Source organism: Phyllobates terribilis, unplaced genomic scaffold (assembly GCF_046119375.1).
Source record: "Phyllobates terribilis strain yellow unplaced genomic scaffold, ASM4611937v1 Scaffold_2__4_contigs__length_985480577, whole genome shotgun sequence".
Classification (NCBI taxonomy): Eukaryota; Metazoa; Chordata; class Amphibia; order Anura; family Dendrobatidae; genus Phyllobates; species Phyllobates terribilis.
In genome coordinates, this window is record NW_027362762.1 from 684,026,838 (window position 1) to 684,171,016 (window position 144,179).

The 144,179-nt window shown below is 45.7% G+C and overlaps 1 protein-coding gene and 1 long non-coding RNA gene across 2 annotated transcripts; one reads left to right on the forward strand and one right to left on the reverse strand.

Moving 5' to 3' along the window:
• Nucleotides 1-3,533: 3,533 nt before the first annotated feature.
• LOC141252929 (uncharacterized) lies at nucleotides 3,534-98,820 on the reverse strand. The gene is made up of 3 exons (XR_012314157.1): nucleotides 98,344-98,820; nucleotides 86,138-86,247; nucleotides 3,534-4,229 (listed from the first exon to the last, which is right to left on the reverse strand). It is a non-coding gene; the product is annotated as an uncharacterized lncRNA (long non-coding RNA).
• On the forward strand, nucleotides 96,042-109,499 carry IL10 (interleukin 10). Its single transcript, XM_073670685.1, has 5 exons — nucleotides 96,042-96,310; nucleotides 99,681-99,743; nucleotides 100,366-100,518; nucleotides 102,170-102,235; nucleotides 106,791-109,499. Exons 1-5 carry the CDS (start codon nucleotides 96,149-96,151, stop codon nucleotides 106,881-106,883), a joined length of 537 nt encoding a protein of 178 aa, XP_073526786.1. The 5' UTR covers nucleotides 96,042-96,148; the 3' UTR covers nucleotides 106,884-109,499.
• The last annotated feature ends 34,680 nt before the right edge of the window (nucleotides 109,500-144,179 follow it).

Genomic DNA, 144,179 nt, shown 5'->3' on the forward strand with positions numbered 1-144,179 from the left:
GGGGTGTGTGCGTGCAGGCAGACATAGGCCGATGTGACACTACTACTCCCATCGGCCTATGTCTGTCCCCCGTCCACTCGTGCCAGCAGGATCAGCTCGATGGGAGCAGTAGTTCCCATCAGCCTGATCCTGCTATATAAATTGCCCTACTGTGTCCCCAATAAATGTTAAATACATGTTATTGGTGGCCAGTGGTTGCCTACAATAAATTAGTTCATACATTACCTGTCCCCGCCGATCGCCACCTAAAATAAAGTAAAAAATAAAAAAACTACACCTATACTCACCTAGACACCTAATTCCCCGAAGCCATCGATCTCCTGTAATAAAATATAAAATAATAAACCACAACCTTATCCTTACCCCTCCGTAGTAGTCCACGAGTGTCCCACGATGATCTCCAGTTTAGAGCAGCCACATAGAATGTGACCGCTCTGAACCGCTGTCGCCGCTAGAATGATGGGGCCGTAAAGCAGCCCCGTCATTGCATAAGCGGGTTCGCCAGAGTTCAGGCAGCGCTGCTCCGGTTAGCTGCTTTACGGCCCTGCTGTATCGTGAGAAATTCCCACGGTACAGCAGTGCCGTAAAGGAGGTCTCCGGAGCTGCGCTGCCTGAATGCACTCGGGTGACCTCAGTCAGTGGCTCCCGCTGCCGGGAGCGGACGTGTTCCCGGCAGCGTGAGCTTACAGCAGCCATGCACAGCTGTCACCATCTCCAGATGTGACAGCTGTGCATGGGAGATCAGCGCAGGAACATGGACAGGTAACTAATTTTTTTTAGTAAACTAAGAATTAAATAAAATGGTGTGTTTTATTTCAAATAAATTATTTTTTTCTGGGTGTAGTGTGTGTTTTTTCTTTTTAACACTTTGTAGGTTAGTAATGGGGGTGTCTTATAGACGCCCATCATTACTAACCTGGGCTTCATGGCAGCTGGCGCTGACATGAACCCCAGCCCTATTACCCCCTGCCACCGCACCAGGGCAGCGTGGAAGAGCGAGGCTAAGTGCCAGAAATTTCCCAAAAATTTTGACGTGGGCTTTGCCATATTTTTGTATGCCAGCCAGGTACAGCATCCAGCTTCTATGAACGCACCATTTTCCGGGGTGGCTGCGGACTGCAATTTGCAGCGGGGGGGGCCTAGAAAGCTTGGGCCTCCCTGCGCTGCGGATTCCAGCCCCCAGCTGCCTAGTTGTACCTGGCTGGACACAAAAATAGGGAGAAGCCCCACGTATTTTTTTTTTAAATTATTTCATGAAATTCATGAAATAATAAAGAAAAAAAGGGCTTCCCTATATTGTTGTGTCCGGCCAGGTACAAATAGGCAGCTGGTGGTTGGGCGCAGCCCGTTCCTGCCTGCTGTACCTGGCTGGACACAAATATAGTGCGAAGCTCCACATCAATTTTTTTTTAATTATTTCAGGAAATTCATGAAATAATTTAAAAAAAATTGATGTGGGGCTTCGTCCTATATTTGTGTCCAGCCAGGTACAGCAGGCAGGAACGGGCTGCCCCCAACCACCAGCTGCCTATTTGTACCTGGTTGGACACAACAATATAGGGAAGCCCTTTTTTTCTTAATTATTTCATGAATTTCATGAAATAATTAAAAAAAAAAATACGTGGGGCTTCGCCCTATTTTTGTGTCCAGCCAGGTACAACTAGGCAGCTGGGGGCTGGAATCCGCAGCGCTGGGAGACCAAAGCTTTCTGGGCCCCACCCGCTGCAAATTGCAGTCCGCAGCCGCCCCGGAAAATGGCGCCTTCATAGAAGCGCCATCTTCTGGCGCTGTACCCAACTCATCCAGGGCCCTGGTGCGGTGGCTCACTGGGTAATAAAGGGGTTAAGGCCAGCTTGGCATTATCAGCTGGCCCTAAGCCTGAAATTCATGGGGTCACGCCAATATTAGACATGACCACCATGAATTTCTAGTAAAGTATTTAAAAAAAACACAACACCCAGAATAAAGTCCTTTAATTGAAATAAAGACACAATTCTTTATTGTTCTAAATTAAACTATACTTACCATCACGCCCATTCCAGCTGAAGCCAACGATCTCCTGCAATAAAAGAAAAATAATAAAGCAACATCATCCTTACCTTTCCATGGTTCCCAGGACAGCTTCAGCTCTGCTACATCGAGATGACTGGCTGGACCGCAGCAGAACGCTGCCATCCAGCCTGTCATCCCGCAGACACTGAGAAGCGCAGGCATGCTTGCGCTCCTCAGTGTCTCTCTGTGACGTCATCCAGATGAGCCGAGTTCATGTCCAATGAACTCAGCTCACCTCATGCACGTCACTGACAGCGTGGGAAAATTCTCCCACGCTGTCAGTGACGTACATGAAGTGAGCTGAGTTCATTGGACATGAGCTCACCTCATGCACGTCACTGACAGCGTGGGGAAATTCTCACGCTGAAGCGCTGAGTGCAGGAGAATTTTCCCACGCTGTCAGTGACGTGCATGAGGTGAGCTCATGTCCAATGAACTCGGCTCACCTCATGCACGTCACTGACAGCGTGGGAAAATTCTCCTGCACTCAGCGCTTCAGCGTGAGAATTCTCCCACGCTGTCAGTGACGTGCATGAGGTGAGCCGAGTTCATTGGACATGAACTCGTCTCATCTTTATGCCGTCACAGCCAGACACTGCAGAGCGCAAGCATGCCTGCACTTCTCAGTGTCTGCGGGATGACAGGCTGGATGGCGGCGTTCTGCTGCGGTTCAGCCTGTCATCTCGATGTAGCAGAGCAGGAGCTGTCCTGGGAACCATGGAAAGGTAAGGATGAGGTTGCTTTATTATTTTTCTTTTATTGCAGGAGATCGTTGGCTTCAGCTGGAATGGGCGTGATGGTAAGTATGTTTTAATTTAGAACAATAAAGAATTGTGTGTTTATTTCAATTAAAGGACTTTATTCTGGGTGTTTGTGGGTTTTTTTTTCTTTGACTATGGGGTTAGTAATGGGGGTGTCTTATAGACGCCTCTCCATTACTAACCTGGGCTTGATGTCAGCTGGCATTATAAGCTGACATCAACCCCAGCCCTATTACCCCACTGCCACCGCTACAGGGCAGTGGGAAGAGCGAGGCTAAGTGCCAGAATTGGCGCATCCTATGGATGCGCCATTTCTGGGGCGGCTGACGGCTGGTGTTTCTAGCCGGGGAGGGGGGCAATATTCATGGCACCCTTCCTGGGCTATTAATATCAGCCCCCAGCTGTCTGCCTAGCCTTTGCTAGCTATTAAAATAGGGGGGACCCCACGTCATTTTTTTGGGGGGGTCCCCCATTTTAATAGCTAGTAAGTGCTAGGTATTCAGCTGGGGGCTGATATTAGTAGTATGGGAAGCTCCGTGGGTATTACCCCCTTCCCAGGCTTCAAACACCTGCCCCAGCTGTCTGCTTAACCTCCGCTAGAGACTAAAATTATGGGGAACCCCACGCCAATTTTTTTTTAAATAAATCCTTTATTTTAACATTAAATGACAAGTACAGTAATCAACACTGTCCCTGTACTTCTTATATATGTGACTGACATGTTTCTATCTATCTAATCTATGTGTGATGCTCTATTCTTTCTGTTCTAAATTGTCGAGTACAGATGCTGAATTGCTGGCCGGCTTTCTTAAAGAGACGGTGCATGAAAACACTATTATTTTTTTAAATAAATCCTTTACACTAAATGACAAGTACAGTAAGCAACACTGTCCCTGTACTTCATATATATGTGGCTGACATGTTTCTATCTATCTAATCTATGTGTGAAGCTCTATTCTTTCTGTTGTAAATTGTCGGGTACCGGTGTATGCCGCTGATGAATTGCTGGCTTTTCGCATAATACATTCTACATTATTCTTAGTTGTTTTACTTCATGTAGAATTAACCTACAAGGAAAGAAAGGGTTTATTTTCATTCCGATATTAGTGTCCCATTGACTTGCATTGGTTTCCGGTATCGGAATCGGCGATATCCGATACTTTTTGAGTATCGGTCCGATCCAATCCGATACAATATTTCCTGATATCGGAAGGTATCGCTCAACACTAGTAGAGATTTTTTAACTCCTGTCCAATGTGGCCAATTTCCGTTTTTGCATTTTCGCTTTTTCCTCTACTTCTTCCAAGAGTCATATCTTTTTTTCTTTTTCAACATAAGCATATGAGGGCTTTTTCTTGCAGGATGAGTTGTACTTTTGAATGACACCATTCATTTTTCCACATAGTGTACTGAAAACTGTAAAAAAAAATTCCAATTGTGGTGAAATTGAGAATAAAATGCAATTCTAACATTGTTTTTGGGAATAATTTTTACAACGCACATTCTGTGGTAAACATGACCTGGCACCTAGATTCTCCTCATCAGTACGATTACGGCGATACCAAACTTGTCCAGTTTTATTTTTATTTTAGTGGTGAAAAAAAATCAGAAATTTGTAAAAACGAATGAATGAAATGATGAACCTTGTGCTATATACCACAGTATTGCTACATATAGTAAAAATCTTGGTCTTCTTTGAAGCCCTGCCATTTTTTGTAACCCAACCCTGCATTACTCTTCTCCACAACTTTATCCCTGACCTGTCTGGTGTGTTCCTTGGTGTTCATGACGCAGTTTGATCCCTAACTTTCTCAAACAAACCTCTGAGGCCTTCACAGAACAGCTGTGGTTATAATGAGAATAAATAACAGACAGGTGGACTCAATTTACTCATTATGTGACTTCTAGAGACAATTGGTCACTCAGAATTTTATTTAGGGGTATCAGACTACAGGGGAATGAATACAAATGCACTTGATGGGAAAAGAAAAAACTGCTGGCACCAGCTACCTGTTCTCCCATATCCAATCCAATTTTGAACTTGAGCAATCAAGCCTGATAGAACCGGGTGCTCACACAAATAAGTTCAGAAATGTGAGAAGAAGAAAAAATAGTGGCACTCCCCAGTCCTGTAAAATCCAACGACTTTATTTAACACAACATTAAAACTAGCTACAGAGAGGGAATGAGCACAAAAAAAGGACGACAGCCATTTCACGCCTGCTCTTCAACAGGTTCTGGAAATAGGAATAGCCACAAGCAATCTTCTTATATACATAGCTACCTCTCACACATACCTGTGCAATTAAATCTCACCATATTCAATTAAAAACCCTTATGTCTTATAAAAACACTGACGCGTTCACTAATTTTGTATATACTGCATTTGCCTTTTAGCCTTTGTCTACAGATAATTTAAATCTATACATACAATCTATACTGCTGACATACTATATGCTGACTAATAGATGTGTTATTTTATCTTGTGTTGGAACCAGGAGTTATCATATTGTACAAATATTTATTTTGTTTTAATTTACGTGTGTGCGCCTGTCTCCACAGTGCCACCCTCTTTCTCAAACCATGTATTCAATAAAGGTTTTTTAATTTTGCAATTTTGACATTATTTATTACGTACTTTTGTTTGGGTTTTACATTATGGGTTTCTGTTTATTTACGAATGGTCATTATTCTATTTTGTCCTGTTGTTATATGAATCTAACTACTTTTGAGGACTGTACATTACATTGATTCTGACTATAATTAATCACATATATCATTTTGCCACTTCCAAGTGTTATAATTAGGATGAATACAAATGTACGTCAAAATTTTCAGATTTACTGTATTTTTCGGACTATAAGATTCACTTTTTTCCCAAAAAATTTTGAAGGAAAGTGGGGGTTTTGTCTTATAGTGTCAATGTACTATACTGTGTACTATACTGTTGCTGTGGATGGTGAAGGGTGTGGGGGGAGCGGCAGCAGCAGAGTAGCAGGGTACAGGAGGCAGGAGCCGCCTGCTGCAGCCAACACTGTGCCCGCTGCTAAAGAAAATGAATATTCACTGCTCCCCACACCAGGTTTTTGTGGGCCCTGGGCGAAAGAGTCTCAGTGGCCCCTTTAATACATACCATGATTCATGATGCACAGATACCGCAGAGAAATATATATATACACTACCGTTCAAAAGTTTGGGGTCACCCAGACAATTTTGTGTTTTCCATGAAAACTCATACTTTTATTTATCAAATGAGTTGCAAAATGATTAGAAAATATAGTCCAGACACTGACAAGGTTATAAATAATGATTTTTATTTGAAAGAATAATTTTTTCCTTCAAACTTTGCTTTCGTCAAAGAATGCTCCCTTTGCAGCAATTCTAGCATTGCAGACCTTTGGCATTCTAGCTGTTAATTTGGTGAGGTAATCTTGAGAAATTTCACCCCATGCTTCCTGAAGCCCCTTCCACAAGTTGGATTCGCTTGATGGTCACTTTTTGCGTACCATGCGGTCAAGCTACTCCCACAACAGCTCAATGCGTTTGAAATCTGGTGACTGCGCTGGCCACTCCATTACAGATAGAATACCAGCTGTCTGCTTCTTCCCTAAATAGTTCATGCAGAATTTGGAGGTTTGCTTTGGGTCATTATCCTGTTGTAGGATGAAATTGGCTCCAATCAAGAGCTGTCCACAGGGTATGGCATGGCATTGCAAAATGGAGTGATAGCCTTCCTTATTCAAAATCCCATTTACCTTGTACAAATCTTTCACTTTACCAGCACCAAAGCAACCCCAGGCCATCACATTACCTCCACCATGCTTGACAGATGGCGTCAGGCACTCTTCCAGCATCTTTTCAGTTGTTCTGAGTCTCACAAATGTTCTTCTGTGTGATCCAAACACCTCAAACTTTGATTCGTCTGTCCATAAAACTTTTGTTCAATCTTCCTCTGTCCAATGTCTGTTCTTTTGCCCATAGTAATCTTTTCATTTTATTAGCCAGTCTCAGATATAGCTTTTTCTTTGCCACTTTGCCCTGAAGGCCAGCATCTCGGAGTCTCCTCTTCACTGTAGACGTTGACACTGGCGTTTTGCGTGTACTATTGAATGAAGCTACCAGTTGAGTAGCTGTGAGGCGTCAATTTCTCAAACTAGAGACTCTAATGTACTTGTCTTGTTGCTCAGTTGTGCAGCGGGGCCTCCCACTTCTCTTTCTACTCTGGTTAGAGCCTGTTTGTGCTCTCCTCTGGAAGGAGTAGTACACACCGTTGTAGGAAATCTTCAGTTTCTTGTCAATTTCTCGCATGGAATAGCCTTCATTTCTAAGAACAAGAATAGACTGTCGAGTTTCACATGAAAGTTCTCTTTTTCTGGCCATTTTGAGAGTTTCATAGAACAAACAAATGTAATGCTCCAGATTCTCAACTAGCTCAAAGGAAGGTCAATTTTATAGCTCCTCAAATCAGCCAAACCATTTTCAGCTGGGCTAACATACTTGTGCAAGGGTTTTCTAGGGTTTTCTAAACATCCATTAGCCTTCTTACACAGTTAGCAAACACAATGTACCATTAAAACACTGGAGTGGTGGTTGTTGGAAATGGGCCTCTATACACCTATGTAGATATTGCAATATAAACAATACGTTTGCAGCTAGAATATTCATTTACCACATTAACAATGCATAGAGAATATTTCTGATTCATTTAATGTTAGCTTCATTGAAAAAAAAAGTGCTTTTCTTTCAAAAATAATGACATTTCTAAATGACCCCAAACTTTTGAACGGTAGTGTATATAGTACAATACCAAAGATTTCACTTCTTACAATACATGACCAATATCTATTGTAAATCCCACAATAGCTCAGTAACCGGCGAATCGCTCCATACAGAATACTGGCCCCCATAAAATGCTCCATACAGGATACTGGCCCCCATATAATTATTTATGCAACTTGTTCTATTTCCTGGGTTGTATTTTTGACTACAATTAAGCAGATGTAGTGAGAGTGCCTACATATTCAATAGCAGGGGCGTAACGACCATGGTCACAGCGGACGCACATCCAGTTGAAGTTTATTGCGGCCCACGGGGAAGAAACTACGTTTTAGGCAGTCACAGCTTAAATGTAGGTGTAGATAACACATCGTTCCGTGCACCACAATACACACTGCTGGCTAATCAGAGGCCAGTAGCAGACGTCGGCGTGCACGTGACTGGGATCATGGCAGAGACCTCCTGTGCTCCTATCGCACACTGAAGTCAGCTGCCGGCTTCACAAGAGGACACAGGCAGCGTGGGAGCAAAGGGAATGTGAGTAATTATTTATTCAAACCACACCTATACTGTGACCTGCTGCCACATTTTTCCTTTCAGTACACGTACAAACCTACGTAGCCCATAATGTCATCACTGCCATGCGCCGCCCGCCCACTGTACCGGTTATGGAAAAGGAAGAGGGCACTGCTCGCAGTGTGAGCAAAAAAAGGTAAGAATAATCATTTATTTTTTTGTGTTTAAATGTGTTTGAGGAGAGCACCAGGAGGGGGAACATTATTACAGGAAGGAGCCCAGCACGGTGGCCATTATTAAAGGATGGGGACCAGAATTGGGGATATTATTACAGCTAGGGGCCCAGGACGAAAGACATTATTAAAAGAAGGGGGACATTATTGAAAGAAGGGGGCAAGCATGAGGGACATTATGACAAGACGGGGAACATTACTAAAGGAAGGGGCCGGGATGGGGGACATTATAACAGTATGGGGCCAGGAGACTTTAGTATAATATGGTGACATAATTACAGTTTGGCAGACATTATTAAGGAATGACAGATGTTATCAAAGGATGGGGGCCAGTATAGGGGACACTAATAAATAAGGGGCTCAGAATGGGGGCCATTAGTAAAGGACTGGGACTAGGACATGGAACATTATTACAGGATGTGAGATATTATTACAGGATGGGGACCAGAATTGGGGACATTAATACAGGATGGGGCCCAAAACGAGGGACATTATTAAAAGAAGGGGGACATTATTGAAAGAAGGAGTCCAGCATAGGGGACATTATGACAGGACGTTGAACATTACTAAAGGAACGGACCGAGATGGGGGACATTATTTAAAGATGGCAGACGTTATTAAAGGATGGGGGACATTAATAAATAAAGAGCCCAGAAAAGGTACTATTAGTAAAGTATTGGGGCCAGGACAGGGAACATTATTACCGGATGTGGGACATAATTACAGGACAGGTGGCATTATTACAGGACTGAGGACATTATTACAAGATGACGCCCAGGACAGAGGAAATTATTACAGGACAGGGGACATTATTGCAGAATATGTGCCAGAATGGGAGACATTATTACAGGATGGGGGCCATAATGGGTGACATTATTACAGGAAGGGGGCTATTACTTCAGGATGGGGGACATTTCTACAGGATAGGGGCCAGGATGGGGGACATTATTCCAGGATAGGAGCCAGTAAAAGGGACATTATTACAGGATGGGGGACATAACTACAGGATAGAAGCCATTATTACAGGATGGGGGGCATTGCTGCATGATAGTTGACATTATCACAGGATAGGAGCCAGGGCAGGGGATATTATCAGAGGATAGGAGCCAGGACGGGAGATCTTATTACAGGTGCCCATACATCTGAACCACATGCTGATGGAGGCCCGGTGCAAAATAGGACTCTAGTCACAGCACTGTGCAAAAGTTAGGATTCTTGATAACTTGATAATCTAAGCATTTTGTCAAAGGGAGGGAGCTCCCTTTGTTACCTCTTCATAGAGAACTCATTTCTGCCATCTTTGTACTCTAAATAGAGCCTGCTATAACCTATTATAAAAATGCTGATAGGACAATACACTGCAATCCTGGAGTAGTGCAGTATACTGTACACGCAGTGAACAGATTCAACAAATTGCAAGTTTCAGAGTGGAAAAACAGAAAATAAATAAAAAAATGTTTATTTTATTTAAAGTGCAATTTAATTATGATGATAGCACAGCAAGAGACTGCAACAGAAATATATCCTTATCATACACCTAGATCTTAATAAATATTCTATAGTTCCACAATATAAAGGGAATCTGTTCGCAGGTTTGCTAACCCATCTGAGAGCAGCATGCTGTAGGGGCTGAGACCCTATTTCCCGCGATATATCACTTACTGGACTGCGTGTTGTAGTGTTAATAAAATCACTGTTTTATCTGCTGCAGATCTATCAGTTCCCTGAATGCTGAGCTCTGTATAACTCCACCCACATCACTGATTAGAAGCTTTCTGTTGTGATGGAGCGGCTCTGTGGTAGACACAGGTTCACACACAGGATGCAGTTCGTCGGTGCAAACAAACAGGCGGTTTATTAAATGTCCATAAACCGATCAGGATAACAAATTAAACAGCCTTTTCCAACTACAAAAAGATATAACAGAACATAATTTAAAAATAACCAGTGCATAAAGTACGGCCTCAGCCGTTTAAATGCAAGTGCTTTCCTCTGACTCCAGCAGGTCTGAGCAGCACATGCAAGGCCTCCTCACCTTGCAAAACACAAAGACAGAGTGAGACAGCATCAGCTGCCTTAAATCAGACCTTTCAAGACCTGAACTGGAGGTAAGTGAGCAGCCAATCCCACCCAGCTCTTTCAGCTGCTCGTAAAACCTGGACCCATAATCCTGGGCCATTAACATACCTCTCAGCACTATGTGTGCTGGAGCCTAGTTCTCCAGGTCCTTCATCACTGAGGCTTGGCACTCGGGGACACATACCTCCCGTCCACAACCAGCCCAGCTTCATCCTTACACTGTGTACACTGTGCATAGGCAGAAAGTTGCCAATCAGTGGTGGAAGCAGCGTTATACAGAGCTCATTAATATGAAGAACAACATGGCAGCAGTCTTGCTAGTCCTTTTGTGATAATGTAAAATAGGAAGGTGAAAAGGGAGAGTCAGCTCACCGGTAGTAAATGCACCTTGCTTCTACTGTGATCATCATACAGATCAGCCCTGGTTCGGGTCGAGACAAATGTAGCAAGAAAAGAAGAATTTCCAGCGATGCAGGTAAGTTAAAACTATTTATTTTATTATATCTGGTTTAAAATAGTTCCTCAAAAATACATGTTAGCAACCACGATATTTGCCCAGTAAGGATCGACGCGTTTCAACTTAGTTAGCCTTAGTCATGATTTCAGATTGACGCATTTCGACTTAGTTAGCCTTAGCCATGATCTCAAATCGACGCATTTTGACTTAGTTAGCCTTAGTCATGATTTCAGATTGACGCATTTCGACTTAGTTAGCCTTAGTCATGATTTCAGATTGACGCATTTCGACTTAGTTAGCCTTAGTCATGATCTCAAATCGACGCATTTCGACTTAGTTAGCCTTAGTCATGATCTCGGATCATGACTGAGGCTAACTAAGTTGAAATGCCTCGATCCTTACTGGGCAATTTATGGTGGCTGCTAACATGTATTTTTGAGGAACTATTTTTAAAAGAAATAGTTTTAACTTACCTGCATCACTGGAAATTCCTCTTCTTCTTGATACTGTTGTGATAATCTCCTGCTGATAGATCAGAGATTTTATGAAAACTACAGCAAACAGCCCAGTAAGTGACAGATCGCTAAAATCAGGGTCTCTATCACTGCATTATGCTTCTCTCAGATTAGGTGGTAAAAACCTGGTGACAGATTTCCTTAAATTAATGTTGAATGACAAAATCTGAAAAATAAGGGTCATTAATGTGCAGTATTTCAGGAACTTTGGTCAGACAGATTTTGTATACATTTTTTTAGTAAAAAAACCCTCTAATAAGTCTTATCACTGCTGTCGAGTGCTGAATTCTCGGGACATTTATGTGCAAGCCGATCTCATCAGAGCCAGAAGTACAGTCCTAGCATGAAGAGCCTTGGGGATTCACTTCTCAGCAGTGGTGATAAGGTAGAGGAACAGATGGGTGATGGTAAAAAGTGGAGGGTCAAGAGAGGTGAGCAGTGAGGTGAGTTTAAATATATATTTTTTATTCCTTACATCTGGAGAGATCCCAGAGTATAATAGAGGACATTCAATTTGTGGAGAAAATCTTCACTGAGAAAGAAGGAAAATCTGCATGATTTTACAACTTCGAATTTTGTCAGTTCCACTCATCTTTAACCCTTTAAAAGCCCAAGTCGTACTAATACGTACCTGTGTCCTGGGCTTTAAGAGCCAGGTATGTATTAGTACGCCCCGTTGATTTTGTCCGCACACAGGCTGTGCTAGTGTGGCACCCCAGGGGTCTGGTTTCCACAGTAACGGCAATGTTATGTCTGAGAGCAGGTGGGAGGTCTCTTGGTCAGGAATCCTATGCATGCCACACCTCCTGCCCAGTCCTGGGAGGGGAAGAACTTCCCCTAGATAAACCTGGGGCTGAGGCAGGGTTAGGGAGTTCAGAGGGAGAGTTCAGCCAGGAGGGCTGACAGGGAGCTGTGGCTCCGGCTGGGCCCAGCTCCTGGGCCATGCCAGAAGTAGAGACAGAGAAGAGAGGCAGCTATGGGAAGAAACAACAGGAGCTCTGTGGGAGCAGTGTTACAAGGAGTCAGGGGCTGGCAGCTGCAGAGCTCGCCCTGACTGAGAAGATTTCTTACCGGACTCGGAGTCCGAGGCTGTGGGGACTAACTCCTATCCAGCAGCAGAAACCGACCGGCAGGGGATTGCAGGTCCTCTGGCCCAGAAACCCGAAGGCACGGTCACACGCGTGGGACCAGCACCGCCGTCGTGGAGCGGAAGCTACTAGAAGGCCCCGAGTCACCGGCCATACGGGTGAGCACCACACGGTACACTCAGGGACGTGGGCTACTTATACCCACTTCTAGCAAGGTAGCCAGAAGAGTATCGTTAGTTTGGGAGGCCTACAACTCCGCCTGGCCAGGGGAGATCCCATCTGCTCAAGGACTGACCAGGCCCCAATCGCTAGCCAGTACTCCGGGAGGGTCTATCGTTGTCACCAGTAAAGACCCTGAACTACACCGTACCGTCTCTGAGTGGTTCCTGCTACCTCCATCATCCACGTCGGCTGCCCTGAGGCCATACCCCTCCCGTTGGGGGTTATACCATCCCCGCTGCACCATCCTTCCACCGGCCTCAGCGGTCTGCTCTGCAGCGGCAGCTCCAAAGCTGCATTCAACGGGTGGCGTAGTCATCCAACATCTACCGCTGATACATCGCCGCTCAGTTTGACTCCCTAGGCACGGACCGGGTCACCGCCACGAGACTACAACCCTCAACAGATCCGGCTCCGGGTAAGCTCCCGTGCGCGCGATGCCGCGCGACGAAGGCCCAGGGGCGCGTCAACTTTTGGCGTAGTCGGCAGGATTCCGTGCCCGCAACCACCGGGTACTGCGTGCCTGAAAAAAGAGACTTTTAAACTTACCATCGGTGAAGATTCCCGCCATCCGGCGCCATCTTCAGCCTTCTTCCCGCCATCAGTGAAGATTCCCGCCATCCGGCGCCATTTTCAGCCTTCTTCCCGCCTTCCGTGGAGTTTTCCCGCCGTTGGACGCCATCTTGAAGACGCCGCGCGGGAAGAAGAGGGGCGTGGACTCCGAAAGCGCGCGAGAACTGAAGCCCCGCCTCACGTCCGGACGTTGCGTAAGGTCCTGGAAGGAGCCCAGCAGACGCCGACGTCACAGGAGCGCGACGGAAGGTCCTCAACCCTGACGATCCACTGCGAAGCCGCGGCCTACGGAAGAGGATCATCGCAAGGTAGGCCACGGTCCACTAGGGGGGAGAAGGATGCCGGATACGGAGGAAAGCTTCACCGCTTCAACCCCCGCCAGCGCCACCGCTGTTGCGGTCATGCCTTTCACCATGCCCTATATCCCGGGGGCAGCCTGGCTACCCCAGTACTCAGGGGAGTCACATACCCTGCATGACTTTAGAGAAAAGCTGGATAGCCTCTTCCAGGTGTACCCCTTCACAGAGGAGCAAAAAGTGAGCATCCTGGTGGCCCAATTAACCGGGGCAGCCCAAAGGGAGGTAAAGTCCTGGCCACCTGGGAGGAGGACTGTCGCAGAGATACTAACCCAGCTAACCGAGGAGGAGCTGCAGTACTACCAATACGAGGAAAGCCAAGAGGACCCGGACGGGTCTGAGGACTACCCTCAGGAGGGAGCACAAAGAGGACATAGCTACTGAAGGGAAGTAGCGTGAATAAAGAGCTGTAAATAGTTACCCGTAAGGGTACAAGGACTGCTGCTAATTAAAATATGGTCCACGTTGGGATTAGTGAATTGTTCCCTGTGTGTCCCTATCCCTTACCAGGCTGAGGACTGTGAGCAGCCAATCCTTATCCCCACTGGCCGAGGACTGAGAGCGGCCATATCCTGTAAATAATTATGTGTTTCTAGTAATTTATAGGAGTCCTTGGTGGATTTACCGGGAATCCTTTGTACAGTTAGTGGAGCGTAACCCAGGATGGACTAAAAGACTGTTAAGGACTCGGGGCAGGACAGACCCCTACCTGGTTACGTCTCCCTGTTTTGGTGAAATGGACACCTTGCTTTTCTTCAAAGACTGCACCCGGTTGCGGACACGCCGTAACCATCTTTATGTGTTTTTCTTATTGTATTATTATTGTTTATACCTTGTTATGTTTTTCTAAAAATATGTTTAGTCCCGGAGTACTAAATTTCACTAGGGGGGAATGTGGCACCCCAGGGGTCTGGTTTCCACAGTAACGGCAATGTTATGTCTGAGAGCAGGTGGGAGGTCTCTTGGTCAGGAATCCTATGCATGCCACACCTCCTGCCCAGTCCTGGGAGGGGAAGAACTTCCCCTAGATAAACCTGGGGCTGAGGCAGGGTTAGGGAGTTCAGAGGGAGAGTTCAGCCAGGAGGGCTGACAGGGAGCTGTGGCTCCGGCTGGGCCCAGCTCCTGGGCCATGCCAGAAGTAGAGACAGAGAAGAGAGGCAGCTATGGGAAGAAACAACAGGAGCTCTGTGGGAGCAGTGTTACAAGGAGTCAGGGGCTGGCAGCTGCAGAGCTCGCCCTGACTGAGAAGATTTCTTACCAGACCCGGAGTCCGAGGCTGTGGGGACTAACTCCTATCCAGCAGCAGAAACCGACCGGCAGGGGATTGCAGGTCCTCTGGCCCAGAAACCCGAAGGCACGGTCACACGCGTGGGACCAGCACCGCCGTCATGGAGCGGAAGCTACTAGAAGGCCCCGAGTCACCGGCCATACGGGTGAGCACCACACGGTACACTCAGGGACGTGGGCTACTTATACCCACTTCTAGCAAGGTAGCCAGAAGAGTATCGTTAGTTTGGGAGGCCTACAACTCCGCCTGGCCAGGGGAGATCCCATCTGCTCAAGGACTGACCAGGCCCCAATCGCTAGCCAGTACTCCGGGAGGGTCTATCGTTGTCACCAGTAAAGACCCTGAACTACACCGTACCGTCTCTGAGTGGTTCCTGCTACCCCCATCATCCACGTCGGCTGCCCTGAGGCCATACCCCTCCCGTTGGGGGTTATACCATCCCCGCTGCACCATCCTTCCACCGGCCTCAGCGGTCTGCTCTGCAGCGGCAGCTCCAAAGCTGCATTCAACGGGTGGCGTAGTCATCCAACATCTACCGCTGATACATCGCCGCTCAGTTTGACTCCCTGGGCACGGACCGGGTCACCGCCACGAGACTACAACCCTCAACAGATCCGGCTCCGGGTAAGCTCCCGTGCGCGCGATGCCGCGCGACGAAGGCCCAGGGGCGCGTCACTAGCACCATCTCCGCCGGGTGTCAGCAGATTGTCACAGCTGACACCCGGTGCTATGTGCTGGGAGCGGTCCCACACCACTCCCGACACCTTAACCCCCACAATGCTGCGATCGATGGGGGGGCAAGGGGAGGACATCGTGATGCTCACCTCTCCTGCGGGCGTCCAACGCTGTCTGCCGCGGCTTTCCGGATGTTGCCATGATGACCTGATGTCGTCATGACAACATCCGGGTCACCAGACAGCAGGAAGATACTTTGGTCATGCGCAGTGCATGACCAAACTATCTTCTGCATCTGCAGCCCTGACAGCCTGTATAGCACAGGGATGGTGCTCCATCCCTATGCTATACAGGCGATCAGAGTAAAAAAAGTGAAAGTCCCATAGTGGGACAAAGTATAAAAGTAAAAACAGTGTTAAAAAATGAAAAAAAAAGTTAAAAAAAATTGTAAAAATATAAAAAAAAATCAAAAAAATAATCCACCAAAAATAAAAATATAATGTAGCCATCAATAAATATTATTCTGAAAAAAAAAAAACAATAAAAGTACACATATTTAGTATCGCCGCGTCTGGAACGACCTGACCTATAAAACTTTCCCACTAGTTAACCCCTTTAGAGAACACGGTAAAAAAAAAAAAAAAAAAAAAACGAAGCAAAAAAACAAGCCGCCATACAGCTCCATCAGCAGAAAAATAAAAAAGTTGTAGCTCTCAGAATAAAGTGATGCAAAAAAATATTTTTTCTATAAAATAGCTTTTATTGTGTAAAAGCGCCAAAACATAGAAAAATTATATAAATGTGGTACCGCTGTAAACGTACTGACCCGAAGAATAAAGCTACCTTATCAATTTTACCACACGCGGAACAGCATAAAAAAAATAAAAAAAATTCCTGAATTGTTGATTTTTGTTTATTCTGCCTCCCAAAAATCGGAATAGAAAGCAATCAAAAAATATCACGTGCCTGAAAATGGTACCAATAAAAATGTCAACTTATACTGCAAAAAAAAAGCCGTCATATGACTCTGTCGGACAAAATATGGAAAAAATTATAGATCTCAAAATATGACGATGCAAAAACTAGATTTTACAAAAAAATTTGTAGTGTTTGACAGCTGTGAATCATAAAAACCCGATATGATTCTGGTATCGCTGTAATCGCACCGACCAGAAGAATAAAGTCATCTAATCACTTATGCCGCATGAGGAACGGCATAAAAAATAAACTCTAGGGTTAGGGTTAGGGTTGTGCTAGGGTTAGGGTTGGGGTTGGGGTTAGGGTTGGGCTACGGTTAGTGTTGACCTAAGGTTAGGGTTGGGGTTGTATTAGGGTTGGGGTTAGGGTTGGGATTTTTTTCAAAAGTAAAAAAAAAAAATGACAATATGGTGACTAGTGTTGAGCGCAAGTGCTCGCTACTTGAATTTGCATTGGGTGCTCGGCTATTCACTGAGTATCGCGGGTGCTTGAGTGACATGCTCGAGTTTCCGCCACATATGCTTCGTGGCCAAAAAAAACTCGCGGGGATTGCCTGCCATACACGAGCGATCCCCGCATGTGTTTTTTTGGGTGACTAATAACCGTGAAACATGGGGGCGGGGATTCAAGCATGTCACTCGAGCACCCGTGATTAGTGTTGAGCATTCCGATACTGAAATATCGGGTATCGTCTGATATTCGCGGTATCGGAATTCCGATACTTAATTCCGACACTTTTGCAATATCGTATAACGAAATCGGAAGTTCCCATAATGCAATGAGCCAGTTTCATTTTATTCAGCCAATGAGGATCCTAAGAAGTGTGGGCATATCATGTTAGGCATGTAGGCATCTTAACTAATGGCAAGGCTGTGATTGGCTGCTGAAATGATGTCATGATGCACTATAAAAGCCGCCGCCGCCATTTTCAGCTCACTCTGCTGTGAATTCAGTTAGGGATAGGACGCTGTTGTTCTGAGGGACAGTTTTAGCTACCTATTTGGTCTATTCTGCTTTACCCAAGCTACTTTATAAATCGCTGTGCCTTGCAGCGCTAGTGCACAGTTCTCTGTGCTGTTCACCGCTGTCTGCAAGGTCTGTGTGTGTGAGTGCAGCTCACCCTGTAGTGTGTGCTTCAGCCACGTCTGGTTGTAGTGCACTCAGTGTGTGTCACTGCCTCATACATTGTCCTTTTATGCCAATTCATAATTTTTCCTGATGTCTCCTATTAGTGTAGTGGTTCCATCCGTATTCAGCTAAATTGGTTCCAAACACACTATATAGGAGTAGATAGAGAATTTTTTTTGTCTTGCAGCGCTAGTGCACAGTGCTCTGCATCTGCACTGTTCACCGCTGTCTGCAAGGTCTGTGTGTGTGAGTGCAGCTCACCCTGTAGTGTGTGCTTCAGCCACGTCTGGTTGTAGTGCGCTCAGCGTGCGTCACAGCCTCATACATTGTCCTTTTTTGCCAATTCATAATTTTTCCTGATTTCTCCTATTAGTGTGGTGGTTCCATCCGTATTCAGCTAAATTGGTTCCAAACACACTATATAGGAGTAGTTAGAGGAGCCTTTCTGAAGCATTGTGCCCTGCAGCCCCAGCCAGATTAGTATTAGCCTATTTTTTGTAGCCTCATCTATTGTATTGTAGGTTACCTTCCTACATTGTAATAGCTACAAAAAGTTTGTGATACTATCGGTATTACATCTTTGGGCACATCCAGTGTCTTTTTGTGACAAAAGAAACCAAAATAAAGTTCACCAAACACTCCATTTTACAGTTGTGTAGGCCACATTAGCTCATATTAAAGTCTAGTCCACACTTTATAAAATTAGTGTTTCTTATACCTGTTAGCAGCTGTTCAGGAATAAGCACACTAAGCCCTTAGTACTTTTCTGGCTATCTTTATCAGTCTACCAAGATGAAGAAGGCAGGGAGTAAGGCATGTGGTCGTGGCCGTGGGCGTGGGCGTGGAGTTTCTGCAGGGAGAGGACGTGGGGATTCTGTGCCTGCTGCGGGCACCAGTGACTCAGCATCACCCAGTTTTACCAGGGAACAGTCCTTTATGCGCAGCTTTGTAGGAGCTAGCCGTACCCCACTGCTGCGGGAGGACCAAATTGAAGCCGTTGTCGGATGGATGGCAGCTAACGCATCGACTTCAATTAGTTCCAGATCCTCTCAGGTCCTGAGCACTGAAGAGCACCCATCTGTCTCTTCACCACCTGCCAAATTGCCCAGGCAGTCAGAGAGCCCTGGACAGGAGCCATCTCTACTTCTGTTCTCTGAATCTCTTGGCTTGGAAAGAGGGGGCCAGCCAAGCAGAATTCGAGAATTTGAAGAAGAGGTAGTATGCAGTGATGCGCAATCGTTTTGTCTCTCTGAATCTGAAGAGGCGGGTGGGCCAGTGCCTATGGTCAGCAGCACACCTCAGTACGCATCTGATGATGAGACTCAGGTGCCACTTTCTGGTGCGTACTGTGCTGTCGAGACTACCCAGGAGAAGCAGTTGTTTGAAGAGGGTGGTGTAGATGATGAGGTCCTTGACCCATCATGGCGTGAGGGACAGGAAGGTGGTGGGAGCCGCTCTGAGGAAGAGATTCCCCGAACGGCCCAAAAAGGAGGGAGAGGGAGGGGGCAGACTTGGTTGCCTGTAGCCTCCACTTCGGCACCCATTAGGAGCATGGCTCTTCCAAAATCCAAAGCGGGCGCTCCCAAGACTTGCAGTGCCTGGTCCTTTTTTGACACAGTTGCAGATGACATTTGCTTTGTCAAATGCAAGCTGTGTAATCAGAAGGTGAAAAGAGGGAAAAGTGTCAGCAACCTCAATACCACAAATATGTGGAAACATGTGCGGACCAAGCACGTGGTGGAGTTACAAAAACACACTGAAGACCTAGGCCAACCTACAGCGCCACCTACCACCTCTTCAGCTCGTGTTGTAGCCTCTTCCTCCAGCTCACACACAGCTGGTTTGTCTTCCTCACAGGATCGCCATGGAAGAATCTCTGGCACTGTTGTACAGAGACACAGTGTAATTCCACCCACAGCACCACTTTCCCTGTCATCCTCACACTCCCAGGCCAGTCTACAGCCATCGTTAGCACAGGCATGGGAGAAAAGGCGCCCATACTCGGCAAACCACCCCCAAACACAGGCTCTGAATGCTGGCATTGCTAAACTACTGGCCCTTGAAATGCTATCATTCAGGCTGGTGGAGACTGACACCTTCCGTAACTTTATGGCATTGGCAGTCCCACAATACAACGTGCCCAGCCGCTTTTATTTCAGCAGGCAAGCCATCCCTGCCCTGCAACAGCATGTGGAGGTCCACCTGACCACCGATGCGTGGACCAGTAAGCATGGACAGGGACGATACCTTTCCCTCACTGCCCATTGGGTAAATGTTGTGGAGCCGGGTACAGATCTTGAGAGTGGCACTGTACATGTTCTGCCAACTCCAAGGATTGCAGGAATCCAGTCTGTACACATTGACTCCTCCTCATACTCCAGTTCCTCTGAATCAGCGCTGCAGGAGCCGTCACGGTCTACCTCCACATCGACCCGTGAACGGTTACCTGTTATGATGACCGATATGAGCACAGCCGTGGCCAAACGTCAAAAGGCCGTATTAAAATTAATTTCTTTGGGGAATCGAAGCCACACAGTGCAGGAGCTCTGGAATGCCATCAAGCAGCAGAGCGACGTGTGGTTTGTGCCAGCGAATCTCCAGCCAGGCATGGTAGTGTGTGACAATGGCCGAAATCTGGTGGCAGCTCTGGACCTAGGCAACCTCACTCACATCCCATGTCTGGCACATGTGCTCAACTTGGTCGTGCAGAGTTTTTTGAGGGACTATCCGGATCTTGATGCACTGCTTCACAAGGTCCGCATAGAGTGTGCTCACTTGCGGCGATCCAGCAACGCAAGATCGCGCATTGCAGCTCTGCAGCATCGATTACGCCTTCCGGAACATCGCATATGTGACCTACCCACCAGGTGGAATTCAACGTTACATATGTTGGAGAGGTTGTGTGAGCAGCAGGCAGCAGTAATGGAGTACCAGCTGCAGCAGGTGCAAACAAGTCACAGTGCGCGCCGTTCACACTTCACCACCACTGAGTGGGCCTCTATGAAGGACATTTGCCACGTTTTGCGTGCCTTCGATTATTCCACGCGGATGGCGAGTGCAGATGATGCACTAGTCAGCATGACTATCCCCCTTATCTGCCTGCTTGAAAAAACACTGCAAGCACTAAGGGACGAGGTTTTGGAAGAGGTGGAGGATGAGGAGTCACAAATGCCATCTGCTTCTCTACAGTCTGCGCAACGTGGTTCCTCACAAAGGCCTAGGCAGGGGACACTTTGTGAGGAGGATGAGGAGGAGTCAATGGAGGAGAAAGACATCTGTCCAGAAGAGGGAGGTACACAATGCTCTAGTAGTCAGTATCTAGAGTGAGGGTGGGGTGATGCAGAGCAGGCAGAGACCACGCCTCAAGCAGGGGACAGCGTTTCTTGGCCAGTTGGCAGTCTGCAGCACATGGTTGATTTCATGCTGCAGTGCCTGAGAAACAACCGCCGCATCGCCCACATTCTCAACACGGCTGATTATTGGGTGTCCACCCTCCTAGATCCGCGCTACTGGGACAACTTACAAAGCCTCATGACACCATTGAACCGGGAGCGTAAAATGCGGGAGTACCAAGACGCACTGGTGCATTCCATCATGTTCTCCATTCCAACCGAGAGCAGTGCTGCTAGTGCTTTACAAAGCAGCTCAGTGCGTCGAGGCAGTGGAGGAAGCTCTGCACAAAGAGGGAGCAGAAGCAGCACCTCAGCACAAGGCAAGACCAGTATGGCCGAAATGTGGCAAAGTTTTGTGTCCCCGCCGCCACAAATGTCTACACCATCACAGACGGCTCCAGTCAGCAGGAGGCAACGTTTCCGTCAGATGGTGACAGACTACATGTCTTGCACTCTCAGTGTACTCCCAGACGGCTCATCTCCCTTCAAGTTTTGGGTCTGCAAGCTGGATACATGGCCAGAGCTTAGCCAGTATGCATTGGAGGTGCTAGCTTGCCCTGCTGCTAGTGTATTATTGGAACGCGTCTTTAGTGCCGCAGGTGGTGTACTAACAGACCGTCGCATGCGACTATCCTCCGATAACGTTGACCGGCTTACTTTTCTCAAAATGAACAAGGCCTGGATCTCTCATGAATTTGCCAGTCCTCTTCCAGAATAAATAATTGATTGGCAACAGTATCCAGGTCTCCGGTTGTGTTCATGTTTCTACCACCTGAACTGTAATCCCTGAGCTCCAGCACCGCCAGTTGGCGCTCAGAAGTGCTGTCTGCACAGTTAACACTTGCTGCCGTGTTATTGGGGTTCAGTAATGTCAGCTGTTCCCCTGCTGTGCGAACGGCAATTTCTCCTGCTCTGTCCACATTCACACTACTACAGATTTTAAAGTTGCTCCAATTACACCTCTGGCTCCTCTGTTTTCAGTATTATCCCTGAGCTCCAACACCGCCAGTTGTGCTCAGAAGTGACGTCTGCACAGTCAACACTTCCTGCCGTGTTATTGGGGTTCAGTAACGTCAGCTGTTCCCCTGCTGTGCGGACGGCAATTTCTCCTGCTCTGTCCACATTCACACTACTACAGATTTTAAAGTTGCTCCAATTACACCTCTGGCTCCTCTGTTTTTAGTATTTACCCTGGGCTCCAATACTGCTAGTTGCTGCTCAGAAGTGCCGTCTGCACAGTCAACGCTTGCTCCAGTGTTATTGGGGTTCAGTAACGTCAGCTGATCCCCAGCTGTGTGTCCGGCAAATTCTCCTGCTTTGTCCACATCCACTGTACTACTGATTTAAAACTTGCTCCAATTACACCTCTGGCTCCACTCTGTTTTTCGTATTTACCCTGGGTTCCAGCACCGCCAGCTGTTTCCCAGCAGTGTCTTTGGCACGGGTACTCCCTCCTGCCCAGCCTGGTTCAAGCACGTCAGTTGTTTCCGGGTAGTGTCAACGTCACTTTGCCTCCAATGCGTTGTCCTATCGTGTTGCGGTCGGGTTAGCCGACTCTATGGTGCCTGCAGTTTAGGTGACTCCTATGTGGGCTGCGGGATCTGGCAATGAAGGCTGGTTCCATAGTGCCAATAGGACAAGCACCCCCTGTAGGACTGTGGGTTTCGGTAACTGCGGCCGGCTCGCGGCCTTGCAACTTTGTTTTACATGGGTACCTTCTGCTACCAATCCGGGTTCCAGCACCGTCAGCTGGCTCTCGGCAGTGCCTTTGGCTTAGGTGCCTCCTTCTCGGTAACCAAGTTCCACCAACGTCTGCTGGTCCTTGGTAGTGCTTTCTGGCACAGGTACCTCCTGCTTAGTAACTGAGTTCCAGTACCCTCAGCTGGTCCTCGGTAGTTCCATTGGCTCTTGTACCTTCTGATACCCATCCGGGTTCCAGTACCGTCAGCTGGTCCTCGGTAGTTCCATTTGCTCTTGTACTTTCTACTACCCATCCGGGTTCCAGTACCGTCAGCTGGTTCTCGGCAGTGCCTTTGGCTTAGGTGCCTCCTTCTCGGTATCCAAGTTCCACCAACGTCTGCTGGTCCTTGGTAGTGCTTTCTGGCACAGGTACCTCCTGCTTAGTAACCGAGTTCCAGTACCGTCAGCTGGTCCTCGGTAGTTCCATTGGCTCTTGTACCTTCTGCTACCCATCCGGGTTCCAGTACCATCAGCTGGTTCTCGGCAGTTCCTCAGCCTTCTTGTACCTTCTGCTACATTTCCAAGTTCAAGCTTTTTGAAATGGTTCTTGGTAATCACTCTGGATCTCCCTGACGAGGACCCTGAAGACGAGGACCCTGAAGACCACCCCGAAGAAGACGAGGACCCCGAAGACGAGGACCCTGAAGACGAGGACCCTGAAGACCAACCCGAAGAAGACGAGGACCCCAAAGACGACGACCCTGAAGACGAGGACCCCAAAGACGACGACCCTGAAGACGATGACCCTGAAGACCACCCCGAAGAAGACCAAGAAGATGACACTGAAGAAGTTGACCAAGAGGACAAAGAAGAAGAAGACAACCACCAAGATACAGAAGAACAAGAGACAGAAAACCAAGAAGCAGAAGTACAAGAAGCTGCAGAACAAAAAGCGGAAGAACATTAAGCATAAGACTAAAAATCAGAGCAAAAGATAATATCTAAATTATAAGCAGAAGATGACTAAGCAGTGTATGGCGGTGAGTCCGTTCCTCCTCGTGGTGCCCCTGGAAAAGACCTGCTGCTGCAGGCCAAACTAAACGCGGACAAATACTGTTGTAAATCTTTTGTGACGGGCAGAACGAAAGGTGTAATGTTCAAACTTTTATAGATAACAACTACAGGAATGCCTGTCACAAATAAGAATATGATGAAGAAGAAGAATATGAAGAAGATGAAGAAGTAGAATATGAAGAAGAATAATAGTTGAATAAGAAGAATATGAAGAATGTAAAAAAAAAGAATAATACGAAGAAGGTGAAGAAGAAGAAGATGAAGAAGGTGAAGAAGAAGTTGATGAAAAAGATGCTGATGCTGAGGATGATGAAGGAGAAAGTGTGGGAGAAGTAAAAAAGAAGGTGAAGAGCATGGAAGTAGTGAAACATAAATATCTGACAAAATATAAAAATACTTAACATAGTCAATATTTCCGTAACTCAGAACGTCTTAAAAAAATATATTAATTCCTGCTATTCCATTTGATTGGGCTAAACCTCTATGCCTTTATTGTCTCCTGCACCTCCCCCAATACATTCTACATTATTCTTAGTTGTTTTCCTTCATGTAGAATTAACCTACAAGGAAAGAAAGGGTTTATTTTCATTCCGATATTTCTGTCCCATTGACTTGCATTGGTTTCCGGTATCGGAATCGGCGATATCCGATACTTTTTGGGTATCGGTCTGATCCAATCCGATCCGATATTTCCCGATATCGGAAGGTATCGCTCAACACTAGTAGCGAGCACTTGCGCTCAAGACTAATGACAGCTTATTCAATATGATGACCTAATGTTATCAAAGTCTGTGTTGTACCTCTGGGTTCAAAATGTTCACTATACCCCTTGATAAAATCCTTGAGGGGTGTAGTTTCCAAAATGGGGTCACTTGTGGGGGGTTTCCACTATTTAGGCACATCAGGGGCTCTCCAAACGCGACATGGCGTCCGCTCTCAATTCCAGCCAATTTTGCGTTCAAAAAGTCACACAGTTCTCCTTCCCTTCTGAACTCTGCTGTGCGCCCAAACACTGTATTTTCCCCACATATGGGGTATTAGTGTACTCAGAAGAAATTGCACAAACGTTTTTGGGGTCCATTTTCTCCTCTTACCCTTGTGAAAAAAAAAATTGGGGCTAAAACATCATTTTGTGGAAAAAGTTTGATTTTTTTATTTTCACGGCGCCATGTTATAAACTTCTGTAAAGCAATTGGGGGTTCAGGGTGCTCACCACACATCTATATAAGTTCCCCGAGGGGTCTAGTTTCCAAAATGGTGTCAATTGTGGGGGTTTTCCACTGTTTAGGCACATCAGTGGCACATCCGCTAATTATTCAAGAAAATTTTACATTCAAAAAGTCAAATGGTGCTCCTTCCCTTCCGAGCCCTGCCGTATGCCCAAGCAGTGGTTTTCCCCCACATATGGGGTATCTGCTTACTCAGGAGAAATTGCACAACAAACTGCATGGTGCAATTTCTCCTGTTACTTTCATAAAAATGCAAAATTGGAGGCTGAAAAACATTTTTGTTACAAAAATGTGAAAATGTTATTTTTACGGCTCCATGTTCTAAACTTCTGTGAAGTACCTGGGGGTTCAAGGTGCTCACCGCATATCTAGATAACTTCCCTGAGTGGATCTAGTTTCCAAATTGGTGTCACTTGTGGGGGGTTTCCACTATTTAGGCACATCAGGGGCTTTCCAAACGCTAAATGGCAGTGCATTGGCAACAAATGTAGAAATGAGACAATTAACAAACAATAAAAGGATTTCTGTAAACATAAATAGAATAACACTAAGGTGCATCAGCGCACCGGTCAAATCGGGGAAACACCCCATATATCATAATAGTGGAAACCCCTTTAATTAATAAAACTTAATCATTAATGTAATCACAGTAATTCAAGCAAAGTATGGATGCACCAATGCTATATTCAATATTCAAAACATTTCTTATAAAATTATAGAACTCTAAAAAGACGCTACACTTTACTAACTATATATACTACTTCATGCTGTGTGTTTTGCTTTTGTTGCATTAATTGGAAATGTTCTTCGTAATGTCCTCTGTGAATTCACAAATCTCAGGATGAGAATGTCTTACAGAATTCTTTGTATGAAAGCGTGGGTGTTTACGTGTGCTTTGATATTTCTCTGCTTTCTAAGATAAAGAATAGCATCATATATGCAATACTTTTTAAAACATTTTGTATGTAAATAAAAGAAAATGTGGTGATAATTATTCACATTACAAATGCAGATTTATTGCAGTTTCTGCAGATCTTTAAGACATAAATAAACTTAAATTAATGAAAAGGATTAAAGCCATTGTCCTATTAGGGCATGCAGATGTTGTGGCAGGAGTAATACCCCTCAGGACTCCCTTTATGACCCAGAGCAGATAATAGCTTATAATTGTCATGGGTGTGTCAGATGTGATAAACAGTCGCCCTGCAGTTGGTTGCAGGAGATATCTTTGTTTGGCATTACAGACACCTTCTTAGATCTGTCTCACTCTAGAACCCAGCGGCTACCTTCCTCTTGCTAATTAACATCCTGGCAAGGCTGTATAAATACCTTCACTTTGCAATAGGGAGGTGCCGGTGATATTCACATGACCCCTTGTGAAGGCTTGGAGCAAATGCAGTTCCTACTTCCTCTCTGGTGCTAAGAAGACGTGTGTGCTAACTCTCTGAAGTCGACTCAAGCTAAGCTACTTACCTCGTGTCTGTCTCCCCTTACTGTCTTTAGTGTTAGTGTTAGTGGGGACTGACTAGCGCTCATCCCCCCACCCCACCCCCCGTTCCCTTGCCAGACCCTAGCTCTAAGAAGAGACAGGGTTTTAGGTTCCTGCTTGGCGACTGGTGAGCAACCAATATAGGGATGGTAGGGAAGGACAGGTTGATATCAGATCAGCCTAGGAGGTCTCCACCCCCTCTGTCCTCAGTGTCTGGGCTCCCTTCCCCTCATCCCTTCATGTTGCACTTTGTCCTTCCTACCCTGTGCATGACAATAATGAGGGACTATGCCGCCGTTCCTATATTGAATATTGGGTTTGATGTAATTTGATACACCTTTTACATATGTGGGAGTTCAGACTTTGCATCGTTAAAGACAACATAATACCTCACACTGGGATCAGTGATGGTATTCCCCGAAAGGAAGCGTCATAAGAAAAGTTTAAGTTTACTTCTTGTTTTGGTTGTGTTTAGGGTTGTTGTTTACAAGTTGAATGCTGTCGAAGTGCTCAGTCCTGTTTGTTTTGTCTCCATGCAATATGATTTGTTGGGACTTATAGGGACGATAGATCAACCTGGTGGGGCCCATAAATATATAAATTGGGTGGAAATGATTGGATACGTCAAAAGGGAAATAATGAATATGAGCAGTAATAGTGCAATGGCCTTTTGCTTCTACCCCTCATATTTATTCCCATTTTTCTTATATTAGGTAAATGGCGTTGCAGCTGAAATGTATGACATGGATTATAAGAGGTCTTAAATCCCCTAAGAAGAGGGTTAAAGTATTCTCGCAAAACAAAAATTACCAGCCACATATCCTGGCTTTAGTCGAAACACACCTAACTAGAGATACAGCTAGGTGGCTTAATAAACCTTGGGTGCAATGGTCGATACACTCTTACCATACAAGCTAATCAAGAGGAGTTTCACTTTTAATCCATAAGGCCATTAGTTGGGAGGTTAGGGAGATTCAGAGGGAAGATTTGTTTTTGCTATAATTGACTCCAGAGAGTATGTAATACTATGTATATACAACCCACCTCCTGCTAATATAATAATTGTTCAAATGGCAGTAAGCTTCGCACTATTAAATGTGGATTACAAAATTCTTACAAAAATTCTAGCCTTGAGACTTAATAAGGTGATACTATCAGTTGTCCACCCAGACCAAACAGGCTTTATGCCAAGAAAAAATACTTCTATTAACATTAGAAGGGAACAATCAATATCTCAATATAGCTCTCTGATACCTGGAAATTATTGGGCCTTGGCTTCATTGGATGCGGCCAAGGCTTTTGACTCGCTAGAGTGGCCGTTTTTATTTGCTTGCCTAGAGAAATTTGGTTTTGGCCCTAAATTTCGGGCCTGGATTCAAATATTGTACGCGGCCCCCAAAGCTAAAATAGTGATAAATAATATATCCTCCACATCTTTTTCAATGGAAAGGGGAACTCGCCAGGGATGCCCTTTGTCTCCGGCTCTATTTGCTCTGGCAATTGAAGCATTGGCTATAAGAATACGATCATCTGAGGATATCAGTGGAATTACAATTACAGACAGAACTGATAAAATTGGTTTATATGCAGATGACATGATAATTTTTATGGACAAGGTTAAAGATACTCTTCCATCTGTTATATCTACTATTGATAAATTTAGTCAATATTCGGGTCTCTTTATAAATTGGGATAAGTCTTCTCTTATGTCTCTGTCGCCCACTCCGAATGCTGATTTGGAAACGTTATCTCCTTTATCTCCTGTTTCAAATACTTGGGAATTATGATTGTTAGAAATGATAGAGAGGACCTCTCGAGTAATACTCTCCCTTTATTAGAATACGCTAAATATAAATTTTCCTTGTGGGGGATATTACCGCTATCAGTGTCAGGAAGGATTAACTTAATTAAGATGATCTTACTCTCTAAATTTAATTATATATTACAACATAGTGCAGTACCGGCCCCTAAAAAATTCTTCACATCTCTTAACTCTTTGATGTCCACATTTATTTGGGGGAATTTCAGACCTAAACTCAGGTTATCTACCCTTCAAAGGCCTAAAGATATGGGAGGAGCTGCTTTGCCTGAGCTCCAGCTATATTATTAAGCAGGTCAACTAAAAGCGATCCGTAGTTGGTTGCCTGACTCCCAGTTACCGAATTCTGAGAACCACTTGGCACAGGTTTTAGGCACAGGTTGTTTATTGGGTATTTTAGAATTGAATAAATCGACTGCCATTAAGTTGTTAACCCTACATAGATTGGCGAGAACGGTATGGAAACAGGCAAAGAAAAGAATTGACTTTACACATGTTATAGCTGAAATACCTATATGGGGGAATACGCATTTTGCGACATTAGTGGAACATTCTGCCCCTTTTGGACAGCTAGTGGGGTCTATTTGTTAAGAGATATTTATGAAAGGTCTATACTAATCTCATTTGAACAGGTGCAAAATAAATTCAAGGTTCCAAGATCTCAATTCATCAGGTACCTCCAACTTAGAACTGGGCTCAGATTTCACTTACAAAACTTAGAAACAAATCAAACTATTTCCTCATTTCACCTTAATAGGAATATTTAAATCTCAAGGTCCACAAGGTCTTATATCTAGCTCGTATACATACTTGCTATCAACAGGCTTAGATCGGAACCCTTTGCCAGCAAAAAATAAGTGGAGACTAATTATATTCATCAGTCATATATTATGACTGATATATTATTCATCAGTCATATCTCACACCCCTCAGACTATATCAAATGGGGCTGTCCTCTAATTCAGAATGCTTACGATGTCATACCATAGATGCTGACTTTGTTCATTTAATTTGGGACTGCTCCATTATTAGGTCCTTCTGGCAGGAAGTTACCTCTTTAGTATCCATCCCAATTCCATGTGATCCATTGATTTGCCTTTTTGGGGTAACGGAGGATGATGCCTGGGATCATTATATTAAGATTTTTTTGAGAGAAACCTTATTTTTGGCCAGGAAATTGTTGGCACTAAGATGGATGGGCAATACACAGCCAACATTGCGATCTTGGATCGCACTAGTTAACTCAATCATCCCATTCGAAAAGATAGTATACCAAAACAGAGGTTGTCCATTAAAATTTTCCAAAATATGGGACTATTGGGATTCTTCGTATCTTACGGTCTCTACTTAGGCAAAGGGTTTGAGCTGGAGAGTAAATATGTAGGGGTGTGTGAATAAATAGAAAACCACGAGTTATAAGTGAAAATGTTGCTTATAGGGGCAGGCATTTAGATCCATATACATTACAATGAGAGTCAATCTGAGCATGGAAAGGATAAAGACAGCACAAGTTTGATAAGTTGTGGTTGAGGGTTCAAAGTTTGGATTGCATCCTAATTAGGTAAATACCCATTTTTTTCTCCTTTTTATATAATTCCAGAAGATGCGACATCCACAGGGCAAAGAAATTATTTATATGCATGTGATAACCCATCCGATCAGTTTATTTTAATGTGTTCTCATCGATGTATAGGATGTAAATCTATGTTGATGTGATGTCTCTGGATGTTTTCTACTACCAAATGCAATGTGTAATTGTTTATAAAATTGTTTAATAAAACAAATTAAGTTGAAATAATAAGGGACCATGCTTTTTAGCAGTTCTCTGTATGTGCTACAACGTTAATGAGCAACCAACTGCTATTACAATGTTTTTCCCACTATTGCCACCTGATAAAGATTGCATGTGATTTGGAGGCCCAAGTGGTCCATTATATTCTTTTATCTTTGCATTCAAAGAGTTGTCTCTGTCCTTAAGCTCTGCTGCAACTTTTGGAAACCCCTTCTAAAGGTGTAGTGTCACGGGTGTGTCAGATGTGACAGACAGTCGCCCTGCAGTTGGTTGCAGACGATCTCTTCATTTGGCATTACAGACACCTTCTTAGATCTGTCTTACTCTAGGACCCAGCGGCTAACTCCCTCCTGCTAATTGACACCCATGCCTCGGTGTTTAAATACTTTCTGTTTGGTACAGGATGGCGCCGGTGATATTCACATGTTTCCTTGTGAAGGCTTGGAGCTATAGCAGTCTGCTTACTTCCTCTCAGGTGCTAGGAGGACATGTGGTGTAATCTCTCTGAAGTCGTCTCAAGCTAAGTTACTTTCCCCCATGTTTGTCTCCCTTGTTGTCTTTAGTCGTTAGTGAGGACTGACTAGTGATCATCCCCCCTTCTATATCCAGGGCCAAGGTCTAGGGCAGTGATGGCGAACATTTTACGGACCGAGTGCCCAAACTGCAATCCAAAACCCACTTATTTATCGCCAAGTGCCAACACGGCAATTTAACCTGAATACTGAGGTTTTAGTTTAGAAAAAACAACTCAAACAGAGCGCAGACAAGGGTAGCATAGAGCAGCCACAGAAAGGAGCAGGGGTATGAGACTGCAGAAATAAAGAATGTGCTCACCCCCATCTTGTTATATGCCCCATCCAGGTATATATGGCTGCCCTCCCCCAATCCATGTATATATGGCTGCCCTCCCCAATCCATGTATTTATGCTGTTTCCCCCATACCATGTATATATATTGTTCCCCCCAATTCCATGTATATATGCTGTTCCCCCCATTCCATGTGTATATGCTGTTTCCCCCCCATTCCATGTATATATGCTGTTTCCCCCCCATTCCATGTATATATGCTGCCCCCCCATTCCATGTATATATTCTATTTCCCCCCATTCCATGTATATATGGTATTTCCCCTCCCATTTCATGTACAGTACAGACCAAAAATTTGGACACACCTTCTCATTTAAAGATTTTTCTGTATTTTCATGACTATGAAAATTGTACATTCACACTGAAGGCATCAAAACTATTAATTAACACATGTGGAATTATATACTTAACAAAAAAGTGTGAAACAACTGAAATTATGTCTTATATTCTAGGTTCTTCAAAGTAGCCACCTTTTGCTTTGATGACTGCTTTGCACATTCTTGGCATTCTCTTGGTGAGCTTCAATAGGTAGTCACCGGAAATGGTCTTCCAACAATCTTGAAGGAGTTCCCAGAGATGCTTAGCACTTGTTGGCCCTTTTGCCTTCACTCTGCTGTCCAGCTCACCCCAAACCATATTGATTGGGTTCAGGTCTGGTGACTGTGGAGGCCAGGTCATCTGGAGTATCACCCCATCACTATCCTTCTTGGTCAAATAGCCCTTACACAGCCTGGAGGTGTGTTTGGGGTCATTGTCCTGTTGAAAATTAAATGATGGTCCAACTAAACGCAAACCGTATGGAATAGCATGCCGCTGCAAGATCCTGTGGTAGCCATGCTGGTTCAGTATGCCTTCAATTTTGAATAAATCCCCAACAGTGTCACCAGCAAAGCACCCCCATACCATCACACCTCCTCTTCCATGCTTCACGGTGGGAACCAGGCATGTAGAGTCCATCCGTTCACCTTTTGTGCGTCGCACAAAGACACGGTGCTTGGAACCAAAGATCTCAAATTTGGACTCATCAGACCTAAGTACAGATTTCCACTGGTCTAATGTCCATTCCTTGTGTTCTTTAGCCCAAACAAGTCTCTTCTGCTTGTTGCCTGTCCTTAGCAGTGGTTTCCTAGCAGCTATTTTACCATGAAGGCCTGCTGCACAAAGTCTCCTCTTAACAGTTGTTGAAGAGATGTGCCTGCTGCTAGAACTCTGTGTGGCATTGACCTGGTCTCTAATCTGAGCTGCTGTTAACCTGCAATTTCTGAGGCTGGTGACTCGGATAAACTTATCCTCAGAAGCAGAGGTGACTCTAGGTCTTCCTTTCCTGGTGCGGTCCTCATGTGAGCCAGTTTCTTTGTAGCGCTTGATGGTTTTTGCAACTGCACTTGGGGACACTTTCAAAGTTTGCCCAATTTTTCGGACTGACTGACATTCATTTTTTAAAGTAATGATGGCCACTCGTTTTTCTTTACTTAGCTGCTTTTTTCTTGCCATAATACAATTTCTAACAGTCTATTCAGTAGGACTATCAGCTGTGTATCCACCAGACTGATGCACAACACAACTGATGGTTCCAACCCCATTTATAAGGCAAGAAATCCCACTTATTAAACCTGACAGGGCACACCTTTGAAGTGAAAACCATTTCCGGTGACTATCACTTGAAGCTCATCAAGAGAATGCCAAGAGTGTGCAAAGCAGTCATCAAAGCAAAAGGTGGCTACTTTGAAGAACCTAGAATATAAGACATATTTTCAGTTGTTTCACACTTTTTTGTCAAATATATAATTCCACATGTGTTAATTCACAGTTTTGATGCCTTCAGTGTGAATGTACAATTTTCATAGTCATGAAAATACAGAAAAATCTTTAAATGAGAAGGTGTGTCCAAACTTTTGGTCTGTACTGTATATATGCTGTTTCCCCCCCATTCCATGTATATATGCTCCGAGTACTCACCCGCCGGGCCAGGTCCTGGTCCAGGAGCACTAGTGCTGCGGCGATGGCGCGCGTGCCCTTAGGGAGGGCTCTGCGTGCCCACTCTGGCACGCGTGCCATAGGTTCGCCAGCACTGGTCTAGGGAAATACGGGGTTTAGGTTTCTGTGCGGCGATTGGTGGAGAACCAATATAGGGGACGATGGGGGAGATAGGGTGATATCAGATCAGCCTAGGAGGTCTCCCTTTCCCTAGTGTCTGGGCTACCTTCCCCTCTTCCCTTTGTGTTGTACTTAGTCTTTCTCACACCTTGCTTGACATGTAGTCAGATGTATAACACGGACAACAATCACATCACAATGTTTAGACTGACCAGCGGCTCTCCTCACCTGAGCATGACAGCATGTATTTCTATGCAGCTGTCACTCTCGGGTCAGGAGAGCCGCCGGCTAGTTCATGCAGTGCAACCGTCGTCCGTGTTATATGACCGTCTGACTACGCACTAAAAGTCAGCTCTGTGTTATACTGAGCTGTTCAACTAAGTCATTCTGTAAAGTTCGCTGTGCCAGCTGTATCCTGACAAGACAAAAAAGGCAGATTTCAGTATTTATAAACATGAAAACTTCAGGCTTTAATTAATGTACATAAAATCCATAGTAAAAGACATGCAGTCCAAATGTATGTGTTTCAGACACTGACTCTGATGAGAAAACCCCTCCACGACGACATTCTCCAATTTTATAATAATCATGTGTGAAGTACCATAGTAAATGCTGTATGGCAGCCCATGTTCAGTAAATGCTAGCCCACAGTCCCAATCCCTGTTCATAGTAAAAATAAGAAATCTTTTTCACTAATATCATACAGTCTCCATGACTATATAATTTTCCAAACTATTTTCATTTTCATTTAATTTCATTTTCAGTCTGATCTATCGTTGGATCTTCAAGCAAATTTTGAAGATAGTTCATTAAGTTAGTTCCTTAAGTTAGTTCATTCATCATTCATTCATCAAGTTAGTTCATTCATAACTGATGAGCAGAGTTGCCAACTTGAGTTTTTATTTTTTCTTGACGGCCCACAACAAAATCACAGACAGACAATATATTTTACGGACACATTGGAAAACTATAATAAATCATTATGATTATCAGTGACATTCTGTATGTCTACAGTACCTAATTCTGATATTTAGGCATTAGCAGCATTCTCTATAAACCGTAAAATGATGATAACTACAGTCAAAATAATCTGTATAAATTCATTCAGCTTCAAAAAACGGACGCCTTAAATAAATGTTATGGACAAGACAAAAAAGTGACTTATTTTTATGGACTGTCCTGGAATTTCTGGTAAGTTGTCAACTCTGCTGATGAGCCAAGTTCTCTAAGAACACAAGGATGAAAACCATCATGTCCAGGAGCTTTGTCCGTGTTAATCTTTTTAAAACATTTTTGGCTGCTACTTCATTCGCTCAGGAGACAGCTTTGGTGATGATGTCATGACTGATGTTAAAAAATATATCCCAATAAAATAATAATGATTCCGTAGAGAGTGAATGTTGTGAAAAAGAATATCATCCATGTACAAAGGTCCAATATTAGAACACAAGTTCCTTCAAGGGAGTTTCCCTGTCGTTTTTTCTTTTCATTTTAACCTTAGAAATGTTGGTTATCAGGAAACATATGAAACATTAAGACATGAAATCTCACCTGACTGATTTTCATAAATGCAATTGCCAAACAAGGGGCTGTCCCAGCTAGCAGAACTTTTTAGTATAAGGGTTGTATCCCATGAAGGATATTTTCATATTATTGTTCAATAGTTTATTTTTTTCTACTCTGAAATTCGTTTCGTTGAATGATAACTATTAGCATTTTACATTATAGTTCTATTGCTGTACAATTGCACAATACTTTGTCAAAAACCCTATCACAAGGAAGTATTGTCTGCCAGGAGTTACGCAGACAGAGATTACAAAATTTTGGGACATAGTTCATAGGCACAGTGCAAACTTTTTCACTTTTGGGTCTTCTAGGGAAAAGAACCCTAACATATGTTTCTTCCCATATTGCCTAAAATGTCAGATGTGACTAATGTTAAATAAGTCTGAGTTTGAATGTGTCAGAAAAACTAATAGGTCATATAATTTACATATTTAATAAGGGAAATTTGTAGTTTGGTAAAACATATCACATAGAAATATATGCTCTCTAACGTTAAATGTAGATCCTGCTGTTTATGATAGCTTAAATGGTTTGAGTCTACAGCTGTAGTGATGATTATCTTAGAATAGTTATAATAGCAGGGTTATTAGTACTGATGAGCGAGTATGTTCTGTTAACCCTTTCGGCAAGCATGCTCTGGTGCTCGCCGAGTATCTTCAGCGTGCTTGGCAGTTATGTTTAAGTCCCTTTGTGCGCATGATTTGCGACTGTTTGTCAGGTTTAATACATGTGAGGAATGCCTAAGAAACAGGCATTCCTCACATGTATTAAAGCTGTCCAACAGTCGCAAATCATGAGCACGGCGTGACTAAAACATAATACCTGAGCGCGCTGAAGATACTGGGCGAGCACCTGAACATGCTTGTAAATCTCGGGTAACGAGCATGCTCGCTCATCACTAGTTATTAGTAATAGTTGTGATTAAAGATTGAAGAATCAATTTACAGAACTTCGATCTATCAGCCAGGTCAGTAATCTGTGACCGTTGGATGGGAAGCCTGCAAATCTCCTACCTCCAGGCATTCTCAGCTCTTCTTTTGAGGATCAAATTCTGCAATGCAAGTCTATGGGTCCGTGCAAAACATTGAACAGCAGTTAGATAACCGAGTGCAGTCTGATTTTCACAGACTGACAGAATGGAGAAGGAGGAGAAACTTTTTTTTTTTTTCTATGGAAGTCCAAGAAAAACTGATGCCACTCTGATCAAACTCTGATTCTGATCAAAATGATCGGACTGTTTTTCTCGGATGGAGAGAAAACTGTCTGGTGAACCTACCCTAAGAAGGTAAATTAAAGTGACACATAGCAACACTTGATCACACAAGTGGAGTGCACTCTCGCACTTTCAGTCAAGGACAAGAGACTCTATCACTCTTCAAGCACCAATATTTAACCAATGACATAGTGACCTTGTAGTGGTTAGATACTATCTAGACACGCGCTCTGTATTCAGCTGCAGGCTACAAAGAGAATACTGATATGATGAGACACACTAAGGCTGTGTGCCCATTATGCGTTTTTTAAGCATTTCCGCAGCGGCAATTCCGCTGCAGAAACGCTTAAAAAACGCTTGGTAGAAGGTCTGCTATGCTCCCCAATGATAATCCGCATGTGCTGTGCACATGCTGTGGAAATTTCCACTGCGGATTATCATCGCGGAAAAATTCGCAGCACTAACAATTATTTTGCATAATTGCGTCGTTTTCGCCGCCATTGACTTGCATTGAATCGCTTAATATCCGCATGACTACATGCGCACATACGGATATTAACCAATTCAATGTGCGGATGGTACCCGGGTTTGGAGAAGACCCGGGTACCATAGTACCTGTAAAAAAAAAGGAATTGAAATAAAAAATATACATTATACTCACCCTCTGATGGTCCCCGGTCTCCTCTATGGTGTGTCCTGGCTTCACGGCAGCTCGCGATGGTCTAAAAGGACCTGCCATGATGTAATTTAGTCATGTGACGGGTCACGTGACCGCTGACGTCGGCGATCGCGTGACCAGTCACATGACTAAATGACGTCATGGCAGGTCCTTTTACACAACCGCGAGACACCGGAAAGACCAGATGCATAGGACCGGGTCCCAAATTCAGACCACCTAGGCCCGTGGTAAGCTACATATATACTAATCAGCTCAACAAAGGGGATGCCACACCCTTAATTTGCACAGAATGCAAACAAGACAAAAAACCAAGCAATGTGAACTGAGGTCTAAGATGGTGCACATGCAAGAAATGGGAGCATGTTCACACTAGCAAAAAGAAGCAAAACCTACAAAAGACAAAAAATATATCTCATACCCTACCATCATTATATATAAATGTAAAGCAAAGTTGCATATTAAATATAGGGTACTTAGTGAACTATTTTTGATCAAAAAAAGTATACAAGCCGTCCCACCAGCGACAAGGTGACCCTAAATTGGGACGGTACCTACACTGTCTATATTAAAAACCTTACTATATATCAAAGTTGAAGTAATGCACATAAAAGGGTAGACAAATAGGACCAGGTCCCAAATTCAGACCACCTAGGCCCGTGGTAAGCTACATATATACTAATCAGCTCAACAAAGGGGATGCCACACCCTTAATTTGCACAGAATGCAAACAAGACAAAAAACCAAGCAATGTCAACTGAGGTCTAAGATGGTACACATGCAAGAAATGGGAGCATGTTCACACTAGCAAAAAGAAGCAAAACCTACAAAAGACAAAAAATATATCTCATACCCTACCATCATTATATATAAATGTAAAGCAAAGTTGCATATTAAATATAGGGTACTTAGTGAACTATTTTTGATCAAAAAAAGTATACAAGCCGTCCCACCAGCGACAAGTACCCTATATTTAATAAGCAACTTTTCTTTACATTTATATATAATGATGGTAGGGTATGAGATATATTTTTTGTCTTTTGTAGGTTTTGCTTCTTTTTACTAGTGTGAACATGCTCCCATTTCTTGCATGTGTACCATCTTAGACCTCAGTTCACATTGCTTGGTTTTGAGTCACAGCTGTAGTACAAAAAGTTACATGCAGCTCACTGTTTGGTTGTTCATGGCTGCTGTACCTCCAGCTAAATCAGTAAGTTGTGTAAAAATCCTTATTTAAACATTTCCAGGAGTAATAACACTGTCTAAGGGCTTGTGTACATGACCGTATTTTCGGTCCGAGTGCATTCCGAAAAAACATCGGATCGCGCTCGGACCAAAATTATTCTGTGAAGCCGTGCACTTGTCCAATTTTTTCCTCGAACCGAGTCTGTCCAAGGACAAAACTTGCAGCATACCCGTCTGCATACTCAAGTCTATGGGTTTGTGAAAAACATTGGACTGCACTCAGATGACATCCTAGTGTGGTTTGATTTTCACGGACTGACAGAAAGGAGAAGATGGAGAATTATTTAAGGAATAGATTTTCCAGAATTGTTATCTCAGGGATAACTTATCTGAGGAGTTAAGGAGAGACAGATGCTCTATAAATTCAGTATGTCATAGGTGATGTCCTCTTAGATTAAAAGACATTGGCCCGATTCATGAAAGTGTGTAAAACAGTTTGAAAAGTCAAAAAATGTTTTTTCAACACACAATTTTGAGTCGATCCTCCAAAATGGGAGAAGCATGGGAGGAGGCAGGGCAGGAAGTCCATACTTACCTTCTGACGGGAGTAACATTTCTGGCAAGATGCAAGGGGACACATGGCACTGATAAAATGTGTTCAATTCATGAAGTTGCATGCACCTCTTAGTGAATTTGGTTCACCCTTCTTCAAAACATCCCTTTATTAAGACTCTTGTAGGTAACACTAATTTTAATGAATCTGGCCCTATTCTCTTTCATTTCCTTTTTCATATGATCCAGACAGCTATGATGATTTCTCGTGATATATACAAAGTTTGCCTCTGAGACAACTTTATCCGCTCACTTCTGTAGTCTATCCCCAGCATCTATAGCTGCACAAATCAATTCAGAACTCTAACGATCATAATGAAATTTTTTCACACCTCCTACCAAACTTCATTTTTGCTTAAGCTAATCACTCCCGGACTCTCTCTGTGATGACCACTGCTACTTATTAAATCCTAACGACAGCAGCATCCAGACATTGGACACGTTACAGCACAGTATGTGCTGACACTGCATGGCATCAAAAGCTAGCCCAGTGGCTCTCATATAAGCCAATTAAGCGGAAAAAAACACACAGATAGAGGTCAAAGATTTTTCCTAGACTCAGAAGATGACAACTAACAATGAGCCAAAGACTAGATAATACAACTAATCATATTTAACTATTTAGCAGGATTGTCCAGTTATAAAAAAAAATATGTAAAAGAAGAACCAGTACCATCATTCTGGTGGTGCTCAATGGTCTTTCCATATGACCACTGTGACAACACAGCATCAATCTGGCCACTGGTGCGAGGATGAATTTTTAATTATGCAAGACATACTGTTCCTTTGTTCAGTAGGTCAAGGAACATGAGCCATTGTTTCATGTGTGACTGTCCATTGACCCTTGTTGTATGTTAATTTGTGGAATGCCTGCTGTTCTTTGTCAAAGCTCAATACTCAAACATCCACAATGCATATATAGTACAAGGCACCAATGAGCGTAAGAAAGTCACATGACAAAAATAATAAAATAAAACATACAATATTTGACAAGATAAAATACACATTGTGATAATAATCATTTTTGCACAAGAGACAATGTAAAGCAATGCTACTAATAGTGAAACATTATTCACCTCTCTAAATAAAGAGGCGATCATCAATATATCTGTCATACCCCAATTTATAGATTTATTTAATGACAACTAATATTTCATTTACTTCCAATTTTCATCCTGTGAGTATTTTCTTCTTGAATCTTAAATTGGAGGTCTTAAATGATGAGATCTACCTATTCGAAACCATTGTCTGGAAATACCATCTTGCATGCATCCAGCAGTCATTCAAAACACACTATTAAGGCTATCCCCAAGGGGAAATTTACAAAGATCAAACAAAACTGTAGAGATACTAATAAACTTGATGATGAGTTATTAAACTCTAATACAAAACTTAAGAAAAGCTGTGATCCAATGTGAACCTTGAACAGAGCTGCAACTATTGTGCAGAATAAGCATCGTAATGACCTTTTAAAATGTAAATATAACAATAATAAAACATCTATGAACCTGAAGCCAGTTCTTTTGCGCCAGTATAGTCCTCAGATCAACCAAATCAAATCTTTATTTCACAAACATTTACCCATATTATATGAGGATACTATCCTCTCTAAAATACTTGATACTGCTTCTTTTGTTGGTATATCCCTAGGAAATACACTTTCATCTAGTGCATTTAATCCTAGTGTACCTCAGCATACTTGGCTCAATTGTGAAGGGTTCTTTAAATGTGGTACTAATTGGTGTAAAACCTGTCATCATGCACGTTACGTAGAACTACTTTAATGAAGATAGTTCACCAGATTTTAATATTAAATAATATATAAACTGCAACACCCAAAATGTAGTTTATCTTATTTTGTGCTCCTCTTGCTATAAAATGTAAGTGGGTTGCACATTTAGAAAATTGAAGGTACGAATATCATCTTACCGATATCAACAATTTGTCCAATACTCATTGTGCAATTTCACATGCATCCAGGCACTTTATCCAGCAACATCAGGGACAGACAACAACCCTTCAGGTGCTTGGTATTGAAAGAGTAAATGCAGCATTCAAGGGGGGGACTCTAGGAGACGCTTACTATCCCATAAAGCATTTTGGATTTACAACCTGGGTACGTGCAGTCCGAACGGCCTGAATGCACGTAAGGAAATAATGTTTCACTATTAATAGCATTGCTTTATATTGTCTATTGTGTAAAAATGATTATTTTATCTTGTCAAATATTGTATGTTTGATTTTAATTATTTTTGTCATTTGTTTTTCTTTTTTAGGCTCATTGGTGCCTTGCACTATAAATGCATTGTGGGTGTTTGAGTATTGAGCTTTGACAAAGAATGCAGCTGGCGTTCGAAACGCGTTGAGGAATACAGATCTCCTCCACTGTCCACCACTGAACCCACAAAGATGTTTGAAGAACCCAGGTTGGGACAGTCAGGTCACCTGGCCACATATCTCGCTGTGCTTGTCAGTTTCCTAAGCTTGCTGCTACCTCCTCGTGCCTGCCAAAAGTGGGGTGCTATCGGTTGGTGTAGTTGGCCTTGGATGCCACGAAGTCGCGGAGGTTCTCATGTCCGGCGAGCCAGCGGAAGAGTGAGACATCTTGTGTACTTGCTGGGAATGTACTATATGCTGTTGACTGTTGGTAATCTAATAAAGTCATACCGGAGTGTGGTACCCTCACCCTGTGTTGTCTGAGTAGTGTTCTATCCATGGTGAAGGTGTACGGGTGTCAGTGGAATGAGCCCTGGTCCGGGCGGTCTTTCTAAAGACAGCCAGGCCAGGCGACAAGATCACCCACTGACCCTCGTGTCTCCACAACCACTATAACAAATCACTGGTTCAGCAATGTTGTATACACAGTTTACTTTGGGTTCTCTGGTTTCCTACCACGCTCCAAAAAAATACTGATAGGTAATCTAGATTGTGAGCCCCAATGCAGACAGTGCCAGTAATGTCTGTAAAGCGTTGTGGAATTAATGACATTATATAAGTGAATAAAATAAAATAGAAAAATAAATACACCAGAATCAGCATCAGCACTGAGGATAATGATTGACTGCATTGGTCAGATGGATGTAAGAAACCACAGTGCTGCTTAATATACCAGCAGGGTAAACTGGAGCAATGGCATAAGAAAGATTGGGTATTTAAAAGATTAATTATTGTTAATGTTTTATTTTTCCTGTTCTTACGCATTTCTTTTAAAATCCTCTACAACTTTAGGATTGTAACTTTCTTTACCTTAATATCCATGCAGCAAAATAATACATGCCATCATACAGCAAATTTTGTGGATTGAATGAGCTTCATTTGTGTTAGTTACAGAACAGTGGCAATTTGATGTTAAAGTGTGTGGTTCTTGTCCGCTTGGCAATAACCATACCTTAATCAGTATGAATAAGCTTCATCAGTGTTAGCCTGGAAGCAGGGGCGTACATAGGAATCATGGGGCCCCATAGCAGAAGCTCTAATTGCCCCCCCCCCCCAAAAAATGTAAATAATTGTTGGGGTCACCAAAGATCAGATCTCACAACTTTCCATCCTTTACATAGTAATTTTCCTCCTGCTGACGTCTTAGATCTCTCTTTCATTGCCCCCATAAAGTGTGATGCCAATAAAAGGGCCCCCCAAACACAGTATGAAACCCCATGGTGAATTCCTCCACATGCACAGTATAATGACCCTACTGTACCCCACCTCAACTCCCAGGGAAAAGTATGCTGACCCCAACACAGTATGATCCCCCAACTGTGAGCCGCTAGAGAGGATGGTACATAATAAGGGACGGCGCTATACATAATAAAAAAGGAAACTATATAACTAAGGATGGCGCTATACATAATAAGTGAGTACACTATATACTAAGGGACTGTGCTCTACATAATAAGGCTACATTCCTGCATCTGTGTGCAGTGTCGGTGTGCTGCCCTGTTTTACCGACGCACTGAGCATGTCCTATTCTAATCCTCAAAATCAGAACAGGACATTCTCTGACCCTCTTAGATCTCATTCTCAGATCCGTGATTTTCATGGATGTGTGAATGGATCTATAAAACTGTACGAGTCCGTGGACCATCCAATAAAAAGATCTGGCAGCACACGGACATTTCACACAAATGTGAGAATGCAGCCTAAGGGATTTTACAGACAACATTATCACTCCAAGTCACCCAGTGCAGATACAGAATAATATTTACATCCAGGCACTTATTGCTGACGTCTCATCTGATCAGAGCCGGTTTCTGCTGCTTCTTCTCCATCTGGTCAGACCTTCATGTCGACATCTCCCAGCCACGACTCGTCTTGTCACGATGATCCCCAGCCTAGAAAATAACAAAGTCACATATTGTATGCATACATGTGTCTCCCCCACTCTGCGCCCCTGAATACAGATATGTACCCCCCCCATTAATATACTATTAGCCACTTAAAAATCAAAATATAAAGTGATAAGCAGCACTGTGCCCCCCATTAACTATAATCTCCACCAGCCAATAATATAAATTATTCAGTCTCTGTGACTCTCCCCAATTAACTGTAAGGCTATGTGCATACGGAAAACATACAAGGCTTCACAGTACGAGCAAAGTGAAACCCCCATAATTGCTCTCTCACAGCACCCCCATCATTGCTATCTCCCAGCACCCTCGTCATTGCTCTCTCCCAGCACCCTCGTCATTGCTCTCTCCCAGCACCCCCGTCATTGCTCTCTCCCACCACCTTCATCATTACTCTCTTCCAGCACCCCCGTCATTGCTCTGTCCCAGCACTCCCATCATTGCTCTCTCCCAGCACCCCCGTCATTGCTCTGTCCCAGCACCCTCATCGTTGCTCTCTTCTAGCACCCCCATCATTGCTCTCTCCCAGCACCCCCATCATTGCTCTCTCTCAGCACCCGCATCATTGCTCTGTCCCACCACCCCCATCATTGCTCTCTTTCAGCCCCCATTATTCCTCTGTCCCAGCACCCCCATCATTGCTCTGTCTCAGCACCTCCATCATTGCTCTCTCCCAGCCCCCCATCATTGCTCTGTCCCAGCACCTCCATCATTGCTTCTCCCAGCACTCCCATCATTGCTCTCTCCCAGCACCCCCATCATTGCTCTCTCTCAGCACCCACATCATTGCTGTCCCACCACCCCCATCATTGCTCTCTCCCAGCCCCCATTATTGCTCTGTCCCAGCACCCCCATCATTGCTCTGTCCCAGCACCCCCATCATTGCTCTCTCCCAGCCCCCCATCATTGCTCTGTCCCAGCACCTTCATCATTGCTTGTCTCAGCACTCCCATCATTGCTCTCTCCCAGCACCCCCATCATTGCGCTCTCCCAGCACCCCCATCATTTCCTCTCAGCACCCCCATCATTACTCTGTCCCAGCACCTCCATCATTGCTCTCTCCCAGCCCCACATAATTGCTCTCTCCTAGCCCCCCACCATTGCTTTGTCCCAGCACCCCCATCATTGCTCTCTCCCAGCAACAAGTCATTGCTCTCCCCATCCCCACCATCCCCATCATTGCTCTCCCCAGCCCTATCAGCCCCATTATTGCTCTTCCCAGCCCCATCATTCCTGTCCCCAGCCCCATCAGCCCCATTGTTGCTCTTCTCAGCCCCATCAGCCTCATTATTGCTCTTCCCAGCCCCATCATTCCTCTCCCCAGCCCCATCAGCCCCATTATTGCTCTCCCCAGCCCCATCATCCCATCATTCCTCTCCCCAGCCCCATCAACTCCATTATTCCTCCCCCAGCCCCATCAGCCCCATTATTGCTCACCCCAGCCCCACCATCCCATCATTGCTCTCCACAGCCCCACCATCCCCATGATTGCTCTCCCCAGCCCCATCATTCCTCTCCCCAGCCCCATCATTCCTCTCCCCAGCCCCATCATTGCTCTCCATAGCCCCACCATCCCATTATTCCTCTCCCCAGCCCCATCAACCCCATCATTCCTCTTCCCAGTCCCATTATTGCTCTTCCCAGCCCCATTAGTCCCATTATTCCTATCCCAAGCCCCATCACTCCTCTCCCCAGCCCCATCAGCCCCATTATTGCTCTCCCCAGCCCCATCAACCCCATTATTCCTCTGCCCAGCCCCATCAACCCCATTATTGCTCTCCCCAGCCCCATCAACCCCATTATTCCTCTCCCCAGCCCCATCTACCCCATTATTCCTCTCCCCAGCCCCATCAGCCCTCTCCCCAGCCCCAATAGTTCTCTCCCCAGTCCCATCAGCCCCATTATTGCTCTTCCCAGCCTCATCATTCCTCTCCCCAGCCCCACCATGCCACCATTGCTCTCCCCCCACCTCCCCTCCCCAGCATTTCAGTAAAAAAAAAAAAAAACAACAACTTACCTCAGCTCACTCCCCTGCAGCAGCATCCTCCTGGTAGCCGGCAGCTTTTTTCCTGACCCAGGTGCGCGCTGCATGATGACGTCATCAAGCTGCGCGCCTGGGTCAGGGAGGAAGCAGAGGACGAACCCTCCAGCTCCGCTGCTATTTTCCTCCTGACAGCAGCGGAGCTGCAGGGATCGCTCCCTGACCGCCGCGTGCAGGGAGCAGCTGCACCTTGCGGGCCCCTTGGTGCAGCAGCATGGTGGGGACCCGGCGCAGCTGCACCGGCGGTATGTCCACCCCTGGGCTGCTATGGGGCCCCCCCGGCTAACGGGCCCCATAGCAGTCGCGTGGTCTGCCGCCATTGGCGGTACGCCACTGCCTGGAAGTCAGCTTGCTGACAAGGGTTGAAAGTTTGATGATTCTGGCAGTGGCTCGCTCTTATAATGAACACAGGAGTACTTGGCTATGCTGATCAAGGGAGAGAACAGCTATCTAATGTGAATGGGCAGCTTAAACTGAACCTTTTATTAGAGAGGGGCAGCATGAATCAGTGTCTGTCTGTGTGATTGTAGCCAGATATGTTCTATTGTGAAACACTGCACTGTTTCACAGGAAACAAAGTTTGAACAATCGGCTGTGGACTATAGGGAGATATCTGACCAGTCCCGTGCAGCCCCTGTCTGACTTCTCCACTCACTGCTCTTATTGATAGATCACTCCCATGTTTGTGCTCAAGGAGAGAACTGTTAATCAACTGGAGCAGGGTAGGGAGAAGCTGGCTGGAGGCAACACTGGACTAAGCAGGTATCTCAGTATCATTCCGCATTTCTGAATAAGACATGCCTGGCTGCAAAAATGAAGGAAGTGTCACGGGTGTGTCGCCACGAAGATCGTCACGATTACACAGCCTGACTTCTCGCAGCTGAGTTTTTGGTGCTTTGTGTTTTTCGGCAGTGAGGGAGTTAACTCTCTCTCTCTGTGCTAGACGAGGTCCAGCCTCGCCCAGCTGCAATCAATGCTGCTGTAGTGGGACTCCTTCAAATGCCTGCCGGTCTGTTGGGGAAGTGTCGGTGAAAGCATTTCATGCAGACTAACAGAGCGGATCGTGGTATTTGGAGTTTCAGAGCTAAGTGTATTTGGAGTGTTTTTTCCCTCCCTCGCTTTATCATTTATCTCCTTTCCCGTTGGTGTTCCCTCTGTTGTAGTTGTGTAGTTTTTGTATGCAAGGTGGTTTTGGTTTTACCCTTGTACTGTCTCGTTCGTCTAAGTACTGAGTGTGGGCATATTATTACCTGTCCCCTTTTGTTGTGATCGGGGTCCTTCTCAGGACTAGATTACTTAGGTGCAGGGATCCTCAGGAGGTAGGGGTTACGCTGGCAGCCTGGACCTCTGTACCTTTAACAGTACCTCCAGGTTGAGGGATTAGTCAGGGCCCCAGCTTAGGGTCAGCTTAGGCCCCCTACCTCCAGTACACAGAGACAGCGTGACAGGAAGGCCCTGATTCATGCTGCCTGTGGTTGGGTAGCATAGAATCATAGAATGGTAGAGTTGGAGGGAACCTCCTGGGTCATCTGGTCCAACCCCCTGCTCAAAGCAGGATTCACTAAATCATCCCAGACAAATATCTATCCAGCCTCTGTTTGAAGACGTCCATTGAAGGGGAACTCAACACCTCTCATGGCATGAAATATAATGATTGGTTCCCTTCAAAGGGGTTTTTCTTTACAGGTCAATCCCTTTTGAATGTCCCTAAAGTGCACAATAGGATAAAAAAAAAGCATACTTAACTCCAAGACTGGCCCTGCTCCTCTCTGCCACATGGCGATTTTGTGACATTGTTTTAATAACGTGAGCACTACAGCCTATCAGCCACTGATCACCTGTGGACTTCAAAGCTCTTTCATGAAGGGCACGGTTCTGCTTCTAATGTCATGAGATCACTGGGGGACACTGCACTCAGAGTGGAGAAGCAGTACTGATCCGGGAAGTAAGTATTACTGTATTGAGCACATTAGGGACATTCAAAAGGGATTGTCCAGTATGGGAAAGGGTTTATTTCCTGTTCTTTTTTTTATGATCAAAGCAAAAGCAAGATGATGAATGGAGAAAAAAAACAATAATACCTTTTAACCCCTTAATAACTTATGATGGACTATGTCCGCCATAAGTCAGCTCCCTGCCTTTCATGCGACGAGTCTGCATCTTTTCTGGCAGATGATGGCTGTGATATTCAGCCAGGGGTCTGCTGAAGACACCAGTGTCTGTCATCACTGTACTCCTGTAAAAGCCAGCCAAAAAACAAGATCTCACACTGCTATATTGATGAAAAAATAAAAAAGTTATGGTTCTTCAAGTAAGGGAAGGAAAAAACAAAAGCGCAAAAATGAAAAATCGCTAGTTCCTTAAGGGGTGTGGCAGAGTCACGGGTGCTATATGCGAGGGGAGGTATGTGTCACTCAGGATGCTTTCCTGTGTGAACTGAGACCTAGTGAATTTCTGCCAGCATGTTATATGCTGGGGGTTACCTCTTTTAAAGGGTGTGGTTTTATTGGAATGATGTAGAGATGGGAGGGAAGTCATTCCCCATACCTCCACCTCAGGGTGTGGCTGAGCAAGCTTTAAATGTTCAGCCCTGTTTTTTTTCTCTGTGTTGTGTTTGGAGGCAAAGTCTCCAGACTGGACAGCCATAGCTCAGAGAGGACCTGAAGGCTGGACATAACGTGTGTGAGCGAACCGCACACACACATATGGACTGTGCTATCATTTATTTTTTGTTTTGTTGTCTTGCCAGTAAGGCTGTGTTTAGTTTCGCTGGAGTTGCAGGGCTTTATGCCATTTAATAATGCATGCAGAGAAAACCCGGTTCCTGAGTCTACTTCCGGAAGCAGCCGAGCGAGTCCACCTACCACAGTTGGTGTGAGAGTGCATGCAACATTCCAGGAACACGTTTACCAGCCACAGAGACCGGTGAGTTCTGGGTGAAGGCCATCAGCCAGCCAGAGAAGTCCGGCAGCATGGAGGAGCTCATTAAGCATCTGGTGCAGAACCAACAACAGATGCACCAACAGCACTAGCAGAGCCAGCTGCAGCACCAGGAGATGACAAAACTGTTGTTGCAACAGATCCAGTTGCAGCAAAAGGAACAGCAGCAGATACAGCTTCTGGCGGACGCCATCCAGGGAAGGGCAACCACCCCACCCCCAGGGCCGACTGATGACTCCCACGTCAGGAAGGCGGTAAGATGTGCCATGCAGAAGATGACCCCTGGGGATGATGTAGAAGCATTTCTGACTGTCTTTGAGAGGGTGGCTGATCCGGAGAGACTTACACCAAAACAGTGGGCAGAGGTTCTGGCACCATATTTGTTGGGGAAACCCCAAAAGGCATATTACGACTTGGCACTGCAGGATGCCAAGGAATACGCCAAGCTAAAGACAGAGATATTAGCATGCCTAGGAGTGAATATGGCGGTGAGAGCCCAACAAGTCCACCACTGGGAGTATGCCAGCGACAAACCCCCTCACTCGCAGATGTTTGACCTACTGCATCTTGTTCAGAAGTGGTTGTAGCCAGAGTCCTCCACTCCGGCCCAGATGCTTGAGCGGGTGGTGATTGATAGATTTGTGCACTCCCTTCCCAAGCCAGTACAAACTTGGGATGCCCAGGACGATCCCCAGAACGCAGATGACTTCATCGGCCTGGTAGAGAGCTTCCAAGTGGTTGAGAAATCTCTCGGGAAACCAGAAATAGTCACTTCTCCATAATGAGATACCCAAAAGGGGTCAGGTTCACCAAGGAAGGGGTCTCGAGCCACCACTGGAGGGTTTCCCACTCCCATTGAAGGTGCCACAAGGACTGTTGCTAAAGATCTAGTCTGTTGGCGGTGTCACAACCCTGGACACGTAGACGTCAGGTGTCATATGTACCCCGAGCCCATGGACTGCAGCCTAGGCAGATGTGTCTCCTATTATGCTTATCCCGCCTGCAGTGTGGACTGTAAACCCGGCGAGGGGCCGCAGGCATGTGCCGTGTCCGTTAATGGGGTGATGGGGCTTGTGTGGCACCCCAGAGGGTCTGGTTGCCACAGTGGTATTGCCTCCCTTAAAAGAGGTAATGCCATGTCTGGAGGCAAGCAGGGGTTTCCTGGTCAGGAACACAATACATGCAACACTTTCCTGGCTCCAGGCCAGCAAGGGGAGACCCCTCCCCTTGGCAACTGGATCTGGAGGCGGGGTGAGTTAGTTTAGTGCAGGGAGTTGTGTTTAGGACACTGAGGAGAGAGGAGCTAGGGACTGGAGCTGGAGATAGCTCGTCCTAGCTGGAGCACACAAGAACCGGACACCGGAGTCCGAGGCTGTGGGATCCTTCAGGCCCAGCAGCAGATACTGCAGGGCAGGAGATTGCAGGTCTCCTGGCCCCATCAGACGCCCGGAGGCTCAGCAGCACCGAGGGACCAGTACCGCTACGGAAGACTGAGGCATCCACAAGGCCCGAGCTGCCAGCCATACTGGTGAGCACCGTACGTTACACTCAGGGACGCGGGCTACATCCATCACAGCTACAAGCAGAATAGCCAAAGAGAATAGTGAGCACGGCAGGCCTACAACTCCACCTGCCACGAGGACTCTATGCTTGCTCCCAGATTGACCAGACTCTTATCTCTAGCCAGTACTCCAGTCCAGGCCTGTCTAATTGCTACCAGTAAAGACCCTGGGACTGCACTGCACGGACTCTGTGGTTATTTCTGCATCGGGGCACCCTGCACAACCACCATCATCCACACACACTGCCCTGAAGCTAACTTTTCCTGTAGGGAGTTATATCACCTTTGTTGCTATACCACCAGCTTCAGAGGACTGTTCCGCAGCGGCGGCCTCATTAGCCGCACCCCACAGGTGGCGTAGTGGGACATTATATAACCTATCTACATCTACTACCCTTGGATTGACCACCTGGGTCACGGACCGGGTCACCGCCACGGTGACTACAACCCCCAGCATCTACAGGCCCGGCTCCGGGTACCCACAGCCCAGGGGGCGCGTCACTTGGACTGTTGGATTCAGGGAGTCTAGTGACACTAATCAGTGCCAACCTTCTCCACCAGCTGATCTCTGGCAAGACTATGGGCATTCACTGCATACATGGGGATGCCAAGGACTACCCTGTGGCCACTGTGACAGTGAACAGACTGTGGTGCCCAATCCCACGAGGTTGGGGTGGTTAAGGAACTGATACATCCCATCATATTGGGGCTCGATTTCCCATTGTTCTGGGACTTTTGGAGGAAAGGAATCGCTAGTTCCTTAAGGGGTGTGGCAGAGTCACGGGTGCTATATGCGAGGGGAGGTATGTGTCACTCAGGATGCTTTCCTGTGTGAACTGAGACCTAGTGAATTTCTGCCAGCATGTTATATGCTGGGGGTTACCTCTTTTAAAGGGTGTGGTTTTATTGGAATGATGTAGAGATGGGAGGGAAGTCATTCCCCATACCTCCACCTCAGGGTGTGGCTGAGCAAGATTTAAATGTTCAGTCCTGTTTTTTTTCTCTGTGTTGTGTTTGGAGAGGCAAGGTCTCCAGACTGGAAAGCCATATGTAACGGGTCCGGGAGGCGGACTGTAACGGGTCCGGGAGGCGGAACCTCTGAGCTACTATACAAGGGGGCGGCCCTTGTAAGGGAGCGGGTGGCAGTCTCTGGGTGAACGGACAGGGAGTTACGGCAAGTGATCAGGGCAGTCTCTGGGTAAGGGGTAGGTACGACCTGTGATGGCAGAGCCTCCGGGTAGGCTAGCAGGCAGGTGGTAGATGTGTGCTCCCAGGTGAGCAAGCGAGAGTCTCTGGAATAGCAGGTGGTCACGGCACGTGACGGCGGAACCTCCGGGCTGGCAGGCAGGTAGGTAACGGAGAAGCGCTCCCAGGTGAGCGGGCAAGAGTCTCTGGAATAGCTGATGGTCACCGCACGTGACAACGGGACCTCCGGGCTGGCAAGCAGGCAGGTAACGGAGATGCGCTCCCAGGTGAGCGGGCAGGCTGGTCCTTTAGACAGACTGACAGGAGTAGTAAGGCAGACCGTCGGACCTCAGACTGGCAGACAGGTAACAAGTATTCAGGCAGGAATCAGGCAGGTAACTGGCAGGTACTGGCAGGTAACTAGCAGGAAACTGGCAGGAAACTGGCAGGTAACTGGCAACGGGACCTGAGGGCTGAAGCACAGGTGAGACACAGGTGCAAACAACATTGCTCGGGCACCTCCATTTTGGAGGAGGTGCCTTATATATGATGAAGTCCTCCGGCCATTGGCCGGGGACTCTTTAGGGCGGCGCGCGCGGCCCCTTTAAGAGGAGGGGAGCGCGCGCGCGCCCTAAGCACAGGGGCCGGGAAGGAGCGCGCGCTGAGAGCAGAGCAGGAGGAGGACGCCGGGACGGAGCGCGCGCTGACAGCAGAGCGGGGGGAGGAAGCCGGGCACGGAGCAGAGCGGTGAGAGGAGCAGCGTCCCTGCCTAGCAGAGGGCAGGGACGCCGGCACTACAGTACCCCCCCCTTTAGGCCCCCCTTTTTTAGGCCAGACAGAAATTTAGCTAGGATGAGAGGGGCATGGATGTTCTCCCGGGGCTCCCACGTTCTCTCCTCAGGACCAAACCCCTTCCAATCTACCAGGAAAAAGGTCTTTCCTCTTACCCTTTTGGTGGCAAGAATGTTCTCTACCTCAAACTCGTCCTCAGCAGAAACCGGAGCAGGAGGCGTACCTGTAGACTTGGAAAAAGAGTTAAGTACCACAGGTTTGAGGAGAGACACATGGAAGGAGTTAGGGATCCGTAAGTTGGCCGGGAGTTTCAATTTATAGGCCACCGGGTTGATCTGACTGATGACCTCCAGTGGGCCGATGAACCGAGGCCCTAACTTATAGGAAGGGATCTTGAGCCGGACATATTTGGACGAGAGCCAGACTTTATCCCCAGGGCGGAATTGAGGAGGGTCCAGACGTTTTTTGTCAGCGTGTCTTTTCATACGCTCGGATGACAGAAGGAGTGCGGACCGGGTACTCTCCCATATGGAGGAAAATTTGTTAACAAGAGATTCCGCAGCCGGATTGTCCGCCGAGGTGGAGACGGGAAACGGGATCCGAGGATGCTGACCGTAGACTACAAAAAACGGGGATTTGGAGGAAGACTCGCTCTCGTGATTGTTGTACGAGAATTCGGCCCATGGCAGGAGATCCACCCAGTCAGAATGGTGGGCATTAACGAAGTGCCGAAGGTAACTGGTCAGGTTCTGATTGATCCGCTCCACTTGACCATTAGACTGTGGGTGGTAAGCGGAGGAGAAGTCCAGGGTGACGTCCAGCAATTTACAAGTGGCTCTCCAGAAACGGGAAGTGAACTGTACCCCACGATCCGACACGATGTGACGGGGCAGGCCATGAAGACGGAAGATGTGGCGGATAAAGTCTTTAGCCAGCTCGGGTGCAGACGGAAGACCTGGCAGTGGAATGAAGTGAGCCATCTTGGAGAAGCGGTCAGCGACCACCCAAATGACCGTACAACCGGCAGAGACGGGCAGATCAGTAATGAAGTCCATCGCTATATGCTGCCAGGGGGCAGCAGGTACTGGCAGAGGTAGGAGGCGGCCGGCCGGCAGGTGTCTCGGAACTTTGTTGCGGGCGCAGGACACACAGGCAGAAACAAAGTCTATTACATCCTTGTGCAGGTTAGGCCACCAGTAGTGCCGGGTAATAAGCTGGAGGGTCTTTTTCTGACCGGCGTGGCCAGCTAGTTTAGACGAATGACCCCAGTGTAGAATCTTCTCCCGATCAGGTACTGGTACGAACGTCTTACCAGGAGGAAGACGATTTAGACTCACGGGAGCCACCTGCATTACTCTGGCGGGATCGATGATATGTTTCGGATCCTCCTCGAGATCAGACACCAGAAAGGATCGAGACAAGGCATCCGCCTTGACGTTTTTGTCAGCCGGGCGAAAATGAAGGACAAAATCAAAACGAGCAAAAAACAAGGACCACCGGGCTTGGCGCGGGTTAAGTCTCTGGGCATGCTGGAGGTAAGCCAAGTTCTTGTGGTCAGTGTAAATTATTACCGGGTGAAGAGCCCCCTCGAGCAGGTAACGCCACTCCTCCAATGCCAGTTTGATGGCCAATAACTCTCGGTCTCCTATGGAATAGTTGCGCTCAGAGGAGGAGAAGAGTTTAGAGAAGAAGCCACAAGTTACCATCCTCCCGGAAGATGATTTTTGAGTAAGTACCGCTCCGGCTCCAGAGGAGGAGGCGTCAACTTCCAGGAAGAACTGCTTGTTGCCATCTGGGCGATGCAGCACCGGGGCGGAAGAGAAGGCCTGTTTAAGGGAAAGAAAGGCCTCCTCTGCTTCGGGTGGCCACTCTTTGGGATTAGTACCTTTACGGGTGAGCGCAGAAATTGGGGCCGTCCGGGAAGAGAAGTGTGGTATGAAGAGGCGGTAGTAGTTGGCGAAGCCCAGGAAACGCTGAATGGCCTTCAACCCCTCCGGTCGGGGCCATTTCTCGATGGCAGACAGTTTCTCAGGATCCATTTGAAGGCCGGTCTGAGAGATAATGTAGCCCAGAAACGGAAGCGAGGTCTGCTCAAAGAGGCACTTCTCAAATTTAGCGTAGAGATGGTTCTGCCTTAGCCTGAGCAGGACCTGACGAACGTCCCTCCGGTGAGTCTGGAGATCCGGAGAGAAGACCAAGATGTCGTCCAGGTACACCACTACGCAGGAGTAGAGAAGGTCCCGGAAGATGTCATTGACCAACTCTTGAAAGACGGCAGGAGCGTTACAGAGACCAAAGGGCATTACCAGGTATTCATAGTGGCCGTCCCGGGTGTTGAATGCCGTCTTCCATTCATCCCCCTGACGAATACGAACCAGGTTGTACGCCCCACGAAGGTCCAGTTTGGTGAAGATCCTAGCCCCCCTCAGACGATCAAATAATTCTGGAATGAGCGGAAGGGGGTACTTATTCTTCACCGTGATCAGGTTTAGGCCTCTATAGTCTATACAGGGACGGAGAGAGCCGTCCTTCTTTTTGACGAAAAAGAAGCCTGCTCCCGCCGGGGAGGTAGATTTCCGGATGAATCCTCTGGCCAGATTCTCCTCAATATATTCGGACATTGACCGGGTCTCAGCAGCGGATAAAGGATAGATACGCCCACGGGGAGGAGTAGTACCGGGTAGCAGATCGATGGGACAGTCGTATGGTCTATGTGGTGGTAATGTCTCTGCCTCCTTTTTATTAAAGACATCTGCATAAGACCAATAAGGAATCGGAAGTCCAGGTAGATTAGCTGGGGTAGGAGAGGGACGGACGGGATGGACGGGAACCAGGCAGGTTTTATGACAGTCTTGTCCCCAGCGAAGGACCTCTCCGGTTTGCCAGTCTAGCACGGGTGCATGTCTCTGGAGCCAGGGCAGACCTAGCAAGAGGGCGTGAGAGAGTCCAGGCAGAACATGAAAGGAGATACTTTCAGAATGCAGCATTCCCACCTGCAGGGTAATGGATTCGGTGATGAGTTGAATGGGGCGAGGTAAGAGGCCCCCATCCACGGCAGCGACAGACAAGGGTACAGCCAGAGGTTTGGTGGGGATGCGGTATTTCTCAACCAGGGACTGTGAAATAAGGTTCCCGGCTGCTCCAGAGTCAAGTTGGGCTAGTTCGAAATAACGGTTCTCCCCGTAGATGATCGAAACTGACAACAGCAGGGATGGAGAGGATTTATTCTTGTCTAGGTGGACCTCTCTGAGCGAACCTAGACACAGGCGTTTCCCGACCTCTCCGGGCAGGCACGGATCCGGTGCTCCTTACTGCCACAGTAGAAGCAGCTCCCCTCGGCACGGCGTGAGTCCTGACGGGTTTTGACCATCTTGGTCTGGTCGACCTGCATAGGCTCAGGAGAGTGTACCTGGGGAGAGATGGAGGGAATGACGGGTTTCTGGAAAGTAGGAGCTAAACGTGGAATCCTTCTCTCACGGGTGACCTCTTTGGCACGCTCCTGAAAACGTAGGTCAATTCGGGTGGCAAGAGTTATTAAGTCATCGAGAGTGGTAGGAATGTCTCGACCGGCAAGTTCATCTTTAATACGGCCGGACAGACCCTCCCAGAAGACGGAAACCAGAGCGTCGTTATCCCAGGCCAGCTCCGAGGCAAGGGTACGGAACCGTATGGCATATTGGCCCACGGTGAGACTCCCCTGACGGAGGCGTAGCAACGATGATGCAGATGAGGTCTTCCGTCCGGGTTCGTCGAAGACTTTCCGGAAAGCCGTGAGAAAAGCAGGCAAGTTGGACACCAGGGGGTCTCCTCTCTCCCATAGAGGATTCAGCCAGGCCAGGGCCTCCCCGGTGAGATGGGACATGATGAAGGCAATTTTGGCCCGGTCGGAGTTAAACTGGTAGGACAAAAGTTCAAAATGCAGGGTGCACTGATTCAAGAAGCCCCGAGCCTGGACGGGGTCGCCTCCGAAGCGAGGAGGTGCAGAAAGCCGGGGTCCGGGGTAGGATACCATAGTATTAGTGAGCAGCGGAGCCGCCGGATTGCAAGATATGGCACTGGCGGAGGTTGTTGGTGGATCAGACAGAGTGTTCAGGCGAGTATTAACATTCCGCAGGTGACCCAGGATGGCCTCCTGTTGGGACCTCTGACGGGACAGTTCAAGACCGAGGTCCGAGAGCGAGGGAGCTTGGGTGCCACCGGGTTCCATGGCCCGAGCAAACTGTAACGGGTCCGGGAGGCGGACTGTAACGGGTCCGGGAGGCGGAACCTCTGAGCTACTATACAAGGGGGCGGCCCTTGTAAGGGAGCGGGTGGCAGTCTCTGGGTGAACGGACAGGGAGTTACGGCAAGTGATCAGGGCAGTCTCTGGGTAAGGGGTAGGTACGACCTGTGATGGCAGAGCCTCCGGGTAGGCTAGCAGGCAGGTGGTAGATGTGTGCTCCCAGGTGAGCAAGCGAGAGTCTCTGGAATAGCAGGTGGTCACGGCACGTGACGGCGGAACCTCCGGGCTGGCAGGCAGGTAGGTAACGGAGAAGCGCTCCCAGGTGAGCGGGCAAGAGTCTCTGGAATAGCTGATGGTCACCGCACGTGACAACGGGACCTCCGGGCTGGCAAGCAGGCAGGTAACGGAGATGCGCTCCCAGGTGAGCGGGCAGGCTGGTCCTTTAGACAGACTGACAGGAGTAGTAAGGCAGACCGTCGGACCTCAGACTGGCAGACAGGTAACAAGTATTCAGGCAGGAATCAGGCAGGTAACTGGCAGGTACTGGCAGGTAACTAGCAGGAAACTGGCAGGAAACTGGCAGGTAACTGGCAACGGGACCTGAGGGCTGAAGCACAGGTGAGACACAGGTGCAAACAACATTGCTCGGGCACCTCCATTTTGGAGGAGGTGCCTTATATATGATGAAGTCCTCCGGCCATTGGCCGGGGACTCTTTAGGGCGGCGCGCGCGGCCCCTTTAAGAGGAGGGGAGCGCGCGCGCGCGCGCCCTAAGCACAGGGGCCGGGAAGGAGCGCGCGCTGAGAGCAGAGCAGGAGGAGGACGCCGGGACGGAGCGCGCGCTGACAGCAGAGCGGGGGGAGGAAGCCGGGCACGGAGCAGAGCGGTGAGAGGAGCAGCGTCCCTGCCTAGCAGAGGGCAGGGACGCCGGCACTACACCATAGCTCAGAGAGGAGCTGAAGGCTGGACACATATGAACTGTGCTATCATTTATCTTTTGTTTTGTTGTTTTGCCAGTAAGGCTGTTTCTATTTTTGCTGGAGTTGCAGGGCTTTATGACATATAATACAGCCTGCAGAGAAAACCCGGTTCCTGAGTCTCCTTCTGAAAGAAGCCGAGCGAGTCGACCTACCACAGGGGTTAAAGTCAACTAGCATAAGGTATCTTCATGCACTGCAGCAGTGCACACTATGACAGAATAAAATAAGAAAGATAATTAATCAATACAGAATCTATAATAGATGTACAGTATATATAAGCAGTATCACGAAATTAGAAGCCATGATTTAGTGACTGTGTGTGGATGAGAAACTTGATCCTGCAACGACCAGTGAGCACAAGGCTCTGAGCACACAGTCAACAACAGCAGATCAGTTATTACTGCACTGATTACTCTGGACAACAGGATTTCCTCCCTTTGGTTCCTTCTCCTGTTCCCACCCCTCTTCCTTCCCCTGAACATGTTGTCATTGCACACAAGATGACTGGTCCCCATGACACCAACAACGTCTCTCATGGTAGTTAGGCCACACACTGCACAAGCCCACCATGAATTTGCCCAGTCAGGTAGATTACCAGTTTAGGCCTGGTGGTCAGGGTCCCTTTGCTCTCCCATTTGAGACAATATGTTAAAATAGTTTAGGGGTATTATGAGGAATGATCTTTAGTGGTTACTCCTGTAAATACAAATGTATTAATGTGGTGTTATTAGAAACCAAGATTTCATGCCAAATCCACAGGAGGTCAATAGATTGGGCTGCTCTTAATCAAGATCTCCTTTTTAATGAGCCAGTCTGGAGCTAAAGTAGCTTTATAAGATCTTTCACTCAAATTTAAATTATTGGGCAGTCTATTAATTACAATTCAATACCAATGCTCAGTGCCGTAACAACCACTGTCACAGCGGTCGCCACTGTAACCAGGCACACCGAGTCAGTGGCCTGCCGACTCCAGCAGAAACTTAAACTGGATGTGTGTCCTCGGACGTACATCCAATTGAAGTGCATTTGTGGCACCCCAGGGGTCTGGTTTTCCACAGTAATGTAATGTTATGTCTGAGAGCAGGTGGGAGGTCCTTTGGTCAGGGATCCTGTGCATGCCACACCTCCTGCCCAGTCTTGGGAGGGGAAGAACTTCCCCTGTATAAACCCTGGGCTGAGGCAGGGTTAGTCAGTCAAGGAGAGTAGAGACAAGAAACAGTCACAGGAAGAAACAGCAGAAGCTCAGTGGGAGCAATACTACTACGAGTCAGGGGCTGGCAGCTGCAGAGCTCGCCCTGACTGAGAAGCTTTCTTACCGGACCCGGCGTCCGAGGCTGTGGGGACTAACTCTTACCCAGCAGCAGAAGCCGACCGGCAGGGGATTTCAGGTCCTCAGGCCCAGAAACCCGAAGGCACGGTCACACGCGTGGGACCAGCACCGCCATCGTGGAGCGGAAGCCATTAGAAGGCCCCGAGTCACCGGCCATACGGGTGAGCACCACACGGTACACTCAGGGACGTGGGCTACTTATATCCGCTTCTAGCAAGGTAGCCAGAAGAGTACAGTCAGTTTGGGAGACCTACAACTCCGCCTGGCCAGGGGAGATCCCATCTGCTCAAGGACTGACCAGGCCCCGTTCACTAGCAAGTACTCCGGGAGGGTCTATCGTTGTTACCAGTAAAGACCCTGAATTACACCGCACCGTCTCTGAGTGGTTCCTGCTACCCCCATCATCCACATCTGCTGCCCTGAGGCCATACCCCTCCCGTTGGGGGTTATACCATCTACGCTGCACCATCCATCCACCGGCCTCAGCGGACTGTCCTGCAGCGGCAGCTCCATAGCTGCATTCAACGGGTGGCGTAGTCGTCCTACATCTACCGCTGTTACATCGCCGCTCAGTTTGACTCCCTGGGCACGGACCGGGTCACCGCCACGAGACTACAACCCTCAAGAGATCCGGCTCCGGGTAAGCTCCCGCGTGCGCAACGCAGCGCGACACAGGCTCAGGGGCGCGTCAACTTTTGGCGTAGTCGGCAGGATTTCGTGCCCGCAACCACCGGGTACTGCGTGCCTGAAAAAGAGACTTTTCAAACTTACCTGTGGTGAAGATTCCCGCCATCCGGCGCCATCTTCAGCCTTCTTCCCGCCATCGGTGAAGTTTCCCGCCATCCGGCGCCATCTTCTGCCTTCTTCCCGCCATCCGTGGAGTTTTCCCGCCATTGGACGCCATCTTGAGGACGCCGCGCGGGAAGAAGAGGGGCGTGGACTCCGAAAGCGCGCGAGAACTGAAGCCCCGCCTCACGTCCGGACGTTGCGTAAGGTCCTGGAAGGAGCCCAGCAGACGCCGACGTCACAGGAGCGCGACGGAAGGTCCTCAACCCTGACGATCCATTGCGGAGCCGCGGCCTACGGAACAGGATCATCGCAAGGTAGGCCACGGTCCACTAGGGGGGAGGAAGATGTCGGATACGGAGGAGAGCTTCACTGCCTCAACCCCCGCCAGCGCTACCGCTGCTGCAGTTATGCCCTTCACCATGCCCTATATCCCGGGAGCAGCTTGGCTACCCCAGTACTCAGGGGAGTCACATACCCTGCATGACTTTAGAGAAAAGCTGGATAGCCTCTTCCAGGTGTACCCCCTCACAGAAGAGCAAAAAGTGAGCATCCTGGTGGCCCAACTAACCGGGGCAGCCAAAAGGGAAGTAAAATCCTGGCCACCTGGGAGGAAGACTGTCGCAGGGATACTAACCCGGCTGAAGGACACCTTTGATACCCGCACCTCAGCCGAGATTAAGCTTAGATTCTACGGGTGCAAGCAGCGAGCGCATGAGAGTATAAGGGACTATGCACTAAACCTACAAGAGGCCCTGAGGGCCATTAAGCAGACCGACCCTGATGGAGTGGGAAACGAGGACAGGCTGTTGACCGAACAGTTTATAGAGGGACTGTATTGTAATACCCACCGAACCCAGTTGCGGGCAATGGCCTTACAGGATCCCCATCTGGGCTTTGCACAGTTCAAGGACAGAGCCATCCGGGTGCTCCGAGAACCGGCACCGGGTGGCGTTGTGACCCACAGGCGCCCTGCTATCACTTACCACCAGGAGGCGGCGCCCTTGTCGGCAGGGCCTGTGGGAGCTGATGCGCAGGCTTTGGACAATGACCCGGCTCCAGACCTACACCATCAGGTCCAAGAGCTAGCTAAGAGCGTTGCTGCGCTAACCCGAACTGTGCAGTCTTTACAGGTTTCCACTCCAGGGAAGATCCAGCTGGCATCCGGACCGGAGGACATCCCGTGGCGTCGACCAAGGAGGACCCCACCGGCCAGAGGAAGACCCAGTGACCGATACAGCGAGGACGGGCGACCCATCTGCCGCCGCTGCAATCAACCTGGACATATGGCAAGGTACTGTTCTTTAAACGGGCACAACCTGGGGTAGAGGGCCAACCCCCAGGAAAAAGATCACCAGGCCCATCGAACTGGCGCGACAGATATGTGGGAGGACGTCCAGTCTTGCCTGTGGTACTGGATGGCATTCCCATGAGTGCCCTACTGGACACCGGGTCACAGGTCACCACCATCCCGAACGTGCTCTTCAAGCAGTACTGGAATGACTCGGATATTACCCGCTACCCTGACGACGACTTGAGTATCATCGCCAGCAATGGCCAGCCCGTGCCACAGATCGGATTTAAAGAGGTGACCATCAAAATCGGTAGAGTCGAACTGGCAGCACAGGGACTGATCATTGTAGATATTGACAAACATGAGAGTCACCCAAAAATAACTCTAGGAACTAATGTAATTGAAAATTGTCTTGCAGAGGTGATTTTCCTTTTACAGCAGGTTGCCAAGAACGCCAGCTCCGGCAAGCAGCGGGTGCTCCAGAAAGAGATGCGGGCACTGATGCGACGGCAACAGGTGGAACTCTCCGGCGGTGAGATTGGTAGCGTAAGAATGTGTGACCCTTTTCCTATTGCCATGCCCCCAAAAAGTGAAATGATGATTTGGTGCCGGGCAGCTATTGGTCTGAGAGGTAGAGATTACCAGGCAATGGTAAAACCAGTTTACTCGGACAGTAGGCCCACCATTTTGACAGCACGGGGGGTGGTTGATGTACGCCATGGGAGGGTGCCCGTTCGCATAATAAATATCGGGGAGAGGGAAGTGTACCTGCCCCGGTATGCCACGCTAGCCAAATTATATACCATTAACCAAAATTCTATACAATCTGTGGAACCCTTGCCTCCATCTCACCCGGAGGAAGGTAACGGCTCTAAGAAAAACATGGAGGACTGGTGTCAGCAACTACATCTGGGTACTGACTCCACTCCCGCACACCAGAAACAAGGAGTCTATCGGGTGGTTCAGGAGTACGAGAGAGTGTTCAGTAAACACCCGTTAGACTTCGGGCGAGTCAAGGGGGTAGAACACCACATCCCCACGGGAGACCATCCTCCTATAAAAGAGAGGTATCGACCCGTACCCCCTGCCCACTACCAACACGCTAAGGGGATGCTTAGAGACATGAAGGAGGCTGGGGTGATCAGGGATAGCTGTAGCCCCTGGGCAGCTCCACTAGTCTTAGTCCGAAAGAAAGACAACACCATGAGGATGTGTGTAGATTACCGGAAAATCAATCGTATCACACACAAGGATGCGTACCCCTTACCAAGGATAGAGGAGTCATTGGCTGCTTTAAGATCTGCTAACTTCTTCTCTACCTTGGATCTCACTAGCGGATACTGGCAGGTTCCTGTAGCAGAGGCGGACCGGGAGAAGACCGCATTCACCACCCCGATGGGACTTAGCGAGTTCACCTGCATGCCGTTCGGACTCTGCAACGCACCGGGAACCTTCCAACGACTAATGGAGTGTTGTCTGGGCCACAGAAACTTCGAGACGGTCCTGTTGTACCTGGACGATGTCATCGTATATTCCAAGACGTACGAGGACCACCTGAAACACCTGGCGGAAGTGCTCGAAGCTCTGGCAAGTTACGGCCTAAAGGTGAAACCCTCCAAGTGTCACCTCCTGAAACCAAAGGTGCAGTACCTGGGACACGTGGTGAGCGCTGACGGAGTGGCTCCCGACCCTGATAAGATCACCGCAATTAAGGAATGGCCAAGCCCCTCCAGCTTAAAAGAAGTGCGGCAGTTCCTCGGGTTGGTAGGCTACTACCGAAGGTTTATTCCCGGTTTCACCAAAAAGGCAGCACCTATGCAGGACCTCCTGATAGGCCAGTCCCGGAAGGCCAAGAACCAGAAGCCGCCCTTCAAATGGGAGGAGCTGGAAGAAGAGTCCTTCCGCCAGCTGAAGATGGCCCTCACGGGGGACGAAATCCTGGCGTACCCGGATTATAGCCAGCCCTTTATCCTCTACACCGACGCCAGTAACATTGGGCTAGGAGCCGTACTGTCCCAGATCCAGCAGGGGAAGGAATGAGTAATTGCCTACGCCAGCCGAAAACTGCGACCCACCGAAAGGAACCCCGAGAATTACAGCTCATTTAAGTTAGAGTTCCTGGCCGTAGTATGGGCAGTCACCGAGCGCTTTAAGGATTACCTCGCTTCTTCCCGGTTCACCGTGTACACGGATAACAACCCGTTGACACACCTGGACACGGCAAGACTCGGTGCCCTGGAGCAGAGGTGGATGGCCCGTCTGTCCAACTACGAGTTCACAATCAAATACCGGGCAGGACGCTCCAATACCAACACGGACGCCCTGTCCAGGATGCCCAACCTGCCGGACGGAGGAGAAGATCCGGAGGGACTGGAAGAAGTTGAACTCCCTGCATTCCACCGTCATGGGACTATCCAGTATTCCCACCGGGTAAGGAGTAAGCAGGCTGCTACGTTGAACCCCTTACCCCACTACAACTGGGCGGAAACGCAAGACAGCGACCCTGCCGTCCGACTGGTGAAGGAGATGCTGACTCGGCCGGAGGCTCGCCTTGAACCAGACGCTCCGGAGGAAGCCAAACAACTATGGGCAGAGAAGAGTCGACTGTTCCTTTACAAAGGGAAGTTGTGCCGCAGAATGGTTAACTCCCGGACGCATGAATTACTCTGGCAAGTAGTGGTGCCACGAAGAGACGCAGCCATGGTGATGGAGGCATACCACGACGGAGCTGGACACTTCGGGTGGAAGAAGCTGGAGTTCCTGCTGCGCGAGCGGTTCCACTGGGTAGGCATGAGGGGAACCATCGAGAAGTGGTGCAGAGACTGTGGCCCGTGCAGCCTGAGAAGGAAGGACCGTGCCAGCCAGAAGACTCCCCTGCAGTCCATCGTCACCCGGCAACCGTTGGAACTGGTAGCCTTGGATCATGTAAAACTGACCCCAAGCAGAAGTGGCTACGTCTACGCGTTAACCATCGTGGATCATTACTCCCGGTTTCTGGTTGTCGTCCCCGTCAAGGACTTAACGGCTCAAACAGCAGCTAGAGCCTTCCAGCAGCACTTTTGCCGTCCACACGGGTACCCGGACCAAGTGCTGACGGACCAGGGACCTGCCTTTGAAGCGGAGGTCTTCCAGGAATTCTGCAATCTGTATGGCTGCCGGAAGATAAGGACGACACCCTACCATCCGCAAACTAATGGACTTTGTGAGAAAATGAACCAGGTGGTAATGGATCTTCTAAAAACGTTGCCCCTGGAAGAACGCAGTCTGTGGCCTGAGAAGTTGCCCGATCTGGTGGACCTATACAACCACATCCCGGTAGGTTCCACCAACTGTACCCCGGCTTACCTAATGAGGGCAAGACCTGGTAAGTTACCTGTTGACCTGGAAATGGGAGTCCTGACACCCGAGGACACTTCACCAGAAACAGACTGGGACACAGAGAGGCAGCAGCAGTACCGGAGAGTACAGGAGAGCGTGGAGCGAAGTCTCTGTCAGGCTAGGGAAAGACAAGAGAAAACTTACAACCAGTATGCTCCCGCTGTTCCCCTGGTACCCGGAGAGCAGGTCTTGAAGAGGAAGAGACGGCTCCACAAGTTGGATGACCAGTGGGTAGAGATGAGCGGTGTTCGACTAGAACTGTTCGCCAATCTCAAATTCGAGCTGTTTTGGGCGGTGTTCGAGTTGTTCCACGAACCCGAACGATTTGCAAAAAATTCGGCTGTTCGAGGTTATGTTCGATAACTGTTCGTGCACCAAAAGAGTGTCCTGCATGTCTGGCGCTATTTAAAGCACCAATCATGCAGGGATTGTCTGCCACTCACTGTAATGCCACAGCCATGGTGGTTGTGGCATTACAGTGGTTGCCCAAATCGATGGGAACAGTGCCAACAGTGAAACATGAAAAGCCGGCAATTCAGCAGCGGCATACACCTGTACCCGACAATTTAGAACCGAAAGAATAGGGCATCACACATAGATTAGATAGATAGAAACATGTCAGCCACATATATACGAAGTACAGTGAAAGTGTTGCTTACTGTACTTGTCATTTAGCGTAAAGGATTTATCAAAAAAAATAATAGTGTTTTCATGCACCGTCTCTTTAAAAAAGCCGGCCGGCAATTCAACAGCGGTACCCGACAATTTATAACAGACAGAATAGAGCTTCACACATAGATTAGATAGATAGAAACATGTCAGCCACATATATACGAAGTACAGTGACAGTGTTGCTTACTGTACTTGTCATTTAGCGTAAAGGATTTATCAAAAAAAATAATAGTGTTTTCATGCACCGTCTCTTTAAAAAAGCCGGCCGGCAATTCAGCAGCGGTACCCGACAATTTATAACAGACAGAATAGAGCTTCACACATAGATTAGATAGATAGAAACATGTCAGTCACATATATATGAAGTACAGTGATAGTGTTGGTTACTGTACTTGTCATTTAGTATTAAAATAAAGGATTTATTATTAAAAAAATTGGCGTGGGGTTCCCCTTAATTTTAGGCTCTAGCGGAGGTTAAGCAGACGGCTGGGGCAGATGTTTGAAGCCTGGGAAGGGGGTAATACCCACGGAGCTTCCCAGGCTACTAATATCAGCCCCCAGCTGAATACATAGCCTTTACTAGCTATTAAAATGGGGGACACCCCAAAAAAAATGACGTGGGGTCCCCCCTAATTTAATAGCTAGCAAAGGCTAGGCAGACAGCTGGGGGCTGATATTAATAGCCCAGGAAGGGAGCCATGAATATTGGCCCCCTCCCAGGCTAGAAACACCAGCCGTCAGCCGCCCCAGAAATGGCGCATTCATAGGATGCGCCAATTCTGGCACTTAGCCTCGCTCTTCCACGCTGCCCTGGTGCGGTGGCAGGGGGTAATAGGGTTGGGGTTGATGTCAGCTTATAATGCCAGCTGACATCAAGCCCAGGTTAGTAATGGAGAGGCGTCTATAAGACACCCCCATTACTAACCCCATAGTCAAAGTTAAAAAAAACACAAACACCCAGAATAAAGTCCTTTAATTGAAATAAAGACACAATCCTTTATTGTTCTAAATTAAACCATACTTACTGTCACGCCCATTCCAGCTGAAGCCAACGATCTCCTGCAATAAAAGAAAAATAATAAAGCAACCTCATCCTTACCTTTCCATGGTTCCCACGACAGCTTCAGCTCTGCTACATCGAGATGACAGGCTGGACCGCAGCAGAACGCTGCCATCCAGCCTCTCATCCCGCAGACATTGAGAAGCGCAGGCTTGCTTGCGCTGCTCAGCGTCTCTCTGTGACGACATCCAGATGAGCCGAGTTCATGTCCAATGAACTCGGCTCACCTCATGCACGTCACTGACAGCGTGGGAAAATTCTCACGCTGAAGCGGTGAGTGCAGGAGAATTCTCCCACGCTGTCAGTGACGTGCATAAGGTGAGCTCATGTCCAATGAACTCAGCTCACCTCCTGCACTTCACTGACAGCGTGGGAGAATTCTCCTGCACTCAGCGCTTCAGCGTGAGAATTCTCCCACGCTGAAGCGCTGAGTGCAGGAGAATTTTCCCACGCTGTCAGTGACGTGCATAAGGTGAGCTCATGTCCAATGAACTCAGCTCACCTCCTGCACGTCACTGACAGCGTGGGAGAATTCTCCTGCACTCAGCGCTTCAGTGTGAGAATTCTCCCACGCTGAAGCGCTGAGTGCAGGAGAATTTTCCCACGCTGTCAGTGACGTGCATGAGGTGAGCCGAGTTCATTGGACATTAACTCGGCTCATCTGGATGCCCTCACAGAGAGACACTGTGGAGCGCAAGCAAGCCTGCGCTTCTCAGTGTCTGCGGGATGAGAGGCTGGATGGCAGCGTTCTGCTGCGGTCCAGCCTGTCATCTCGATGTAGCAGAGCTGAAGCTGTCATGGGAACCATGGAAAGGTAAGGATGATGTTGCTTTATTATTTTTCTTTTATTTCAGGAGATCGTTGGCTTCAGCTGGAATGGGCGTGATGGTAAATATGGTTTAATTTAGAACAATAAAGAATTGTGTGTTTATTTCAATTAAAGGACTTTTTTCTGGGTGTTGTGTTTTTTTTTAAATACTTTACTAGAAATTCATGGTGGTCATGTCTAATATTGGCGTGACCCCATGAATTTCGGGCTTAGGGCCAGCTGATAATGCCAAGCTGGCCCTAACCCCTTTATTACCCAGTGAGCCACCGCACCAGGGCCCTGGATGAGTTGGGTACAGCGCCAGAAGATGGCGCTTCTATGAACGCGCCATTTTCCGGGGTGGCTGCGGACTGCAATTTGTAGCGGGGGGGGGCCCAGAAAGCTTGGGCCTCCCTGCGCTGCAGATTCCAGCCCCCAGCTGCCTAGTTGTACCTGGCTGGACACAAAAATAGTGCGAAGCCCCACGTACTTTTTTTTTAATTATTTCATGAATTTCCTGAAATAATTTAAAAAAATTGAAGTGGGGCTTCGCACTATATTTGTGTCCAGCCAGGTACAGCAGGCAGGAACGGGCTGCCCCCATCCACCAGCTGCCTATTTGTACCTGGCCGGACACAACAATATAGGGAAGCCCTTTTTTTCTTAATTATTTCATGAATTTCATGAAATAATTAAAAAAAATTGAAGTGGGGCTTCGCACTATATTTGTGTCCAGCCAGGTACAGCAGGCAGGAACGGGCTGCCCCCATCCACCAGCTGCCTATTTGTACCTGGCCGGACACAACAATATAGGGAAGCCCTTTTTTTCTTAATTATTTCATGAATTTCATGAAATAATTAAAAAAAATTGAAGTGGGGCTTCGCACTATATTTGTGTCCAGCCAGGTACAGCAGGCAGGAACGGGCTGCCCCCAACCACCAGCTGCCTATTTGTACCTGGCCGGACACAACAATATAGGGAAGGCCTTTTTTTCTTAATTATTTCATGAAATTCATGAAATAATTAAAAAAAAAGTACGTGGGGCTTCGCCCTATTTTTGTGTCCAGCCAGGTACAACTAGGCAGCTGGGGGCTGGAATCTGCAGCGCAGGGAGGCCCAAGCTTTCTGGGCCCCCCCCCGCTACAAATTGCAGTCCGCAGCCACCCCGGAAAATGGCGCGTTCATAGAAGCGCCATCTTCTGGCGCTGTACCCAACTCATCCAGGGCCCTGGTGCGGTGGCTCACTGGGTAATAAAGGGGTTAGGGCCAGCTTGGTATTATCAGCTGGCCCCAAGCCCAAAATTCATGGGGTCACGCCAGTATTAGACATGACCACCATGAATTTCTAGTAAAGTATTTAAAAAAAACACAACACCTAGAATAAAGTCCTTTAATTGAAATAAAGACACAATTCTTTATTGTTCTAAATTAAACCATACTTACCATCACACCCATTCCAGCTGAAGCCAACGATCTCCTGCAATAAAAGAAAAATAATAAACCAACCTCATCCTTACCTTTCCATGGTTCCCACGACAGCTTCAGCTCTGCTACATCGAGATGACTGGCTGGACCGCAGCAGAACGCTGCCATCCAGTCTGTCATCCCGCAGACACTGAGAAGCGCAGGCATGCTTGCGCTCCTCACTGTCTCGCTGTGACGGCATCCAGATGAGCCGAGGTCATGTCCAATGAACTCGGCTCACCTCATGCACGTCACTGACAGCGTGGGAAAATTCTCACGCTGAAGTGCTGAGTGCAGGAGAATTCTCCCACGCTGTCAGTGATGTGCATGAGGTGAGCTCATGTCCAATGAACTCAGCTCACCTCCTGCACGTCACTGACAGCGTGGGAAAATTCTCCTGCAATCAGCGCTTCAGCGTGAGAATTTTCCCACGCTGTCAGTAGCGTGCATGAGGTGAGCCGAGTTCATTGGACATGAACTCGGCTCATCTGGATGTCGTCACAGAGAGACGCTGAGCAGCGCAAGCAAGCCTGCGCTTCTCAGTGTCTGCGGGATGACAGGCTGGATGGCAGCGTTCTGCTGCGGTCCAGCCTGTCATCTCGATGTAGCAGAGCTGAAGCTGTCGTGGGAACCATGGAAAGGTAAGGATGAGGTTGCTTTATTATTTTTCTTTTATTGCAGGAGATCGTTGGCTTCAGCTGGAATGGGCGTGATGGTAAGTATGGTTTAATTTAGAACAATAAAGGATTGTGTCTTTATTTCAATTAAAGGACTTTATTCTGGGTGTTTGTGTTTTTTTTAACTTTGACTATGGGGTTAGTAATGGGGGTGTCTTATAGACGCCTCTCCATTACTAACCTGGGCTTGATGTCAGCTGGCATTATAAGCTGACATCAACCCCAACCCTATTACCCCCTGCCACCGCACCAGGGCAGCGTGGAAGAGCGAGGCTAAGTGCCAGAATTGGCGCATCCTATGAATGCGCCATTTCTGGGGCGGCTGACGGCTGGTGTTTCTAGCCTGGGAGGGGGCCAATATTCATGGCTCCCTTCCTGGGCTATTAATATCAGCCCCCAGCTGTCTGCCTAGCCTTTGCTAGCTATTAAATTAGGGGGGACCCAACGTCATTTTTTTTGGGGGGTCCCCCATTTTAATAGCTAGTAAAGGCTATGTATTCAGCTGGGGGCTGATATTAGTAGCCTGGGAAGCTCCGTGGGTATTACCCCCTTCCCAGGCTTCAAACATCTGCCCCAGCCGTCTGCTTAACCTCCGCTAGAGCCTAAAATTAAGGGGAACCCCACGCCAATTTTTTTAATAATAAATCCTTTATTTTAATACTAAATGACAAGTACAGTAACCAACACTATCACTGTACTTCATATATATGTGACTGACATGTTTCTATCTATCTAATCTATGTGTGATGCTCTATCTTTCTGTTCTAAATTGTCGGGTACCGCTGCTGAATTGCCGGCCGGCTTTTTTAAAGAGACAGTGCATGAAAACACTATTATTTTTTTAAATAAATCCTTTACACTAAATGACAAGTACAGTAAGCAACACTATCACTGTACTTATTATATATGTGACTGACATGTTTCTATCTATCTAATCTATGTGTGAAGCTCTATTCTTTCTGTTCTAAATTGTCGGGTACAGATGCTGAATTGCCGGCCGGCTTTTTTAAAGAGACGGTGCATGAAAACACTAATATTTTTTTTAATAAATCCTTTACACTAAATGACAAGTGCAGTAACCAACACTGTCACTGTTCTTCTTATATGTGTGACTGACATGTTTCTATCTATCTAATCTATGTGTGATGCTCTATTCCTTCTTGTCTAAATTGTCGGGTACCGGTGTATGCCGCTGCTGAATTTGCCGGCCGGCTTTTTTAAAGAGAGTGTCTTCTGAGCAGTTTGTCAGCTTTTGGACACCTTTGCTGGTGTTTTCTATGTGTTTCTATGTGTTTTTGTTTGCCTGCCATTGGTTTTAACGGTGTTCGACGGTGTTCTAAGGTGTTCGACGAACAGTTCGACGAACAGTTCCTCGAACATCCCGGTGTTCGACGAACCGAACCGAACCCGAACACTACGGGGGTGGCTCAACACTACCAGTGGGAGAAGGACCCGTACACCGTACTGCCCTCAAGCCACGAGAACCCGAAGGTTTGTACCATCAGTAAAGATGGAGGGGAAACCACAGCCATTGTATCCCGGGACCACCTGAAGAAGTGTCCCGAACAACTGAGGAACCCTGAAGAGGAACAAGAAGACCATCGACCCGTAGAGGAAAGGGAAGATATGGTTAGTACTGTGCTCGGGGACTTCCCTCGGTCTTGGACTCAAGTCAATGGTGCAGTTGTGGTACCCGTACTCACCTTCCTCCAACCAGCATCCCAAGCACCTACGGAGCAACAGGTAGAGCTGGAAGAACAGCCGGTCCAGGAGGCAGAAGACTCCACACAAGCAGAACAGGAGGATCAACCCTCTGCTTATAGTGAGCCTGCCGTACCCCTAGTGAGACAAAGAGCCGGTAGACAGCTGCCCAGTTTACCCTTGACAGCTCCTACACCCTGTAGTTCAGGGCCAGACAGTCAGCTCCGTAGGTCCACTAGGGCCACTAGAGGCCAGTTACCCGCACGCTGGAGGATTTGAAGTGTATAAATTGTTTTATTTATGTTTATCTGTGTATTGTTGCTTGTGTATAATTTTGTGTTTCCAGTTATTTTTAGGAATCCTTGGTGGATTTACCGGGAATCCTTGTACATAGTTGGAGCGTAACCCAGGATGGACTAGAGACTGTTAAGGACTCGGGGTAGGACAGACCCCTACCTGGTTACATCTCCCTGTTTTGGTGAAATGGACACCTTGCTTTTCTTCAAAGACTGCACCCGGTTACGGACATGCCGTGACCACCTTTATGTGATTCTTCTTATTGTACTATTATTGTTGTTATATCTTGTTATGTTTTTTCTAAAATATGTTTAGTCCCGGAGTACTAAATTTCACTAGGGGGGAATGTGGCACCCCAGGGGTCTGGTTTTCCACAGTAATGTAATGTTATGTCTGAGAGCAGGTGGGAGGTCCTTTGGTCAGGGATCCTGTGCATGCCACACCTCCTGCCCAGTCTTGGGAGGGGAAGAACTTCCCCTGTATAAACCCTGGGCTGAGGCAGGGTTAGTCAGTCAAGGAGAGTAGAGACAAGAAACAGTCACAGGAAGAAACAGCAGAAGCTCAGTGGGAGCAATACTACTACGAGTCAGGGGCTGGCAGCTGCAGAGCTCGCCCTGACTGAGAAGCTTTCTTACCGGACCCGGCGTCCGAGGCTGTGGGGACTAACTCTTACCCAGCAGCAGAAGCCGACCGGCAGGGGATTTCAGGTCCTCAGGCCCCGAAACCCGAAGGCACGGTCACACGCGTGGGACCAGCACCGCCATCGTGGAGCGGAAGCCATTAGAAGGCCCCGAGTCACCGGCCATACGGGTGAGCACCACACAGTACACTCAGGGACGTGGGCTACTTATATCCGCTTCTAGCAAGGTAGCCAGAAGAGTACAGTCAGTTTGGGAGGCCTACAACTCCGCCTGGCCAGGGGAGATCCCATCTGCTCAAGGACTGACCAGGCCCCGTTCACTAGCAAGTACTCCGGGAGGGTCTATCGTTGTTACCAGTAAAGACCCTGAATTACACCGCACCGTCTCTGAGTGGTTCCTGCTACCCCCATCATCCACATCTGCTGCCCTGAGGCCATACCCCTCCCGTTGGGGGTTATACCATCTACGCTGCACCATCCATCCACCGGCCTCAGCGGACTGTCCTGCAGCGGCAGCTCCATAGCTGCATTCAACGGGTGGCGTAGTCGTCCTACATCTACCGCTGTTACATCGCCGCTCAGTTTGACTCCCTGGGCACGGACCGGGTCACCGCCACGAGACTACAACCCTCAAGAGATCCGGCTCCGGGTAAGCTCCCGCGTGCGCAACGCAGCGCGACACAGGCCCAGGGGCGCGTCACATTGCGGTGCACAGACACATCGGGTTGGTTCGCACATCACAATACATGCTGCTGGCCAATCAGAGGCCAGCAGCTCACATCGGCGTGCACATGACGGGGCGCATGGCAGTGAGGTCACAAGAGGATGCGTGCGGCAGGGGAGAAGAGGAAAGGTGAGTATTTATTTTTACAAAAAAATCAGTGGCCGTACTAGTACATGGATGACTATGGTGTGCATTATACTTTATGAATGACTATGGGGTGCATTATACCATATGGATGACTATGGGGTGCAGCATATTTTATGAATGACTATGGGGTGCATTATACTTTATGGAGGACTATGTGGTGCATTATACTTTATGGATGACAATGGGGTGCATTACACTTCATGGATGACTATATGGTGCATTATACTTTATGGATGACTATGGGGTGCATTATACTTTATAAAATGACTATGGGGTGCATTATACTTTATGGAGGACTATATGGTGCATTATACTTTATGGATGACTATGGGGTGCATTATACTGTATAGATGACTATGGTGTGCAGTATACTTTATGGATGACTATGGAGTGCATTATACTTTATGGATGACTATGAGGTGCATTATACTTTATGGATGACTATGAGCTGTGCAGTATATTATACAGTGGGTTCGGAAAGTATTCAGACCTCTTTAAATCTTTCACTCTTTGTTTCATTGCAGCCATTTGGTAAATTCTAAAAAAGTCATTTTTTTCTCATTAAAGTATACTCTGCACCCCATCTTGACTGAAAAAAAGCAGAAATGTAGAAATTTTTGCAAATTTATTAAAAAGGAAAAACTGAAATATCACATGGTCATAGGTATTCAGACCCTATTCAGTATTCAGTATTGAGTAGAAACACCATTTTGAGCTACTACAGCCATGAGTCTTCTTGAGAATGATGCAACCTGTTTTTCACACCTGGATTTGGAGATCCTCTGTCATTCTCCCTCGCAGATCCTCTCCAGTTCCGTCCGTCTGGATGGTGAACGTTGGTGGACAGCTATTTTTAGGTCTCTCCAGAGATGCTCAATTGGGTTTAGGTCAGGGCTCTGTCTGGGCCAGTCAAGAATGGTCACAGAGTTGTTCTGAAGCCACTCCTTTGTTATTTTAGCTGTGTGCTTAGGGTCATTGTCTAGTTAGAAGATGAACCTCCAGCCAAGCCTAAAATCCAGAGCACTCTGGAAGAGGTTTTCATCCAGGATATCTCTGTACTTGGCCGCATTCATGTTTCCTTCAATTGCAACCAGTCGTTATGTCCCTGCAGCTGAAAAACACCCCTATAGCATGATGCTGCCACCACCATGTTTCACTGTTGGGATTGTATTGGGCAGGTGATGAGCAGTGCCTGGTTTTCTCCACACATACCGCTTAGAATTATCACCAAAAAGTTCTATCTTCATCTCATCAGACCAGAGAATCTTATTTCTCATAGTCTGGGAGTCCTTCATGTGTTTTTGAGCAAACTCTATGGGGGCTTTCATATGTCTTGCACTGAGGAGATGCTTCCGTCGGGCCACTCTGCCATAAAGGCTCGACTGGTGGAGGGTTGCAGTGATTGTTGATTTTGTGGAGCTTTCTCCCATCTCCCTACTGCATCTCTGGAGCTCAGCCACAGTGATCTTTGGTTTCTTCTTTACCTCTCTCACCAAGGCTCTTCTCCCACGATTGCTCAGTTTGGCTGGACGGCCAGGTCTAGGAAGACTTCTGGTGGTCCCATACTTCTTCCATTTAAGGATTATGGAGGCCACTGTGCTCTTAGTAACCTTGAGTAATGCAGAAATTCTTTTGTAACCTTGGACAGATCGGTGTCTTGCCACAGCTCTGTCTCTGAGCTCCTTAGGCAGTTCATTTGAGCTCATGATTCTCATTTGGTCTGACATGCACTGCGAGCTGTGAGGTCTTATATAGACAGGTGTGTGCCTTTCCAAATTAAGTCCTATCAGTTTAATTAAACACAGCTGGACTCCAATGAAGGAGTAGAACCATCTCAAGGAGGATCACAAGGAAATGCATGTGACTTAAATATGAGTGTCTGAGCAAAGGGTCTGAATACTTATGACAATGTGATATTTCAGCTTTTCTTTTTTAATAAATTTGCAAAAATTTCTATATTTCTTGCTTTTTTCAGTCAAGATGGGGTGCAGAGTGTACTTTAATGAGAAAAAAAATGAACTTTTTAGAATTTATCAAATGGCTGCAATGAAACAAAGAGTGAAAAATTTAAAGGGGTCTGAATACTTTCTGTACCCACTGTATGGAGGACTATGGGATGCATTATGCTATATGTAGGACTATGGGGGGTGCATTTAACTTCTCCTATGAAGCCCCATGATTTGTGACCCCCCCCCTTAATATAATGGTTTATTTTCTACTATACATTAAAGAACAGTGGCAGAACAGGGGACATATAACAGGATGGGGGATATATATACCAGGATGGGACCCAGGATAAGGGATATATAGCAGAATCGGCGACGTATATACCAGGATGGGAACAGGTTGAGGGACATATATACCAGGATGAGGGACATATATACCAGGATGGAGGACGCATATACAGTATATCACAAAAGTGAGTACACCCCTCACAGTTTTGGAAATATTTTATTATATCTTTTCATGGGAAGACTGAAGATTTGACACTTTAATACAATGTAAAGTAGACATTGTACAGTTTGTAGAAATTTGGTGTGCCCTCTAAGTAACTCAACACGTAGCCATTAATGTCAAAATCATTGGCAACAAAAGTGAGTACACTGCTAATTTAAAATGGTCAAATTGTGCAGAAAGTATAAATTTTTGTGTGGCCACCATTATTTTCAAGCAATGCCTTAAAGAGGTTGTACAATATTAGGACAACCCCTTCTTGATCTAAATGTTTGGCACCGATAAAGTAAAAAACTTATACTCACCTCCCGACGCCATTCCAGCGGTGTCGGTACTCGCACTTCTGGGGCTCTCATGCAGTTGTTACGACACAAGAGCCTGGCGCACAATCAGTGCTGGTGTCACTGTCTCCGCCTTCGGACAAATCAAACATCAAGAGGAAGTGAGAGAGCAGCCGCAGCCTTAACTTTCTCTTGATGTGTCTACACCGCTGGAGCACAAACTGATATAACTAGTTTAACATAAAAAGAAGTATGCCTATGTCTGAGCAAATTAAACATTGACAAATACCCTGGCCCAGATGGCATTGATCAATGGATACTGATATTCATCCACGGTGTGACAAAGTCACTGGCAAAGTGCTGGAGGGGAGGTATGTTTCCCTGATGCTATTAGCTTCAGTGATCTGAAACCCAGATGCTTTGCTCCAGCACACTAAGTGGTGCAAGGAGTTAAGCAGCCATTGTATAAGGGCTGGGGTTTTGTGAGAGACCATAGAGCAGGTGGGAGGTCGTTCACCATATCTCCACCCCAAGGTGTGATCTGGGGTTTAAATAGGCGGCCTGCTGAGGCATTTCATGTTCAGTAGGTCTGAAGAGACTGGCTCCAGATATGTTTGTTTTGAGATAACCTGAACCATGTGGAGATGCTAAACTCTGAGCAGGCGGAACCCTGCTACCCAAAGGACTGTGCTTTGTGTGATCACTTTGTTTTGTTTGTTTTTCCTATTTTGCCCAAGGGGCATTTTAACTTCACCATGGTTTATGACGCCTGTACAATAAACCTGGGAAGAATCTAAAGAGACATTGTTCCCATGTCTACCTCAGTGTACCGCTGGGTGAGCTGATCTACCACAACAGATACAAGAGAGTCTCATATTCTTAGACTCTCTTGTAACAAGGGTGGAGCCACGGGATTGGAGGATAGCTGATGTGCTATCGGTATTTAAGAAAGGTAAGAAGGTGGATCCAGGTAACTGACATCGGTAGTGTGCAAAGGTTTTGAGGGCATCATAAGAGATGATCTGCAGAGTTATATCACAGAGAATAATATAATAAAAGTTAATCATCACGGATTCATGAAAAATAGGTTGTGTCTAACCAACATGTTGGGTTTCTATGAGGAGGTAAGTGCAAATCTGGATGTTGGTAATGCGGCTGATGTGATTTATCTGGGCTTTGCAAAGGCATTTGATACTGTACCACATTACAGCCTTATATTGAAGCTACAGAAGCAAGGACTTGTGTGACCTATATGCAGATGGGTAAGGAACTGGCTAAATGACAGGAAACAAAGAGTCATCATAAATTGGACATTCTCCAAATAGGATATAGTCAGCAATGGGGTACCGCAGGGATCTGTGCTAGGACCAATTATTTTTAACCTCTTTATTAATGATCTTGTGGATGGGATTGAGAGTAAAGTGTCAGTCTTTGCTGATGACACCAAACTATGAAGGATATTAATATCTGATCTTGACATTACAATATTGCAGAACAATCTGGATAAGATGACTGAATGGAAAAACACTTGGCAGATGAGGGTTAATGTAGATAAATGTAGTGTAATGCACCTAGGTCAGAGTAATCCTATTGCTGCATACACAATAAATGGGAGTATACTCAGGACTACATAACAGGAGAAGGACTTGGGTATTCTGGTTACAAGTAAGCTGAACAGCAGTACTCAATGTCAAGCAGCAGCAGCAAAAGCAAACAAGATTTTAGGATATGTAAAAAGAGAAATAAAATCCTGTGATCCCAACGTATTGTTACCCCTTAATAAATCACTGGTGAGGCCACATCTGGAATATGGGATCCAGTTTTGGGCTCCACGTTTTAAAAAGAATATTCAGAAGTTAGAATCAGTTCAAAGGCAGCAACTAGATTATTACAAGGGATGGAAGGTCTCTCATATGATGAGAGGCTGAAACAGTTGAGCTTGTTTAGCTTAGAAAAAAGACTCAAAGGAGATCTCATTTACATGTATAAATATGTGTGGTTAGTACAAAAGACTAGCACATGACTTATTCCTTCCAAATACCATACTAAGGACCAGGAGGCACTCATTACGAGTGGAAGAAAGGCGATTCCGGCAGCTAGATAGGAAAGGGTTCTTTACAGTCAGAGCAGTCAGACTGTGGAATTCCCTACCACAAGAGGTAGTAATGGCAGACACTATAACCGCTTTTAAAAAAACGTTGCATGATTTCCTCAATTCACATAACATTGTGGGTTACAGTTAAATTAGTGATAAAATGTACAATTGGGGGAGGAAGGTTGAATTTGATGGACTGAGGTCTTAATTCAACCTACGTAACTATGTAACTATTCAAACCTGAGACTTTGTAACACCAATGAGTCACATGACACCGGGGAGGGAAAATGTTTCCTTGGGCATAATTTGGCCATTTTCACTTAAGGGTGTAATCACTTTTGTTGCCAGTGGTTTAGAAATTAATGGCTGTGTGTTGAGTTATTTATAGGGCACACCAAATTTACAACTTTATACAAACTGTACAATGGCTAAGTTACATTGTATCAAAGTGTCAAATCTTTAGTGTTGTCACATGAAAAGATATAGTAAAATATTTACAAAAATGTGAGGGGTGTACTCACTTTTGTGATATGCTGTATATATATAATTTATTCAAAATGGGGGGGCCCGGTCCAAATCTTCCATCAGGGCCCATAAGACTTTAGTTACGCCACTGCCAATGCCTTTATATCTCTGGAAGATATACAGTAAGTAGCAGGATAACCCATTTAAATTCTGCATATAGTATTTCACATTTATAGTCACCTGGATGACATAAGTGAGCATGTAATCTTTTCTTTAGCATATCACAATTATAACTTAGGCTATGTTCTCACATGTTGGGTTTTTCAGCGTTTTTGCTGCAGATTTTTATGCAAATTTTCAGCTGTGTTTTGCAGTACCAGCAAAGTATGTGAGAAACCAGAATTCTCTGTTCACACATCTTGGTTTTTTTTGTTGCGTATTTTGTGCCTTGGTTGGGTTTTTGTAAAATAGAGCATGTCACTTTTTCAGCATTTTTCACCCATTGGAAGTAATGGGTAGTGAAAAAACGCTGAAAAAAACATGATGTGTGAACATAGCTATCAGGTTTTGCTGCGTTTTTAGTAAAAATAAGCAAGTACAGCAGTATGTGAAACTCATTTATTTTTGTGGTTTTACCATCTTGTCTTGGTCACTGAGATGGTTGTTTGAATTAGGAGAGTTTAATTAAATTTGTGGTATGTACAGTGTAAACAGCTGCTGAGCTACATGTGAGACTGAACAATACCTGTGGTCCAGTGAGGTGTGAAATTGAACAATGCCCTGAGCAACTCAATGGCAAACCCCATAATGTGAAAGTAAATAGTGTCATACAAACTCAATGCATTGCCAGTGTCTAAACAATTCCTGAACAATTCACCTCCCCCACTATGCCAAAACCAGAATGAGATTTTTTTTTCACAGAACTTTATGTACATGCATAAATAGAGACTGAAGGACAGTGAAAATAGGGCTGAAAAAATGCTGAAAAAAGCACAAAAAATGCAGCAAAACCTGTGTTTTTGACGCAGCTGAGTTCCTGCCTGAGTTGGGTTTTGCTGCACATTTGTGACGCTGAAAAAACCCAACATGTGTGAACATAGCCTTATACTCACAAATTTAAGGCAGAAAGTACTTTATGTTGCAAGGTTACAGCCCATATAATTCCTGTGTGAAAGAAAAGCTCTCAAGGCTTGATCATAAGGTTTATAGCTGTAGAAGAAACCAACACAGGTCTCATGTATAGTTGCAATAGAAATGATTCAATCCTCATTGCAAATTAGGCTTATTAGCCAAATTTACAAACTTGCTGCTGTTTGCAATAAGCAAATGAAACAAGAACAATTTAAATATCCCAACACAACTGATATAACAAGTAGTTTCTCCAAATTCAACATAAAACACAACTTAAAAAAATGTTGTATTTGCTTTTTACTAGTTTTAAGATTACATGCAAACAAACAAGCAAAAAATAAAAAAATAAATATCAAATACTCAGCACAGGTTGGGATAGCAAAGAAAATTGCACAAATTACTGGAGCTGGAAGCTCTGCCTTTTAACTATATCATATTACATACATGAGGAAAGTCATAAAATATTACCAGATGATAAAGTACATTAGGAGTGCAAGTCCCATACATGGAATCAGCATAAAAGAATCATAAAAAACATCTTCTAACACCTCAATAAACTTAAATGTTTTTGTTGTAGTCATTTTTAATTTCAGATTTACTGCCTCAAGATGCCTAAAGTCCCTAAACACTGTGGTATTTCCAAGAAATCAACTTTAGAGGTGATAAGAAAATGAGACTGGAAGTGTTCTGCAAGGGACAGAGGACTTCCACTACCTAGGCCTTCAGCTTCATTTTCAGCAAATTGCCACCCTCCACTACATGATTGACATGCTTTTGCATTGCTAACTAACTGACAATTAGCTAGTAGAAGGTCATTTTAGGCTGATAATGGAGCTGGGAGAAGTGAAAGGCTTCGCAAGTGCTCTACTTGCCCAGAGCATTTATATGTACAGTATATCAATTCTAAAGTGTATTTCTCAGTGACACAGCAGTGCTTTTATCTACTAAAGGTTTCAGAATTACTTATATTCTCAAAGCCTAAATAGTCATGTATTCAATTTGGGGGTGTTAAATGAACTAGCACATTCCTTTTAATTATGAGTTTCCTAACCCTACCCCCAATCCAGTATTTGTTGTGTAATGACTTGTTCACCTTGCCCAAGTCTTAAATAATGTTCTGAGATTTACTTTAAGGAAGTTGTTTTTAGGCCATATCATAGCAAGGATAGGGATACTCTATAATGCCTGGCCTATCATACAAACGTGTATGTCTGTGCCTCCATATTTAGATCTAGTACCCTTAACTAGCAGAAAGCATGGACCTGATAAATACAGAAGAAATGGCTCTCTAAACAGCTACAAGCATCAAGCATTAGGAGGGATATCCCAGATATATATTGCCTCAGAAATGAGTAACTCACCCGTATACAGTCATGGCCAAAAGTTTTGAGAATGACACCAAAATTATATTTTCACATGATCTGCTGGCCTCTGGTTTTTATTAATGTTTGTCTGATGTTTATATCACATACAGAAATATAATTGCAATCATATTATGAGTACCAATAGGTTATATTGACAGTTAGAATGAGTTAATGCAGCAAGTCAATATTTGCAGTGTTGCCCCTTCTTCTTCAAGACCTCTGTAATTCTCCCTGGCATGCTCTCAATCAACTTTTGGACCAAATCCTAACTGATAGCAGTCCATTCTTGCATAATCAATGCTTGCATTTTGCCAGAATTTGTTGGTTTTTGTTTGTCCACCCGTCTCTTGATGATTGACCACAAGTTCTCAATGGGATTAAGATCTGGGGAGTTTCCAGGCCATGGACCCAAAATCTCTATGTTTTGTTCCATGAGCCATTTTGTTATCACCTTTGCTTTATGGCAAGGTGCTGCATCATGCTGGAAAAGGCATTTTTGGGCGCCAAACTGCTCTTGGACGGTTGGGAGAAGTTGCTCTTGGAGGACATTCTGGTACCATTCTTTATTCATGGCTGTGTTTTTAGGCAAGATTGTGAGTGAGCCGATTCCCTTGGCTGAGAAGCAACCCCACACATGAATGGTTTCAGGATGCTTTACAGTTGGCATGAGACAAGACTGGTGGTAGCGCTCACCTCTTCTTCTCCGAATAAGCTGTTTTCCAGATGTCCCAAACAATCGAAAAGGGGATTCATCAGAGAAAATGACTTTGCCCCAGTCCTCAGCAGTCCACTCCCTGTACCTTTTGCAGAATATCAGTCGGTCCCTGATGTTTTTTCTGGAGAGACGTGGCTTCTTTGCTGCCCTCCTTGAAACCAGCCCTTGCTCAAAGAGTCTCTGCCTCACAGTGCGTGCAGAAGCACTCACACCAGCCTGCTGCCATTCCTGAGCAAGCTCGGCACTGCTGGTAGTCCGATCCAGCAGCTGAAACAGTTTTAAGATACGGTCCTGGCGCTTGCTGGTCTTTCTTGGGCGCCCTGGAGCCTTTTTGACAATAATGGAAGCTCTCTCCTTGAAGTTCTTGATGATGCGATAGATTGTTGACTGAGGTGCAATCTTTGTAGCTGCGATACTCTTCCCTGTTAGGCCATTTTTGTGCAGTGCAATGATGGCTGCACGTGTTTCTTTAGAGATAACCATGGTTAACTGAAGAGAAACAATGATACCAAGAACCAGCCTCCTTTTAAAGTGTCCAGTGATGTCATTCTTACTTAATCATGACTGATTGATCGCCAGCCCTGTCCTCATCAACACCCACACCTGTGTTAATGAATCAATCACTAAAACGATGTTAGCTGCTCCTTTTAAGGCAGGACTGCAATGATGTTGAAATGTGTTTTGGGGTTAAAGTTCATTTTCTGGGCAAATATTGACTTTGCAAGTACAGTAATTGTTGTTAAGCTGATCACTCTTTGACATTCAGGAGTATATGCAAATTGCCATTACAAAAAATGAAGCAGTAAACTTTGGAAAAATTACTATTTGTCTCATTCTCAATACTTTTGGCCATGACTGTAGATATCAATAATTGTTCAAGAAGAGGGGAAGAGAGAGGTGAGGGAGTGGACCAACGGAGCAGGAGCGAGCAGGTGTGGGGCCCGCAAGCCTCGACGTGCGTTTCGCGTGATATGCTTTCTCCTTCCTTAGTAGTATACTCCAGGAACCTCTATGCCCGCTGTTTCTCCCTACTTCCCCTCCACCCAGCTTTAATGCTACTGACGCGTCCCCTGGGGCCTTGGGGTACTCGGTAGCTGGGTCAGTCCTTTTCTATAGGGGTAGTCACGGTGGCAGTGACCCGGTCTGTGGCCCAGGGCGGTCACTAAGTAAAGTAAAGAGTCAATTGGGGAATAAAGTTTTTGGGGATAAAGTTTGTGACACCACAAGTGGTATGCGGCGATAGGGGACCACCGCTGTGGTGAAGATCCACTGGGGCTGATGGTGACGCAGCAGAGATAGTGCAGCTCTCCACGGGCAGAGCTAAGCCCCAGGGCAGTATATAGGACTTGATGAGGTAGATGTTGCTGGTGTAGTGCAAGGCTGGTGGCGCAGCAATTAGACAAGGACACAGTGGGGTGCAGTCTTCAAGTATTTACTCACAGTTGTCAAGCTGCTCCAGGTTACAATGACTAGATTATAACCGCCCACATCGTCCTGTGTCCTCCAGGGAAGTGATCCAGCCAACTCTCAGTTAATTTGGGTGCACTTGAATGAGACCCCTTTCTGTGTACCTCTCCAGGTTGTCTCTCTCTCTGCGCTGGCTCTCGCCCTCCAGCCCTGCGGCTCACACACAGTGCCACGAGCCAGTGGCCATGGGCCTTGTCAGCCGACGTCCGGTCTGTCCCCTTGGTCCTATATGGCCACCTTTTCAGTGAATATGTGTGGATTGTGGCTACGGTATATGAAGGTACTACACCTCCGGTTTGCTAGCTGAGCTTTAAAGTACTCCACTAGTCTGGGGCCGGTCCCCTACTGCGGCCTTGATCCCTCCACGATCAGCGTGAACACAGGCACACGGGTGGCATCCCGCACTCACCGTGCCCCTAGGATCCCTACTATCTCTGGAGCCTTATCCACTGCTCCGGTGTTCTCTCCTCACTCTCCTCCTGGGCCCCTTTGACTGGACCTTACTCCTCCACGGTCCTCCCTTCCTCTCTCACTCCTAGGACCAGAACTCCTGAACTCTTCTAAATGTTTCCACCCTTGCTTATATACTCCTCTTTAAGTGCTCCCCCAAACTTCTTCCTCCACCCGCCTCCTCCACTTAGCTTCACCCCCTGACAGGGACCAGGTCTGTGCTCTCCCTTAGGAGCAATCTTGCCCTTCCCTACTGGAGTGATGTGGTGTTGGATGTGAGTTTGTGGGTCCCGGGTAGTGCTCCCTGCTTACCTGAGAATGGGGTACCACACCTCTGACTGAGATGCAGTACCGCTGTGGCAACTGGACCCGCAGGGGCACCACTACCCACCCCCCCCCCCCCCCATTAAACACAGCACGTCTGCGGACTGGAACAGAGTAAAACAAGAATTTTAAGACATGCAAAAAATTTTTAGAATGCATTCACATAGAAGACAGTGAATAGATAACTTTTCTTCCCTTTATGGGGGGCACTTTTCTTAAACGTTACACATAACTACTAGGTATATAAATCAATTTAAGATCACTTTAAATAACATTTTATCAAACATAAAACATTCTATCGATTTTTCAAGTAAGTTCAACAAGCTGTAGTGAGATCCTGATCAGGGTGTCCATCTCACTGGTGTAAGTGCAATGTGGGGGGGACCCGTCCACAACAAACCCCCAACGTAGGCCCTGGGAGTGGCTGCAGGGCATAGCTGATCCACTTATTGGACCACGTCTTCGGCCACGCAAAACAGGTTTTTGTTCAATGGTCTATAAAACCAACAAAAAGCACCTTAAGAAATGCTAACTTTTTTCCTTAAAAGTTCTGGCTGTTCACTGTCCACAACCATAGTGTCCTTTTTCTTAACCGGGTATACACAACATGAACAAAAACTTTTCACACATAGATTATATCAATACCCTTCAGGGTAACTATATACAGTTTTTCAGATTTTTCAACTCAACTTAGTAGTGGTGCTCCCTCCAGGGAAGCATTTGTCCACCACTGGATGACCCAGTCGGGTCATCAGCCTCCGATGGCAGGGGTGCGTCCTCCTCCTCCACCACCCTACGTACAAGTAAGGGGTACCACCCCCGTTCTCCATGGTGACGGGTGTAAGTGACCCTGTCTCCAGGATATAGATCCCATCCCGGGTGTCCCTGCTGTAGGTGGGACTCCACATCGCGCCAGTTCACTAAGAGGTCGTGGCCACTTGAGGCTCCCGGATGGAGCCCCATCCTCCTTCCAGGTCAAACTTGACCACGGTTCCCTAGGCGCGGGGACTGGGTTTGGTGGGGACTGGGTTTTTACGGGCCCGGGTCTTAGCCTGCATGTTGCGGACTTCCACTGCCTCCCACCGGACTCGATGTTCCTGCCGCTCTGCTTCCAATTTTAGGAGTTCCCACTGACAGTACTCCTCTCTCTGTAGGGCCTCCGTTTGGGTCTCCCGCGGAAATCCCATCAGAACACCCTCCGGGTTGTCTCACCTGAACTCCTCACTAGTCTGGGGCCGGTCCCCTACTGCGGCCTTGATCCCTCCATGGTAAGCGTGAACTCGGGCGCACGGGTGGCATCCCGCATTCACCGTGCCCCCAGGATCACTTCTATCTCTGGAGCCTTTCCCACTGCTTCGGTGTTGTCTCCTCACTCTTCTCCTGGGCTCCTTTGACTGGTTGTTACTCCTCCACGGTCCTCCCTTCCTCTCTCACTCCTAGGACCAGAACTCCTGAACTCTTCTAGATGTTTCCACCCTTGCTTATGTACTCCTCTTTCAGTACTCCCCTAAACTTCTTCCTCCACCCACCTCCTCCACTTAGTTGAACCCCCTGACAGGGACCAAGTCTGTGCTCTCCCTTAGGAGCAATCTTGCCCTTCCCTACTGGAGTGATGTGGTGTTGGATGTGAGTGTGTGGGTCCCGGGTAGTTCTCCCTCCTTACCTGAGAGTGGGGTACCACAGCTCTGGCTGAGATGCAGTACCTCTGTGGCAACTGGACCCGCAGGGGCACCACACTACAGTCCTGATCAACAAGTCTCCTTTACTTATTCAGTGGTTCCGCGTCCTACTTCTTCCACTACTGGCGCCCTGGAACATCCGCTCAGGACCCTTCACTAGTCCCAGTCTCTCAGTCCTGCTTTAGGCTCGTTACCTTTCAGTGTTAAAAGCTTGAAGTTTCGTGGCTTGGCATCCTCTCCTAGGATCCTCCTCTGGTAGGCCACTCTGTCTCTCTTAGTCACTTACAGTATCTTCAGGATCTTGCTAATTGCTATTGTTTGGTCTTTCTCGTTTAGGGTCAACCCTGTAAGCGGCACTGCTCCCTCTGCACTCCAAACCCTATCTCGCTTCCTCTGCACTCCAAACCCTATCTGCCTTCCTACAGAGGAAGGAGTCACTTTCCCTAAGATATCCCATCCCAATATGGGCTAGTCCCAAACATTAACTCCTCTGACTCTATTGTTAACTACGCATCAACATAAGATTATACATTACATTACTACACACAATTCACATTAAACAATATTTACATAAGACGCAAGACACAAGTCACATAACACTTTACATCACACTGACGCGATTCGTGTTTTCAGGGGTAAGAACGTGACCGTAGCGGTCCATCATCCTTACACATCCACCCTCCCCACCGTGCGGAACCTGTAGATGAGCTCTTCTTGGGTTCACTCATTCTGGTAGGGATTAGGCGTTAGGTAGCGTTCACACAGGCAATGCAGTTTTGGTCCAAATATGTGCCATTTTTATTGCTTTCCACAGGTTGCACAGCACCAAAACAAGCTCATAAAAATAAATCCCTAGCCTCTTCCAGGCGCAAAATAAACAGAACAGACTCTGGCAACTGTGGCAGATTCTCCAGGATTTTTCAGGATGTGTTCTGAAACCAAGACTTGCTGGACTTTGAGGTAAGCTTGGGAGCATTGTCCCGTTGGAAAGTCGAATGACACCAAAGCTTCAACTTCTTCAGAGAAGGCATGAAATTTTCCCTTAAGATTTACAGATACTTGATTGAATACATTTTGTCACACGACAATCTGCAGGTTCTTAGAGCCAAAGAAAGCAAAGCAGCCTAGATCATTAACCAACCACCGCCATGCGTCACTGTCAGCAAGGGGTTTCCTTTCAGTGTATCTTCATCCTTCTTCCTTCAGACATACAGCTGCTCCATAGGCCTGAAAAATTCCAGTTTTGCATCATCGCTCCACAGAGCAGAATCTTAAAACCTCTATGGCTTACTTATTTGGTTTTGATCATATTGTTTCTGGCTTTTCTTTTGCTTTTGGATAAGTGGAGGTGTATGTATTGGAGTTCGGGCAAGGAGGCCCTCAGCATTAGTATGCACCTTACTTTGCAAGCCGAAATCTCAGTGCCTGTTGTAGCCAGTTGTCCACTACTAGGTCAACCCCTTCTCAACCCCCATGTTAGGCCCGATAAAATAAAAACACTTACACTAGCCTCCTGTTCTGGCACTGTTCCAGATATGTTGGCACTTGGGTTCCCAGGGCTCACGTGCAGTTGTAATGACACATGAGCCAGGCGCATAAACACCGCTGGCGTCACTGTCTCCTCCTTCAGACAAATAAGCAATCAAAATGAATTGGGAGCTGCGGCTTGCCGCTCACCTCCTCTCGATTACTAATACGCCTGAAGGTGGGGTCAGTGACGCCAGCGGTGATTTGGCTCCGGACTCATGTTTTTCCTGTGCTTAGCAATGTTAAACACGTATGGCACACGGATGCCATCCGTGTGCTGTACATTTTTTATGCAGACTTATAGATTTGTTTTGGCCCTCGTCATTTGTATTGCCAGGAAAAAACGGACATGTCTCCGTGTGGTTTACAAGGACACACGGTTGATGTAAAAAGATGGACATGTGCATAGCAGCATAGGTTATAATAGTGTGGTATCCGTGAAAGACGAACATGTGAAAGTAGAATATATATGTGCATATATCCATTCTATATATGGAAATGGTACAACACATGAAAATATTCTTAACCCAGTTGTCAACTCTTTACTTATTCTTGAAAAAACAGTTTACCATTTAATAAACTAACACTCAAGTGAGTATTTTAATTGGAAAATTCTCAAGCACTTTTTTTGGGAGGATGAGAGGGTTAATAGAAAAAAAAGGGTTATTTACCAGTGAAAAGTGCTTTATCATTTTCCTTATTGACATTATTGATGCACTGCAATAATGGACTATTAAATAACAAGATAAATAAATTACCTGGAATTTCCAGTGCGTGGTAGATGTAGAATTATGAGTGTGTAGATGATCTTTCCAGTAAGCACAACTTCCAAAAACTTCCTAATGTTTGATTTTTCCTGTTTCCCATTCTAAAGCAGATTTTTCTATTGTTAGCTTTCCTTTTCTGTATAATACTTTATCGCTACAGAACATACTGTACGTACCACTTAAAACTTAAAAAAGGCTCATCGCACATTATTAGGCTGACATAATTGTAATGTGAAGCAAAAGAAGAATACAATGGCATTATTGCCCTTGGATACACATAAAAATAAGTGTAAAAATAAGTTCTAAATAAATAAACATTATAAACCAGGATAATATTTTAACCTTTGAGAAAAGCCTTCAACTGATATCTCACTTTTAATTATAGTTTAATGGGATAATTCAACCCAAAAAATACTTGTTTTAGTTTAATATGAAGTTCTATAACTTATTAATATAGTTTTATGATGACAAGAGCCCCATGGCCATAACCTTGGGCATCAACTTAGGGAAGTACACCTAGCATCTTTTCACTTTATTTATGAATCTTGACTATTATTGATTCAGTCCCTTTTTCTTATATCTGGGAAGTATTAAACGCTCTAGAAAGCAGAATAATGGCCCAATAGAACCAGAGGGCTTAATAGCCAAGAATACATAAACTGCATAAACACATGTACAATACAGACCAATAGTTTGGACGCACCTTCTCATTTAAAGATTTTTCTGTATTTTCATGACTATGAAAATTGTACATTCACACTGAAGGCATCAAAACTATGAATTAACACATGTGGAATTATATACTTAACAAAAAAGTGTGAAAAAACTGAAAATATGTCTTATATTCTAGGTTCTTCAAAGTAGCCACCTTTTGCTTTGATGACTGCTTTGCACACTCTTGGCATTCTCTTGATGAGCCTCAAGAGGTAGTCACCGGAAATGGTCTTCCAACAATCTTGAAGGAGTTCCCAGAGATGCTTAGCAATTGTTGGCCCTTTTCCCTTCACTCTGCGGTCCAGCTCACCCCAAACCATCTCGATTGGGTTCAGGTCTGGTGACTGTGGAGGCCAGGTCATCTGGCGTAGCACCCCATCACTCTCCTTCTTGGTCAAATAACCCTTACACCTCCTGGAGGTGTGTTTGGGGTCATTGTCCTGTTGAAAAATAAATGATGGTCCAACTAAATGCAAACCAGATGGAATAGCATGCCGCTGCAAGATGCTGTGGTAGCCATGCTGGTTCAGTATGCCTTCAATTTTGAATAAATCCCCAACATGTCACCAGAAAAGCACCCCCACACCATCACACCTCCTCCTCCATGCTTCACGGTGGGAACCAGGTACGTAGAGTCCATCCGTTCACCTTTTCTGTGTTGCACAAAGACACGGTGGTTGGAACCAAAGATCTCAAATTTGGACTCATCAGACCAAAGCACAGATTTCCACTGGTCTAATGCCCATTCCTTGTGTTCTTTAGCTTAAACAAGTCTCTTCTGCTTGTTGCCTGTCCATAGCAGTGGTTTCCTAGCAGCTATTTTACCATGAAGGCCTGCTGCACAAAGTCTCATCTTAACAGTTGTTGAAGAGATGTGGCTGCTGCTAGAACTCTGTGTGGCATTGACCTGGTCTCTAATCTGAGCTGCTGTTAACCTGCGATTTCTGAGGCTGATGACTCGGATAAACTTATCCTCAGAAGCAGAGGTGACTCTTGGTCTTCCTTTCCTGGGGCGGTCCTCATATGAGCCAATTTCTTTGTAGCGCTTGATGGTTTTTGCAACTGCACTTGGGGACACTTTCAAAGTTTTCCCAATTTTTCAGACTGACTGACCATTATTTCTTAAAGTAATGATGGCCACTTGTTTTTCTTTACTTAGCTGCTTTTTTCTTGCCATAATACAAATTCTAACAGTCTATTCAGTAGGACTATCAGCTGTGTATCCACCAGACTTCTGCACAACACAACTGATGGTCCCAACCCAATTTATAAGGCAAGAAATCCCACTTATTAAACCTGACAGGGCACACCTGTGAAGTGAAAACCATTTCCAATGACTACCACTTGAAGCTCATCAAGAGAATGCCAAGAGTGTGCAAAGCAGTCATCAAAGCAAAAGGTGGCTACTTTGAAGAACCTAGAATATAAGACATATTTTCAGTTGTTTCACACTTTTTTGTTAAGTATATTATCCACATGTGTTAATTCATAGTTTTGATGCCTTCAATGTGAATGTACAATTTTCATAGTCATGAAAATACAGAAAAATCTTTAAATGAGAAGGTGTGTCCAAACTTTTGGTCTGTACTGTACATCAAAGCACAATAGCTCCAAAACAGTAGTGTAGCTCACAAAATCATGTCAAAGCTACCATATGCAAAATGAATTGGAATGTTCTCAGCCAAGTGTTGTAGTGAAGTACCTCCATTCAAAGGACAGGATTGGTATCAATACCATGCGACCCACATCCTTGGTAGTTAGAGGTGGACTGTGGGGACGGTGTACATGTACATGTGCTTATGCAGATATTATCTATATAAGCCCTTTGGTCTTGGTTTACTTAAATTAAGCTTTATTATTTAAGGCATTGTTCTCGGTGTACATGATCGTTATCTATGTTGTCTGTGGCTTTGGCCTAACGTTATTTGGGCTGGCTGTCATGTATTCACAGGCATGTGATTTTGTTTGTGAACCAAGAGTGTGAATGCAACTAGAACACATTGGTCCAGTAGGGATCCTCTGTCTGCAGAACGGCTGACTCTGCGTTATCTATGGAGCTTAACCTCTGAGTACAACTCATTTGTGTGTTCTTGGCTATTAGGCCCTCTGGATCTATTGAGCCATTTTTCTGTTTTCCAGAGCATCGCTCTTTTTTATACACTACCATTCAAAAGTTTGGGGTCATTTAGAAATTTCATTATTTTTGAAAGAAAAGCACATTTTTTTCAATGAAGCTAACATTAAATGAATCAGAAATACACTCTATACATTGTTAATGTGGTAAATAACTATTTTAGCTGCAAACATCTTGTTTATATTGCAATATCTACATAGGTGTATAGAGGCCCATTTCCAACAACCACCACTCCAGTGTTTTAATGGTACATTGTGTTTGCTAACTGTGTAAGAAGGCTAATGGATGTTTAGAAAACTCTAGAAAACCCTTGCACAAGTATGTTAGCCCAGCTGAAAACAGTTTGGCTGATTTGAGAAGTTATAAAATTGACCTTCCTTCGAGCTAGTTGAGAATCTGGAGCATTACATTTGTTTGTTCTATGAAACTCTCAAAATGGCCAGAAAAAGAGAATTTTCATGTGAAACTCGACAGTCTATTCTTGTTCTTAGAAATGAAGGCTATTCCATGCGAGAAGTTGCCAAGAAACTGAAGATTTCCTACAACGGTGTGTACTACTCCATTCAGAGGAGAACACAAACAGGCTCTATCCAGAGTAGAAAGAGAAGTGGGAGGCCCCGCTGCACAACTGAGCAACAAGACAAGTACATTAGAGTCTCTAGTTTGAGAAATCAACGCCTTACAGCTCCTCAACTGGCAGCTTCATTAAATAGTACAAGCAAAACGCCAGTGTCAACATCTACAGTGAAGAGGCGACTCCGGGATGCTGGCCTTCAGGGCAAAGTGACAAAGAAAAAGCCATATCTGAGACTGGATAATAAAAGGAAAAGATTAATATGGGCAAAAGAACAGACATTGGACAGATGAAGATTGGAAAAAAGTTTTATGGACAGACGAATCACAGTTTGAGTTGCTTGGATCACTCAGATGAACATTTGTGAGACACAGAACAACTGAAAAGATGCTGGAAGAGTGCCTGACTCCATCTGTCAAGCATGGTGGAGGTAATGTGATGGTCTGGGGTTGCTTTGGTGCTGGTAAAGTGGGAGATTTGTACAAGGTAAATGGGATTTTGAAAAAGGAAGGCTATCACTCCATTTTGCAACGCCATGCCATACCCTGTGGACAGCGCTTGATTGGAGCTAATTTCATCCTACAACAGGACAACAACCCAAACCACACCTCCAAGTTATGCATGAACTATTTAGGGAAGAAGCAGGCAGCTGGTATTCTATCTGTAATGGAGTGGCCAGCGCAGTCACCAGATCTCAACCCCATTGAGCTGTTGTGGGAGCAGCTTGACCATATGGTACGCAAAAAGTGCCCTTCAAGCCAATCCAACTTGTGGGAGAGGCTTCAGGAAGCATGGGGTGAAATTTCTCAAGATTACCTCACCAAATTAACAGCTAGAATGTCAAAGGTCTGCAATGCTGGAATTGCTGCAAAGGGAGCATTCTTTGACAAAAGCAAAATTTGAAGGAGAAAATTATTCTTTCTAACAAAAATCATTATTTCTAACCTTGTCAATGTCTGGACTATATTTTCTAATCATTTTACTACTCATTTGATAAATAAAAGTATGAGTTTTCATGGAAAACACAAAATTGTCTGGGTGACCCCCAAACTTTTGAACGGTAGTGTATATTCTCTATGTGTATAATTTAGCAATTTTTAAATAGTGTATATGAAAAGTTATATTTTATTATTGCCACTTTTTGCTTAGGAAACATTGGCCTATAAGGATTAACGGGATAACAGTGCTTGTCAACGAGGAGCGGGGGCATAATTTCTTAAGTTGGTTTTTAGAGTGCCAACCTCTATGGCCAGGTAGGGCAGATATTGCGGGTCCTTCAGGGTGACCATTGTAGACATCTGATCACACCCTTATCTGTGTTTCTTCTTCTTATTGCCACGTATAAATATGTACAGTATATATAGACTTTTCGATTTTTTTTTAATGCATATCCATTAAGGTATTTACTATTTTAAATTAGGGTTGTTTTTCTATGTTACACGGCTCTCTTGAATCCCTGAACTATTTACTAACCTTTGTGAGCTTAAATCCAATTAGTACATTTATTTTAGCCATGGATTTGTGAGTATGTATTGGACGGCAATATCATAAGTGTGACTAGCTCTAAAAGTCCAAGCTGAAAAAGTGCAGCCTAATGATTACAACATTATTTAAAATGTTGAATTATGCACAACCACAAAGCAATCGTCAAACGCTGAGTCAAGTGCAGAACTAGCCCAGGGCTTTTCCAGGGAAGACGATAATTGTGTAATAGAGAATCACATGGTCAATGTGTATTTGTCATTCATTACAGCATTTGTTTTTAAGGTGTGTTTGGGAATTCCTTTATCCTACGTACAAACATTATCTAAGTATCAATATTTTGGGGGGGGGGGACAGACATTTTTTTCTTATTAAATTTTTTTTTATATTTAGTCATTTTCATTATTACTACTACTACGAAAATGATTTATTGCTTAACACTACTAATACATTTAAAGACTATGTATAGGGGAGCTATACATTCGGGGACTCGGGACATTATTAAATATTAAGTGGGCACTTAAGAAGCATTATTGTTATAGGGGCACCCAGAGTACAGTGACCGTCCAAGGTGCACAAGGGGCATTATTACTTTCTAGGGGCAAAATTTAGACACTTTTCTAGGGCACTTGCACAGGGCATTAGTATTTTCTAGGGGGCAATTTTACCATGTATATTGCACAAAGGAGGCATCAATACTATGTTTGCGGCACAGTCGTGGGCATTATTATGTGGTGCAGTAAGAGGAGCACTGTTATTATACCATATAGCAATAATAGAGACACATACCGCAACCGCTCAGCATAAGGGTGACAGCAAGATGAGAAGGTTGTTCAGGTTGGGAATAGATGGGGACGGTGCTGGAAATGTGTCTTTGTTGTAATCTCTGTAGACGAGTCATGGATGGAAAAAGTTGTCATGTCAGTCTGGGCCAGATGGAAAAGTCAGGAAAACGTCAACTGTAAGTCATAATCTATAACTGTACTGTAGTCTCTTATATGTTCTACAGGACTGGTATCTACCACTATATGGTCACTATATGGCAGTAATATCAGTGTTGGTCTTTGTGCTTTGGAGGTGGAAGTTGGCCCTTTAATGTCTTGGGCCCCTGTGCGTCTGCACAGGTTGCACCAATGATATGTCCGCTTCTGTCCAGTGGGTCACTTGACATTGATGCATCACAGGTCTGCTGAAGTCAATCAGTAGGAATTACAGCCTTTATTATTTCATCAGAGTGAACGCCGCTCGGACAGAATATGGAAGAGCTGCAGCCGGTCAACGACTGCTGAATCACCTCCTGCCGGAGCCCTTAGAAATCTATGGACATGGCTCTACAGAGTCCAATGGAGCCCACAGAAGTCTATTAGGAAATTTGCAAATAACATCAGAGGATTGCTCATACAGGAAAAGCATAGAGCAGATTGTGCAGAGCCGATCATGAGAAGGGCAATATCTTGGTTGTAATACACTTTGTGAATTTTCACCAGCGTCTAAAAGTATTGATTTATCTTGCAGAGTAATATTTTTAATTGATGTAAATTACAAAGAAATTTTACTTTTAAACAGGAACTTTATTAAGGCTACTTAAAGTAATGGGAAAACTCATTTTAACTGAATTGAATCTTACCTCAATATGTTATATACATGTACAGTGAAGGAAATAATTATTTGATCCCTTGCTGTTTTTGTAAGTTTGCCCACTGACAAAGACATGAACAGTCTATAATTTTAAGGGTAGGTTAATTTTAACATTGAGAGATAGAATATCCAAAAAAAAAAAGAAAGAAATTCACATTGTATAAATTAGATACATTTATTTGTATTTTGCAGTGAGAAATAAGTATTTGATCCCCTACAAACCATTATGAGTTCTGGCTCCTACAGACCAGTTAGACACTCCTAATCTTCTCGTTACTTGCATTAAAGACAGCTGTCTTACATAGTCACCTGTATAAAAGACCCCTGTCCACAGACTCCATTAATCAGTCAGACTAACCTCTACAACATGGGCAAGACCAAAGAGCTTTCTAAGGATGTCAGGGACAAGATCATAGACCGGCACAAAGCTGGAATGGGCTACAAAACCATAAGTAAGATGCTGGGTGAGAAGGAGACAACTGTTGGTGCAATAGTAAGAAAATGGAAGAAATACAAAATGACTGTCAATCAACATCGATCTGGAGCAACATTCAAAATCTCACCTCGTGGGGTATCCTTGACCATGAGGAAGATGAGAGAGCAGCCTAAAACTACACGGTGGGGACTTGTTAATGATCTCAAGGCAGCTGGGACCACAGTCACCAAGAAAACCATTGGTAACACATTATGCCTTAAAGGTTTAAAATCCTGCAGTGCCCACAAGGTCCCCCTGCTCAAGATGGCACATGTGCAGGCCCGTATGAAGTTTGCCGATGAACACCTGGATGATTCTGTGAGTTATTGGGAGAAGGTGTTGTGGTCGGATGAGACAAAAACTGAGCTCTTTGGCATTAACTTAACTCGCCGTGTTTGGAGGAAGAGAAATGCTGCCTATGACCCAAAGAACACCGTCCCCACTGTCAAGCATGGAGGTGGAAACATTATGTTTTGGGGGTGTTTCTCTGCTAAGGGCACAGGACTACTTCACCGCATCAATGGGAGAATGGATGGAGCCATGTACCGTAAAATCCTGAGTGACAACCTCCTTCCCTCTGCCAGGACATTAAAAATGGGTCGTGGCTGGGTCTTCAAGCAAGACAATGACCCAAAATATACAGCCAAGGAAACAAAGGATTGGCTCAAAAAGAAGCACATGAAGGTCATGGAGTGGCCTAGCCAGTCTCCAGATCTTAATCCCATAGAAAACTTATGGAGGGAGTTGAAGCTCTGAGTTGCCAAGCGACAGCCTCAAAATCTGAATGATTTAGAGATAATCTGCAAAGAGGAGTGAACCAAAATTCCTCCTGACATGTGCACAACCCTCATCATCAACTACAAAAAACGTCTGACTGCTGGGCTTGCCAACAAGGATTTTGCCAACAAGTATTAAGTGTTGTTTGCCAGAGGAATCAAATACTTATTTCTCACTGCAAAATGCAAATAAATGTATCTAATTTATACAATGTGATTTTCTTTATTTTTTTTGGATATTCTATCTCTCAATGTTAAAATTAACCTACCCTTAAAATTATAGACTGTTCATGTCTTTGTCAGTGGGCAAACTTACAAAAACAGCAAGGGATCAAATAATTATTTCCTTCACTGTATGTCACACGCCTGTAGTGAGTATATGGAGCGGGCTCAGGAACTGAGCCCAAATTATACAATGCAAATGTCAACTGCTATGATCAAACTGAGCTCCGATCACTGCTGCTAAACCCTTAAATGCTGCTGTCAATCTCTAACAGCAGCATTTAAGGAACACGGTCATGGAGATAAACCTTTCTACGCACCAATCGGCACCCGTGATATGATCACTGGGTTTTGATTGGATGCAATAGCAGCTAGGTACCTGCGGAATGCCCCATATCCTTCCATGTTGTTACTCCTGTGAAACCTAGCCCCAATTTGGGCTTCATTGAATACTGCAATTTCAGCTACATACGGACATACAGCTGTATAGCAATATATAGAACAAGTAATCAGATGATCATAGATTTAATTCCCATAAGGAGGTTAATAAAAATGGGAGCTAAAAGTTAAAAAAAATATTTAAAACTAGAAAAAAAAAAAAAACATTTAAATCACCCCCTATTATTGCTGCTTTGGTTACAGTTCAATCTATCAAAATATAAAATTACAAACATTCTAAAATGAAAATATATTAAGAATTGCCAGAATTGCTGTTTCTAGGTCACAGCACCACCTTCCAAAAATGCAGTAAAATCAATAAAAATTTTCATATATATGAACTAAAATAGTATCAATAAAACCAGCCGCCTACCATGCAACAAAAAAAAAACCTGACACGGCTCCATTGATGGAAAAATAAAAAAGTTACAAGTCTCACAAAATAGCAACACAAATCAAATATTTTTTTACAAATTTCTGGAATTTAGCCGAAATTATTGTTACCTGAAGAATCATGTTGGCAGGTCATTTTTACGGCACAATGAGCGCATTAAAAACTAAAACTAAAATACAATGTCGGAAGTACGTTTTATTCCCCATTTTAATGTAGTTGGTATTTTTGGCCCTTTTTTCAGTACATTATATGTTAAACCGGCAGGCACAGATGCTATATAAAAAGTCAACTATCCTAGAGCACAGATTTATGGTCATTTAAATTTATAGAATTTATGGCCATATATTAATATTGAATATTGATGTAATTCCAATATGTTTTACATTATGGTGGTCATAATCATTTGTTTTTATTGGATTTGATAGTTTTGTAAATTAGATCTATATTTTAGTTGGCAATCCACGAGCCACAATTTGGCACATACATCGTGTCTGTCTAATCTTTCCCGTCTCCAATTTGGGGAAGGGGGTATCTCATTTTCTGCCTTTGTAGCATAAAGGCTAAAATTAAAAGATTAGTTTAATTTCTTAGCAAAAAATACATTCATTATTGCAGTTTACTGGAAATACTAATTAATGTTTGTGCATCACTTGAGATGGTATTACCGATGCTCTACAGAAGAAATTCAGATGAAACTCCGCTGAATAGTAAATCCCCCACAGTAGAAGCCTAAATCAAGTATGGTACTAGAAATACTCGAGAAATTACTACTCAAAAACTTAGGCATCTTTAGCATCTCAACAAATGTAAGTACATAAAATCATATTATATGGTGCAAATATACCAGAACATACTCCTCAAAAAATGAATTAACACCATGTAAAAGAAGAAGTTTACATCTGAAAATGAAGAATGTAACATTTACTATAATGAGTCGGGAATAAAAAATAAATTGAGATGAATCAACAGACCACATATTTGGAACATAATTTACATACGAAACATGTGAGCATCAAAAAGCGTTTACTAGAAGAGTGATGATGACATTTGGGGCGGAAACAGGAAACATTAGGCTCAATATATAACAGGACAATGGACCTTGGTAATTTGTAGCCTTTTTTGCTTTTGTGAAGAATATTGTTTATCTTAGGAAAGATGAAGCCTTATTCCTTGTTGCTGGTGTTCCTTTTATTTTGCTGCAAGAGGGTGAAGAGTCAAAGTGGAGATGTGGAAGGAAACTGTCAGCGAGTAATGCACATATTCCCGGCCAAGCTGCGAGATCTCAGATCCACATTCCAGAAAGTCAGGAACTACTTTGTAAGTATTCTAACACAATAACTAAAAGCCGCTCTTATGTTCCTCCATGGATCATGGATTTTATTTTACGTTATGTATTTTCTTTATATTTGTCTTTACTTTTTATTTGTCTTTACTCATTTTACTTTTCTTCTGCAAACTGCAATAGTACGAACTAGGAGGAGGCTGAGACCTACAGTATATGTGCTGAAGAATCTGCTGTATATTGTGTAGCATTTATGGGCTAGAATTATTAAAGGGCTTGTATCCCCAGGAGAATTCCCAGGGAACGATGTGCTCCTAATTATTGACCGTTCAGACCAGCTGTAGGTCTGAACTGTGAGCTCTCCCATGATGCAAGCAGAGACAGATTTGTCCTTGATGGGTGCAGAGACACTGAAGCTGGTCAGATCCAGTGATGTGCCCAGCTTCAGAACAGCAAAAGAACTTGCAACTGCTGTGTTCCTTGCTTAGCACACCGACCACTGCTGAGAAACTACAGAGGTGGCCGGTAACCTAGGCAATGAGCAATAATCAATGCAATTAAAAATCCATCATTCTTAAGAACAGAAGATTTTTAATAATAAGTACATTGAAGAGTTGCTTGCTTTTACCATCAGTCTGCAAATTTACCCACTGATAAGGATGAGACATCCCACTGAAGTGATTGTTTATGGTATTTTGCTTTCCTTATAACATGAAAACTTTGTTTTTTCAAAACTTAATTTTTGATCTATAGGGAGAACTTGTAAAACATGTTCTGGTTGTACCAAAAAAGCCTTGGTCCAGAGTATTTAGAATAGAGTTATGGTAGTATGGTAAATGTATGCCCCAAGTTCATAAAATACTACCTGCAGCATACCAGTTATATCATGGGATGTAGTTACCAGCATGCAAAACACATCCTGGTAAATATTTTAATATTTTATTTGTTATGCTTGCCTATATAGCTCCAATATATTTTGCAGTATTTAACGCACCACTTCAGGTGTTTTTTTTATTTCAGCGCTGGAGTGGTGCTGCTAATCTAAGTTCCCTGGCCCTAGTATTATACTTACCACTCGAGCGCTACTCCGGTCCTGATCCGGAATCTTATGACCACAACTTCTGACTGACCAGAAGTGTCAGAGGTAACAGTCACAAGCTCTCAATGTAAGTCTATGGGAGCCTTCTGGCTTTCATAGATTGACATTCGCTCAGCGTTCACTGGAGCGATCTGGCAGGTCAAAATCTGCTGAAGACCGACTGAAGCAGTGCCTGGAACAGGTGAAGATGGTGGCTGGTAAGTATAATACTAGGGGCAGGGATCTTAGATTAGTAGCACTACTCCAGTGGTAAAATGAAAAAATGCTGGAGTGGTGGTGCTTTAAAACACATTATTATATATATTTAAAAAATGCATTATGAATGATACATTGCTGGAGGTAATACTGCTCCTCTCTTACCTCTATGATCCTATCTACATAGATGTAATGCTGCTCCTGTCTCACCTTTGTACTGATATGGATGTTTTGCTACTCCTCTCGTCCTTTCATGTACATAAAGAGAGATATATAGAATTAATGCAGCTCCTTTATCGCCTCCATGAACCTATAGACAGTTACCTTATGGGGATGCAATGCTTCTCTCTTACCTGTAGCCAAATTTCCTGGGATCTTCTATTAACTACTGAGTTTTAATATGCAGCATGATAAGTAAAGCAGTGAAAGGAGGAAGATGCAGAAAATAATGAAGTGGTCAGCCACATGCCATTTGGATAGATAGATAGATCGATAGATAGATAGATAGATAGATAGATAGATAGATAGATAGATAGATAGATAGATAGATAGATAGATAGATAGATAGATAGATAGAATTCTCATGTAGATGGTGAGTCACAGAACCAGGGCGCTCTACATAAATGATGTAACATTCTCATAACTTCACTTAGCGTTTGCATTTTGCCAGTTCTCTTTCCAAATTGTTACAAAACAATAAAACATAACCCCCACGTCCAAAATATGAGGTCACCAAGGTCTAGTGCTTATGTAAACTGTATTCTGCCTTCTTACCTTAGCATTTTATGGAAACGGGCACCATGAAATATCCTTCAAAACGCCTTTGTAATAAAAGTACGTTTAGCTATTTCTAGAAGAGATAGTGGTTCGTGTCTTCACATGTTCTTGGATTGCATCGTGTTTGGCAGTGCTCCTAATACTACACATAAAGGAATGCTAATTTAGTAAACTAAACAAGCTACAAACATGACAGATAGCAGCAGTGGAGGAAATACTCGCTTTCTCAGTATGACTGTACTTCTCACATAGACGGGCATTGTTCTAGCGTGATCTCACGGTGACTCATAGCTATCAAATATACATTTCTTCACATCATAGATTCAATGCAAATAATGCTCTCACATAAAACTGAAAGAAAACCTGTTATGTCCTCAAATGACCGACCTGCAGATTTGGAGTTAATCTGCAGGTTAATAACACTCTAAAGCTGCCTGTCTGCCGCACAGAAAGCGCGGCTACAGGCACTGCTAAGTACATAGTGAGCGGAGGCTGTAAGATCAGCCCCAACACATTGACGGACAGCCATTTCTGGACTAATACACTGCATAAGTCAGTACTGGGAGGTGCTTACAGCTGAGCGGACTGAAGCCGCAAGAACACACCTCTATGACTGAAAGTCGAAGACTGCCGGGAGGAGTAAAGTCCATTTCCTCCTGGTAGCAGGGCTTTTAGTGCGGCGGCTGTCCAGCTTTGGAATGCTATTAATCTGTCTGCAGAACACTATTTGCCTACAGATTGACCCCATATCTGCAGGTTAACAGCGTTTGGGGATAAGACAGGTTCCCTTTAAACTGGCTCTCCCGTCTAGAATGAAAGTTTCACTATATGCAAAGTGAATGGTCAGCATATCTGGTGGTCGTCAGGGACAATGGTGCTGCATTACAGAATTCTGCTTCGCCTTCTGCTTCTCTTCAAGCTCGTGGAGAGCATTCTAAAAAGTCTAAAACATATCACAACATCTTTTAAAGGGTCAAATAGGTTGTTGGTAAATCAACCCATAAGAAATGCACCATGGTGTTAAGTAATGCCAAACTAAGCCCTTCTTCATTACCTTTGAGATCCATGATTGTGGCAAGGCTTGAGGACTCTGATGGGCCAATCCAACCCTGGGACTCGTGTGCTTCTTGCTATTCACTAGTTCACCAGTCATGAAATCCATGGTTCAAATACAGAGATTAAAAATTCCCCATAATCGCTTGAATGCTCAATTTCTGATATCGAAGTCTCTACTTTATGGTAAACCAATATGGCAGAATTAATTTACTTGACTATAAATATATCATTAATATGATTCTATCAAATTGATTTAGTGTTTTTTTTTTATCTTTTAGCAAATGAAAGATAATGCCCTTGACACAATATTACTTGAAAAGGATTTGCTGGATGACTTTAAGGTAAGGTAGCTTATTAAAATGAAAATGAATTACATTTTTTTCAACTTGGGAAACACTTCACCACAATCCATTATAGGACATATTTACGGTAGTAACTTTTCGTAACAGTCCACTTTAGCTGGAGCTGCTTCTAGATCTGGCCTATATAATTAAATGTTAGCAAAGAATGGGACGTTGATACAGAGACTTTTCTGATAGCTCTTTGTAATTGGGTAAGAATTTTCCAAATAATATGAGCTTCTGCCTTATGGATCAACACTATAGGATTATAGGTTGGACTTCATAGAGCTATTTACTTGTATAATTAGACCTCTACAATACCCCACTCTCTGCTCTATAAATGCCAGAGATTTATAAATAAAGAGACAAATTTATCAGGGATTTTGTATCAGTTTTTGTAGCCAACATTTTTTCGCAAAAATGTGCAACTTTTTCATCAAAAGATGTGCTAACTGTATCAAACACTTTGATAAATTTGACTCAAATATTGGCAATGCAGCCACAAGCAAACTTATTCCAATCTTCTGAAGAATTTCACCCATAATCAGTAATTTTTTTTTTTCACCTTACGATCTTGGCAAACAAGAAATTTATGTTAACATCCCGCTTACTGCTTTTGCAGAGTTCAATTGGTTGCCAAACTGTATCTGAAATGATTCGCTTCTACTTGGATGATGTCCTACCACTTGCGAAAGGTTCCGAAAATGATGTGAAGTCAAATGTTCATTTCATGAAGGACAAGCTGATAGACCTGAGACAGACGATAAAACGCTGTGTGAGTATATGGATTGTATAGAAATGTGAGCTATAGGCAAAAAATGTTATTTCTACCTATGTTAATAATTACCATTTTGCTGTATTCCATCACTTCCAGAAACACAGTTGGTCACAAGGGTATAAGGAATTAGGGTTTTTTGCAATAACTATACTGTATACAAACACTTTTTGACAAACGCAAACTCCACTGACTTTAAAGGGGTTTTGCAAGCTGAAAAGAAAAGTCTATAGTCAATCTATGTGACTGTAGACTGCCGAATTTTCACAGTGCACTGTCACAATTTCCCTGTATTAGCAGCGGGAGAAGAAATTCACATGACCGCATGTATAGGATTTGCAAACTTGGGGTTACATACCAACTAGACTCTAATCTGCTCCTCTCAGTATTCTATTGAGAGATAGACTAGTTGACACATGACCGGAAGTATTAAAATCATATACATGACCGCCCATTCACGCTGCTAAAACATGGGAGTTCTGCAGTCACAATAACTTTATTTTTCAGCCAGGCAAACCCTTTAATTTGGTTCTTCAGGTCCCTAAAAGGGTACAGTATTTTTGTCAGTAAAATTAACTAAATCTCTGTGGAATTTTAAAATTCATAATTCAAATATTATTGAGAATCAGATAAATTATAAGAAAAATACCCATTGAAATCAATGGCTTTCCAGAATGTTGTCAGATTTTGGTAGCTAAAACATTTTACAGCAGAGTTATCTCTAGATTTCACAAAACAAACATCCCTTATTAAATATATTTCTTATAACTGATGAGGCTGTTGTGTTTACTTTGCAAAACCATGTCAGAATGTCTATATAATACATTATGAAAATGTAAACTCAAACTCCTCCCATCTAGCCAGATTGACAGCTCTTCAGACTGTTCCTCCTCCCTGCCGCTGCTGAGATCTGACACTGCTCAGTACAAGCTGTGACTGTTAGTCAGGTTCAGTGTGTGTGAACTTAATACACTTGGACTCATGAGCCTTTCACTCTTCAGCCTTTCACTCTTTTTAAAACCACAATTATACATCTATTCTGACATGGATACATGGATTTTCAAGGTAAGTTTTCTAGCTTCATCAGGTCTGAGAGATCAATTTAAAGGGAATCTGCCTCCAAGTTCTTTTTGTCCCATCTGAGAGTAGCATGAAGAAGAGGCAAAGACTCTAATGCCAACCAAATGTCAATGGGCTGCTTGATTGTTTTGATTAAGTCACTGTTTTACCTGTTGCAACTCTGTAAACCCTACCCATACCACTGATTGACAGCTTTCTGTGTACACTGTGCATAGGCAGAAAGCTGCAAACCAGTGGAGGGGACAGGGTTATGCAGAGCTTGTGCATAAGGAGGACTACTTGGCATTAGGTTTACTAGTCCCCCTAGTGATAATCTTCTGCTGATAAAACATTGAATCTATCAAAACAACAGCAAGCAACCTAGTAAGTGACCCATCGCTGGAATCAGGATGAGAACAGCATTCATCAAAGGGAGTTCTGGTGGATTTCTTGAATTTGCTTCATAGTGTAGAACCCCTTGAATTGTGGAAGCCCCACAGCTAAGCAGTTGCTCTTCTATCATGTTATACACCAAAAGATAGTCTCTCACATCATGATATTTATATTCTGTATTATTTTTCTTCTCTTACAGCAACATTTTCTTCCATGTGACAGAAAAAGCAAAGCTGTGCAACAAATAAAGAAAAAGTATAATACGGTATGTGTGCCTCTGTGTTTCCTTTCAACTTTTGTTATAATAGAAACATTTGCAAAAAATAATCTAGCAGATTAATAAGGGGAATACCAGTTTTGGGAACTAAGATAAATTCACTCTTTAAATTAAAAAAAAAATTAAAAAAAAGCTGAAAATCTTCCCTGGTGGCATGATGAAGGCATAGCGGCATGGCTTGTGCCAATGACACTTAGCAGGGCTATCTCTTACAATAAGCCATGTGCCCGTGTGATCCGCACATGATCACGGCTGATTTTCAGAATCTGGAAGCAAGCAATGAAGGTTCCTAATAGACCAGCAGCGAATATCTTGAAAACTTGAAGGAATTGATACTGAAAATAGACATGCGCATTCAAAAATTGCACAACTTTTTATTATACAAAGAATAACATTTGTAGTTACATAAAACCGGAAAACCCCCATAAGTAATCAAAGGGTAAAACAAATAGCCTATTCATTCACAGAGCGAGAAACTACATTTCCTGCTTGAATAAAATGGCAAGGTGTCTTTGTGTATTAAGCAATAGTCTAAGCTAATATGCTTCCTGTTCAACTTTCTACCAATGTCGCTTTTGAAGAAGCTTGTTGGTCTAGGAAAGTGTTAATCACGCAGCATATAGGGAATATATAGGGAAGGAACTATGGTATTTATAGCTGTGTTAGTATACAGGAAAGGGATTGTGTTGTGGTAACCTAGAATGTATGTACAATGCATAAATACAAATGCAATGTGTGCAATATATATATATATATATATATATATATATATATATATTTATACAGTAGTATTCACAATAATAGCAGTCCAATACGAGTAACCAGATTAATCACTGTTGTTGGTATAAATTTTATTACCACATGTCAAACAATTTACCAGTTGGTGCAGTAGATTCTAAGAAAACCAACAGATTCAACATTCATGATCTGCATGTTTTTGAGTCTGTGTATTTGAATAATTAATTTAAAGGGGTGTGTTTAAAATAATAGCAGTGTGGAGTTCAATTAGTGAGGTCAATCATTCTGTGAAGAAACAGGTGTGAATCAGGTGGCCCTTATTTAAGGTTGAAGCAAGCACATGTTGTACATGCATTTCTCCTTGAAAGCCTGAGAAATATGGGTCATTCGAGATATTGTTCAGAAGAACAGCGTACTTTGATTAAAAAGTTGATTGGAGAGGGTAAAACTTATAAAGAAGTGCAGACAATGATAGGCTGTTCAGCTAAAATGATCTCAAATGCTTAAAATGAAAAGCAAAACCAGAGAGAAGTGGAACAAAATGGAAGACTACCATTCAAATGGATCGAAGAATAGCCAGAATGGCAAAGGCTCAGCCAATGATCAGCTCCAGGATGATCAAAGACAGTCTCAAGTTACCTGTGAGTACTGTGACAGTTAGAAGACGCCTGTGTGAAGCTAATCTCTTAGCAAGAAGTCCCCACAAAGTCCCACTGTTAAAAAAAACACACGTACTGAAGCGGATACAATTTGCCAAAGAACACATCAACTGGCCTAAAGAGAAATGGAGAAACATTTTGTCGACTGATAAAAGAACAATTGTTCGTTTTGGGTCCAAGGGCCACAGACAGTTCGTCAGACGACCCCCAAACTCTGCATTTAAGCCACAGTATACTCTGAAGGCAGTGAAGCATGGTGGTACAAGCATCATGATATGGGCATGTTTCTCTTACTATGGTGCCGGACCTATCACCGCATACCAGGGATCATGGACCAGTTTGCATATATTAAAATACTTGAAGAGGCCATGTTGCCTTACGCTGAAGAGGATATGCCCTTGAAATGGGTGTTTCAACAAGACAATGACACTAAACACACCAGTAAACAAGCAAAATCTTGGTTCCAGTACAACAAAATTGAGGTTATGGAGTGGCTAGCCCAATCCCCGGACCTTAATCCAATAGAACACTTGTGGGGTGACTTCAAAAATGCAGTTTCTGAGGCAAAGCCAACAAATGACAAAAATTGTGGGATGTAGTCAAAGCATCCTGGACTGGAATAACAGTTGACAGGTGCCAGAAGTTGGTTGACTCTATGCAACATAGATGTGAACTGTGGGTATACAACTAAATATTAGGTTAGTGATTCACAGGAATGCTAAATCCTCAAAAAAAGAGTACATATTGTGAGTTTGTAAAGACAAATGCAGACACTGTTATTTTTTAGAACAGCTCAATGTTCATTTTTTGTTGTTTTCTGTAAGGTAGTTAAAAATTATATACATTTCACTCCATGTTTTGAATTAGAAAACAGTGTGCAATGTCCCCAATGCATGGAAAGAAAAACTAGTATAAAGATTTTATGCTTAACTCATGTTTTTGAACACCCTGCTATTATTTTGAACACTACTGTATATATATATATTTGTATACATATATATATATATATATATATATATATATATATACACAGTATAAATATATATATATATATATATATGTTTATATATATATACACATATATATATGCATATAAACACTTGTGTATACTTCTGAATTATTACAGAATGTAAATGTAAATATAAATATATATATATATATACACACACAAACACACAGACATATATGCATTCTGTAATAACTCTGAAGTACATGATAAGTGACATGAACTGTGAATGATTCATCAGGTTACATGTGATAACTAACTTCATCATCTGTTACTATCCATTACACAAGTACCTTCCTTTATATATGACATCAACTATTTAGCTGCAATTACACAATCTATATACACGAGGACAATGTCGTATTTTGAGAGTGTTTAGATAGAAATTTTGAAAATGTGACATATCTGTAGTAGTGATAGTAGTTATATTAATAGTAGTAGTGTTTACAGTAGTAAGAGTTGTTTTATTCGTAATAGTAATTGTGGTGAAGTAGTTGTTTAGCAAATGTTCTAGACGTAATTTTTGTAGTAGTAATGGTTGTTGTCAAAGTAACTGTAATTGAAGCAAATTGTAGTAGTAATGTAGCATTTGCAGCAGCAGTAATAGTGATAATTGATTTAGTAGCAATAGTAATTCTAGTAGTAACTATAGCAGTAGTAGTTTTTGTAGCAGATGTAGTAGTTTTAGTAATAGTGATTGTAGTTTTATAGTAGTAGCAGTAATAGTTTACTAGTAATAATAATTGTAGTAGTAGTGTTTGTACTAGTAGTGATACCGTTTTATTAGTAATGGTAGTAGTTTTAGCAGTAGTAGTAGTAGTAATAGTTATTTTAGTAGTAATAGTAGTAGTTGTAGTACTAAAAGTAGTAGTAGTATTAGCAGTAAAAGCAATAACTGTTGTATTAGTAGAAATAGTAATTGTAGTTTTAGTAGTAGTATTAATAATAATAGTTGTTTTAGTAGTAATAGTAATTGTGGCAGTAGAAGTTTTGTCATAATAGTTTTAATAGTAAAAGATGTAGTAGTAATAGTAGTTTTTGTTGTTTTTGCATTAATAATAATTAATAATAATTGTTGTAGTTTTAGTTGTAGTAATTAGTGTTGAGCGAGTATGTTCTATTAACCCTTTCGCCGAGTATGCTCGGGCCGAGCACCGAGTATTTACAGCTGCTCGGTGATGTGGTTGAATCGCTCCCGTGTGCATGATTTGCAACTGTTTGACAGCTTTATTACATGGGAGGAATGTCTATTTCTTACACATTCCTCACATGTATTAAAGCTGTCAAACAGTCGCAAATCATTCACACGGGAGCGATTCAACCTTATCACCGAGCAGCTATAAATACTCGGAGCTCGGCCCGAGCGTACTCGGACAGAACATACTCGCTCATCAGTAGTAGTAATAGTAGTAGTAATAATAATAGTAATTTTCGTAGTAAAATGAATGGTGGTAGTAATAGTTTATGTAGTAGTAGTGATACTGTTTTATTAGTAATAGTAGTAGGTTTAGCAGTAGTATTAGTAGGAGTAGCAAATAGTTATTTTTAGCAGTAATAGTAATTGTAGTACTTTTAGTAGTAGTAGCAATAATTGTTGTTTTAGTAGTAATTGTAGTTTTAGTATGTTGTAGTAGTAGTAGTTTATAATAATAGTTGTTCTAGTAGTAATAATAATTGTAGTAGTATACGTTTTTGGAGTAGTAGCTTTAATACTAATAGATGCAGTAGTACTAGTAGTAGTAACAGTAATTGTAAGGCCACGTTCGCATGTTCAGTATTTGGTCAGTATTTTACATCAGTATTTGTAAGCCAAAATCAGAGGAAAAGTATAATAGAAACACATCACCATTTCTGTATTTATCACCCACTCCTGGTTTAGGCTTTCAAATACTGACCAAATACTGAATGTGTGAACGTGGCCTTATAGTAGTATTTGTAGTAATTTTAGTAATAAAATTAATTGTTGTAGTATTCATTTTTGTAGTAGTAATTTTAGCATTAGTAGTAGTAGTAATAGTTGTTTTAGTAGTAACAGATACTGTATAGTATTAGTAATAGTAGTGGTTAACTGGTCAGCATCCACAATATATTAAAATAATTATAATTTTTTAAAATTGTTTCTTATTATCTTAACTTACAGTTAAAGGAACAAGGGATCTACAAAGCAGTTGGGGAATTTGACATCTTTATTGATTACATTGAAGAATATCTGATGACCAGAAAGAAGTTTTAGAATTTACTTGGCATCATCTGTATTTTTGCTTTACTGTATTACATTTTATTCTACTCCAGAAAATGGTGAATATTCACAATGGTGAATATTCTTCCTCCATTCAAACATGTTGTACTTTGAAAATGAATTTTCCACTTGTGTATCTGACCTACTGAATAAAAACAAAAGCTTGAAGAGTTGTGAGAGTATCTCAAGTATCATTGCCTCAACATGTCATAAAATGTCACTTGGGATATGCTCACATTCATTAAATTAACTTTGCTGTTATTATTTTTAAAGGGAATCTGGTACCAGGTTTTTGCTATTTAATCTGAGAGCAGCATGATGTAGGGGCAGAGAGCCTGGTTCCAGTGATGTATCATTTATTGTACATCTTGCTGAATATTCAATAAAATCAGTGTTAATCAGCAGGAGATTATGATTAGATGACTTGTTGTCTTGTGCCATGTTATTCTCCTGCTCTGTGTAACCCCGCCCCCCCACTGATTGGTATCTTTCTGCCTATGCACAGTGTATGCAGAAAGGAGCCAATCATGCGTGTGGGTGGGGTTATACCGAGCTCAATATTCAAAGAACTGGCAGATCTGCAGGAGACGAATCAGTGATTTTATAAAAACTGCAGCAAGCAGCCCAGTATGTGACATCACTGGAATCAGGGTCTCTGCCCCCTACATCATGCTGCTCTCAGATTTCATAGCAAAATCCTGATGACAGATTCCCTTTCACTGGTGGTTTATCAGGGGTCTCAGTCATTGGACTCCCATTGAACAGACGATTGGCACCTATTCTGTGGATAGGTGATTAATTGTTCTGGAGGGTTTAAGATCAGAGACCTAGAAACATAAATGAAGGACAAAATAAGCTTTGTTTGCTTGAGAAGAACAAATGAAGATCATTCTGTTGAATGTGAAATACTGCATATCTCCAAGAATTAGGGAGGCTGATATTTGATCATGTTGATTATTTTCCTGATGCAATATGCTGCAAATCCTCAATTCTACAAATATTGGGGGTCTCATGTCATGCACGTTGCTATAAATTTCATGTGTTATTGCTATATTGGTTATGTTTGTTACTATGAAGATATTTAATTGCTGCAACTGTACTGTCTTTTTCTTCTGAGCATCTTGTAAGCTGTGTCTTTGATTTTTGTGTATCCTGGGAAAGCTCCTGGTGAATATTATGAAAAAGATCCATAGACCTACATTCACCAGATGGAGGCAAATTTATAGCTGTGCTATTCCATTCAACAGAAAAAGTGGTGGATCTCCTTGCATGGCATCCATCATAACCTGCACCTAAAGCCACGTTCACACGTTCAGTATTTGGTCAGTATTTTCCATCAGTATTTGTAAACCAAAATGAGGAGAGGAACAATCAGAGGAAAAGTATAATAGAAACACATCACCACTTCTGGATTTATCACCCATTCCTGGTTTTGACTTACAAATACTGATGGAAATTACTGACCAAATACTGAATGTGTAAACATGGCCTAAAACTTATTCTCCAGGATCTTGCCCACGATATATGAAAAAGGAAAACAAAATCAAAGCCCCTTATTCATCAAAACTTTTATGCCCAAAAAGCTTTGAAAGGTCGGAAAATGTTGGCGCAATTTACGCCAGTTTCTCCAAACTCTGACAAAATGGACTGAGTTGGGGCGGGACAGGGGCGCTATGGGGGTGTGGCGCCACAGCTCCTATAATTCATAACAAGCTGTGGGGTTCCCTATGCCAGAAATATCACTCCAGTCCCTGACAGGAGTAAGATTTTTGGCTTTGCATATGGAGGTGCACACCACTTGTCAGACACTCCAGATTCATGAAGAGGCATGCACCTTTTTGTGAATCAGGAGCGTCTGACTTTATCACGCCTCCTCATCAAGACAGGCGAAAAAGTCTTAATGAATCAGGGCGAAAGTGTGAAAAGTAATGTCTTTTTTTTTATTAGTATTGTCTTATATAAAGGTACTGATTCTCCACGTAGAAATCCAACAAAACATATTGAATTTTTGATGCAATGCTCTTTCAAAAAAAGGATAAACCCAGCTCTCTGCCACAAAGAATGACACGATCCCATAGGCAGTGAGTGGAACAGAGGTTGAGCATGCCCACCTCTGCTCCATTCAAACAAGGGATATTCAGAGTCCCCTTTTTAGAAATCCACCGCCTTCTTCTCAGCATTATTGGGAGTCCCATCACCAAATATTCTCCTATCAAATCAGTAAGTCTTCCTATTCTATAGAAGAAGGACAACTTACAATTGTGGGAATACTTCTTTAATGACCCCATACCTTATGTTTATTTAAAGCAGAAAACGTTGTAATCTTGGACATAAATGTGAAAGTATACATTAATTTTAGCACAATTTTGCAAACGAATACATTTTGTATATATGTGTCCTTCAAAAAGAGCTGAGGTGCTAGAATTGTGTTATGTGATATGTGTTATATTTGCCTAATATATAAATTGGTTGTGATGTTAATTAGAAGATGTGATCATTTTCAACACTTCACAATTATGGGGTTAGGCAATACTTGACATGTACATGTAAATATGCTTGTGACAGACAGTTACTTTTTTGGTAGAGTATTTCTGTTTTGAAGGATTGAAGGACTGAGGATCTAATACGTAAAAAACAAAAAATACCTCTGTTTAAGTTATGTTTTTGTAAGTTATCATGTAGTTCTTGTTTTATAACTTGTAGTTAATTTGTTATATTATGATATATTTTTGTAATAAAAATGATTTAAAAAATCACGCTGGTTCTTTCTTAGACCATTCTTTTTTTCAGACAGATATACATTGATATACTTTGTTGTAACGTATGCTTTAAAACTGCAAAATTTCACCAACCCTCTCTGACACTTATAGAATATCAAAAAGTACAGCAACCTTGACTGTTGTTTTAAATATATATTTTGTACAAATCCTGAAATATGGCTCATGTCATCCAAGGTTGCATTTATAGTTCTGCACAGGGAAATAGGAGGGCACTTGTGACACTGAGTCACTTCTCACGGACAAGCCGTGGGTCAGGGTAGTCAAGGAGTCCGAGGTCAAGAGCCAGGAGGGTACGTCATAAACAGAGGGAAGAGACAAAGGCATAGTCAAGTAACAGTCCAGAGTCAGAATTCCAAGGCCTCAGTGCGTCAAGGCAAAAGGGGTAATACAAACGGGTAGTCAATAGGCAAATCAAGGGTCTAGCAACAGAAGATCAGACTGTCTGAATTCAGAGCAGAAAGCACAGAAGACAAACAATATAGAGCTGAAAGTTGTGCCTGGCAGCTATCTGAGACAGATAGCTTAGTTGAGTAGCTGGGTAATCACTTGGAACAGGGAACACCTGAAGGAAGATAGCACCTCCTAGTTCCAGATTGTAAGGCCAAACTGTCAATCAAAATACAGACAGTCAGTCACTGTGTCCAAAACACACTGAGAGGTGGAATTGTGACAGTAGTTAAAGGAGTCATACTCAAGCCTTGATGCTTGAGCAGGGTCCAGCGACTATTCTCCCGATTCATCATTTGCATCTTTTTAAGACACTTTTTATTTTTGTCTTATGGTATTCTTTCCTGTTTTTTTGTAGAAAATTCTTCAAAATGGTGCACCAGGTTGAATTTTGACCAAAACTGGTCATTACTTTTGTGTTTAACCTTTTTTTGTGACTTTTTAGCACCAGAAGTCACGTTTCGCAAAATGTTGAAAAAAAATGTTTTGCCATACATAAAATCACTGCAGGGTGAACTGAAGTACATGTTGAACAACTTGCCTTGACCTTTTGAAAACTTGCAAATGATGAAACAGGCAAAAACACCGGGAAAGCCCAAACTCCATCCACAATGGCGAACATAAAAAAAAACAGGCAAATACATATATCATAGACTTAAAAAAAGGATTCCACTTAAAAAGAAGAATCGGTGCAAGTGTAAAACAGTAGAAAAACATCAAAAACTAGACAAAAGGGAAAAATGCAATAACAAATAAAGTCCCAGGTGCCAAATGAAAAAAAAAAATTATCATAAAGTTTCAAATATTTCAAATATTCTCTGGTTTTGCATTCTACGAAATGAAAAATGGATTTACAGATCTTTGTACAATAAACTTTTTAAGGCAATCTAATTCTCACAGATTACAGTTTAGCATTCGTTTGAAGCATTACATTGTAGAAGATGTTGGATTATACAACAGCTGCAGGCCTATGCTAAGGGACTGTGTTTAACAGACAACAGAAGGCGCCGTGTTGAGTGTTACGGTTTGTTGATATGTGTATATTCCTTTCTAGAATGCACTATGTGACCTTTTGGGTTTGCTCTTCTCAGGTTTTCCCTATAACCCTCCAAATTGTAATGATGACCATTATGGTTGATGTGTGTCCCAAGTAAAACAATTTTTTCTCTCCCATAATGTCTAAGTGCTGATAAACTAGATGTTTGAGCAAGTCAATGAACTGTAACTAGCAGAAAGATGAACACAGCTTTGAATGCTTTGATAGAGGGCAGGCACCGTAAGAGGGTGGAAACTGCGCCAGCTGCCTTCTTACAAAATTAAGTATTTATGCCACTTAAATTCCACTGTTAGCACTGTTATATTCTGAGCTCTCCGGGGCTGTAATACCATATCCTTGTTGGTTTCTGTGGGTTACTGTTGACATTATTGTGGTGGAGATAACACATGGTTACCTAAGTTGCTTCATTAGTAGGCAAATGCCATCACGCTATTGTGCTATTGTGTGACATATCACATGCCACGGAGAGAGCTGTGCATGAACCTGTGGCCCAATGTCAGTCTGGAGCTAGTCTAAAATGTCTGAAAGCAGCGGAGCCAGAATGTGTCCTGCCCTTTGTAGTACAGATGTAATTTGCTAGATAGAAAGTGAGAAGAGGGTTTAAGAGGGCCACAATGGAGCGTGCAAAATGCCTCTGTCAGGGAGCACTGTCAGTGGAAGGCTGGCACCATCTGTTAATAGGGTTTCTGCAAACAGGCTTTGCACTAGCCAGTCCGTCTTCCAGAACCCAAGGGGTGTCCTGGCCTTCTCTTCTTAACCAATGTATTAGACTTATATAAGGGCCCCTGGATTGGGTCTTTGGATTGGCTGTCAGCCAATAGAGTAATCCAGCATAGGGTTGTCAAAAAGATGTGACAATACCAGCAGGTCAAGGAGCATAACAGAATCATCAGTCAGAAGGAATTGTCTAAACATGGGCCAAGTTCAGAATGGAGACTCAAAACAGGCTGATCAGGAAATGAATAACTAAAGTGAACCAGAGCAAGAATAAATTATAACTTGCATCTCGAGGATAAAGATTGTCTCCAAAAGAAGAGATGATTATTGCTGTGAGTAAAGAGTGTATCTGCCATACAGGTGATGTTTAGCCTCCCACAAAGAATGAGGAGATAGGCCACAAGAGACAATTTGTATGCTGATGTCTAACTGTAGAGTAATGTCACGTCAGAGATGATGGGAAGACTGTTGACGTGTGATCGACAGGGAATGTAATCAGGACTGAGAGTGTGTGTTGTGCTGCATTGAGAGTCACATAGATACTGTACCTGAACAAAGAAGAATCTGCTGAAGGGATTGCCAGCGAGCAGTATTAATTAAGTTATGCAAGTGCCAACTCAGCTTTGTTATAAATACCAATTGCCTATCTCTATTCCAGCCAAGCCATTGCAACTTGTAAGATTGTTGAAATAATACCACTTTTTGCATCTTCTTAAGTCAATATTAAAGGGAACCCGTAACCAGAAATAATACTGTTAACCTGCAGATATGCGGTTAATCTGCAGGTTAATAGTGTTATTATGCTGCACACTACCAAATGAAGCGGGGAGAAAATTAACTTTATTCTCCCAGCCAGCATTCGGTTTCAGTCATGGGGGAGGGGGCGACGCCAGTTCAGTCACCGCTCTGAGTATACAGAGCGGCAGCAGTAACCGCTTCCCTGGCCCTGACTGACAGCTGAGCCCCAATGCAGAGGGAGTGTCAGTCAGGGCCAGGGGCATTGTTACTGCTTTGTATACTCAGTGCGGTGACTGAGCCGGCGCAGCCCTCGCCCCCATGAGTGAAACTAAATGCTGGCGAGGAGAATAAAGCTCATTTTCTCCCCACAGCATTTGGCTACGTGCAGGCGCCGGGCAGCATAATAACGCCGTTAACCTGCAGATTAACCGCATATCTGCAGGTCAATAGCGTTTTTTCTGGTGACAGGTTCCCTTTAAACTGTCTCCTGTGTGGGCTTACATTTTTTCTAACATACCTAAGAAAGGAACTGCTTTGACACAAAGAGACATTGTACTAATGCCACCTAAACACACCTTACAGGTCACTCTGATTTTTTTCATAAAACTTTGAAAGGTTATACCTTATGGAAAGAAGACAGTTCTAGAGGAACTTCTGAAAGGGTTGTCCACTACAATACAACACACAGTAATTGTTCTAGTGCGCTGCATAAAGTAAACAAAAATAACTACCCCCCAGACCGCTCTTGCTGGAATGTCCTGTATGCCTGCGTGCCACAAAAGAAACAACAACAAAAGGTATGTCAGGCATCTGTATGGTCGCCGCTTGTGCTCTGGATGCATTTTGTGTCACTTTGTACTCTTTTCTTTGTTTGAGCTTATATAATTGCTGGCAGCTATTAAGCCTGAAGAGACCTCTGATACATGCACTGTAGAAGAATTTAAGAGGTTAACTAGTGCTAACTAGTGTTGAGCGAGCACTAAAATGCTCGGGTGCTCGAAGCTCGGGCCGAGCTCACTGTGATACTCGGGTGCTCGACCCGAGCAATGAGCCCAATGTTAGTCTATGGGAGACGCGAGCATTTTTGCGGCAGCACCCCCAGCAGTCTGTAGAAAGCCTAAAAAGTGCCCAAAACGATAGTGACAGTGCTCAAAAGACATGGGGACAGCATGGGCATCGCCCCAGGAAGCATTTCTGACCCCCAGGTCACTGCTGTCAACAACGTGGTCAGAGGTATTAAGCCACTTTAACGGGCTCACAATAAAACGTTCAAAAACGAAACTGAAACGGTTTTCCTGTGAAATATGTTAAGGAACTTCTTTCCAGGGTAAAGACTTGTGTATAAGGTAAAATAAATAACCAAAAACAAAAATACTCCTCCACACCTTGGGCTATTTTCACAAGTAGCATTTTTTATGCGTTTTTGCACTTTTGTATTGCTTTCAACCGTGACAAATGCATTCACCGGGATATGTCATTTTAACATTTTACAACCTTATCTGCCCATGTGCTGTGTGACACATGCATACAGTGCTGAAAAGACATGGGAACAGCATAGGGAAGACTCCTGGAAGCATCTCTGACACCCAGGTCACTGCCTAAAAGTGTGCCCATCAGAAGTGATTCTTGCCGCATCAGACTTGCAAGTCCTTGTCCCAGGGCAGTGTTCAATTGTACCTCCCCTATTCCTTGCAATGCAAGTGCAAGTATGCAGCCTGCCACCCACCCACCCCCAGGCTGCAATACCATACTGCTAGCTTGCTTGCACTTGAAATGGGGCCTTTTAGTTTGGAGGAGGCCGAAGCTGGCCACTACCTCATGGCAGCTTCGGCAGTGAGGTATCCATACTCAGTCCCCAGCCGCCTGGCAGCCGGGTGTCCACGCTCAGTCCCCAGCCGCCAGGGGGCGGCCGGGTGTCCATACTCGGTCCCCAGCCGCCCCGCGGCCGGGTGTCCATAAACGCCTGGGGGCGGCCGGGTGTCCATAAACGGTCCCCAGCCACCCCTATTTCTCCTTGAAACTTCCCCCACACTTTTCTTAGCCTGGCCTGTTTTAGGGCAGCATTGGACGAGCCCACCAGAGAACCAGACTCCTCCGGTGGGCCCTGGCTTCTCCATCAGGGGAGTTGAGAGTGCCAAGGTGAGGAGCATGATGATGATGATAGAAGTTGGCATCTGCTTTGTTTTCTTGGAATGCAAGCGTAAGTGTGCCACCCACCCACCCCCAGGCTACAATACCATACTGCTAGCTTGCACTTGAAATGGGGCCTTTTAGTTTGGAGGAGGCCAAAGCTGGCCACTACCTCATGGCTGCTTCGGCAGCGAGGTATCCATACTCAGTCCCCAGCCGCCCGGCGGCCGGGTGTCCACGATTGGTCCCCAGCCGCCAGGGGGCAGCCGGGTGTCCATAAATGGTCCCCAGCCGCCCCTATTTCTCCTTGAAACTTCCCCCACACTTTTCTTAGCCTGACCTGCTTTAGGGCAGCATTGGACGAGCCCACCAGAGAACCAGACTCCTCCGGTGGGCCCTGGCTTTTCCATCAGGGGAGTTGAGAGTGCCAAGATGAGGAGCATGATGATGATGATAGTAGTTAGCGTCTGCTTTGTTTTCTTGGAATGCAAGTGTGTCACCCTGGCCTGGATGCCACAAATATAATAAAGCTGTGTCTGAGAGCAAGGGGGAGGTTCTCTAGTCAGGGATCATTAACATGCAGCACCTCCTGTCCCAGACCAGTAGGAGGAGCAGGCTGCCCCTATAAAAGCTGGAGCTGGAGGCAGGGTTAGGGAGAACTGGACAACCTGTCTCTGGATAGAGAAGTGTCCCAGAGCAGGGACAGACAGTTGTGTTGCAGCCTAAGAGGATGTGTGGCAGTAGGAGAGCCACGAGCCAGGGACAAGAGGCGAAGTGCGCCTGTCCTGGCAGACGAAGAGACTAATCTACCAGACTTTGGTGTCTGAGGCTGTGAGGATTCCTCGTCCTACAGCAGATAACCAGTAAGCAGGGGACTGTATGTTCCTTGGCCTAAGAAGCCCGGAGGCTCCGCCACAGTAGAAGGGATCAGCAAAGCCGTACCAGGCCGAGAGTAGAAAGGGACCCAAGTTGCAAGCCATAAGGGCGAGAGGACACGGTGAGCTCGGGAACGTGGGCTGTTACACTACAAGGAGGTAAATAGCCAGAAGGAGCACAGAGAGCACGGTAGGCCTACACCCTCACCCTGACCAGGGCCAGCCTCCCACTTGCTCTCAGACATCCAGGCCCCCTCCTAGCCGGGCCTGTTTCTGGGTCATATTACCTGTTCTAATAAAGACCCTGAACTGTTTAAGAGGCCTCCGTTTCCTGGCTATCGCGGTCGGAATCATCCCCTCCATCATCCATTATATATTCTGCCCTGGGGCCATACTCCTCCCGTGTGGAGTTGAACTATTCAGTGCTGCACATTTATATCAGCCCCAGCGGTCTGCACTGCAGCGGCGGTTAGCCCTGACCACAATCCATGGGTGGCGTAGTCAGACATTACGTACAGCACATAGCAGACTACCACTGGTCTGACCACCCTGAGCCATGGAACCGTGTCGCCACTACTACTCCCAGCATTGCCCTGAAGTCCGGTTCCGAGTGCCCCACGGCCCAGGGGGCGAGTCAGTTTTGGCGTAGTCGGCAGGATAGTAACCAACCCACCACAAACGGGTATTGCGTGCCTGAAAAAGACTGTACACGCACCTGAAAAGAGGTTTCCCGCCATCCGGAGCCGTTTCCCGCCATTTCCAGCCGTCTCCCGCCATCTTCCGTTGGTTCCCGCCATCTTCAGCCGTCTTCCCGCCATCGGACGCCATCTTCAGGACGCCGAGCGGGAAGAAGAGGGGCGTGGACGTCCAAACCGCGTGAGACCCGAAGCTCCGCCCCACGCACCGACGCTGCGCATGGTCCTGGAAGGGAGAGAGAGCGACGCTGACGTCACCAGGACGCGACGCTAGGTCCTCGTCCGGAGCAGCACCAGTGGAGCCGCGGCCTACAGAAGAGGATCGTCGGAAGGTAGGCCACGCTTAACTAGGGGGGAGAAAGATGTCGGACGCGGAGGCGCCCACTTCCACCAGCGCAGCTGCAGAAGCGGTGATGCCATTTTCCCTGCCTTACATCCCTGGAGCGGCCTGGCTGCCCAAGTATTCAGGGGAGCCCCATGCCCAAGCATACTGACAGGGCAGCTAACTGGCGCAGCCCAGCGGGAGGTAAAGTCATGGCCCGCTGAGGAGAAATGGACTGTAAAGGACATTCTGGCCCGGCTGCGAGGTACCTTTGATACCCGTACCTCCGCTGAAATCAAAATGCGGTTTTATGGATGTAAGCAGCGGGCACAGGACAGCATCAGAGACTATGCCCTAAATTTGCAGGAAGCCTTGAGAGCCATCAAACAAGCTGACCCTGGCAGCGTGCAGGATACGGATAAGCTACTAACAGAACAGTTCATAGTAGGTCTGCTGTCTAGCGCCCACAGGACCCAGCTGCGCCTCATGTTCTTTCAGAACCCTGATCTGACCTTTGCCCAATTCATGGACAGGGCCATAAGGGTGCTCCGTGAACCCGCAACAAGTGGCGCTATAAACCCCCCGGCGCCCTGCCCTCACCTATCACCAGGAGGCAGCGCACTCCTCTATGGACTCTGTGGGGGCCGATGCACAGGCCCTGAACCAAGCCCCGTCGAAAGATCTGCACCACCAGGTCCAGGAGCTGACCAGGAGCATCGCGGCGTTGACCAGGACCGTCCAGGTGTTGCAAGTGGACCAGTCAAGACCCATCGAGTTGGCCTCAAGTCCGGAGGATGTCCCGTGGCGTCGACAGAGGAGGATCCCATCGTTCCAAGGGAGGCCCACAGATCGCTTCCCAGAGGATGGACAGCCCATTTGTCGTCGATGCAACCAGCCCGGACACATTTCCAGGTACTGTTATTTAAACGGGTCCAACCTGGGGCAGAGGGCCAACCCCCAGGCATAAGATCACCAGGCCCTTACAATTGGTGTAATAAGTACGTTGGGGGGTGCCCGGTTTTACCCGTGGTGCTGGACGGTATCCCCATGAGCGCCTTGCTGGATACCGGGTCGCAAGTAACCACTATCCCTTATGTACTTTTTAAGCAGTATTGGACTGATGCTGATATAACACGGTATCCAGACAGTGACTTGAGCATCATCGCCAGTAATGGCTTGCCCGTACCGCAGATGGGGTTCAAAGAGATGACCATTAAGATTGGTAAAGTTGAACTGCCGGCACAGGGAGTGATTATTGTGGACATTGACCGTTGTGAAAGTCACCCTAAAATAACTGTGGGTACTAACGTGATTGAAAATTGTCTTTCAGAGGTAATTGTAATTCTACAACAGGTGGCGGTGAATGCTAGTTCCAGCCAACAGAGAGTCCTCAACAAAGAGATAAAAGCCCTGATGAGACGGCAGCAGGTAGAACTGTCTGGTGGTGAGATCGGTAGCGTAAGAATGAGTGACCCATTCCCCATTTCCATGCCTCCCAAAAGTGAAATGATGATCTGGTGTCGGACTCCAATCGGGTTGAGAGGTAGAGACTACCAAGCCATGGTAGAACCCGTGTACTCAGACAGCAGGCCCACCATTTTGACAGCCCGGGGGGTGGTTGATGTCGTCATGGGAGGGTGCCCATTCGCATTCTCAACATTGGGGAGAGAGAGGTACACCTACCCAGGTACGCTACACTTGCCAAACTGTTTGCTGTCGAACACAAAGCTATCAGGGCCGTGGAGCATTTGCCTCCATCTCCACAGGGGGAGGGTAATGGCTCCCAGAAACAAAAGGAGGACTGGTGCCAGAAACTCCATGTGGGTGCCGACTCCACTCCCCTGCCCCAAAAACAAGGAGTCTACCGGGTGGTCCAGGAGTACGAGAGAATTTTTAGTAACCACCCGCTAGACTTCGGCAGAGTAAAAGGGATAGAACACCATATCCCCACGGGGAGCCACCCACCAATAAAAGAGAGACACAGGCCTGTACCCCTTGCACATTATCAGAACGCCAAGGGCATGCTAAAGAAATGAAAGAGGCTGGGGTCATTAGAGAAAGCTGTAGCCCCTGGGCAGCCCCCCTGGTTCTGGTAAAAAAGAAAGACGGCACCATGAGAATGTGCGTGGACTATAGATAAATCAACCGTATCACCCACAAAGACGCATATCCGCTGCCTAGAATAGAGGAGTCTTTAGCCGCACTAAAATCAGCTAACTTCTTTTCTACTTTGGACCTTACTAGCGGGTACTGGCAGGTTGCTGTGGCAGAGGCTGACAAGAAGAAGACCGCCTTCACCACCCCGATGGGACTGAGCGAGTTCAACTGTATGCCCTTCGGGCTCTGCAACGCACCGGGGACCTTCCAGAGGCTGATGGAATGCTGTCTAGGGCACCGAAACTTCGAGACGGTCCTCCTTTACTTGGACGACGTGATCGTCTATTCGAAGACTTACGAGGACCATCTAAAAGCACCTGGCCGAGGTGTTCGAAGCCCTGGCAGGCTATGGCCTGAAGGTGAAACCATCGAAGTGTCACCTGTTGAAACCGAAGGTCCAGTACCTAGGGCACGTGGTAAGTGCGGAAGGAGTAGCCCTCGACCCTGACAAGGTCACGGCAATCAAGAGCTGGCCAAGCCCCTCTAACATCAAAGAAGTGAAGCAATTCCTCGGGTTGGTAGGCTACTACCGAAGGTTCATCCCCGGGTTCACTAAGATGGCAGCTCCTATGCAGGACCTCCTGATAGGACAGTCTAAGTCCAGAAGCCAAAAGCCAAGTGGAATAAACCGGAAGAGGAGTCCTTCCGCCAGTTGAAGATGGCCCTCACAGGGGATGAGATCCTGGCCAATGCCGTTGGAAGAATGGTGGAGGTCACAGTGGAATAAAAAGATAATATCAATGCCCCTTGGAAAAGTGGTGGAGGTCGCAGTAGCTTAACAAGACAGTTTTAATGCCCCTGTGGAAAGTGGTGGAGGTCGCAGTAGCTTAACAAGATGGTTTTAATGCCCCTTGGAAGAGACGTGGAGGTTGCAGTAGCTTAACAAGACCGTTTTAATGCCCCTGGGGAAAGTGGTGGAGGTCGCAGTAGCTTAACAAGATGGTTTTAATGCCCCTTGGAAGAGACGTGGAGGTTGCAGTAGCTTAACAAGACCGTTTTAATGCCCCTGGGGAAAGTGGTGGAGGTCGCAGTAGCTTAACAAGATGGTTTTAATGCCCCTTGGAAGAGACGTGGAGGTTGCAGTAGCTTAACAAGACGGTTTTAATGCCCCTTGGAAGAGACGTGGAGGTTGCAGTAGCTTAACAAGTCGGTTTTAATGCCCCTTGGAAGAGACGTGGAGGTCGCAGTGGAATAAAAAGACAATATCAATGCCCCTGGGAAAAGGGGTGGAGGTCGCAGTAGCTTAACAAGACGGTTTTAATGTCCGCTGGAAGAATGCTGGAGGTCGCAGTGGAATAAAAAGACAATATAAATGCCCCTGGGAAAAGTGGTGGAGGTCGCAGTAGCTTATCAAGACGGTTTTAATGCCCCTTGGAAGAGACGTGGAGGTCGCAGTAGCTTAACAAGATGGTTTTAATGCCCCTTGGAAGAGACATGGAGGTTGCAGTAGCTTAACAAGATGGTTTTAATGCCCCTTGGAAGAGACGTGGAGGTTGCAGTATCTTAACAAGACGGTTTTAATGCCCCTTGGAAGAGACGTGGAGATTTCAATAGCTTAACAAGACGGTTTTAATGCCCCTTGGAAGAGACGTGGAGGTCGCAGTGGAATAAAAAGACAATATCAATGCCCTTGGGAAAAGTGGTGGAGGTCGCAGTAGCTTAACAAGACGGTTTTAATGACCCTTGGAAGAGACGTGGAGGTTGCAGTAGCTTAACAAGACAGTTTAAATGCCCCTTGGAAGAGACGTGGAGGTTGCAGTAGCTTAACAAGATGGTTTTAATGCCCCTTGGAAGAGACGTGGAGATTGCAGTAGCTTAACAAGACAGTTTTAATGCCCCTTGGAAGAGACGTGGAGGTTGCAGTAGCTTAACAAGACGGTTTTAATGCCCCTTGGAAGAGACGTGGAGGTTGCAGTAGCTTAACAAGACGGTTTTAATGCCCCTTGGAAGAGACGTGGAGGTCGCAGTGGAATAAAAATACAATATCAATGCCCCTGGGAAAAGTGGTGGATGTCAAAGTAGCTTAACAATACGGTTTTAATGCCCCTTGGAAGAGACGTGGAGGTCGTAGTAGCTTAACAAGACGGTTTTAATGCCCCTTGGAAGAGACGTGGAGGTTGCAGTAGCTTAACAAGACGGTTTTAATGCCCCTTGGAAGAGATGTGGAGGTTGCAGTATCTTAACAAGACGGTTTTAATGCCCCTTGGAAGAGACGTGTAGGTTGCAATAGCTTAACAAGACGGTTTTAATGCCCCTTGGAAGAGACGTGGAGGTTGCAGTAGCTTAACAAGACAGTTTTAATGCCCCTTGGAAGAGACGTGGAGGTTGCAGTAGCTTAATAAGACGGTTTTAATGCCCCTTGGAAGAGACGTGGAGGTCGCAGTGGAATAAAAAGACAATATCAATGCCCCTGGGAAAAGTGGTGGATGTCAAAGTAGCTTAACAATACGGTTTTAATGCCCCTTGGAAGAGACGTGGAGGTCGCAGTAGCTTAACAAGACGGTTTTAATGCCCCTTGGAAGAGACGTGGAGGTTGCAGTAGCTTAACAAGACGGTTTTAATGCCCCTTGGAAGAGATGTGGAGGTTGCAGTATCTTAACAAGACGGTTTTAATGCCCCTTGGAAGAGACGTGTAGGTTGCAATAGCTTAACAAGACGGTTTTAATGCCCCTTGGAAGAGACGTGGAGGTTGCAGTAGCTTAACAAGACAGTTTTAATGCCCCTTGGAAGAGACGTGGAGGTTGCAGTAGCTTAATAAGACGGTTTTAATGCCCCTTGGAAGAAACGTGGAGGTTGCAGTATCTTAACAAGACTGTTTTAATGCCCCTTGGAAGAATGGTGGAGGTCGCAGTGGAATAAAAAGACAATATCAATGCCCCTGGGAAAAGTGGTGGAGGTCACAGTAGCTTAACAAGACGGTTTTAATGCCCCTTGGAAGAATGGTGGAGGTCGCAGTGGAATAAAAAGACAATACCAATGCCCCTGGGAAAAGTGGTGGAGGTCGCAGTAGCTTAACAAGACGGTTTTAATGCACCTTGGAAGAATGGTGGAGGTCGCAGTGGAATAAAAAGACAATATCAATGCCCCTGAGAAAAGTGGTGGAGGTCGCAGTAGCTTAACAAGACGGTTTAAATGCCCCTTGGAAGAGACTTGGAGGTCCCAGTAGCTTAACAAGATGGTTTTATTGCCCCTTGGAAGAGACGTGGAGGTTGCAGTAGCTTAACAAGACAGTTTTAATGCCCCTTGGAAGAGACGTGGAGGTTGCAGTAGCTTAACAAGACGGGTTTAATGCCCCTTGGAAGAGACGTGGAGGTTGCAGTAGCTTAACAAGACGGTTTTAATGCCCCTTGGAAGAGACGTGGAGGTTGCAGTAGCTTAACAAGGCAGTTTTAATGCCCCTTGGAAGAGACGTGGAGGTCGCAGTAGCTTAACAAGACAGTTTTAATGCCCCTGGGGAAAGTGGTGGAGGTCGCAGTAGCTTAACAAGACGGTTTTAATGCCCCTTGGAAGAGACGTGGAGGTTGCAGTATCTTAACAAGATGGTTTTAATGCCCCTTGGAAAAATGGTGGAGGTCGCAGTGGAATAAAAAGACAATATCAATGCTCCTGGGAAAAGTGGTGGAGGTCGCAGTAGCTTAACAAGATGGTTTTAATGCCCCTTGGAAGAGACGTGGAGGTTGCAGTATCTTAACAAGACTGTTTTAATGCCCCTTGGAAGAATGGTGGAGGTCTCAGTGGAATAAAAAGACAATATCAATGACCCTGGGAAAAGTGGTGGAGGTCACAGTAGCTTAACAAGACGGTTTAAATGCCCCTTGGAAGAGCCATGTAGTACAGCATCTTAAAAACATTATTCCCATTATTGGGGAGTGGGTCTCCCATAGTCTTTGCCTATGCCTTCCAAGCAAAAGCGTGGCACCCCTCACCCCAAATCCTGGAATGCGTGGCACCCCTCACCCCAAATCCTGGAATGCGTGGCACCCCTCATCCCCAATCCTGGTATGCGTGGTACTCCTCACCCCTATCCCAATATGTGTGGCACCCCTCACCCCCAATCCCGGTATGCGTGGCACCCCTCATCCCCAATCCTGGTATGTGTGGCACCCCTCACCCCCAATCCCGGTATGCGTGGCACCCCTCACTCCCAATCATGGTATGCATGGTCCCCTCACCCCCCAATCCTGGTATGTGTGGTACCCCTCACCTCCCAATCCTGGTATGTGTGGCCCCCTCATCCCTTTCACGCTGTACACTCATACAAAAAAATGAACACTTATACTCACCTTTCTTCTCTGTTCTCCAGCGCTGCTGCGTCCTGTTCTGCAGGAGGCAGGGGAGGAATGTGGCACCGGAGCACCGCGCTGTCCGGCGCCATTTTGCTGAAGACACACTGCAAATGTGTCTTAAGTAAAATGGTGCCGGATAGCGCTATGCGCATGCGCCTATCCGACGCCTCACTCCTGCCCCGGTCTCCGGCGAAGAGAGGCGCCACGGCAACACTCCTCCCGGTCAGGTAAGTATGTAATTATGGCGCCGGAGATCGCGGTGTGGGTTCAGTGTCTACGCATACCGCGATCTCCAGCGCAATACACTCCTCTTACCTGTAACGGCTGGATGCCTGCTTCTTTCTGGAGCCACACTGCGCGTCACGCATGTGCAGTCTATAAAGGCTTCAGACAGAGACACGCATCCCCGGTTATATTATAGATGCCCCTTACTCAGGCAGGCTATATGCTTACAACTACCATATGAAATGGCTGTCATGTTCAATTACATCCTACATTGGATATAAGAATTCTACTCACCCCTGTTAAACCGCCACGGTTTTGCGATGTTAAAAAATCATACCAACAAAACTTTTTTCCACCTTTAATGTCACCCGTAATCTGTACAAATCCATTGTGGACCAAACTGAAATCATTTTGGATGCAAAAAGAAAAATAGCTAAAATAATGTGGTTGCATAAATATGCACACCCATGAAAAAAAACTTTTTTGAAGTACCCTTTGAATTTATTTTTAGATAGAAGTCTATCAGCAATCAGCATTGCATATATAGCATTGGCAATCTTTGCCCAATCTGCCTTCAATTGGATTCAGGTGTGGGCTTCTGATGGGCCATTCCAATACTTTGATCTTCTTCTGGTGCAGCCATTCTTTTATTAATTTGAAGGTCTGCTTAGGGTCGCTGTCTTGCTGAAAGGTGAAATTCCTCTTCATCTTCAGCTTTTTAACAGAGACCTGAAGGTTTTGATATAAAATTCACTGATACTTGGAAATGTTCATTATTCCCTCCAAGTTCACTGAAGCCCAAGTTCCAGCTGCTGAAAAAAAGGCCCAAAAGAATAATGCTGCCTCCAGCATGCTTCACTGTGGGTATGGTGTTGGTGATGCCCTGTGTTGGCTTTGTGCCAAACTTCCATTTTTAAATTATGTCAGATCTCATGTAGGATTTAACAAAAGCAAAGCTGGATTTGGATTTGTAAGAAAACACTTCTGTCTTGCCACGCTACCCCACAGGTCTAATATATGAAGAATGTGGGAAATTGTTGTCAAATGCAAATGACAACAAAAACTTTTGAGAAATTCCTGAAGCTCCCTCATTATTGCTGCAGGTCTCTTGGCGGCATCCCAGACCAATTTTCATTTTTGTCTTTTCAATTTTGGAAGAGAAAGAAGTTAATTTTTCAGATAAGATATACTACAAAGCTGCTTCATGTATACTATTGATTTTTGAGATAAAAAAATAAAACCACGGTTATACTTAAACCCCTTTAGCCCCAAAGGTTGTTTGCACATTAATGACCAGGCCAATTTTTACAATTTTGACAAGTGTCACTTCATGAGGTAATAACTTTGGAACGCTTCAACGGATCCCACTGATTCTGAGACTGTTTTTTGTGACTCTGTACTTCATGACAGTGACAACATTTCGTCGATATGACTTGCGCTTATTTGTGAAAAAAATGGAAATTTGGCAAAAATTTTGCAAATTTTGCAAATTTTCAAACTTTGAATTTTCATGCCCTTAAATCAGAGAGTTATGTCACACAAAATAGTTAATAAATAATATTTCCCACATGTCTACTTTATATCAGCACAATTTTGGAACCAAAACTTTTTTGTTAGGAAGTAATAAGGTTTAAATTTGACCAGCGATCTCTCATTTTTCCAACAAAATTGACAAAACTATTATTTGAAGTCCCTTTGAGGAGTCTATATGACAGAAAATACCTAAAAGTAACACCATTCTAAAAACTGCATCCCTCAATGTGCTCAAAACCAAATTCAAGAAGTTTATTAACCCTTCAGGTGTTTCACAGAAATGTTTATGTGGAAAGAAAAATTATTTTTTTTTCACAAAAATGTTACTTTAGACCCAATTTTTTTATTTTCAAAAGGGTAACGGGAAAAAATGGACCCCAAAATTTGTTGTGCAATTTCTGTTGAGCATGTGGATACCCCATATGTTGGGCAAAACCACTGTTTGGGCACACGGAAGGGCTCAGAAGGGAAGGAGCGCCATTTGACTTTTTAAATGTAAAATTTGCTTGAATAATTAGCAGACGTCATGTCCTGTTTGGGGAGTCGCTGATGTGCCTAAACAGTGGAAACCCCCCACAAGTGACACCATTTTGGAAACTAGACCCATCAGGGAACTTATCTAGATGTGTGGGGAGCATCTTAAACCCCCAGGTGCTTCACAGAAGTTTATAACATTGAGCCGTAAAAATAAAATTTTCACATTTTTCCCACAAAAATGTTTTTCAGACCCCAATTTTGCATTTTCATAAGGGTAACAGGAGAAATTGCACCATACCATTGGTTGTGCAATTTCTCCTAAGTAATCGGATACCCCATATATGGGGAAGAACCACTGTTTTCGCACACGGCAGGGATCGGAAGGGAAGGAGCGCTATTTGACTTTTTTAATGTAAAATTTGCTTGAATAATTAGAGGACGCCATGTCGCGTTTGGGGAGAACCTGATGTGAATAAACCGTGGAAACCCCCCACAAGTGACCCCATTTTGGAAACTCCAAGAACTTATCCAGATGTGTGGTGAGCATCTTGAACCCTCAAATGCTTCACAGAAGTTTATAACGTAGAGCCATGAAAATAAAAAATCTAACTTTTTCCCACAAAAATTATCTTTTAGCCCCATATTTTTTTATTTTCACAAGGTTAAGAGGAGAAAATGGACCCCAAAAAGGGAAGGAGAACTGTGACTTTCTGAACGCAAAATTGGCTGGAATCGAGAGCGGACGCCATGTTGCATTTGGAGAGCCCCTGATGTGCCTAAATAGTGGAAACCTTCCATAAGTGACCCCATTTTGGAAACTACACCCCTCAAGAATTTTATCAAGGGGTATAGTGAACATTTTGAACCCAAAGGTACGACACAGAATTTGATAACATTAGGTCATCATATTGAATAAGTTGTCATTAGTCTTGAGTGCAAGTGCTCGCTACTTGAGTTTGCATCAGGTACTCAGGTATGCACAAAGTATCGCGGGTGCTTGAGTGACATGCTCGAGTCCCCATCCCGCATGTTTCACCCTAATCCTAATCCTAATACAACCCTAACCCTAATACAACCCTAACACTATCCCGAGGGATCCATTCACTATAATGAGGCAGCAGAGTTACTCTGGACTCCATCTGGCCTCTGTTTAGCGGTGTTCTTTTTTTCAGAGGTTCACAAAACTGTGGCCGATGGCACTTTTATGCACGCCTAAAAAAATCACCATGGGATCACAAGCCAGATGGCGTTCATGGTGCCTCCATCTGCCTCATTACAGGGAATCTTCCTCCAGGGGTTCCTCTGAACCACGTGGTTCAGAGATTTAGATGGAAACCCTGGTGTAAGCGCTCAGCGCAGAGCGCAGAATAGATGTGAGCCGAGCCTTAGTGTGATCTTTGTGAGGCAGAATGAACAAATCAACAGCAGGTGAAGAATTTTTTTAATTTATTTTTTATGCTATTTCTCGTGCGGTGTAAGTGATTAGACGACTTTGTTCTTCGGGTCAGTGCGATTACAGCGATACCAGATTTATGTAAAAAAAAACTTTTTTTTTGCAAAGACTAGTTTTTGCATCACCATATTTTGAGAGCTATAATTTTTCCATATTTCGGCTGACAGAGTCATGTAAGGGCTTGTTTTTTGGGGCAGAAGTTTCATTTCATTGGTACCATTTTGGGGCAAATTACATTTTTTTTTTGCTTTATTCTGAGAGCTATAATCTTTTTATTTTTTAGCTGATGGAGCTGTATGGTGACTTGTTTTTTATGGAACAAGATGATGTTTTCAGCGGTACCATTTTATTTACATTTGTCTTTTTGATAGCATTTTATTCCACTTTTGGTTCAGCAGTATGATGATAAAGCATCGTTTTTTGTTTCGCTTTTATTTTTATTTTTTTTACGGTTTTAACTAAAGGGGTTAACTAGTGGGACAGTTTTATAGGTCTGGTCATTCCGGACACAGCAATACCAAATATGTGTAATATCATTGTTTTGTTGTTTTGTTTTTTTCATAATAATATTTATTTATGGGTACAGTATATATATTTTTATTATTTCCCACTATGGGACTTTCACTTTCTGCAGTCTGATCGCAGTTATAACGTATAGCAGTGCAGGATCATTGCTATACTTTATAACCTGTCAATGCTGCAGACACAAGTTACTTTGATCATGCACAGGAGGAGCCCACCATGGCAGAGACGGCTGACTCGCACTGGAAGGTGATCTACTTATCAATTTGACTACACAGGGACAAACCCCTTCTTGCTATAAGAATGATTCATAGAGCTAGGAAGACCAATAAGTAGATTTGATTTGTATTCATGTTGAGCTATGCTTTTTGTAACGTTAAAGAAAATGTTGAAAAAGAAGATGTGCCCACATGGACTAATGTGAGATTTTAGCAACCATTACACTTTTTTTTACTACAAGAACTCGTGTAAGGACTTACAAACTGAAAGGAGCATGGTACATCGTGCTTTTGTCAAGGAGACATCCAAAACAGCCAGTGCAGTGAATTCTATATTATGGTCTGTGTGCCCCGCAGCTGCACTCGAGGACAATCAGAAGTGGTTTTGGGCTGTAATTCACGACCAGATTAATAGCCATCTTGGATCTCTAAGGTCCAAAGAAGCGTTTCCAGAGATATGATTAGCAGCAGGCAGGCTACACAACCTCACAGCAGAGAATCTGAACCCCCACCATGCAGGTCTGACCAAAACCCTGTATGTGAATTACATAGAAGCTTCTGGAACTGTTTAAAAAACTTCAGTGAAAGGTACAAACTGGTTATTACCCTGTCTCAAGCTGATTATTCTCTGCTGCGCCATTCCTGCTCCCCTGGGAGCCAACCCTGGTTGGGAAGGGTTAATCATCTGGCACTGCTCATCACCACCTAACTCCCAGGGGCCTTAATCAGTGGCAGGGCCATACAAGGTGGAACATCTCAACTGGCATCACAAACTCTTTATATTATTTTATTATTAACCCCCACAATTGATAAAGACTGGCGCGTGTCCCCGTTGGAACATACCAACACTCGGACCGCCGTGCACCAGTACCGTGACCACAGCGGCCCAGCCGGGGCGGCACAAGTGTGTGGCGGGCCACTTGGGAGGTGCCAGATGGGGTATGAATCCTCACTGGCAGCAGATAATGATGTCACAGTAGCTGAAGTGGGTCGATGGACCCCTCAATGCTTCCCTCGTGTCCACAACAATTTAAAAAGCGGGAGGTGGCACTTGTGGATGGTATAGGACCCCCCGGGGGCACTCGTGTAGCGGTGGTGTCTGGGTGCAGGTTTTGGGGTGCCCGTGATGTTTATGCAATCTCAAGCAGCCAGACCCGCAGGTGAACTTGTAAACATAACAATTTTACTGAATGAGGTAACAGGGTACAGTCTCTCTTACAGGCAAAGTTCACGGTACATAGTGCATACGGAAGTTATGTTTTTCTCCTCATGAGATGTGGCACCCTGCTACAACAGGTACCACAGGACCCAAAAGGGTGCTTGGACGTGTGGCGCCCCAGGGGTCTGGTTACCACAGTAATAGAAATATTACGTCTGAGAGCAAGTGGGAGGTTTCCTGGTCAGGAGCCCTTAAGCATGCAACACCTCCTGCCCAGACCTGCGAGGGGAGGAATCTGCCCTTATAAACTGGGTCTGGGGCGGGGTTAGAGAGACAGAGCCTGGAGTGAAGTTCCAGACACAGGGCAAGAGACAGCTAGGAGCTCTGTAGGAGCAGGAGCTGAGTGCCAGGGACTGGAAGCAGATATATTGCTCGTCCTGGCTGAAGAGACTACTACCGGACAACGGAGTCCGAGTCTGTGGGAACCTCTAAGTCCAGCAGCAGAACCCAGCCGGCAGGGGATTCCAGGTCCTCTGGCTATAGAAGCCCGGAGGCTCAGTCACAAGGAAGGGGCCAGCACCGCCATCGAGGAGCGGAGGCTATCAAAAGGCCCCAAGTCACCAGCCATACGGGTGAGCACCACACGGTATACTCAGGGACGTGGGCTACTTCCACTCGCTTACAGCAAGGTAGCCAGGAAGAGTGCAGATAGACGGGGAGGCCTACAACTCCACCTGGCCAGGGGAACTCCTGCTTGCTCGCAGACTGACCAGGCCCCTTATGCTAGCCAGTACTCCCGGGAGGGTCTGCCTTAATATCATCAGTAAAGACCCTGAACTGCACTGCAAAGACTCTGAGTCGTTCCTGCTTTCTCACCGCATACAGCACTACTAGTACTGGGAGGCCCGCGCACCATCACTCCCATCATCCACGTTCCCTGCCCTGAGGCTATACTCTTCCCGTGGGGAGTTATCCCATCCTTTGCTGCGCACACCACACCAGCCTCAGCGGTCTGCCTCGCAGCGGCGGTACACCCTGACCGCAATCCACGGGTGGCGTAGTCGGACATTAAACCACAAAAACCCTATAAAGACTGCCACTGGTTTGACCACCCTGAGCCACGGACCAGGTCGCCGCCACGGAGACTACAACCCCCAGAGACTCGGCTCCGGGTAACCCACACGCGTGCACACACGGCCCAGGGGGCGCGTCAACTTTGGCGTAGTCGGCAGGATTTCGTGCCCGCAACCACCGGGTACTGCGTGCCTTCAAAAGACTGTCATACCTGCCGTGGTGAAGGTTCCCGCCATCCGGAGCCGTTTCCCGCCATCTTCAGAAGTTTCCCGCCATCTTCAGTCGTTTTCCCGCCATCGGACGCCATCTTCGGGACGCCGCGCGGGAAGAAGAGGGGCGTGGATGCCGAAAGCGCGCGAGACCCGAAGCTCCGCCCCACGCACCAACGCTGCGCAAGGTCCTGGAAGGGAGAGAGAGCGACGCAGACGTCACCAGAACGCGACGCAAGGTCCTCGTCCGGAGCAGCACCAGCAGAGCCGCGGCCTACAGAAGAGGATCGTCGGAAGGTAGGCCACACTTAACTAGGGGAGAGGAAGATGACGGACACGGAGGGACCCTCTACCACCAGCGCGGCCACTGCCGCAGTAATGCCATTTACAATGCCTTACATCCCCGGAGCGGCCTGGCTGCCCCAATACTTAGGGGAGTCGCATACCCTAAGCGACTTGAAAGAGAGACTGTATAGCCTATTTAAGGTATACCCCCTGACTGAGGGCCAGAAAGTGAGCATATTGATAGGCCAGCTAACCGGCGCAGCCCAGCATGAAGTAAAGTCCTGGTCAGTCCGGGACAAGGAGACCGTAAAGGAGGTCTTGGCCCGTCTGAAGGACACTTTTGATACCCGCACCTCAGCCGAGATCAAAATGAGATTTTATGGGTGCAAGCAGCGGGCCCAAGACAGTATAAGAGACTATGCTTTGAGTTTGCAAGAGGCCCTGAGAGCCATTAAACAGGCAGACCCTGACAGTGTGCGGAATGCAGATGAACTGTTAACTGAGCAATTCATTGAGGGTCTGCTGTCCAACGCCCACCGAACCCAGTTGCGTGCAATGGCCTTGCAGAACCCTGGTTTAGACTTTGTAAAGTTCAAGGACAGGGCCATCCGGGTGCTCTGAGAACCGGCACCGGGTAGCGCTGTAACCCACCGGCGCCCTGGTATTACCTATCATCAAGAGGCGGCGCCCTTGTCTGCAGAGCCTGTAGGAGTGGTGCGCAGGCTTTGGACAACAACCCGGCTACAGACCTGCACCATCAGGTCCAAGAGCTAACTAAAAGCATAGCCGCGCTAACCCGAACTGTGCAGTCTTTACAGGTCTCTCCTCCAGGAAGGATCAAGCTGGCCACCAGTCCGGAGGACGTCCCGTGGCACCGATAGAGGAGGATCCCATCGTCCAGAGGAAGACCCAGCGACAGATACAACGAGGACGGACAACCCATCTGCCGGCCGCTGCAATCAACCCGGACATATGGCAAGGTACTGTCATTTAAACGGGCACAACCTGGGGCAGAGGGCCAACCCCCAGGCATAAGATCATCAGGCCCATCGAACTGGCATGATAAATACGTAGGGGGACGTCCAGTCTTGCCTGTGGTACTGGATGGCATTCCTATGAGTGCCCTACTAGACACTGGGTCACAGGTGACTACCATCCCGTAAGTGCTCTTTAAGCGGTACTGGAATGACTCGGACATAACCCGCTACCCAGATGACGACCTGAGTATCATCGCCAGCAATGGTCAGCCCGTGCCGCAGGTGGGGTTCAAAGAGGAGACCATTAAGGTGAGTAAGGTTGAACTGGCGGCACAAGGACTGATTATTGTGGACATTGACAGTCATGAGAGTCACCCTAGAATAATCTTGGGAACTAACGTGATCGAAAATTGTCTTGCAGAGGTGTTTCTCATTTTACAGCAGGTTGCCAAGAACACCAGTTCCAGCCAGCAGCATGTCCTTCAAAAAGAAATCCGGGCACTGATGAAACGGCAACAGGTGGAATTATCTAGTGGTGAGATTGATAGCGTGAGAATGTGTGACCCTTTCCCTATTGCCATGCCCCCGAAAAGTGAGATGATGATATGGTGCCGGGCAGCTATTGGTCTAAGAGGTAGAGACTACCAAGCAATGGTAGAGCCCGTCTACTCAGACAGTAGGCCCACCATTTTGACAGCACGGGGAGTGGTCGATGTACGCCATGGGAGGGTACCTGTCCGCATCGTAAATATCGGGGAGAGAGAAGTACACCTGCCCCAGTATGCCACGCTAGCAAAATTGTTCACCATAAACCAAAATTCTGTAAAGGCCGTAGAACCCTTGCCTCCATCTCAACCAGAGGAAGGTAACGGCTCTAAGAAACAAATGGAGGACTGGTGTCGGCAACTGCATTTGGGTACTGACTCCACTCCGTCACACCAAAAACAGGGAGTCTAGCGGGTGGTTCAGGAGTATGAAAGAGTCTTTAGTAAACACCCGCTAGACTTCGGGTGAGTAAAGGGGGTAGAGCATCACATCCCCACAGGAGACCATCCACCCATAAAGGAAAGATACCGACCTGTACCCCCTGCACACTATCAGCATGCAAAGGGGATGTTGCGGAACATGAAGGAGGCTGGGGTAATCAGGGACAGCTGTAGCCCCTGGGCAGCTCCACTAGTTCTAGTGAAAAAGAAGGACAACACAATGAGAATGTGTGTGGACTACAGAAAGGTCAACCGTATCACACACAAAGATGCGTACCCGTTACCTAGAATAGAAGAATCTTTAGCTGCATTAAAATCTGCTAACTTCTTCTCCACTTTGGATCTTACTAGCGGGTACTGGCAAGTTCCTGTAGCAGAGGCAGACAAGGAGAAGACTGCATTCACCACCCCGATGGGTCTTAGCGAATTCAACTGTATGCCGTTCGGGCTCTGCAACACACCAGGAACCTTCCAGCGGTTGATGGAATGCTGTCTGGGACACCGGAATTTCGAGACGGTCCTGTTATACCTAAATGATGTCATCGTTTATTCCAAAACCTATGAGGACCATCTGAAACACCTGGCAGAAGTGTTCGACGCCCTGGCAAGCTACGGCCTAAAGGTGAAACCCTCCAAGTGTCACCTGCTGAAACCAAAGGTGCAGTACCTGGGACACGTGGTGAGTGCTGACGGAGTGGCTCCCGACCCCGATAAGATCACCGTGGTTAAAGACTGGCCAAGACCCTCCAGCATAAAGTAAGTGCAGCAGTTTCTCGGGTTGGTAGGCTACTACTGAAGATTCATTCCCGGTTTCACCAAAATGGCAGCTCCTATGCAGGACCTCCTGATAGGTCAATCCAGGAAGGCCAAAAACCAGAAGCCGCCCTTCAGGTGAGAAAAGCTGGAAGAAGAGTCCATCCGCCAGCTGAAGATGGCCCTCACGGGGGATGAAATCCTGGCGTACCCTGACTACAGCCAGCCCTTTATCCTCCACACGGACGCGAGCAACATCGGGCTAGGAGCCGTACTGTCCCAGATCCAGCAGAGGAAAGAACGGGTAATCGCTTACGCCAGCCGAAAACTACGGCACACAGAGAGAAACCCTGAGAATTATAGCTCATTCAAGCTAGAGTTCCTGGCAGTGGTGTGGGCAGTGACTTAACATTTCAAGCATTACCTTGGCTCTTTCAAGTTCACCGTGTACACGGATAACAACCCGTTGACACACCTGGACACCGCAAGACTTGGTGCCCTGGAGCAGAGATGGATGGCCCGCCTGTCCAACTATGAATTCACCATCAAATACCGGGCGGGACGCTCAAATGCCAACGCGGATGCCCTGTCCAGAATGCCAAACTTACCGGACGTAGGGGAAGATCCAGAAGAACTGGAAGAGGTCGAACTCCCTGCGTTCCATCGTCATGGGATTACCCTGTATTCCCACCGTGTAAGGGACAGGCGCTCTGCCACGTTCAATCCCTTACCCCACTACAGCTGGGCGGAGACACAAGACAGTGATCCCGCAGTCCGTCTGGTGAAGAAAATGCTGACACAGGCTGATGCCCGTATTGACCCAAACTCTCCGGAGGAGACCAAGCAACTGTGGAAGGAGAAAAGTAGACTGTTTCTTTACAAGGAGAAGCTGTGCCGGAGAATGGTCAACTCTAGAACACATGAGCTGACCTGGCAGGTAGTGGTCCCAAGACGAGACGCGGCTATGGTTCTGGAGGCATACCACGACGGAGCAGGACACTTCGGATGGAAGAAGCTGGAGTTCCTGTTGCGTGAACGGTTCTACTGGGTAGGCATGAGAGGAGCCATCGAGAGGTGGTGTAGAGACTGTGGCCCGTGCAACCTAAGGAGGAAGGACCACGCCAGCCAGAAGACTCCCCTGCAGCCCATCATCACCAGACAGCCACTGGAACTGGTAGCCCTGGAACTTGTGAAACTGGCTCCAAGCAAATCTGGGTACGTCTACGCCCTCACCATCATAGATCACTACTCCCGGTTCCTGGTGGTGGTCCCTGTCAAGGACTTAACGGCTCAAACAGCAGCTAGAGCCTTCCAGCAGCACTTCTGCCGTCCACACGGGTATCCGGAGCAAGTGTTGACTGACCAAAGGCCAACCTTCGAAGCGGAGGTCTTCCAAGAGTTCTGCAATCTGTATGGCTGCAGGAAGATAAGAACAACGCCCTATCACCCTCAGACCAACGGACTATGTAAGAAAATGAACCAGGTGGTGATAGACTTGATAAAAACATTGCCCCTGGAAGAACGCAGTCTCTGGCCTGAAAAACTGCCTGATCTGGTGGACTTATATAATCACATCCCTGTAGGTTCCACCAACTGTACCCCGGCTTACCTAATGAGAGCAAGACCTGGTAAGCTGCCTATTGACCTGGATATGGGAGTCCTGACACCTGAGGACACCTCGCCAGAGGCAGACTGGGATACAGAACGGCAGCAGCAGTATCGGAAAGTACAGGAGAGCGTTGAGCGAAGTCTGTCTCAAGCAAGAGAAAGGCAAGAGAAGACTTATAACCAGTATGCTCCCGCTGTTCCCCTGGTACCTGGAGAGCAGGTCTTGAAGAGAAAGAGGCGGCTCCACAAGTTGGACGACCAGTAAGAGAAGGACCCACTACACCGTACTGCCCTCAAGCCATGACAATCCAAAAGTCTGTATAATCAGTAAGGATGGAGGAGAGACCACAGCCATTGTTTCCAGAGACCACCTGAAAAAGTGTCCCGAGCAGCTGCAAAGCCCTGACGAAGATCAAGAGAACCCTCAACCCGCAGAGGAAAGGGAAGAAATGATCAGTACCGTACTCGGAGACTTTCCCCGTTCCTGGACTCAAATCAACAACGCAGTTGTGTTACCCGTCCTCACCTTTCTCCAGCCAGCCCCAGAAGGGCCTACAGAAGAACAGGTAGTGTCAGAAGAGCAGCCGGCCCAGGAGGCAGAAGAATCCATACCAGCAGCCCAGGAAAATCAACCCTCTGCTAGTAGTGAGCCTGCCGTGCCCCTAATAAGCCAAAGAGTACGCAGAAAGCTGCCAGGCCTACCCGCAACACCTTCTACACCCTGTAGTGCAGAACCAGAAAGTGGGTTACGTAGGTCCACCAGGAGCACTAGAGGACAGATGCCCGCTCGCTGGAGAGTCTAATGCCAAGTATATATTTACCTGTACATACGTAAATGCTGAAAAAGGTTTATGTTTTTGTTGTCTGTTCATTGATTATGTTTCTCTAGTTACCCTGCAGGTTTATTTGGACTGACAGGTTATGGACGCTGAGTAACCGGAACTACATTGTAGATAGTTGCACCTTGGTGCCTCTTGCGAAGATGGCCGCGGAAGAGAAAAACCTGTCTGGCATGGCCTCCTTGTGGCCCAAAGTAGCTAGCCTCAGCCTTGCAGCCACGCCCAGGGCCAACGCTTGGGGTTTGCTTTGGACAGGTCCCCTACTCTGTTCCAAGGCTTCACCTTGTTGGGTGACATGGACACCCAGTTACGGACACGCCGTGACCTCTAAAGACTAAAGCTTCTTGTACATATGTTATGCTATTGTTATACCCTGTATTTGTGTTTTCTTAAAAATGTGTTTAGTCCCGGAGTACTAAAATTTACTAGGGGGGAATGTGGCACCCCAGGGGTCTGGTTACCACAGTAATAGAAATATTGCGTCTGAGAGCAAGTGGGAGGTTTCCTGGTCAGGAGCCCTTAAGCATGCAACACCTCCTGCCCAGACCTGGGAGGGGAGGAATCTACCATTATAAACTGGGTCTGGGGCGGGGTTAGAGAGACAGAGCCTGGAGTGAAGTTCCAGACACAGGGCAAGAGACAGCTAGGAGCTCTGTAGGAGCAGGAGCTGAGTGCCAGGGACTGGAAGCAGATATATTGCTCGTCCTGGCTAAAGAGACTACTACCGGACAACGGAGTCCGAGGCTGTGGGAACCTCTAAGTCCAGCAGCAGAACCCAGCCGGCAGTGTATTCCAGGTCCTCTGGCCATAGAAGCCCGGAGGCTCAGTCACAAGGAAGGGACCAGCACCGCCGTCGAGGAGCGGAGGCTATCAGAAGGCCCTAATTCACCAGCCATACGGGTGAGCACCACACGGTATACTCAGGGACGTGGGCTACTTCCACTCGCTTACAGCAAGGTAGCCAGGAAGAGTGCAGATAGACAGGGAGGCCTACAACTCCACCTGGCCAGGGGAACTCCTGCTTGCTCGCAGACTGACCAGGCCCCTTATGCTAGCCAGTACTCCCGGGAGGGTCTGCCTTAATATCATCAGTAAAGACCCTGAACTGCACTGCAAAGACTCTGAGTCGTTCCTGCTTTCTCACCGCATACAGCACTACTAGTACTGGGACGCCCGCGCACCATCACTCCCATCATCCACGTTCCCTGCCCTGAGGCTATACTCTTCCCGTGGGGAGTTATCCCATCCTTTGCTGCACACACCACACCAGCCTCAGCGGTCTGCCTCGCAGCGGCGGTACACCCTGACCGCAATCCACGGGTGGCGTAGTCGGACATTAAACCACAAAAACCCTATAAAGACTGCCACTGGTTTGACCACCCTGAGCCACGGACCGGGTCGCCGCCACAGAGACTACAACCCCCAGAGACCCGGCTCCGGGTAACCCACACGCGTGCACACACAGCCCAGGGGGCGCGTCAGACGGACTTCTACACAAGAGGCCCTCATTACAAACAAACACCTCCACACTTCCACCTCATACCACCAGAGGGAGCCCTGTTAGGGATATATATGGAGGGTGGAGCTAGTTAGTTGTACAGTCAGAGAGTGTGCTGCCACTGAGAGCAGTGAAGACGCAGCACGTCTGCTGCTGTATTGAGGGCCCCGAGTGTGGCCGGAGGCAAAGAGGAGAGGAGAGAGGAGTTGAGGGGGCAGAGGAGCATCATAGGCTCACCCCAAGATACAAAGAGGATACCGGGTTCACGCCTACAGGATTCTTTATACCCAGTAGGGATCACCGGCATACCAGGAGGACTACAAGTCCCTGGTCAACCTGAAGCTAAACCCTTGACAGGCCTAGGAACCATGAAGGCCCCGGCATCCAGGCATAGTGGTTGCCAGAGAAAGGTCCTACTACCAAGCGACAGGTGAAGGAACAGCATGACACAGAAGCTAGGCCCAGGTGCAGGCTGGCCAGGAGCCTAGAGAGAGGGAGACACGGACCAGGAGGCCTTATACCCGCTCACTGGGGAGAAGTCCTGAAGTGCACCTGTTATGATCTGCTACAAGCACTAAGGAAAGAAAGGAGATCTGTCCCTACAATAGAACTAAGCTAGATCCCTACGATGTAACGGGGAACCTGATCCTGCGATCAGACCCGCTAAAGTCCTCGGCTAGTCTGAACGAAGACCTATAGATGTAAGGGAGGGATCCCTACAAGAACTAGGGACTGGGATAAAGTTGGACACCTCCTAGCAGAAATTGTAGCAGTAAAAGACAAACATACAACATAGAACATAAAGGTCCGAAGACCTAGCTAAACTGACTGAGAAAGGTAACTAAGCACCAGGCTAACTTAAGAGTAGAAATACAATGAAGTCCAGCAAGGCCAGGAGGGCGGAGCAGGATTAAATAGGCAAAAAAGGTCATGTGACCAGCAAGATAGAAAAAACCTAACAGGAAAGTTCTAACAGCACCCTTCCTACCGAGTACACTGGACCGTACCTGACATCTGCACCAGTAAAGGTACTGAAGTTAATCCCCTGTCTCTGTCAGTTACTCCTGCTGCGCCATCTCTCCTGCACTACAAGCCCCAGCATCACCACCATCTGCACCTACACTGCCCCGGGGGCTCGCTCCGCCTGTGGGGAGTGGAAACATCCCAGCTGCCATCCCATCACCCCCGGAGGTCTGCAGCAGCGCCGGTAATCGTTACCAGAAACCACAGGTAGCGTCACGAGACAAACTGTACACTAAAACACCTTTTCAAAGAGAGACCCAGAGTACGGGCCCGGGAGCCGACTGCCGTGACCTCCTAAGCAAGGTAAAAGGCCCGGGTACTGAGTCCCCTATATTCCCCCTGGGTGACACAGCTCTCTTTCCTGGCCTCATGAACAGGATTTCGTGCCTGTTGCCACCGGGTACTGTGTGCCGTAACTGAACTGTGCTTGTTCTGTGGAGAACATCGCCGCCATTACCACGCCGCCGCACGGGAAGAAGAGGGGCGTAACTGCGGGAACCAGAGGGGCGTGACTGTTGGAAGCGCGCGAAGCTCAAGCCCCGCCTCACGCTCTGTCACAGCATCAGGTCCTGGAAGGAGACCGTCGTCTGCGGAGCTGCGGCCTACCCGAAAAAGAAAGAGAAGGTAGGCTACGGTTTACTAGGGGGGCGCAACCATGGCCGACGACCAGCAAGACGCCGGAGCACCGGATAACGCTCTCGATGCTCAACTTGCGCCCAGCGCTGCTCAGACCGGAGCGGCCGCCCCACCAGCAGGGGTTGTGACTCCATTGATACCCATGGCCCTGCCGTACATCCCCGGAGCAAAATGGCTTCCCCAGTATGATGGCAAACCAGACACCCTGTCTGGATTCAAGGGAAAGATATGCGGTGTACTGGACATGTATTCAATGACTGGTAAACAGAGAGCCGCTGTTGTGCTGGGAAAATTGACTGGTGCCGCAGAGCGGGAAGTTGAAACCTGGCCAGCCGCAGACCAGGAATCAGTATCCATTATCTTTAAGAGACTGCAAACTGTCTTTGAAAACCGCACTGAGACAGATCTCCGGATGATGTTCTACCACTGTACCCAGAAACCTGAGGACAGTATCCGTGACTATGCCTGGCGCTTACAGGAAGCCCTGCGGGCCCTGAAACAGGTTAGTCCAGCCAGCATACATGGTGAGGACAAAATGCTGACAGAACAGTTCATCCGGGGGTTGAGGTCCCAGGAGGAGAGCAGAACCGTACGGTGGTGGGCCTTAGATCATCCAAATGCCACCTTTGACGCCCTGAAGGACATGGCTATTAATGGTCTGCAGCCCCTGGAACCATCAGATACTCCTATCCAGCGTTACCAGGGTGGGGCCACCCCAGTGCCCGCAGCACCCACTGCTCCTTCATTAACGGCTGAAACAAAGATGCAAACAGTGCCCCCTAGCGAGCTGGACAGCCTGCGCTCTGAAGTGCGTCAGCTAAGTAAAACCCTGGCCACTGTCCTGAGCACCCTGCAGCTACAGACGGAGCCCAAGCCGGAAGGAAGGATCCTATTCACTGACAGTCCTGAGGATGTCCCCTGGATGAGGAGAAGAAGGAGGACAACGCCACCCCGTAGGAGGACAACGCTAAACCGTGGGAGGACCAATGACTAACGTCGTCCTCCAGGAGACTTCATCTGCTACCGTTGCCACAAGGCAGGCCACACCGCCCGGAACTGTCCTTTAAACGGGCAAACCCTGGGGCCAAGGGCCGACACCCAGGAGTAGATCAATCAGGCCAATCAAGCTGGTACGACCGGTTGTAGGAGGAAGGCCTTTCCTGTCCATCGTGCTGGATGGCATAGCAACACCTGCATTACTGGACACCGGCTCACAGGTAACCATCATACCTGATGTCCTCTACAAAAGGTACTGGTCCATAGATGAACTCCACCCGCCAGCTCCGAACCTCTCTGTGTATGCCTCTAACGGCCTTCCTCTTAACCTAGTAGGGGTTAAGGACGTGACAGTGAAGGTGGGGAGAGTGGAACTAAAAGGCCAAGGACTAATTGTCATAGAATCTAACCCTGGTGATACCAATCCGTATATGATACTTGGTACAAATATTGTTGGTAACTGTTTGGGAGAAGTGTTGTTTTTACTCCAACAGATTGCCGACACTGCCAATCCGGGGCAGAGGAAGGTGCTCCAGAAAGAAATTCGAGCCCTCCTGTACCAGCAACAGGTAAAGCTAACAGGTGGTGATATTGTAATGTACGGGTGACTGACCCGATACCCATTGTGATTCCCCCAATGAGTGAAATGCTGATTTGGTGTAGGGCAGCAATAGGTCTCAAGAGACAGAACTACCAGGCGGTAGTGGAGCCCATCAGTTCAGAACACAGACCTACACTCCTAACTGCTAGAAGGGTAGTTGATGTACGCAATGGAAGGGTACCTGTATGTCTCCTAAATTGTGGGGAGGAGGAAGTTAAATTGCCACGATACGCCACTGTTGCCCGACTGTATACTGTGAATGATGATGCCATACACACAGTGGAATCCTTGACCCCACCAGACTCAGTGGAGGACAATGACTCCGAAGCTCAGCTGGAGGATTGGTGTCAACAGCTCAATGTTGGAACTGACGCCACTCCTGTCCATCAAAAACACGGTGTCTACAGAGTGGTTCAGGAATATGAACAAGTGTATAGTAAACACCCACTTGATTTTGGAAAGGTTAAAAGGGTACAACACCACATACCCACCGGTAACCATCCACCCATTAAGGAGTGTTACAGACCCGTACCACCAGCAGATTACCAAAAAGCCAAGGAAATGTTGCATGACATGAAAAAGGCAGGGGTAATAAGGGATAGCTGTAGTCCCTTGGCAGCTCCCCTGGTCCTGGTCAGAAAGAAGGACGGTAGCATGAGGATGTGTGTAGATTATAGACAAATTAATTGAATAACACATAAAGATGCATACCATTTGCCCCACATAGAGGAATCCCTGGCTGCACTAAAATCTGCCAATTACTTCTTTACATTGGATCTCACTAGCGGGTACTGGCAAGTCTCTGTTGCTGAGGAAAACTGGGGGAAGACAGCCTACACCACCCCGATGGGACTATGCGAGTTCAACAGTATGCCGTTTGGGCTCTGCAACGCCCCCGGAACGTTCCAGAGGCTGATGGAGTGTTGCTTAGGACACAGGAACTTTGAGACAGTGCTGCTGTACCTGGATGACGTTATCGTGTACTCGAGGACGTATGAAGACCATCTGAAGCACCTGGCGGAGGTATTTGAAGCATTGTCCCGGTATGGGATGAAACTAAGACCTTCTAAATGCCACTTGCTCAAGCAGAAGGTTCAGTACCTGGGACACGTAGTCAGCTCAGAGGGAGTAGCACCAGACCCGGAGAAGGTCACTGCCATCCAGAAGTGGCCTGAACCGAGAAGCATCAAAGAAGTATGGCAATTCCTGGGACTGGTCGGGTACTACAGGAGGTTCATAGAGGACTATACCAAAAAGGTAGCACCTCTACAAGATCTCCTGGTGGGACAGTCAAAAAGAGGAAAAAGTCTCCCATTCCAGTGGGGCAAAGAGCAGACTGAGTCCTTTGCATCAATGAAGGAAGTCCTAACCGGTGAAGAAATCCTGGCTTACCCTGACTACAGCCAGCCTTTCCTGTTGTACACCGACTCCAGCAACAAGGGACTGGGAGCTGGCTTGTCCCAGAAGCAAAACGGAGAATTACAGTTCCTTCAAGCTGGAATTCCTGGCCTTGGTCTGGGCTATCACTGAAAGATTCAAGCATTACCTAGCCTCAACTAAGTTCACAGCCTTTACCGACAATAATCCCTTGACACACCTGGAGATAGCCAGGTTGGGAGCCATGGAACAGCGTTGGGTGGCCAGACTGTCGAATTATCAGTTCACAATCAAGTACCGGGCAGGTCACAAGAATACCAATGCTGATGCCTTGTCAAGGATGCCCCACCAGTCAGACACCGAGGATGAAGTGGATGATCTCGAGGAAATTGAACTACCTGCTTTCCACAGAAATGGAATGGTCCACGAGCAGCACGCCTCCAGAAGATGTCATGGTAGGTCGCCAAACCCTCTACCTCATCACAGCTGGAAGGAGACCCAGGACAGTGACCCGGTTGTCAGCCTCATCAAGAGACTGATAACCCAAGAAGGTTCTCACCTGGAGAAGATTGCTCCCCCACAAGCTAAACACCTGTGGAATGAGAGAAGCCAGCTGTTAATCTACAGAGAGAAGCTGTGCAGAAGGTATGTCAACCCCAAGACCCATGAAATGTTGTGGCAGATTGTTGTACCTAGGACAGATATCCAGATGGTGTTAGAGGCCTACCACGATCAAGCAGGTCACTTCAGCTGGAAGAAGCTGGAAACCCTGCTGAAGGACCTGTTCTATTGGGTTGGAATGCGGAGTTCCATAGAGAGGTGGTGCCGGAATTGTGGGCCCTGTAGCCTTAGAAGAAAAGACTACGGCAGCCAGAAAGCACCCTTGCAGTCCATCAAGACAACCCAACCCCTGGAGATTGTCGCTCTGGATCACGTCAAACTGTCGCCCAGCAGATCAGGCTATTCCTATGCCCTGACAATGGTGGATCACTATTCCCGGTTCCTGGTGGTAGCCACTGTCAAGGATCTGACAGCAGAAACTGCAGCAAGAACGTTTCAAGCCTACTTCTGCAGACCCCATGGGTATCCGGACAAGGTGCTAACAGATCAAGGCCCTGCTTTTGAAGCTGAGCTATTTAAGGAATTCTGCCACCTGTTTGGATGTAAGAAGATCCGGACTACGCCATATCATCCGCAAACCAACGGTATGTGCGAGAAAATGAACAACATCGTTATAGACCTGTTGAAAACCCTGCCTTTGGAAGAAAAGAACCAGTGGCCAGAAAAACTACCTGACCTAGTGGACATGTATAACCACATACCCGTGAGTTCTACAAATTGTACCCCAGTGTACCTCATGAGAGCAAGACCTGGAAAATTGCCGATTGACCTGGAGATCGGAGTTGTAGAACCTGCTGCAGATACATCCACTGAAGATTGGGACACAAGTCGGCAAGAGCAGTACAGGAAGGTACAGGACTGTGTCGAAGACAGTCTGAACAAAGTGAGGGAAAGACAGGAAGAGCAATATAACAAACATGCACCAGCAGAACCCTTGGCACCTGGAGAGGTCACAAGTTCGATGGCCAGTGGGAAAGAGAGCCCTACACCGTGCTAAACTCCAGATTTGACAACAGTAAAACCTGCCTGATCAGTAAGGATGGAGGTAAGACGACCGCAACAGTCTCAAGAGATCACTTGAAATTGTGCCCAGGTCTACTGAAGACAACGGAGGAAGAAGTACCTCCTATAGCACCGGAAGAACCCAAGGAAGATGTGCTTCACACATTTCTAGGAGATTTCCCTGCGGACTGGCCTCAACTTGATGGAGCAGTTATTATACCAGTAATACACTTCTATCAACCACAAGAAGAACCTGTGAGTGCCCTAGAACCTGCTCAGGAACAGAAAGAGTCCCCAGTAAGAAGAGGATCACCCGTTGAGGCAGAGCCTGAAGGCCCAGTGGACAGTGTACTTGCCAGTCCCATAGAGAGATTGAGGCAGTTTTATAATCTAACAGCACGTACACCTGATAGGTTAACAGAGAGTGCATGCACAGACACCAGAAACACCCCAGTGCTACGAAGGTCCACACGCAGCACACTAGGCCAAATCCCTGCCAGGTTTAGGGATTAAAATACAAAATGCCTAAAGTATAAATAGTTACCTAGTTGGGTATTGCCTATGTTATGTATGTGTGTAAACTGAAAATAATGTGTGCATTTAGTTACCCGTAAGGGTATAGAAGACTTGTAGGCTGAGGACTGTGAGCAGCCAAAAACTGTCCCTGTAAATAGTTGCACTCATCAAAAGTGCCCCTTATTTGACCACTGAACAAAAACCCGTTTGGCGTGGCCGAAGATGTGGTCCAACACCTGGATCACTTATGCCCTGTAGCCACGCCCAGGGCCTACGTTGAGGGTTTTCAGGCGGGTCCCTCATGTTACTCATTTTACGCTTTCATCGGTGAAATGGACACCGGGTTACGGGACTTACTGTAACTTTATTATTATTATTGTTATTGTAATTGTTATTGTTGTTAAAATGCTTCAGTCCAGGAGTACTGAATTGTACTACGGGGGAATGTGGCACCCTGCTACAACAGGTACCACAGGACCCAAAAGGGTGCATGGACGG

Excerpts from the sequence above, each read along its gene's own strand:
- IL10 (XM_073670685.1), top strand. The coding sequence starts at position 96,149 with ATGAAGCCTTATTCCTTGTTGCTGGTGTTCCTTTTATTTTGCTGCAAG. Across the intron at positions 99,744-100,365 it reads ATTTGCTGGATGACTTTAAG|AGTTCAATTGGTTGCCAAAC; the intron begins GTAAGGTAGCTT and ends CTGCTTTTGCAG. Across the intron at positions 102,236-106,790 it reads TAAAGAAAAAGTATAATACG|TTAAAGGAACAAGGGATCTA; the intron begins GTATGTGTGCCT and ends CTTAACTTACAG.